The sequence below is a fragment of the Lates calcarifer genome, linkage group LG1 (genome assembly GCF_001640805.2).
Source record: "Lates calcarifer isolate ASB-BC8 linkage group LG1, TLL_Latcal_v3, whole genome shotgun sequence".
Lineage (NCBI taxonomy): Eukaryota > Metazoa > Chordata > Actinopteri > Centropomidae > Lates > Lates calcarifer.
The window spans coordinates 419541-563719 of NC_066833.1; the positions used below are offsets into that span (position 1 = coordinate 419541).

Consider the following 144179-nt stretch of genomic DNA (forward strand, 5'->3'; position numbering starts at 1 on the left):
GTGTGCCATAGTACATGAACTCAAAACTCCAGCTTCAGCTGATTTTCACTTATCTCACAGGCCAAGGAGGCAGTGAGGTGAGCAGAGCAGTCACAGCTTTACAGGCAAATCAGTCTCCATTCATAAGTCTTCCTGACTGACATCCAGGCATTTGGCTCAATACCAGGTCTGCAGATGGAGGCTGAAAACAACAACAGGGTCTGTCAGACACAGTTTACACTCTTGGGGTCTGAGAGTTATGGCTCATCTGTCAATCTGAGAACAACTCCTGTGTCATACAAATGTTGCTGCTTGTTTTATAGGCTGCCAAGATCTCTTGTGTTCCAAGTGGTGGTGCAAAGTGTAATAGAATGATGAAGCAAAGCAACTGACTGAGCTTTATAGCTCAAGTTTACATGAACAGATTATATTAGTTCTGCAGCTCTAACATCATGAAACAGACAGATATTCTTTTAGAATAAATGCAAGGATCTGAGAGACTTTAGACAGAATACTGTGACTGCATATTAAGTTCAAGTTGTGCTTCACTAAGTCGCCAATATGCATCTGTGTTTGCATTTCCCAAGTGAACATCTGCAGCTACACTGAAGCTCACTTATCATTTGTGCTTTGGAAAAAACAGCTTGATCCACTTTAGTCACACTTGAAATCAGGATTAGAAAAGTCTCTGAGCAACTGATGTGGAGCACTCAAATTAGGTCAGGTAAAAGTAAAAGAGTTGCTGCTGTCAGATGCGCAGTGCTGCTGTCTACCATATGGATGTTTGGTTGATACTCCAGATGTGCTCAGAAAGCATTTGAACTTTAAGTGGAATGGTGTCTGGCAGTGAGAGAAGACAGATAATTGTAATCAGGCTGCTGCCAGTTTTCATTCCACCCTCAGATACAGGTACCAGCCAATATAGGAGAGGCTGGTGACACTTATTGTTGTGGGCAAACTGGATCGGAGGAAGATAAGACAGGTTGACATCACTGGAGTCTTTATCTGCTCCTGCCTGTTGGAAGTTGTATATTTTCTGAATTACACACACACAAACACACACACACACACATTAACCTTTAATAAGTACAATGAGCTCACAGTTTTAAGACGAGTATAGCAAAAATCTGACAATGTTTCAAAATGTCAATGCTAAGGAGTTGTATAGTCGTTACAATTTTAAGGAGTTGTCTTGTAAACAAATAAAAGTTTAGGTTACATTCAGTGTTTCTCACCAAAATACAGCTTGAGTGTCCTTGAGCTCCAACAAACATCTTGAGTGCCTTTTCTCTTTCATAAAACATTTGCTAAGCAGATTTTTCTTTTTGTTTACAGCCATGTTTTCTGAAAAATTATTTTTCATCAATTTGGAAAAAGTAATTCAAACAACTGAATTTTAATGCGTAATCAACTTACAATCTTTACTCTAAAAATTAAGTAAGTTGTAATTAGAAATACCTTTAATTGTAGAGGAAAAAATAATACATGCAATGCTTTTTAAGCCTAAACACTGGTTTTTAGAGGCTGCATATCTTGTAATGTACCAGCACCTATAGGGTCAGTGGAATAGTGTGATAACTGACATGAGCCTTGCACTGGCAGCAGGGCATTTATAATGTCACCCAAATATGCTGTGCATTTGTTTATTTTGTGCATGTGTACAAGATAAACAAATCCCTCTAGAAAGTGTTACCAAAGGTTAAAAACTCCACAGGGAATCTTTAAGTTGAAGCATTTAAAGCCTGGGTGTTGAAGGTGTGAGAAGTAAAAGCTGTTGAAATGGTAATTGGAATATATATATTTTTAGTTTACACTGTGCAGTTGAGCTGTCAGCTGATATGTAAGATAAACAGTTGAAGAGTAAAAGTTTAAAGCAGCTGACTGTTAGGAGGAAGAGTAAGAGATGAAAGCAGAAGCAGTTGATAGTTATGCTTGTGCATTGTAAATAGTTGGCAGGAAGTATTCAGGTGACAAAGAATATTGTGTTGAACATTTCACCAGTGACTCTGTGACAGCTGATTTAAAGTTGAACTGAAGCAACTTTTAAGTTGGTTTAAGTTTTGGATGACTGATTAAGTGCCTTGAAAAGATGTGACAAATGATAAAAATATCTTTTGACATTATTTTCTGTCAGCAGGACAAATCCAAGTAATTTTATTCATTTAATCAGTGCATGTGAAACACATACAAATTTAATAGAATAAGATTTTAATGTAATATTCAAACTGCATGCCAAATCTGAAGTCATGAATGTGCTTTTAGTCTGTTCTGTTATAATTTTTAAAAATCTGTTGATGGTCCTTAAATAGAATAAACATTATTAATGTTCTCTTTCACAGATAACTGTAATGCTCCTCTGGCATCCATGTTACCAGGGTCATCCTTCCAGAGCTCCTCTCAGTCCTCAGCCAGCTCTGCTGCCAGTGCAAGGCTCAACATAAGAGATGGTGAGTTCAACAGAGAATGGTAGTGCTGTATCTGCTATTGTTTCAGTGTGGTAACTTTTAATCTATTTCACGAAAATGCAAAAAGAATAAACAGATATTTTGGACAAGAAGCCACTACCCTTCCACTGCTATATTTTAAAGACAGTAATTAGAAGATGGCATAATTATAATACATGGTAAATTTACTGAGGGATATCAAGGTGCCCATATGACATATCCGTCTTTGGAGAAAGAGCTATTTATGTACAAAAGGTCAGTGAATTGACTTTTCAATAAATAGTGTAATTTTGAATAAATTGAATTAAAATTGTTAACCATGTTAAGTCTTGATTTCCCCCATCATACAGTATGTCCTCTATAGACTGACAAAAGTGTTTAGGGACAGCTGATATATTCCTGCTCTGTGGTCATATACGGTTTTCCACAGGGATCAGTACTTGGATCACTTTGTTCTGTGTTTACTTGCTGCCCCTGGGTCTGCTTTTTCCAGCATGTGGTTCGGAAAATTGTAACTGATACACAACCCACCTGTAATCAGATATATTCTGTGCCCCTTGTCCAATTATAGAGGGAGACTGCCTTCACAATACTTGACCTGCTGTTAGAAAACCTTTTTTTCTACCTCCAAACTGTACTCTGTTGACACATTAAAGCAGGTAACACAACAGTCGTGTGAGGGCATTAACCAGACTTTGTCTAGTAAATATAAATCCCCTGTTGTGTGGTCCCTAGTGGTGGCCAGCGCTGTATCTTTGGTTCACTGAGGTAATAGTCAAAGGTCACAGTGCGCTTCCATTCATTGTTTTCGTTTTTGTGATGTCCCAGGTGATTATACAAACTTGTGGTCTTACATTTGGTTGCAAAGTATCGCAAGTGCTTTTGACTGTCATCATCACTGTATTTGTCAAAAAAATTAAGGGTTCTTGTGTGTGTGTGTGTGTGTGTGTGTGTGTGTGCATGTGTGTGTAGCCTGTATATGTGTGTGTTTGTCAGTCACTGATGGTTAAATGCAGGGGTCACATTTCTTGTGTAAGTAAAATAATCAAATGGAAGTGAAATGGCAGTTCAGTCTGATTCTGGTGCCAGAAAAATGGCTGCCAGAGACCGCAGAGTGATTAGTACCTGTTCATCTGTACTGGGATAGTGCAGTTCTATCACGTTGGTCTGTCTATTCCTGGGACCAGTTCAGCACATATCCAAGAATCAAAATCGGCTTATTAGCCAGTCGTCATCATGGGCCAAGAAATCTTAGTGGTCCCTGAACACTCATTCCCTCCTAATTCTTGCATTTGCATAGTCCTCAAGCAGTGCCAGTGCATCCATCATGCAGAATTACACACAAGCATTACCTCAGTATTTATATGTTTACAGCAATCAGAACTGATTGTTTCACAACTTGCTAAAATGATCGCATCAATCAGTGATAACCTCCTCCCTGAGATATCATTTGAAAATGGAAGTTTAATAGGTGAACACAATTTATTAATTCCTGTAAAGTTTAATGTTTAATGCTATTGGATTTCGACAACCGATGATAATTTCATCTGTTACAGTACTGAATATTTATGGCTCACAGCAAGAGCAAGTACAAATGATACAGCTGGTTTGAATGTCTACGATAACATGGATCTAGAATTGATGCTTTGTATTATGTGAAATTAAACGTCATCATTAAACAGTCTGGCTTCAAGTCACCATCTCATCATCGCCAGTTTCCCAAGTCTTCTAAAATATGTGCACGGGTGAGAGTTTCTCTACTGGTGCACAGATTTTATAGGTCGTAACTTTTGCACTGAAAGTGGCATTTGCCTCTTTCAGGCCCTATTTTGTGCATATGCAATAGTTATAATTGAGACCCCACATGATTAAACATGATAAAAACACCAGTTAAAACTACACTGGTAAAACTGGATAAAAGTGAGTTTTGATGCTCCTGGTGAACAATGTTTACATATACACAAAGAAGATATGATGCCATTGACAGACAACCAAATTGAACAGACTGTTCCTTTGATTAAAATTACAGATTTCTCTAGGTTTGAAAATTGATGGACACATTTGGGATAATGTAAGTATACAACTCAACAAAATATATAATATACAGTAGGTCTTGTTTTTATACATTTTATGTGGAAAAGGTACATATTGTACTTTTTTTGTCAAGAAATGAGGCACAGTGTGGCAGCCAAAGTGTGACCTCACCTGAAAGCAGAATCACTATTTACTGGATCTCCCCTGCCTGTAATTCTGTGGTCTCCCAGAAGCAGGAGGCTGGTCTCCCGAGATTTCAGACCGACAGCCTTGGCTCCAGGTGGATCTCGGGGAGCGGATGGAAGTGACGGCTGTGGCCACACAAGGGCGTTTCAACAGCCAGGACTGGGTCAGCAGTTACCTGCTATTCTACAGTGACACAGGCCGGGCCTGGAAACAGCACAGACAGGAGGATGGAGGAGGGGTGAGTCTACGCTCAGAGTTTATTTGACCAGTTATGGTGAGGGCCTTTGGGTCACTTTGGCTGCCGTGTTAAGCTGCTGAACACTTAGACAGCTGTGCTTTAGTCTGTCTCCAGATGGCATGGATAGTAAGAGGTACACAGGTCTGAGCCAGAATGCACCATTGTGACAATGTTCTCTTAAAAAGTTCTTTCTGTGTTTTTCCATGTAATAAGAAGGGCAAGATCAATGCGACTGCAAGCCTCTGTCAGTCTGGACCCTCCACCAACGACATTCCTTAAAAAGTGAAAAGTCACTCTGTGTTGTATTGATATTTTAAGAGTGAGCAAGGATTACACGTTTTTGCTGTTGGCAAAGACCAACAGAGTGATGATTCTGTTGGTCAATAAATGACCTGATGTTAATTGTCTGTGTACATCATTTTCTAGCCCTGTGACTGTAGCTAGATAACAGTCATGTGCTGACCAACAGCTAACACTAGCAAATAGTCAGAATCATTCAATTTCACTTAATGTACATCACATTAATATTTTAATTGCCTTAATCAGGACCTCTGGACATTCAGCAGTTTGTTGCACAGGCACTTCTTCAAAGTTTTTTTTACTTGGACAAACCTATGAAAAAATAGTTTAGACATAGTTTTATTACGACCTATGACAGTGTTATATGCAGTGCTACACTGTGTTATGAAATATACAGGGATGAATAATTACCTTTCTCAGAGTGCCACATGTCACAGAACTGTGTGATGTTGTGTTCCCTGAGAAACCTCCAAATCTGTGGCTGATGCTCAATAACATTGTATTTCACTGGGCATAGTTTCAGTCCCTCCTTCTTCATGTGGTAACTACCACCTACTTCCTTGCTCTGGTGGTGGTTAGACAATGTGAGGCATAAACATACTGCAGCACGTTGAAATGTGTTGCAGGTCTAAAAAAAATAATTCCCAAAAGTGTAATTTACCTGAATAAGCTGAAGGTCATTAATGTTGTTGTTCTAGTTGGATCAGAGTGTAGCTGCTGCACTTAGCTGAATTACCTAATGAAAAAATAACAGAGAAGGGGGGACAATTTTTCAATACAAACTCAATCTATTAGTTTAATGGTTTTAAAAATGCAACTAATCCCTCCCCTCAAAAAGTGCTATTGGTCCCATTTGACTCCTTTACAGACAACCCTAGCTCAAATACTGAATGCATTTGTCATGTGAGGTATAATGTTTTTTCATGCTCTGTTCTCTGTACACAAAATGCCATGTTTGACTGCAGTTTGGTGTACAACATCTTGTCATTTCTTACACATTTCATGTAAGTGTAAGTGTCTGGAATTAATTCTTAATCCAGCCTTATGTTAGTATATCATTGGCTCTTCATTATCAGCCCACTGCCTTTGTATATTAAAGACTGTCAACAAGATGTTTGATTCTTTTTTTAAATGTGAGTTTTTCTACTAATCAATCTTATAGCAGAGTGAGTAGTAGCCTGCATGACACTGCTGCAGAGTGGTCTTCCTTTCTTTCTTTCTTTGCTTAAATTAAATTAGCACAGGGAGATGTGGGGCTGAACATTAGGTGAAGGGCTATGTGTTGTTTTGAATTATTTATCACTGTTAAAAATGTATTATCTACAGTGCACTGAGTTGTAGGAATTAAGGACAAAATCAATCATCAGCTCAGAATAAGAAGATTCTAACTCAGACCCTGCTCAGACCTTCATGAAGCCAAACTCAGAATTTCTCATCTAAGAAGAACTGTAAATTATTATATTTTTAGTGATATCACCAATAACTCTGAAAGAAGCTAAAGGTACCAAGTGGTTTACTAAAAGGTATACCACAACAAGCAAGCATGCAAGGCATTAATTCAATTCAATTCAATTCAATTCAATTTTATTTATATAGTGCCATATCACAACAACAGTCATCTCAAGGCACTTTTCATATAGAGCAGGTCTAGACCATACTCTTTAAAATAGGTATTTACAGAGAGAGACCCACCAAATCCCACCATGAGCAAGCACTAGGCGAGAGTGGCAAGGTAAAACTTCCTTTTAAGAGGCAGAAACCTCGAGCAGAACTGGACTCAGGGTGGGTGGCCATCTGCCTCGACCGGTTGGGTTAAGAAGGGGGGGGGGGGGGGGGGGGGGGGGGGGGGGGGGGGGGGGGGGGGGGGTAGAGAATAGCGAAAGAAGAACATAGCATAACACAGGTTCCATATCAGATGTAAGGTGAGGCCAGTAATACAGCAGTAGTAATGATAGTAGTAGTAGTATAATTAAAGTATTAACTGCTAACACAGCAATACAACTAATAGCAGTGTAAGTAATTTCTAATTCTAGCAGCAGGTGTTGAGTGGAGTTGTAGGAGCAGCAGCAAACTTGTTATCACAGATCAGACCCTACAGTTCCAGAGGCAGAAATACCTGCAGAAAGAGACGGAAGAGCACAATACTACAGGAAAGGGGAGATATTGAGTTAGTAACATGTAACATGGGATATGAATCCATATTGAGTGGAGAGAGAGGGAGAGAGAGGGGCATTTAAACAGACAAAACTTTTTTTATTTTATTTTTATTTATTTCCTTGTAACAAAACAGTTACAGTTTTAGTTTTTATTCATTTACAACAAGTGTCCAGCTGGATCGGGAGTTGAACTGAGGTCTTGCTGCTCAGGACACTGAGGCCCACATGGTACACACCGTAACCATTCAGCTATCCGGTCACCCCAAGTGATGATTTCTGGTGTCAGAGGTTGAATGTTCTCCCTGATTTTTCTCCAGTTGTCCTCTGATTACTGCTTTAATGACCCCTTCCCAATTGAGGCTGTGTGTTTTGTGACTGTGTTCAGTCACAGCTAGTGTTGTCCGTTTCTGTTGTTCATTCAGGCTCTTGTCCAGGGTCTTTGCTCTTTCACTGCTGTCGTACTTAGATGTAGATGTATTCTGATCAACTGGTTGTGGTTGTGCTCTTGCACTTCACTAACTTGTGAAAGAGGAATAAGAGAGATGCTGTACTTTTTTCAAATATTGAGATACATAAAGCATCCAAACAGGTTATACAGTGCAGTATCACATTAGCTAAAACAGACATCTGACACTGAAACAAAACAGGTCTTGTCTGACGTGTATTAAATGCATAGTCACACACAGAGTGAAACCCTACACCTCATGGACTTTTTTGGTGATTGTGGGAACCTATATATAAAGATGGTGCAAAATGAATGACAGCTAATTCTTCTTCTTTAATGAATCTCACACCCAACTTAGCTAACACAGCTGTCACCCAGGCCTTTGGCTGATATTAGCTGACGTCTGTCTGGCATTTTAACAAGTTGGGTTCAAAGGTAAAGGCTCCCAGCCAGAAACTGAACTAAGGGCAGTAATGAGAGGGCAGCAGTTGGTGAGAGACTGTCAGCCACACTGAGTCAATGTTGAGCCAAATTAGGCTGAGCTTGAGCTCCATCACAAATTGGGCTAAAGGTCTACACCCAGTGTGATATAAAATGGTAGGGAGAACTCCTGAAGGTGGTGTTAGAAGAAAGGGTACATGATCATTAAAATCTTTAAAAAAGAAAGAAAGAAAGAAATTCTATGGTTATTTTTATCATTAGATATTTGACACTGTAGTTGATTGGTGGTGATAAGAAAAACTCATTGGATGTCCAAAACAAAATAAGTTCAGCTTTTGGGAATCATGAATGTGTATACTGAATTCACAGAGTGTGATTTTGTTTGTGTACAGATGGAAATATTTGGTCAGGAAGTCACCAAAGTGAGATTATTCTCATAAATTATTACAGTAAAATTAATAAAATTAGTCTGATTGGAAATTTTTCCCTGATGATGGCATCAGATTAAATGTCAGGGAAAGAAAATGATTTGCAATCATCTCCTGGAACTATGAATGTCAGCTGTAATCTGCAAGTCTATCACATATTTGTCAAAGTATTTTGCTCTAGACGAAAGTGTCAGACAGCAGAGCAACAGACATTTTCAGCCTTAAGACCCATGTGAAAGTAAAACTACTCTGAATCATTAGTGTATCCCTGATTCAATCTATGCTTTGAGGAGAGTAATTGAATATGTCTGTGTAGATTCTCAGTCACCTGGATCATGGTAGCCTTCTTTTAGGTTTTCTTGAAAGATGTTTTATTTCTCAGTTCAGTTCTCCAGAACACAGGAAACTTTTCAGTTGAGAGGTGAAACATCTTTAAGAAACCTAAAAAAAAAGTCTAGTTGCTCTTAAGTCTTAATTCTTGCACTTAAGAGTAGTTGAATGAATGTTGAGTGAAGCTAGATGTGGTCAGTTTATGGCTTATTGCCAGTTGGTTGGAAACTGATACTTCTTGTGGAAACAGCCAATTATTTATTTATTTATTTTTGTCTTTGGAAACCTAAAAAAAAATCTATTTTTTCTCTACTGAGATTTTTCCTTCTGACTTGTTGTAACAGGTTTCTCTCTCTCTTGTACAATATATTTCACTCCTCAACCCATCAGTACTTTGTGTGTTTATTTTATGTGTGCTGGTATTTACACAAATGACTAGCATGGTTAACAATTTGAATGCAGAAATGAATGACACTTTATCCACTGACTGAGTTGCACTGCACTATCCTTTGTTGTGCTTATTGTCCTGTTTAGTGCTGTCTAGGTCTATGTAGTCCCACTTTGTCCTGTGCAGTTTCTTGTAGTTCTGTTGCTCGGTGTAGCACCTTGGTCTTGGAGGAATATTGTATCTCCTCACTGTGTACTATATTGGCTATACTTAAAGTGGTTAAGAGCTTTGTACGTCTTATATGTCCACATGAAGAGCTTAATATATGTTCTGTTTCTGCCCAACCTATGTCGTGGTCTGACCTTAACATCCGCAGGATGTCTTAACAATGAGTTACTTACCAGATAATCCTGATATATGTGCACACACCGCAAACACAGAATGTCTGTTACAGTACACTTGTATTAGACCTGTGTAGTTTTTAGAGAAACACACTGTAATAATTTTAAACTACAGGCGTTTTAATTCCATCTTGTGCACTCTGCTCCAATTTCCACAGAGGCGCTGCAGTCAGCCAACTCCAGGTCAGACAGATGCTGACAAGCCTTTGGAACTCAATGAGGAAAACAATCACTCACTGAAATTTTCATCCACAGGAATGTTACAGGACATACATGCTATCATAAAAGCACATTCACCCAACAATGGGATCTCTGCTCCATCTCTGTCCTCTTCAAGCTTGTTGCATTTCAAACTGCACTGGTACAGATTTCTACTTTCCTAGTGAGTTGGTTCTCAAAAATCAAATATTAAAAAAACTAAATTATGAGGTCATGTGACTCATTGCATCTCTTATCAACACAGATAAAGCAGATAAAGCATCATTATAATACTGTTAACTATTGAAATATCTTGCGCCCTGCTTTGGTCACTCACACGCCCCACCTGCCTGCTATCATTCAGTCCTCAGCCTCTGTCTCCAGCCTTCTCCAGTGCTGTTTCCCCCCATTTTCATCACCTGCAATCCCATTATGATAAATTAAACTTTTAAACCTTCCTCTTCCTTGCCCATCCAGCCAAAAAAACCTAGCCAAAACAATTTAATTGATTTTCATGCTTTCAGGTATCTGTAAATGTTATGATTTTTGCCAACCAGAACAACTTTTGGCCAGGAACACAACATCACCATTTGAGTCAAGGATTGCTAGATGTGCATGTGTTAATTACTTATTGTGGACCTGTTTTAATATGCAACATCAAGCCTTCACTCAAATGGCTTAAAATAGGAGATTTATGGGTGTAAATCATAATAAGAGCATTAGCAGTTGGACTACTGCCTTAATTATATGCCAAGAAGCGGCATCTGGCTATATTTAATGATGCCCTTGCTCTCCAGAACCATCAGACAGTCATTTGTACCACTAGTCAGTATACCTCCTCATACTCTATTTTTTTTAAACCACTGTGTAGAGCTGAATGATTGCCCCTGTCTTAGATTTTTAACTCTTCACAAAAACCTGGGGCTCCACTGTCAAGGATGTACTGTATCCCTCTGGTAGTTTTTCTTATTAGACTTTATCAATTTGATTCATCACCTGCCTCAAATCCATTATGAAGTAGATGCTCATGAGGGAAGGTGTTTGTCTCTCTTTCTGTCCCTTGGCTTTCTGTGGTTTACACTGTCATTGCAGAGGAGAGCAGAAGTGACAATGAAAAAGGAGACTGACAGAGAGGTTTCTGGGTTTTAAGCCTTTTAGTTTTTTTGCATACTGCCTGCCAACTGTGGTCATTTTTTTGCTTCTCACATGGACATGTTTTATCTGTAGCTCTCCATGTTGTCCATGTTGTTTAAGTATTTTTTTGTTTGTTTGTTTGTTTGCTCATATCTGAAGTATTAAGATAAAATCCAGACTTTTCTCTTCCCTGTTGGATTAATACATTACTATCAATTATCCTCATATTGTAACTGAAATCAAGTCTTATTTCTCAGCGGAACCTGTTTAAAACAGTGAAATGCTGTCATCATAACTCCTGTCTTCTGTCTCTCTGTTCCTTCAGAGGTTTGTGGGTAATGTGAATTCAGAGGCTGTCGTCCACAACAAGCTGTCCCACTCAGTGAGAACCCGTTTCCTGCGTTTCGTCCCTTTGGACTGGAGCCGCAGTGGCTGGCTGGGCCTCAGGGTGGAAGTGTATGGCTGCTCCTTCAGTGAGTAACACACACCCTGCAGTTGGTACTAGACTTACAAAGAAATACATGGAACCACTGTGACTACACCACCTTCAGGGTGTACATCAAACCCTGCAGTCACATAGTTTTCATACACTCCACTTAGATGATTCTCTAACACATGTCCACAGTGATATCTTCCCATTCAACTCTGATGTGAAACAATGACCTACTGTCTATCAGATGAAGATAAAGGTTTCATGTGCCTGTGGAACTTTTGCTGAGCAGCAGCCTCTGTGGCCACAAGTCAATCAATCATTCAACCAATCAATCAATCAATCAGTCAAAGTCCTTTACAGATGACTGATAAGCTGATAATACAAATGTAAACTAATAACATAAATTAGGAAAAATGTTAAAATTGATAAATGTCAGTAACAAAATAGGTAATACTAAAAACATTTTAAAACATAAATTTAACAGTTGCCTCTAACAGGTAACATTTCAAAAATAGAAATAATAATCAAAATACTGATGGTCACCAGCTAGAAATGAGAAGCTGCTTTTGTCTGCTACAGTCTGAAGGGTCCTACTGCTTCAAAGTGGATTTTTAGTGGTAAATCCACCACCACTGTCACTGTGAACTACATGTGCCATGCAAAAAGGTATAGCAACAGTTTTTGTTGTTGTTGTTTTTAGAATCAGATGTGGTGAGCTTTGATGGCGGAAGCTCTTTGCTGTACCGATTCAACCAAAAGTCCATGTCAACAGTGAAGGACGTGATCTCACTGCGCTTCAAGAGTCGTCAAGCTGAGGGGGTTTTACTGCATGGGGAGGGACAGAGGGGAGATTACATAACCCTGGAGCTCCACGAAGGAAAACTGGATCTCCATCTCAACCTAGGTGATCTACACACACAGCAGGTTTTGAGACCTCTCTTTGGCAATGTATTTTTTTGGCCGGCAGGGAGTCTAAAAACAGTATGTGTGCCCTGTTGGGGAATTTATAGAATCATTTCTCCATTAAATAGATGTTCAGTGAGAATACTTGAGTTTTTAGCAACGATTTTACAACATATTTACCTGTGCAGTGACAAATAAACAACATTTGCACTTTTCAGAAGCCAAGTGTATATAAGTGATTGATTATTTCAGTACTGAAACATGACTTCATGCCATACCCAGCTGCATGGCGTAGGTGGCTTTTTGCCCTCTCCACCTGAGCTCTGTGGAGTGTGCCCTCACTTTGGAGGATGTGAAATATTGTCCTGCTGTTTTCTTCATATTATTCCAGATGATAGCAGGCTGAGGTTGAGCAGCAGTCCTGTTGCTGTCACTGTGGGCAGTCTGCTGGATGACCAGCACTGGCACTCGGTCCTCATCGAACGCTTCAACAGGCAGGTTAACCTCACAGTGGACTCCCATACACAACACTTTCAAACCAAAGGAGAAGGACTCTCACTGGATGTGGACTATGAGGTGGGACACTAAGAACTACTTGGTAAATCTGCTTGACAGGGCAGCGCTGGGTGACATGTTCCTCAAACACTGCTCATTTTATTTCAGTTTTACTCAGCCACTAAAAGTATTACTCCACCACTGAGAATAGTGCCCAACAAATTAACAATTTTCTTCTTACTTAAGAGTGACAGACAGGAAATGTGGAGAAATTGAGTAGGGGAATGACATGCAGCAAATGCTCCAGCTGGCCAAGTAGAACCAGAGACTCTTTGCTCAGGGCATTTGTGCTTATATTATGTGCAGCCTAATCATTGAGGTCACCCCAAAACTATATATTTCTGAGGTGTCTTTAAAGATTTACATCTTCAGTAGGAACCACTGGGCATGAAGCTGAGAACCACAGACAGAATAGGGTCATAAAGTGAGAACCACAGACAGAATAAAGTCATAAAGTGTTGAGAGACAGACTAACATTGTTAATATTGTAATGTGTGTTGACTGATTTGAATGCAAATTCTCACAAACTTTTATTTTAGTCTTTCAGTTTTAATTTTGTCACAAAACAGATGTCCACATAATGCAACACAGTGTTGCTGGCAACGTTCAAAATAAAATGTTTCATACAGAAACACCAGAACACCAAGCATGCAGCTGTGTTAAGCTGATTAATCACATATAGACCAGTCAGCAGCTACTAACAAAAGGGTGCCTCTGGTGAAGTGTGGTAATTTTCTGGCACCAAACAAATGTGTTTGTTTTGAGGTGGGAGGAAGGATGCAGCTGAGGCTGTATTTATGATAATGAGGCAGCTCAGTGCAGTTTTGGTGCTCATTTTGACACTAAATTGCATTTGTGTTTAAACCTCTTATCACAAACACAGAAACAGGGCAGTTTTGGTGGCTTTAGTCGACAGAGGCGCACAAACACAGATGTCCTCAAATTTTTTGATATTTGAACACAGTTTTTTCATCCATTGTAGACTGATTTAGGGAGACTCTTATTCTCTAATAATATGAATAGATAATAGTAATAATAATAATTATGAATAATAATTGATTCTTGGTAATGATATGAATAACTAATATTAGCCATTGTTTCCCACAACAATAGATTTCTGCACAGGTACAGTTTGCAAACCTGTACCTGGCCCAGACTGACAAATGTCAATACAAACTGATCAGTTACCTGAAATGATAGCTAAATCAATTCTGGACCAGACCCAACCCATATAAGACTTGACCTGACTTGACAATTAAAGTGACAATTGGAAACTTTTTGGTTTTAACTCATCATTATGAAATAAATTTGAAGTAAGTGTCTCTGCATATTGAGGCTGTTGTAAATATTTGTACTGGTGATGTTTTAAAGCACCAAAGTAAAATGCTATGTGTTTCCATCTTGGATAACGTAACCTACAGAGAAAAATTTGAATTTACTGTATATGACTGTTTATAAAAAATAGCATGCATGAATGTACAGGAGAAGCAGTTTCTGTATCTCCACCTTGTCTGTTTGCTCTTCATCACAGCTGAGCTTTGGAGGTATCCCCCTGCCTGGTAAACCTGGTACTTTCCTCAGGAAGAACTTCCAGGGCTGCATGGAAAACCTCTACTACAATGGCATCAACATCATAGACCTGGCAAAGAGACGCAAGCCACAGATACACAGTGTGGTAAGCAGACATGTGTGACAAAGGAGGTTTCCTGGCTGGAAAATTCAATTCTTTATGCACCTGCATGTTGCAAGAGCTTAGTTTAAGTGAATGTAAAGTCAAAGTAAAGTACATTTAACTGCAACATCTAGTTAGTTTTACACTTTGATCAGTTGCGCCAATGTGACCAAAGCAACCATAATCAAAACACTGTCTCAGTGACGTTTCATCAGCATAGCATTCAGGTAATATGGGAGAGAAAGACACTTATACTTTTCTGACAAGTGACAGAGAAGTAAAAGACTAACAACAGTCTCTTGTATCAAAGATGAACAGCTGTGTGCTAGCATGTGTAAACTAGTTCACATATGATTTAACATATGATGATATGATTCAAAACTTTTAAGTCAGTCAAAAACACTTATCTAGCAATCTGTCCAGGGTGTATCCCACCTCTTGCCAAATTTCAGCTGGGATAGATTGGAACTCCCCCATGACCCTTATGGATAAGCTAGATAATGGATGGATGGATAGAAAAAACATTTAATTACTTGCTATTTAAAGACGATTGAAACTTGATTTAACTTAAATATCTGTCAGGAAGCGAATCTGGATATTGAAATTAACTAATGGCAGGCAGTGGAAATAGTCTGTCAATGCAAGCACATCAGTGGACATACGTTGACATGGACAAATGACTTTTGGATTACATTGCAGCAGCTGTTTGCGCAATACTGCACCAATCCTTGTTTTGATTTTTATCTATATTAATCATTTAATCTAAAATACAAATGCATAGCCTTACCATTCCTAAGGCTGCAATAAGATAAAAAATACTTCACTGTCCAGTCATTGTGTGCAGCTCTGTCTTGGTCAGTGTGCCTGACTCCGTCAATAATGTACACCCCATGACTAATCTGGACATGTGCAGGATGTTTTTATGTATCATGGTTCACCAGATGCTTTATGCAACCTGTATGTAATTGTTGTGTGTGGACTCCATGATCTGCACTCTAAAATCTTCTGGATTGCACCTCTTGTCAGTGCTTTCAGTTCAGCAGCCTCTCTCATCATCATTTCATCAGGAATTTAACTCGAAATCTGCTGTGAAACTAGAAACAGACCTAAATCATTAGTTTTAGATGCATCTCTCTCTCGCTCTCTCTCTTTCTTTCTCTCCTCCTGAATCTCTCCAGGCAGCCAGAATCAGGCTGTAACAAACTGTGGAAATGATTTGTGTGTGTGTGTGTGTGTGTGTCTGTGTGTACATAGGGTAGGTCAAAAACTACTCAGAAATGTCTCAAGGAACACAACAAAGAGCCCAATTTGTTAACCCGACCTCCAAACTTCCCAGATCCCAATCTTATCCAGCATCTGTGGGACCTGCCTAATATTGTGTAAGTTCCCTTCATGCTGCCAAAACAGCTCTTACCCATCGGAGCATGGACAAGAGACTGTAGAGGATGTCCTGTGGTGTCTGGCACCAGGACATTGACAGTGGATCCTTTGGGTCCTGTGGGTTGCAGGACAGGGTCTCCATGGATCTGGCTTGTCACAGTGCATCCCACAGATGCTGGATCAGATTGGAAACGTCAGAGTTTGGAGTCCAGGTCAACACATTTGTCTCTTTGTCATGTCCTCAAGACATTTCTGAGCGGTTTTTGTGGTGTGGTGGGAGCATTGTCCTGCTGGGGTAGGGCTCCTGCCACTGGGGAGTGCTGTTACCATGGGGGGTGTGCTTGGTCTACAACAATGGGTGGGTGGTACAGGTCATAGTAACATCCAGATGAATGAAGGACCCAAGGTTTCTCAGCAGAACATTGTATTGTAGCGAGATGATCGATGTTATTCACTTCACCTGTCAATGGTTTTAATGTTGTGGCTGAGTATTATATCCAATGTAAAGTCCCTACATTGGTTCTCAATAAGTTAGATGAGCCATTTGAAAATACTGCTACTGGTTTACAAATCAGTCACTGGCCTGGGACCTAAGTATATCCTTGATGTGCTTTCTCTGTATGAACATTCAGGAATTCATAGCTCGTGTTTCCTTGCATCAACACAATACATCTTGTCAGTGTGTTACACAAATTTTGAACAACCCCATGACCATTCCAGGCAGTCTGATTTTGCTCAGCCCATAAATTTCTGCAGAATTTTTAACAGCCGCTTTGTATTTAACGGTCTATACATAATTTGCATTGCCTTGACTTACAGTATTGGCAAAATGACCTTTAATTCCAAACAACTAATGAATTTCCTATGACATCAGTCTGTCCTAATGTCAGTGGTTGTAATTCTTGTCCCCCAGGGCAATGTGACCTTCTCATGCTCACAGCCCCAGCTGGGGGCCTGCACCTTCCTGAGCTCAAGCAGTAGCTTCCTGTTGCTGCCAGGTGCAGCAAACACCACAGGGGGTTTCTCTGTTCAGTTCCAGTTCAGGACATGGAACCAGGATGGGCTGCTGTTCTCTGTACAGCTAAACTCTGAGCCCCAGAGACTGGAGCTGCAGATCACCAAGAGTCGGCTGCTCCTGACCCTCAATAGCCCAGGACAGAGAAAATCCAAGCTTTCTGTCGGTGAGGACACAGACCACTCACAAATACATCACACACATATCCAACACACACTGATATCAACATGTGCAGACTAGCTCAAAGTACCCTATTTGCTATCTGTGCCATCTGGCTGCTTGTTTTTGGGCTCAGAAAGACAGCACAGACCTAATCCTATATCTGTAAAGGTGATGCCTTGTTCCTTGTTTTTGGCATCGTTGTCTTCACTAATCTGAAACAAATATTAATTTCTGTGGAATTACTTGAAGGAAAATGCCATCCAAAATCTGTGTGGGATTCCTGAGCTAAGATAAACATGTTTGATTGAGGAAGGCATGTTTCAGCAGATGGTGAGCTCAGTGTGAAATACAGATGGATAGGAAAGCATTAAAATTAAAATTTTATGTGCAAAACATAGTATTGACACACAGTGTCTATAGTGTTATTTCAGATGTTTTCTTTTCAGTCTTTCAATATTATTTAGAAGTAAGCTGACTTTTGGGGGAAAAAAACACCTCTTGCTCAAGCTCTGTTGCTAGCTAATGCTAAACCAGATAGCAAGTGCTAGTGACCCATGAAAGCAAGGGCGCAGCGAAGCAAGACATATTTCACAAACACCATAACTATTTTGGCTGGCTCGTTATGAAATTTGATTATCTTAACTAAGTAGGTGCTAACAAAACACAATACAGCAAGAGCAGACACATGCTAACCTAAATTCATCATCCTCTCACACAACATATAGTGGTGGAAAAAAGTTTTCACACTGTTGAGGGGTAATCTTGTCCTGTTCTTCTTGAATTACTGCTTTTAATTCTTCTAAATTCTTTGGTTTACACTTTGAAACAGACCTTTCGATAATCCACCACAGATTTTCAATGGGGCTCATGTCCAGGTATTGAGCTGGCCACTCTAAGACCTGGATACAGTGCTCCCGCAGCCAAGTTCTACTGGCCCTGGATATGTGGCAAGGGGCATTATCTTGTTGAAACATCCAGTTTAGACCTTGATGGAACAGTGCACGTGCAGGAGGGAGCATGTGGATTTTGAGAATGGCACAATATTTGGCAGAGTTCAATGTGCCATCACAGACAGTGAGATGACCAACACCAGCAGCATTGGAGATAATGCTATGCCTGGCCTTCTGCATACTCTCACATTATCAGGAGGAGGATAAAGCTGGAAACTGGACTCATCTGACCACAGAATCTTCTTCCAATTCCTGGCTGTCCAGTTCTTGTGTGCTTGGGCCCAATGACACCAGGCTAACCTCTGTCTCTCATTGATCAGGGGCTTCTTGACAGCCTTGTAGGACCTTAAGCCATGATCTAAAAGTCGGCCACATACAGTGCGGGTGGAACACTGGACACCAGTTTGGATTGACCACTGCTGCTGAAGCTTGTGTGATGTCATTCGGCAGTTTTCCCTGCACATGCAGTCATTTCTTGCTGAAGAATAATGGTGGCATATAACTGCCACCTACCGTGCTGGAGTGTGACGTGCATAGCTGTTTTATAGGATCTAGTTTACATTCCGTTTATACTAAGCACATTTACGTTCTGTTTTTATTTATTTATTTTGAATAAATAAACTTTTGATTTAATATATTTCACTTACATTGTACTTAAAAATATTGCTTCATGTTGAATAGGACCAAGAATTTTTTTTCAGTGCTGTACTCGATTTTAATACTCCTTGACCTCAGCTCAGCCATTAACACAGTCAACCACAATGTGTTAATCAGCTATCAAAACTATTTTGGCATCAGTGATGTGGCCCTGGATTGGTTCATCTTATATCTCTGCTTGGAGATGCCTTCTTCTCTTAACTGAGGTCACACAGGGGTCTATTCTCAGTCCCCATTTATCTACTATACACATGCTAGACCCTGGGGCAAATCATCCTTAGATATAGTATTGATTTCTATTGTTATGATACTCAACTGTATAATAAAGCCCAGTACTACTGATGTCTCAGCTGTTACGTCGAACTTGACGAAATGCAGTACTGCGTGTCTAATAATGTCCTGCAGTTGAACGAATTGAATAATTATAATTACGCCTGGCCCCAGCACCAGCAGCATTAACAATCTCTATTCTAGTCACACATTCAAGACACGCAGTCTTACCTACTAATGTTAAAAACAGGCTTTTAACCAAGGTGTTATTTTAGACTCCTCATTGACAGTCAGATGACTAAAGTTGTGCAATCCTGCTTTGTACAACTGAGATATTTAACCAAGATCAGGTCATTCCTCTCATCTCAGAATCAGAAAAGGTTATTCATGCTTTTGTCTCCTCCAGACTAGACTATTAGAATGCCCTTTATTCTGGTATCAGCAGGCAAAACTGACTACAGCTGATACAAAATGCTGCTGCCAGGCTTTTAACACATTCTTAGAGAAGAGAACACCACATCACACCAATCTTTGCTACCTCTTAGAGTTGATTTTAAGACTATTGCTTGCTTTTTATCTGTGATCTATGAGTCTGATCATTGCCTGGCTAGGCCTTTTCTGTTCAAGCCCCACAGGTGTAGAACTCAGTGCCTAAGGATGCAAGGTCCTCTTAACGAATGCAATTTTTTTGTGTTTGTTTTAATTATTTATTCTGATTTACATTAATGTTTTTAAATAAGTTACTTTTATTCCTTGCTTTAAATATAAAGCACTTTGTAACAGTTTTTTTGAAAGGTGCTTTATAAATAAAGTCATTATCACCATTATTATGATGATGATTATTATTATTAATCCCATACATATCTTAAAACTATTAATCAGCTATTATCTTCCCCTGTAGTACTGTCTGCAACCACAAACAACTCTTTCTCTGCTGTAGACCACTACTTTTTTTATATCCATTTCAGTGAAGCCTAATGTGAAATGTTCTTTAGGTGACAGAGTCAATGATGGGCTGTGGCATTCAGTGAGTGTTGATACAAGACAACTGCAGATCACTTTGACTGTGGATAATGAGCCAGCCTCCACAACTCCACTGTGGGAACAACTGGAATCAAGAGGCAACTTTTACTTTGGAGGTTAGTAGATGGTGACTGTATATATAGCTTGGTATTCTCTCTTTAATGCACACTGTCACAGAATATTCCTTGAAAGGTTCATAGTCTTTAAAACTAAAGGTTGCGTCAATGCGTCATTTCTCTTCAGGTTGTTCCTCCACCGACTGTCTAACTTCAGCTCCAGTCTTCCAGGGCTGCATACAGCTCATTTTCATCAACAGCCAGCCAGTGGACCTCAACCATGTACAGCAAGGCATACTGGGAAACTATAATGAGCTTCAATTTGACATGTGCAATATAAGAGACAGGTAAAGTTGTCCTTTAATTTCCTTATTCACTCTTGAATGTAATTCATGAATAGTTCTAACAAGGACCTCAGGAAATTTTCAGTCAATACATGATTCAAGCCGGCAGCAGAGATGTGTGTTGCCACTTTGTTCATTTATAGATGGTAGTTTGTTTTCTTCAGAGCAGATCAAAAGTCACTGACATTTTGTCCAATAGAGACAAACACTCAGACAAGATCATCCAATTAAACTGCAGCAGATACTGGGTAACACCCTTCTTAGCAGAGGACTATGCCAACAAGCTGCTCCCCACTGTGCTTGGATGGCATGGAACATTTAGTAAGATGAAACAAACATGCTAACTATAGTCCTGTGGAGAAGTGAATGAAGAATCAAGAGCCAAGCTGCACAAATCATCCACACTATTCTGCTTTCATTAAATATAGGCCCTGGTAGCCGAATGGTTACAGCTCATGTCACGTCACCACAGTGTCTGTGGTTCAACTCTGACTGGGCATCCTTGTTGAATATTGTGCCCCTTCTCTCTTCTCTGTGTTTCCTATCTGCAAAAAAGTCTTCTGACCCAACCAGTGCTGACTCAAGTAACATTACCTGAAGACTTTTATCAGTCTCCAAGTGTGTCTGTCTGCTGCTGAGCAGTTCAATTCAAGCTTTGGAGATTTTGTGATTCGTATCTTACAAATAGAATAATCCATCCACGATTATATTTTTTCACTCAGAGAAAAATCTCTATAGAGCTATGTAGATTTGCTTGCATTTATTCGAGAGGTTTCTTTATGATTGGAGGATTTTCCTCACAGTTTTTATTATATGCAGATTATATGCAGCTGATGTACAACATCCTGTGCTGTAAGAAGGCAAGGCTGGTACAGCCTTTGGGTTTTATGAATGTTCACTTTAGTTTTTCAAGCTGTGGCCTTTTTCATGGCCCCAGTTGTGCTTTGTCAAGAGGATGAGGATATGACAACAGACCTGTCTGTTCATCTTCTTTTCTGTGTCCAATTAAACTGTGTGTATGGAGCATGAACATTTATGAGCTGCTGGCTTCTGTAATTTCCTGACCTGTAAGGGCAACAATGAACACAACAATACAGAATAGTTCCATGGTAATTAAACCAATGGCTGCCAACTTATTCCTCCACTGCAATTACTAGGCGAGAGATGAAAGTATATGAAATTATAGCTTTATTCTTGAAAGGCTGGTAATTATGTGGAACAGAAGGAGGTTTCACAAAGGGGCTATTAATCAGAAGAGTTTGGTGTGACATTTCTGTAGACTGCTTATTGTGGTCAAATCCTATTAATGTTCCAGTCTGAAGGTGACAGTGATGCTTTTATTTTTAGAGGAGCACCAAACTGCCAGCAGCAATTGGTCAGGTGTCAGAGGTTCAGAGGTGAAAGAAAATAAGCAGGGTTCTTCCTTCTCATTCTCCCTCAGCTTCTCTTTTTCTTTTTTCTTCACATGACTGCTTCCTCTCTGCCCTCTCACTGACAGCAGGCATTTCACTGAGATTCTTTCAGGAACAGGTTGCATTTTAGACTGCAGGCCCCAACTCAAGCTGGCTGTGAAGCACCATCTTGGCCATCAGTGAAGGTGTAAACACGTGGGATTTGGCTGCTTTCCCAGTTATGCTGAGGAGTTACTATTGCTACCAGTTATAAAATTCTGACGTGAAACACAAAGTCCTCTAACTGTAAACTGCTGTTAGTGAGATATTATCATTTGATTGTGTGTTTGTTGAGGTTTTTATATCAGTGTGATTTTTGATTATTTCTGTCGACATTTTCAATGAAAGGCAGACACAGGATATAATATATAATAAGGATATAATAATGGTTCAATAAAGACTAATGTAAGCATAATATTGTAAACAGATTCAAATGTACAGACAATACATATAGGAAAATCAGACTTACAGAAAGCCAGAAAAAAAAAGGATCCATCTCCCAAAAAACTGTCATTAGTCTGGTCTGGTCATCAGGTTCTCAAAGACTTAACTGCAAATTATATGATGTTTTTTCTTGTTTTTATTTGCCATTATTATAGAATGTATTCATCTTTTTGTGAACAGACTGTGAAAATGATATTGTATTAGAAGTAAAGTGAGATGGTCTTTTCAGATGCCTTCCTAACCTGTGTGAACACGGAGGCCACTGCTCTCAGAACTGGAGCTCTTTCTCTTGTGACTGTTCAGGAACAGGATACTCTGGAGCCACTTGTCACAGCTGTGAGTTCTCTCTCTTTCATTCCCTCTGCACCTGTCAAATATTGTCTGTCCTCTGAGTTGTAAGGTTTGATTCAGCACACATCTTTACTGGTCTTGCACAGTAACCCACACCCGTCTTCGTTTTTATGAGAGACAAAGCTTCAGCTTGGCATGACTTCATTATCACCACTGCTGTTCTCACTGTACCACTGTATGAGACTGACTTTTTACCAGCTCTGTAGATGGCTCTACACTGACTGACTTTAAACAGAATTTTTACTACGGGTGTCAGCTGATGATATATTCAGTGTGGAAAGATGTATATGTCAAATTCCCCAGCTTCAGAATACTGATGTCTTGTTTATATTCAGGTAAACACACTTGTCTGTCAGATGAGAAAAAGATAGAGATAAAAGAGAGAGAGAGATAAAAAAAAAAAAAAAATCTATACCTGAATCAAGACAGGCCACATTTTCCAACTTATGCAAGGAAAAAAAAACCCCACAAAATGGGGATAGATTTTTTGTCATGCTGGCTTCAGAGATGCAGTGTCACTAAGTGGCTCAGTCCATCGCCTTAGTGCAGACTGAAAAGACTGCTATGCAACTGTGTACAGACATTCATGGTCCCCTCAGGATGAACCGTCTTAACTTTAGTCATCCTGACTTTTCATCTAGTATCATCATCAGGTCAAAATTTCTTAGATTTAAATTTTGATTTATAACCAAAGACATGCAAAACTGGTGTAATGTAGTGAGTTCTGAGAAAGTAAACATAGGTGACACAGGTCAGATATTGATTATTGTAATCTTTATTTTCCACATTTGTTGACTTGTATGTTTGCCTGTAATTTGCAACCTAGAATTACAGATTTCATTTAGTGGCATGTTCAGCAGATGTGCTATACATTGACTAATATATTACACTGGCAGTTATTTTGTTATTGAGTAACTTGCAGTGGACTAAATTACAGAGTATCTCAGCCTCAGATGTCCTTTGTATTTAATACTGATTACAAAATGTTAGTGTGCTAACGTGTTCAACATGGTAAATATTATACCTGGTTAGCAGTCAGTGAGAGCATATTAGCATGTTGACCTTAGCATGTAGTTAAAACTGATCATTATATATTGTCCCATAAAATCGAACATGTCTAGTTTTATGATCATTTTTATTTATCTTATTTAAGGATCTTCATTGTGAGTTTAGAAAATTATCTTATACTCACAAAATCCTTTCAAACCCACTGTATTACTTATAGAGTTTTATTTATACAGACACATGGTTTACACTGGACAGTGAATGCACCTTACATTGTATGCAACTCTGCAACTCTTTACATAGTCTTTTATCATTCTGACGTGTATGTGGCCTATTAATCTCTTCTCTTTCCAGCCCTCTATGAGGCATCCTGTGAGGCCTACAGGCTGACTGGCAGCTCCTCAGGCTTCTACTCCATTGATCCAGATGGGAGTGGTCCCATGGGGTCCACATTGGTCTACTGCAATATGACAGGTGAGATAGTTGTAATCCACATCTTGGCACCTTTACTCTCTCAGAGTTCCACAGGCAACTGACAGAAAGCTCACTTACAGATCACTCAGCATTGATCTGTGCCACAACAACTCTCAGTGGCTAAGAAATCTATTATAATTATTCAATACTGACAGGTTGAAGCTTGTTTTGTGTTGTCTTCTGTAAATAACTGTTCCATCAGGCATGCATGAGACATTCATTCATTATCTATACCGCTTACTCATGAAGGGTTGCAGGGGGGCTGGAGCCTATCTCAGCTGACATTGGCCAAGAGGCGGGGTACACCCTGTACGGATCGCCAGTCCATAACAGGACCAACATATATGGATAAACAACCATTCACACTCACATTCACACCTACGGGCAATTTAGAGTCACCACTTAATCTAACGTGCATGTCTTTGGACTGTGGGAGGAAGCCGAAGTACCCAGAGAAAACAGGCAGAACATGCAAACTCCACAGAGAAAAGCCCCGGCAAACCATGCATAAGACAGACGACTGAAAATTACATCTGACATGCATTTGAAGAAGACAGTCTGTTATTTACACACAGCTTTATGCTTACTCATGTAAACACTGCAGTTTTAATCAGGCTAGCACTGACCTAAAGTTTAAAAGGGCTAATGCATGCATGTCCTCAGTAAATTCTGGTAAATCTTTATTGTATGGGTTTGTAATAATTGTAATAATAATAATAATTACAGAAATATATTATACGATTATATTTGAACTATATTAGGTACTAAACCGCATTTTTTTCAGTAAACTTCCTTGTAAATTATTAGGAAATTACAGAGCATTAGAATAAAGTTTTACCTAAATTCCATGGCAGTGTTCCATTAGATTACAATTACAATTGACACTTTGACCTGAGGATGGTGCTAGGTAAAAATGTTCACTATTAGCAGAGACTACAGTTTAGTTTTGGATTTCTTTCATCTGCAAGTGGTAAATTTGACCTGATCATAAGGCAAAAGTCAGATTTCCATGAGACTAGGTTCATCCTCTGAGGTCAATGAATATTCAAAATTTTAAAATATGGTCACTGCTTTTCAAAATATGCCCTAGTGAACAGTATTCATGTTGTCATTATGAATGTAATTTCAGTGTAATTTGGCAGGTTAGCTGGATCTGTGAACCAAGTTCCATATCAGCTGGACTTACAGTGGATACAGTGTTTCCTATTACAGTCTAATTTGTCCTGCAACAGTTTCATAATGAAAAATACAAAGTACATACATTTATTAATTTGTAGCTGCCTGCCACAATATCAACATTGCCCACCACATATTAAATTTCTATTTTTTTACTATTTCAAATGGGTAAAATCTTATTTCACACTGTGTAGAGCTGTGCAAAGCAGATTGATTTGATCAGTCGCTCCTTGCCCCGCTCTCCCTCTCTCTCTCTCTCTGTTTCTCTCTCTCTCTCTCACAAATACATTGACAACAGACCTGTCTGTGAATAACCCCTACTCTTTATGTTCACTCTGAATTAAAACATGATCATGTGCAGGAGGAGGGATTATTGTTGACAGCCAGATTGTCAAGATTAGCATGCTGTCCATAGCTGCTAGTTGATATTGACTGCTAATGCAGGTGGATATCATTAATGTAAGTTCTTCAACTCTGATCAGCTGTCCATCCTCATGACACGGGGGAAGAAGTGTTCAGTTGACAGTGTCCATCACATAGCTGTTACAGGCTACATTGTCTTTTACAAGGCAATGACATCATCACTGCTGTCTGTTGCTGTCAGCTCCTAGTGCATTTTGTGTATTCAGTCCTCCCTCACAAATACAAACCATTCAGCAGTAAAGATCAGCACAACTTGACCCCAATTAAGGAATCTGTTAGAGATGTAAATAAATCTCAGTTATGTGGAGTGGAGGAATTTTCACTGAGCAAAGTTAACATCTCTGTAATGCATACTGAATGTGGGATAGAGAAAAAAATGATTGTACAAACTCTTGATCCCCTGGCTTGCATTTGCAAGTCACTTTGCAGCCCTCAAGAGTTAGAACCTTCAAGATCTTAGTCTTAGCAACAAATGCTGGGAACCTATAAGGTTTTCTGTTTTTATTTGTGTTCACAGAATGCCTTTACACATTGATGCTTCAGCCAGCATCATTATTATTATCACCATTAAAGAACTTGGCCACAATGCTTGGCCACACATAGTATCATAATGACTCATTCTCTGAAGTGAAGGTCTGCTGGGCTTATTCTCAAAGGAATCTGTGTACTACTTTAAGATTAAAACTACACTATTAACAGAACTACATCTCAGTCAGGCACACTTGTTTTTACTAAAGAATTAAATTGTGTAAAATGAAACTGAGCCCTGCCAAACATAGAAGTATAAAGAAACAAAGTATATATATATATATATATATATACAAAGATATACAAAACAGTGCAACTCTAAGTGAACTCTCTTACAGTTCTATACTATAGACCTGTGTAGTAGGTACTTGAGCTTTTTTGTGTATATTAAAGATTTCTGCAGAAAACAAAAAATAGACATTCACTCTCTAAACTGGCATTGTACTGTTAGTTAACCAGTGAACACCAAATTTAATGCATCAATGCAACACTGTTTAATTGCTTGAACACATAAAACTTAATACATTTCAGTTGAAAAGAAAGAAAATACCTCTAAAGTGTAACAGAGATCAGGATTTCACATTTGTAGCCCATGCCGACAACTAAAAATGTAGCATTGGAAGCCTTTCTCAACACGTCTTGTGGCTCATTTAATACAGTATGTCTAGAAAAGGCTGTTCATTTTTTTTTTAAACAAGATGAGGTCAAACCTATTATAGACTGGTGTGTCTGTGGCCCTTTGTTCACATTGGTCTTAATTTTATTTATATGTTTTGATTAAAAATGTGTCTTTATATTCAATTCACCAAAACTATTTGCCATTCAAATTGATGGATTAATGTCATCACATTGATATTTGCTAAAAGTGCCCAATAACCCCACTTCCCTTAATAATAAACCTAGGCACTCTTTAAATATCTGCTTTCAGGAGAATTCATGCCAACAGATTTTTACATACATAAGAAGGTGCAGATGGTGGGTTTATGCTAACAGGCTAACCTTTTTCTTATAATGAGAGAAGGTGTGGTCAGGGTCCATGGAACCAGATTCATATTTAGTTTGCTTTGTCCTGTAGAGGAGAAAGTGTGGACAGTGTTGAGCCACAACAACACAGCCCCAGTCAGAGTCCAGGGCTCCTCTCTGCACAAACCTCACATCATGAAGTTCAACTACAGCGCCTCAGCTGAACAAATACAGGCCATCATAACTCGGTCAGAGCACTGCCAACAGGAAGTGGTTTACAACTGCAGGAAGTCCCGCCTCTTCAATACAAAAGGTGAGGATTAATTTACTCCTGACTTTGACTGTCAAAGTCTGTCCTTCTCCCAACTCGTTTATGGTATACACTAAGAAGATTCACATGCTATAGTGGAGCATTTCATTGTATATGTGTGAATGTGAAAGGTCATGTATCTCTCCCCTTGTTTCCTCTCTATCTCTTTTGTCAACTGTCAACAAAAAAATACCTTCAGTATTTGGATCAAGTGGGCCAACTCAGCATTGGCAGAAACCCAATACTGAAGGACTTGGATCCAACTACAATAAGCACATCTTAGTAATAAACATGAAAACATACAGACAAGCAACAAACAAGCAGCTGCACAGCACAGAGTGTAACAGTAGAAATGCTGAAAGTATTGAAAACTGTGGAGAGAAAAGATTTAAGAAATACATTCAAAAATTTCATACACAAGAGAAACATGATTACAGTTTCAGTGCAGTAATAGGAATTACTGTCAGCACTGACCACACATTCAGCTGTCAAACGGAAAACTACATTATGTTATCCAGCTCTCTTAAATCTTGTTTTCTGGCTCACTAACTGGACTAGATCACTCTGATAACTGCGGTAAATCCCCATGGTAACCTACATATATTGCTGAGCTAACCTGCTCTGGAGCAGGCTAACTTCAGAGGATCAAATAAAAACCTGTTAACAATCCAGCGATTGGCCATTCAGTTGACTGGAAAAACTGAGTCATTAGTCTACGGGATCCTGACAGGGACAAAAGACTTAATATTGTTAATACAATACTGAGCAATAAAAATATAAATAAAGAGCCGTAGATGTCTCTATAGATCAGTGGGCAATTTTGCAGAATTCTGGTTTTAAAACAGCTTCTAACAGTGTGAGTTCACCAAACCAAACGACTGCAGAATGACGATTAAAGCTGCATTTTAATTGAGAAATGTTTCTTTGGTTCCTCACATAATTCCCAACAATGCTGCTGCTTTTACACTTGCTCATTCCATCACTGTAGCTCAAAATAACACAAGGAGGCTATGTGATGATAATTGGAAATAAACTAAACCCTCTGTCGTTTATCTTTATTAGAAAAAATAATCCACGCACTGATATTTCCCAAGTGCAACATTTCAGTCAGTCAGGACTCATGTCAGCCATTAAGGACTTTTCTCTTCCTCTCCTCTGCTCTCTGTTTAGGCACCAGAAATAGTCTGACATTATCTGTAAAGTTTTTATGTGCATCACATGTTTGTAATGACAAGGGCATTTAGAAACACAGGGAGCTGGTCCAGAGGGAAATCCAGGGAATTGTGTAGGGCAAGAATCCAGAAGGGATAACTAGGTGGAGGCAGATCAGCAGGCTTGTTCAGACAAGGTGGGGAAACAGCAGAGATTACAATGATGATGGAGATGGGATGCAGCTGGTGGTTCTCCTCTGATTCCAATGCACCTGCAGGTAAAATCCCATTGTGAATAATAACGGGGCTAAGTTTGAAATTACCAACTGGTGCAACTGGATCCTGAACACTATTCTTATGAGATGAAGCTGGTTCTGTGCAGGAGCTGTTCAGAGCTATTCAGCAGAGCAGGATTGTGAGCTGACTGTTCTGTGCTTTAGAGAATCAGGGTGGTGTCTGTTTGCAGTGTTTACTGGTGAATTGAAAGTCTCCTCTACGCCACATTGTCACTCTTCCTCTTTTTGTGTGTTCTTTTAATGGCTATGGTGTCCCAGTCATCCAGCATTTGCTCCTAAATCATGACACATTCTCGAGGCTCTGAATTCCACAATTTCCTGCAAACAAACGTTCATCATCTCAGCAGATGGCATGTAGATATTAACTATGAACATATTGTTTATTACTGATGGGGTATATTTTTATTTTCTTTATACGCTGAAGATGGGTGTTATCATCTTTTTTTCTATTTTCTAAATTTCTATTTTTACATAAATGGAGCACTGCAACACAACAATTTCCCATAACGGATCAATAAAGTATTCTGATTCTGATTTTGATTCAGATCAAAGAGGCAGAGAACATCTATTCGTACATGAACACGTGTGACTGTCACTTTTGTTGATTGAGCTCAGACATCTTATGAAGAGAAAGGTCAAATATCTCTCTGAACTTCACTTTTCTTTCTGCAAGACACAAACAATATCCATGTCCTACAGTGTGTTTATTGACAAAATAAACACAGTAGGACAAATTATTATGCTAATTATAATATTAATTATTTAGGCTTATGAAAAATTATGCCAATTTACAGAACAACAACAATTATTGTTTCAAACAGCCTCCTGGCTTTACAGACTGAAGTCAATTTCCACTTGTGGAGCTCAGCCTTTGTTGTCTCTCCTTTTTGTCTAGTAGTGGTGGGCGGATCGATCCAAATATCGATAGTATCGATACCAAGTCGGTATCGGTATCGGATCAATACTAGCCTGGTGAGATCGATTCTTTACTTTAAGTTCCGCTCTTGTTTGCAATGCTGCGGTTTCGGCAAAAAGGAAACAGCCAGGTCGCCGGACTCGGCGCTCCTGTGTCAGCGCAGAGCAGGCACACTTGCTCCACCTCCCCCCTCCTGTGTTTCGATGTTGCGCCGTCACGTGAGTCACGTGACGTGACTTAGACGCGCAAAGCAAACAAACAAGCAAGTTGCCAGCTCAGCTTCATCAGCACACGCACAGAGCCAAGCCGAAAACGAGACAACAGCAAAATGTGGGATTTGTAAAAAGCTAGTCAGGTATAGTGGAAACATTACCAATTTATATAAACATATAAAAAACCATCCAAAAGAAAACATGGAACTACAAAAACGGAGAGAGGAGGCGAGAAATCCCCCCCGGCCCCGCTGCAAGACCCCCAGTCCAGAGGCAAGAGGTCATTGGCAGAGGCCTTTCAGCATGGCAGAGAATATCCAGGCAGGTTATAGTGTTGAAAGTAACAAAGTGAAACTGTTATTTATTACTTTAGCCAACTCTATTTAATTATAAACTTTGTCCTAATTCTGTCCTGGGTTTTAACTATTTAATAATAAAAAAAGGAAACATCACAAAAAACACAGGGTCATGAAAATTAATTGAGATTTAGCAATTCAGTGACACATCCACCTTATTTATTGAAAAGTATTGGTATCAGTATCGGTATCGGTGATACTGGCCCGTATTTACTTGGTATCGGATCAATACCAAAATATGCAGTATTGCACACCACTATTGTCTGGTTTGTTCTTTGCTCCTGCTCATGGACCAGGTACCAAATATTGCATGAGCACTGCCATGCCCTGTCATGACTGAATAAAGCAGTACAGAACATTAAAGGTTTCCTGTTTTTTTTTTTTTTTTTTTGTTTTGTTTTTTACCTAGTAGTTCTGGAGCCTGTTTTTGCATGACTGTGGGTGATGCTGATCTGCAGGTGGCAGGATGGGCCAAGGAAGACAACAGTGCACCAACAAAACCAAGGAAGACTGCTAGCTAGTAAACATGCATGAAAACAAATAAATTGTATTTGCAAATGTTTTGTGAGGATGTTTTGGGAGGAAGGAAATGTAGTTCACACTTTCTGAGAACATGCAAACTCCATACACAAAAAGCCCTGCCCGAACACGGGTACGAACTGAGAGGCGATACCACTATACCACTGCTATCCACTGCACTACTGTCTAGAGGAATACTGTATGTCTACAGTGAGTGTAAAGTCAGAAATAGAGGGCAGAGACAAAAAGGGTTGATGAAAAAATGTGCACTGTTCACAACTTTTGTGATGCTAATTTTTTACTGGCTAGCAAGTTTAGTTCTGGTACTGTTTACTCGCTTTCCTGCCCACATTAATTTAAACTGAAGATCCAAGGCAATAGAGTGAAAATGACAAAAGGGCTACTAGGATGCTATGAATGGCTATGGGTAGATAAAGGCTGATAAATATAAAACAATATTTCATTGCTGATGGATGGAATAGAATGAGCAATGTCTAATAAACCAGAGATAAAGAAGTGGCCTTGAGTTTATTTTCATGGCAAAATTTAAGTGTCTCAGAGAGAATAGAAGCTGACATTTTGAGACTCATAGCTTGTACTGGGATAATTCACAGATACATCTTAGTCTCTCCAGTGGGAGTGGAGCCTTTTAATTAATTTATTTTTTTCTTTTTTTGGCAGGTAGGGGGGTTACCTAAATGCTGGAAATAATTTCATAATTGGTTGAGAGACTGGCTGGAGGAATCTGATGGGTAATCTATTAGCAAAAATTCAAGGGAGTGCAGAACGACTGGCAATCTGTCATTATTAAGAAGAATCCAGCAGAGAGCCTCTGACAGTGAGGTGTGAGAATATGGCTGTTCTACTCCTACAACCAAAACTTAGCCTGACATCAGAATAAAGTTTGAAATCCCAGCTGACTCTGAAAAGAAGCCATAGGCACGATCCTGAATGCATCAGTTATAATGGTGTTGGACAGCCTAGCTCTCTGACCTGCTAGTTTGGGTATAAATCAAGTAAGCACTTTTTTCTGGTATTCTTGGGTTGCTGTGTTGATAGGAGATATGTCAAATAAGAAAAAAAGGGAGTGAATCAAATATCCTTTATTAACCTCTTGAGGAGTTCATCAAATGCTGATTGAAGTTTTTTTGAGGTGTAAGTCTCAGACATGGATGTTATTACCCTGACCCTGAAACCCTGTGACAGTTCAGAGATGAGACAATTAGCAAGGGCTTGAATGGTAATGAGATCTGAGGGATGCTGTTTCAAAAATTTCTTGGAAACATTTCTCCCTTGCTTCTGGGACAGATTTTGAGGACGTACTCCGTGAGGACAAACTGGCCATGGGTGCATCTGATTCTTTGGTGGCATTCAGGATGAACAGAGCATTTTTGTTCTTTGAGACTGAGACTATATTAGCAACATAAAAAATGCATGGCCTCCCCGTGGCGGATGTAGGGTGCTGGCAAAATTATGCATGGGAAATACCTGGCTGGAATACCCGGTCAAGATGGCTGGAAGATGTGGTGCTATGGGGAATCATCAAGGAAGATTAGAGATTTTCCAGTGCGCTGAGGCATATATCCATGTTGGATATGGTAGTGGTGATGAGCTGGTGGATTGCTGACAGGAGAGCCGAGTGCTCAGATGGAGGATTAGAGGTGGACCTTTTGTATTTAGGTTGTGGAACTGGAAATAATTTTTAGCTTTTTTGGCTAGGTTTATCAGCTGGGCTTCCTCAGATTGTTGGAGGTGATCATCTGGAATGTGGATTTTCTGTGTGGAAAAGGGGATGTGTCACTTGCAGGTGTTGGATGAAATGGTAGATTGGCTGAAACTTCAGCAAGACTAGGCATTAAAACAGGACCATTCACCATAGAATGGGCAAAGTTGCATGCAGCATAGACTGCAATGAAAGCAGAATAGTTCACACATTCTTAAATTAAGGTGATTAAACTGGTGAAATCATTGACTACAAAGCAAACTCTGTGAGACAGAACAGGATCCAGGTGTTTCAGCATATCCAGTGACTTCTCATCTCCACGTGCATATGTTTAGATATTATTTCAGCATACCTCCACAGAGCAGTGCTACAAATTTAACTCATGACCTGCTTGGTCACTTTCATTAGCAGTCCAGTCATTATGCTGGTGCAGCTTTGTCTGACAGTGTGACATTTATTGCAGATGGCAGCCCTCTGTCCTGGTGGCTGGACCAGGGAGAAGAGAAACAGAGCTACTGGGGGGGCTTTTTGCCCGCAGCCCAGCAGTGTTCCTGCAGCCTGGAAGGCAACTGCAAGGACAGGGACAACTTCTGCAACTGTGATGCTGACTCTGACACATGGTACATGTTGCAAGCACATAGAGGATATTCCTAAAAACACAGTAGCAACAGAGTATCAAAATGTTTGTTTTTGTTTTTTTGTTTTTACTTTTTTAAGATTATCTTCATGCTTTGTCACTCTCACATTTATATGCTATTGTTTGCATAATAATGCCATAATGCCTACATTTTCTTTATTTAATGTGTTGTCTGTGCGTGCTGTGTTAATACAGGGAATGAATTCCTTCATCAGTAGACTGAAAATATTTATTTCTATTATTGACTGTCACAGGGCTAATGACTCAGGGATCCTCTCCTTTAAAGACCACCTGCCAGTGAGCCAGATAGTGATTGGTGACACCAGCAGAACAGGCTCAGAGGTTATCTACCACATCGGGCCACTGCGTTGCTATGGTGACAGTAGGTGATTTATTTATTTTATTTATTTGTGAGGGACCATGTACAATAGTAAACATTCATGTTTATTATCTTCCCACAGTCGACAGGTCTTTGATCTTGGCCTTACTGACTCAACAGGCAACACTCTTCTGACAGTACTAAGATTTCTGATATGAAGTGCACAGCCATTTGTAACTCTAATTGCCTTATTTGCAGCATATGTTGCCTTTTGTTTCTTGTCTCTCAGGCCCCAATGGTTAATCTATAACTTTTGACTCATTCTCTGCTGCTAAATTTAATGCTACTTTCAGTATCTCCACTGGTTTCTCAGGTTTTGTTGGCTCTTACTGTTAAAATATTTTAATAATACTTGTTCCTCTGACTAAGATGGAACAGAAAAATATTGTTGTCTATTAATGCCCCATATAAATGAAAATATTCATGTGCCAAAGATTAAATGCTGTAAGGTGGAGCAACTATAGAAAAAGCCACAGTTCACTTGGGAAAACTCTTCATCTGCTTAAGAGCTTTAATATTAGAGAGGTCAATAATTCTAAGTCAGTACATTTTGGGACTGTAATAAAAGAAGATCCTTGGGCCCTTTTTCTGTTACTACTACAGAGAAGTGCATAATTCCTCCAGATTGCCCAGTCACAGCTGGGAAACCCTGCACAGGATCCCTCTCCTTTTTTTTAAACCAATTTATCTCTCTACACTGACTGAGATTGGCCTTTAGATATTCTTCATTGCTCCTAAATTTTTAAAACTGCTAAAAAAAAAAGGAAAAAAAAGTCATTACTTGATCCAACTGATTGAACTATATTAGGATAGTTTCTGGGCTTGATTTTTTTCTAGATTTAAACTCGGAGGTGAAAATTCCTGCACTGATTAATTACATTCCCATCAGCCTCATTCTATTCATGTTCAAGTTTGTTTGTAACAGGACTCTGGGGTTTCAATGACCATCTCTCCAGCTCTCCACTGGACCATCTGGGAGAGGATCATTAATGATGCATTAATAATTTGGCTGCATTCATAAAACATGTATCTTGTTTTTCTCATGTTAATGTTCTCAAAATTAAGATTTGCATCCATTATTATACCAAGATATTTAAGTTCAGTAACTATCCAGTAACTATCAATATCAGTGGGCTGTACATTGGTCTCGGATGCAACTTTTGTCTTAATAGACATGACTGATCAAGCTGCTGCATGATCCTTTCCAAAGCTTTACAGCTGCTTGCTCAGCTGTTTTCCCATGTGTGTACACAACCATATCATTGGCATGCATTTGCAGTTCTATATACCCATTGCACACTTCATGTTAGTGAAAAGTGCTGCAGCAACTTGCAGCAGTTACTGTACTAGATGGAGACCTTGATTCCCAGGCGTGATGTTAAGACTAGGAATGTTCAACCTGTCTTTACCCTTTGCTATTTTATTAATGCATGTATTCTGTACCTGTCAACTCTGACCTCTTTAAGTTTTTTGGTACTAACTTGTGTTGTGCAGCCAAACAAGGATACCAGAGCTAGACAGTCCTGGAACATGAGATGGGTTGTAGATATTCACTAGCAAAGAATTTGTGCTTAGGAGTTTTATTTTTATTTTTTTTTAGAAGCCAAAGTTAAAGAAACACTAAAGAAATCTTTGCACAAGCACACTAAATACAGTAAATTCATTAAATGACAGGAACTGTGATGTGAGGAAAAGATGCAAATGAAGAGAAGGAAATTATGAGAATTTAGACACCTCAACTTTACTTCCCTCCTTCCTGTCCTTTTACTAAATTCTTCCTTCCTTTGTCAGAATCTATATGGAATGCAGCCTCTTTCCATGAGGAATCCTCCTCCCTCCTCTTCCCCAGCCTGCAGGCGGAGCTCAGCTTCGACATCTCCTTCTACTTCAAGACCAGCGCTCCTTCAGGAGTCTTCCTGGAGAACCTGAGCATCAAAGACTTCATCAGAGTGGAGCTTAGCTGTGAGTGAACCACACTGAGCACAATCAGAGAAGTGCAGTATGAACAAATAACATGGAACAGGATGTTAACAGGATGAACAGGATGTTAATTCCTGTAAATCTGCATTCAGACCAAGAAAGTAAAAACCATGAAGCCATTTGTGAAAAATGTAAATCATGTTAATAACTTAATAAGTTGCTAGTTAAGTTAGTGGTTAGCTGGTTAACTTCTACCATAACTTAACTAACACAGCACATAAAAACAGCTCATGAACCAAAATACATAAAAACATTCAAGTGCAGTATAAGGAAGAGAAAACTAACCATTTCTATCATGAGCAGCACTTGGCAATAGTGGAGAAGAAAAACTCCCTTTTAACAGGAAGAAACCTCTGACAGAACCATAGCCAGTGTGGGTAGCTGTCTGCCTCGACTGGTTGGGTTTAGAGGAGTGATATGGAGGAGAAAAGAGAAAGAGACCAGAACAACTGTATACAATATACCGTTGAATTCAAGCACTATCAGAGTGGTTGTCATGATGACAATAATAGTAGTGGTACTTATAGGTGTAATGGTCTTCGGTAATAACAGCAGCAATGATTGGAGCACCAATTACTAAGAAAAAGAAGTGCTGAGTAGTAGTGGCACATCTGTATCCTGAAACTGGAGTCATAGATACCTGCAAAATGAGGACAGTGAGAGAGAGGACAGAGAGAAGAAGCCTAAACTTATGGGGAGAGAGAGCACAAAGTTGATGACATGCAGTAGTGTGGATCTGGTTCCACAGAAGAGCAGCCTGATAGCTGAAGACTCTGCCTCCCATTCTACTCTTGGAGACTCTAGGAACCACAAGTAAACCTGCATTTTGAGAGCAAGGTGTTGTTGAGATTGGGATAATAGGGTACTGTGAGGTCTGTAAGATGTGATTGAGCTTGGTCATTAAAGGCTTTGTAATGAGAAGGATTTTGAATTCTGCTCTGGAATTTATAGGGAGCCACTGCAAAGAAGCTAGCCCAGGAGAAGTATAATCTCTTTTCCTAGTTCCTGTCAGTACTCACTCTACAGCAGTTGGGAGGCTTTTCACATTGTTATTGGGACACCCTAATATGAAGGAATTACAGTTGTCCAGTTTTTCAGCATCCTTTTGAGATAGGATGTTTCTAATTTTCACAGTATTGTGCAGGTGGAAGAATGCTGTCCTAGACATTTGTTTTGCATGTCCCAATCAGTCATGTTTTACAAATTACTGACAGCAGATAAAGTACAAGTATCACATTCAGTCTAACCTGTGCATGTATGTGTGTGTGTGTGTGACCTCTCAGCTCCCTCAGTGGTGACTTTCTCCTTTGACGTGGGAAATGGCCCAGCTGTTCTGTCTGTGAAGTCTCACCCCCCTCTGAATGACAGGCAGTGGCACTACGTGAGGGTAGAACGTAACGTGAAGGAGGCGTCACTGCAGGTCGACCAGCTCCCACTCCGCTTCCTGGAGGCTCCGGCCAACGGACACCGCCACTTGCAGCTCAGCAGCCAGCTGTTTGTTGGTAGGCTCACCATCAGACTTACTCAAACTCCGTCAGGGCCAGGGATTTAATTAGACTATGCTGAACAACTGATATATATGATAGATATTGTGTTTCTATTATCAGTCTGAGGTGAGGAGCAAGGCCTTTCCCCCTTCTCTGACATTGGAATACGTCTTTTTAATAACACACCAAGGAACACAGATATAACTGTAGAAAGTGTTATATCACATGCAGTCTATTTTCCTCTTGACTCTTCAGCTATCACATTTAAAGGATCATTTACTTGAAGAAAATATTCATTAGAAGAGTGAAATGAGAAATGAAAGTAATAATTCTCTGTGATCACAGAGGTCATCATTGTGGAAATTTCAGACTTTTCAGTTGCAGTGTAGAGCCAATAGAAAGGTGTCAATCCATGAAAAAATACAGAACTCTGACAGAGAACAAAGTTAATGTGCATCTGTGATTAAGCTGCCACCCATACCTATTAGAAGTAACAATAGGCTGTCTTTATTTCAGGGGCACAGTGTCCCAGCAGAGAGGCTTCCTGGGCTGCATCAGGACTCTGGCCATCAGTGGTGTGACCTTAGACCTAGAGGAGAAGGCTAAGATAACAGCAGGGGTGAGTTCTGGGTGTCCAGGTTACTGTAGTGGCTCCAACAGCCTCTGCCACAACAGAGGGAGGTGTATTGAAAAGAGCAGCGGTTACATCTGTGACTGCTCCCACTCTGCCTATGGGGGACCCACTTGTAAACAAGGTAAGTGTTGAAACATAGAGTGCACATTTTATTTTATTCCTTTGATCAGTTAGTGTTGACTGTCAAAGTATTTCCATCACAGTGCACCAGTAAAATGTGAGTAATGCAAGAGGCAATTAATTTACATCCAGACTCTAGGTTCCAGCCACACTTTTCACCCACATTTACATCATTATCACACCAGTATTTCTAACAATGACATTTCAAATCAGAATCAGAATACTTTATTGATCCCTTGTGGGAAACTGTTGATCAAAAATCAAAATCAAATCAAAATCAAATCAAAATCAAATCAATGCATTCTTTACTGATGAAAAGTAAATCTGTTCATATCTGGTGGACTCTGATAACTCTAAAGCTATAGTAGTGCTGTCCTTTGAATGAACAGAGTCCAAAACAGATGAAGCCATCATGTTAGCTGCATTACACCATTTAGTTTAAAATAACTGTGCGTCAGCTGGGTGTCTCTTGATTAAACTGTTATTGACCAGTTAGCGACCAATAGGCAACCAAGCTAACTGGCAGTTAGGAAGTCAGTCAGTCAATTTGGCTGGTCAAATGACCACTGCAATCTCTCTGGGTTGTAGCTGGGCTGAAGGGTTTTAGTCTAGTTTGAAAAACAGTGAGAAGAGCTGTGTCCCTGTGTGTGCAGAGGTGTCGGTGTCCTTCGACAGAGAGTCCTCGGTCACCTTCACCTTCCTGGAGCCCTTCTCAGTGATGCGGAACAGAAGCTCCCAGGCCCCCAGTGTTTCCAGAGAAAGCAGCAGCAGGGCCAGAGAGGACATGGCCTTCAGCTTCATCACCTCCCAGAGGCCGGCCATGTTGCTGACTGTCAGCACCTTCAGCCAGCAGTACATGGCTGTCATTCTGGCTAGGAATGGTACATGCAGGTTTATTCAATTGTACACAGATTCTTAGATACAGAAAATAATAACATTAGTATAATAGTTGGTCAAATATCTTACCAGCATCTGAATTTAAGGAAAAATGTTCTAATTGTTATGATAATTTAATTGTTGAGATCTTAGAATGTGGAGACATCATTGAAGAGGACCTATTATACCATATTGTTACCATAATGTAACAACATCAAATGTTCACATTAAACGTTGCCAAAATTTAAATAACACATGGATAACTGTGTGGTGTTCATGGCTCAACAGGATATTTAGGGACTAACATAAACCACAATAAACAGCAGGGCTATGGTTGCACACCGGTGCTTCACATATACATGGTAGAGCTGCTTACACAGACACGAGGTACCCACATAGTTACTCTATCAAAGGGACATAAATGTGCTTCTAGAGATGGTTAATTCTCTGTCCTGTCGTTCCATTACAGATACACAGATACACTGCTCAGAGCTATTAACTCTAGACTACCTGCTCTATGTTACTGTCTAGCACTGGTCATCTCAATGTCCTTAACTGCACCCATGGGGAATGGGGTGGGGGGGTGGGGGTGGGGGGTAAAGAATAGGGACAGGAGAACATAGCATAATGCAGATTCCATTAAAGATGTAAAGTGATATCAATAATACAATAGTATTAATAATAGTAATGACAATTAAAGTCGTAATTACAATAGTTGCAGTAATAGCTTCCATGTCACATACATAAGGCCATTAGGGCATACCACCTTCAGATTGTGCATATTTTAAATATGCTGAGAGAGAGACTTCTAGCTGAGTTTGATGGTGTAGTGACCTTTTAAAAAAATTACATTGTCAGTACCCAGTGGGCTTAGAGCTGAGACCAATTGCAGACAGAGTAGGGAAGTTTGAAAGCATTCAGTCGATGGACTGATGCATTGCTTGGGTGTTATCATGTGTTTTGTGTTTTTTTCACAGTAAGATAAATACAGGATAACATCAGTCTTAACTTGTAAGCTCCCGGCCTTTTAGTTGTGTCTAAACCAGGTGTATCAGGTTGAGTGAATGGTCATGTGCAGTATGTTCCTTCTTGTTTGTTTGTGTTTATAATGCACATATAACCCATTGCTCTGTAAACACTAACAGTAGAAGGACTCTGAGGACAACACAAAGCCCTTCACCTACGGGGAGACTTGTAATACTGATCCAACTCCACTTGACACTGCACAGTGTCCTACTGTTGTGGGAGGGACACTGAGTACATACTGACATTTACAGTGTGGGCTCAAAGAAGTATTTTTTCTTGTGACAGAAGGGGTTTAGATGTTCATACCCTTTCACTATGTGTATCCTCCTCTGTCCATCAGGACTCCAATGCAAGATAGTTGGAATGAAAGCTAAAATTATGATGCAAGATGCAGTTTTTATTTCACTGGACTTAAGTAGCCAAATCAAGCGATTCAATCAACCTTAAGTGCTTTGAGAAAAACTGCATTGGGCTTTAATGCTGTTTGTCTGGTTTCATGTCAAGGGAGTCTGCAGATCTGGTATCACCTCCAGACAGACAGGAAACCCTGATGTGTTCACCCCCACCCTCAAGAGTCTGGCAGACAGGACAACTCCACAGAATCCAAGTTCATCGAGAAGGGAAAAATGTCTATGTGCAAGTGAGAAAAGAACACATAAAATCCTCTGTGAGCCTATAATGTGGCTGGTACACAGCCACATAATAGCTAAATGTTATTGTCATCATGCTAACATGCCGATGATTAGCAGGGAGTGTTTTCCTCAGTTACCATGTTAGTTTGGCACATTAGCATGCTAACATTTGCTCATTAGCACTAACCACAAAGTACAGTTAATGCTGATGGGAATGTCAGTAGTAGTAAGAATTGGAAACAAGAGACATGAGGCACAGATACCATAAGTTGACGGGTGTTCTAAAGACAACAAGAGTTGTAGTTTGGCTGCTGATTTAACTGCGTAGCAACACGGTCAACAGTTGGAGCCGCAGCAGTGGCTGTGTGTGTCTCTGTGTGTTGACTTGTTGATTTGTCTCAAAAATTATCTTCAGAGTCATAACTGACTGTCAAATCTGAACATCTTAGACTCAGTGTGATGAGAATACCATTATCTCTGACGTGTATTGCAAATCAAAATCATCTTAGAGATCATAGAGAAAAGATGAAGAACAAATCATCATGGGAACAATTTGCCAAAATGGAAACAAATACAGGCTAACAAAATTTGGCTCAAGTTGTAGTCCACAGTTAACTGACTGATTCCAAGGGATAATTTGATTATACTTCCTGTTTACATCTCCCCTCACCTTTAAATTATGGGGACTGTAGTTCAAAAATGTATGATTATACCCAAAATACAAGCAACAATAATAGTAATGACAACTGACTTTGAAAGCCCCAGTTTGGCTAACTGTGGATCATGTAACTCACTTTTTCTTTGATCTCTTTCTACTCAACCAGATTGATCAGGACATCCACAGGAAATACACACTGACATCCAACACAGAACTTGCCTTAATCGGATCATTGACATTGGGCAAAGTCATCAGTAAGTCTTCTCATCACATTCAATGACATTCAGCTTTCAGTCAGCAAAATGCTATTTATCTATCTATCTGTATGTCTAACCTATCTCTGTAGGAATGGAGGAATTCAGTGAGGACGTGATGCATGCAGGTTTGAAGGGTTTCATTGGCTGCCTCTCCTCAGTTCAGTTTAATCATGTGGCTCCTCTGAAAGCAGCACTGCTGAATCGAGGAAGCTCGCTGGTTACCATCCGTGGTCCACTGGTTCAGTCAAATTGTGGAGAGCTGGCAACCTCGCCACATACTCTGCAAGGTAATGCACAGGGCAAAACTCACAGCTGAGTGCTACAATGCTTTCTTGTCTTGTCCTGAGAGAGACAGAGCTACTATTCACCCAATAAGAGGTGGGGCTGCAGTAAATATATTCATGGGTTAATTAGTGTGATGTCATCTGGCTGTAGCTAGATCTTGACTGCGGTTAAAACCAAACTGGAAGACTGTTAGTGAGTAGTGGACCTATGCTTGAGCTTGCTGGTGTTGTGAACTTTAGTTAGGCCCCAAATCACCAACTGCCTACCAGCCACCCTTTGTTTCCTTTCCTCTAATCAGTACTTTTCCAACACGCACACACATCTTACGTTGGAAAATGAACAACATCTGACTGCTTAGGAAGGAATCAAGTGTCAGTCATTCTTATAACAGTAATGGTTTGTTCTTAGCACATAATAAAAAGTTCTTTTAAGAAACCTTTTTGTGTCATTCCACAGTTGTTTGTCTGTTGTAATAATGTGCTGAACAGCTCTGAGTGGATCATGGTCTTGTGTTTATGCCAGAGTCGGTGTTTATGTCATTTCATAACTAATTCAAGAAGTTTAAACAACAATTAACTGATAAGACTATAATGGATATATTGGTAATAATTGTTTTGGCAGTTACATCAACCACCTTATCTTGTGGGGCTGTAACAGCACAGTTCATTCACTCATTGTAGAAACTTAATGAATTTGTCTGTTTTTCTCTTCTTCTTCTTCAGATCAAGTTGCCACATCTAATAAAGAGCAGCATGGCAACAACTCCCAGAATGGTTTGGCTCTAGTAGCAGGTTTGTTTTCCTCTCTTTAGGGAAGTGAAAATGAGTGCCAGCTGTTATTTTTCATTGTCTTCATGTGCCTCTGTCTTATGCCATCTGTGTTAACATTAAAACCTGCCCAAGGCCGGTAAATGAAAATAAGCCATAAACCACATTTATGTTAATTAATGTGCATTGTCATATTATATATATAAAGAGAGAGAGAGAGAGAGAGAGAGTGGAGAGAGAGAGAGAGAGAGAGACTGACTCAAAGCGCCATACCAAAATGCACTGTGGGAATAGTAGTTGACTCTTGCCTTCAGTTTTTATATCCACAGACTTTTTATATCCACAGACTTCATATCAAAGACACAGATGATGTCAAACTTGGTTGTGCATCTTTGCTACTGATGATTCTGACAAAACTAAGCATATCACTGTAGGGTAGAAACCCTCCCCTTGTAACACCCCCCCATAATACACATATGTCTTCTCACTACAAGCAGAAGTTACAAGTCATATCTCTCAACTCAACAGTCCTCCTGGACCTAGTGTAACTGTCCACCAAACTAAGTGCAAATCTTCCTCAGGAGAACTGCTCTTACCAGCCTGGATTTGGGCCACTAACTGTAAAGAGTAGCTATACATGCTACAGTTTGCCAAATTGAGTACCAATATTTACGGGTAGCAATACACCCTCATGTACAAATACTTACTCAAGCTAACATTAACAGTTTTCCCTAGCCAGAGATGAAGACTAGCAATGCTGCCACTGTGTTAGCTACCCACCTGTAACAACAACATTCCCAGTTGGCCCAGGCTCTCGATTAACCATGCTAGATTAGACATAGTGTGGTCGTGGTTGTTAGCCTGCCTCAGCCCCTCACTATTTAACTCTGGTGCACATCCATGGTTACTGTGTCTGGTATGTACCGTGGTCCAGACAGCTCAGTGCACTGGAACTTTAAATCACAACAAAACAACAAAAATATGTCACAAATACACAAAACTCAACCAAATACACACAAGACAGCCAAATACAGAAATGCACTGCAAATAGCACAGACAACAACAAGAGTGTTTCCAGGGTAACAATAACGTCCAGGAGAGACAAAGAAGCCACTTTGTGACTTCTGATATTTATTGAGGTCACCTACTTGTGAGTGATACTGGAAAATGAACTAAAATGCAATTTTATTTTGGTTTATATACAGTATATCTGCAATAATATCTTAATCATGCAATCCTCATGGTAAAATAAACCAAGGTATTCTGCATTGTCTCAAGTTACAACCCTCACTGTACTAATGCATCCTCCCCTGCTGCTCATCAGGTGTGGCGACAGCGGTGGTCTTCATCACAGTGTGTGTTCTGGCTGTGATGACACGCCTCCTGTATCAGCAGAGACATGTCCAGAAGAACAACAGCATCAAGCAGAAGGAGCACAAACACAGCATGGACACAGACTACAGGATAGAGCTGCAGCCCCACTCACAAACAGTATGAAGGACTACATCAGACCGCATGAGGAAGGACTACATCTGACCACAACGTCCGCTTCATGGGCTGAACTTATACTGTGCGTCTCCCATGTAAAGGACTAACAGATGGATGAGATGGATTACTTACATCCTCTAATCTCTGTCTCCTGCAGGTCCTCCAGGAACACTACAGAAGATGCTGGACGTGTTCCTTGTCTTAATACTCCAGGACAAACAAGTGGCTCAATCTTTAGCAGTGTAGGTGTGTTTGATGCTGTCAGAGTGAAGCTACTGTTCCTATTGTTGGAAGGTGACCAGGTCTGAAAGATTTGCTTTGTTTTTTGTTTGTTTGTTTGTTTGTTTGTTTTTTCTTTTTAGTAGTGCTGGATGTTGTAGATGAAGATGAGGACCCAACACTGCCTACTGTATGAGTGCCTAATTTGCATGAGTTTCTATAAGTTTTATTGTCATTCAGTTCTGCAACATGCAATAAATCAGCCAGTTGATTATTAGCGATGGATGACTCTCACTATGGTTTGGCTCATAGACTGACAAACCTGATAAATGTGTTGAAGGTACTGTAAGTAAGAATTTGGGACAATTTACATGTAATAACTGCTTTTTTATTGCCAATGTGTGAAAAGCCTGTAACGTGACATAAAAACACTGCACTATTGTTAGCTTTGGAACTCTGTCATCATTACGAAAAAAACAGCCCCCAGCACAGGAAATACTCCAACACAAACTCCATGCAAGAACAAAAAAACAGAAAACTTTATCTCATTAAGCCCATTAGGCCAAATGTGAATTGGAAGGATGTCAGGGGGAAATTAGGGTCAACATCATCAGGGCATTTGATTTATGGAGGGACCTTCATTTGGTTTTGGGGGTCAAAACCAACCCCAAGCTTGCTCTCCTATTGGCCAGGTGAACTAACATTACTGCAAAGTCTGTGAAATGTATTGTGATACTGTGCTTTTAGCTGGCTAATGCTTTCTAACATCAGCTTGCCTGCTAATATGGACAAATTAGTAGAAAAGGTGAATTGAGTGGATAACATCTGCTAATTCATCCAAATTCCCTGGGCTGGTCTGGCTGATAAATTGACAAGCCTGCAATGGTTACTTCAACAGTGAACAAACTAATGCTGGATCCCTGTAGTGTAGCTAAATTACAGCTAATCTTTGCTTGTCTGCTTGGTAATGTTATCACCATGGTTGGACTGCAACTCATGCACCCTCAGCAAACACACAGTGAGGGCTGGTAGTGAGACTGACAGAGTTGGAACTTGGATGTTCACGCCTGGCTACTTACGGACTGCAAGTATGCGCGCAAGTGGACACAGGCTGCAGTTCATAGGTATCAGCAATAACAAGGGTTTTTGGATTTCTCTATACAGAACCTTTATGTTCTGTCCCATTAGTAAACTTTGTTAACCTGATTTTATTAGGTCTATTATTTCTGGAGTTAGCCAGGCCAACAGTGCAGTCAAACAAAAGGCAGTTCTGCCACCTGTTGTTATTTGTTCAATACAGTATATTTATTTGAGGATTGCTGTTGTTTTGTTTATTTTACACAAAAACAATACTTAAACCCCACTCAGACTGGATTTATCTCTCTAGGGGATGTGGGGTGCTGTGCTGCTCCTGTCTAGACCATATGTGCATCATATTTCACGCCCACCCCAGTAATAAATGCAATGACCTCCTGTTTTTTGTGAACCAGCTGCTCTTCATGTCACTTAAATCCCAACCAGAACCACATCCTTCTATTTTAAATTGGATATCTAAGTTAGAGCTGCTTTTCCCTCTACTTTGTTCTTTTTTTGTTGTTGTTGTTTTTTAGATCAACTTGACTTTTTGGTAAGAATAGAGGAAGTCAAATTAGGGATTAATCATCAAACATGTTAGCAACAACATATAGGGCTTTTTATGAACCTATTAAAACTATCAGGAGAGCAAGAGTTCATTGAATGGTCTGTGATAATGTCACCCATAGTTTAATGCTGATACTCTCTTCTGAGCAATGTGTTTTTTGGCCTGTATTTGCTTATTAGAATGTCCTCATTAAATGTTAGTGAATTATTGTAGCCATTAGTAGCTTTGTTTGCAGTCTGCTCATGGATGCACAGACAACTATCACTGCATTACTGAGATACTGAAGAAAACTTGATATGAGTGATTGCTTCCATGTTGTTTTAGTAGATTTGTCTGTCCACAGTAAAATACCTAAACATCATGAAAATAGCTAAATAACACAGCCCCAACCTGTGAATATACATGTAGTGGGTTATTGTTCCAAGACCAGCCTGTTACACCTCTGTTAATTTTAATTCTGTCTCAATGGGACTTGGGTGCTTTCACTCCTGTAGTTCAAGAAAAAGGAATTGAAAAAGGATATTTCATCCTATTTTAGTTCTGGTCTGGTTCAACCATATCAAGAGCTATACACATGAATTTAGACTGGCTGACAAGTAACTCCAACCTGTCAAACAATGCATGTATCAGGTGGCCCTCCCAAATGTCACTAAAGATGTGTATATACATACATACATACATACATACATACATACATACACACACTATATACATACACATATATATATATATATATATATATATATATATAAGCAGTTTTAATTGCTTTTGTCTAGTTGATCAGGGAAAATAGACTCACATGGACCGATACACATTACCATGGTTACCAAGTGATTTTAAATAAACGTTGCTTATACAGATCAATTATATAATTGCTTCCTGAACAGTTAACTATGTTAGTAGTTAAACTTTTCAAATCATGCTAAAATCACATCAGTTAGAATTACTGCCTTGAGGTTGCATCCCGCCAACCAGTCCAGTCACAGTTAATGTGTGAATTTTATGTTATGGCCAAACACATGTTTTGTGCAGTCACAGTGACCTTTGACCACCAAATTCTAATTAGTTCCTCCTTGAGTCCAAGTGAATGGTTGTGCCAGAAATTCCCTGAGAGTGTTATGGAGATATCACGTTCATAAGAATGGGACAGATGAGCATATGGACACATAAAACCTGCTAATATAATGCCTTTGGCCATGGCCATTGCCAATGCAGAATAATAAAAAATATGGTGGTAGGTCTGTTTGCACTCAGACCGTAACAAATCCCAGTAGAGTCTGCAGACCAGGGTTTGATTGATGGCTTTCACACCAGCCCAACTAAACTGTACTAAACCGGATTTATTACAGGTTATTGTGAAAACTCCCTAAGGTCTCTTTCACACCTGTAGTTTAGTTCACTTGATGAGGGCTGAGAACAAAAAAGCACATTCTCAGAAACTTTTGATAAACAAACAGAACGGAATAGACAAATGCACCAGAGAACAACAATGGTGGATGGATTAAATACTGAGCCAACTTCTAGTTAGTTTCTAAACACTTGTGGGGCAAAATATACATTTTACCAGACTGGTTCTGAACAAAGGCCATCTTGTTAACTATATGTCAGACTCAGCTTATTCATCAGCTTCAGCTGCTCTTAGTCAGCTTTGCCATTCTTATTGTTTCAGCTGTTCTTTCTCAACATCAGCTGTGGCGTGATGGTACCAAATCATTTACATTCAGGTGTCTCTCACCAAAAGCGTCTGTGTGTAACAAACTCATCACCTTCATATAAAACATCTGCCAAACTGATCTTTGTTTACAGTCATCTTCTTTCCTGTTCTTTTTAGTTTTGTTAGAGCATTACTATGCGTTGTGGTGCATTACCACCAACAACTGTCAGTCGGTGGAACAATGTGAAACAGTCAGACATACAAATAAAAAAGGTGAGGTCTATGGGTTGTTAGCAATACCATCAAACCTCTCAGATGGTTTCATGTCAAGGACTGATTGATGTCTGGGGTAAGAGGTAAAATTATTCAATATTTCGCAAAAAGCAAAGATTGGAGGTCTAAAATGAATACCAATTTGTGTAGGAAAATGTGTTTTTCCTTCTTTCTAACCCCATTAATCATCATGAGATTATTCTTTTTATCTTGACCCTCTGGTTTCAAAATTAACTGTACATAAAATGCTTTTGTTTAACCATCTTTAACAGTAAAATGTTACTTTTGCTTTCAAGCATCAGCATCAACAATTTAATGATATAATTATAGTAATATAACAATGATAACAATAATAGTCTCACAGCAAGAAGGTTCTGAATTCCAACCTGCCGGCCAGGGCTTTTCTGTGTGGAGATGGAACATGTTTTCCACTGCCTGTGTAGGTGTGTACAGAATGAAGGACAATGTGTCAGGTGCAGGGTCAGTTTCGCTGAGCCCTGTTGCCTTACAGCAAGATTCTTTCTGTGATCTTTCTGGACAGAGTTTGAATTTTATCCACGTACCTGTGGTTTCCTCCCACAGTCTAAAGACATTCAGGTTAGGTTGGTGTGGTGACAGTGAGTGTGAATGGTTGCCTGTCTATACTGTATGTTTTAGTCTTGTGATTGGACTCAGGGACTTTCCAATGTGAACTGGGATAGACGTCAGCCTCCTGCAAACCTGCTTTCATTTAATTACATTTTTTATTTAATCGTTTTTATTTGTAATGAAGTAGTTTTACATTCTTATATTGCAATTTTTACTTGCATCTTACTAGCATCTGCATACTATAGGGTGCAAGCTAAACATTTGGCTTAAACCTGAGTCTGGGGCTGACTGCAATCACTTGTTTGAGGTGTCATAGTTTTGTAAGATAGTGAAGTGTGTTGAAATGATGTTATAAATTGCATAATGTATCTCTGATTGCATAAATGCGTAAAGCATACCGATAGATAGATTATATAAATATAGACATAATATAGATATAGATATAAAATAGATATCGATATATATTACAGTGGGACCATAAAGTATTCAGACCTCTTCACTTTTTGCATTACTTTACTAAGCTGTAGATTAAATTTTAAATGGATAAAATTGCCAATCAACATCCATCAACATCCACCCCATAATGACAAATTGAAAACCTAAAATAGATTTTTTTGCAAATTTTCATTACTTAAGTCACTTATGTATTTATTGTGTATATATGTATTTACTTGTTAAGCAAACAATGTCAGGACCATTGAGTGTTGTCATCTGTAGGCAACACACACAAATCAGCCATAAAAACTAGAACATTATTGACTTTATCCCCTTGCAACATGATGTGTTCATGGACATCTTTTTTATTATTGGAGCACAGTTCCATAATAAACACTTTTTGATTATGTTAATGACTATATCTGTCAACCTGCCCAAACAGAAACCACATTTCAACATTTTTAATCATCACTGCACACAATGGCAGTTCTGTACAAATGAACAGTTTTCCTAAACTTGTGGTTGTGTGTGCAATTAGTCACTTATTATTACACACATAAAAATAACTGCATTGATGAGCTCTTAATTTCATTCAGTACAATCATGGAAGATTCAGCAGAGCCTTGAGAAGAAACCGCTCATTTCTGAACTCCAACCACTTACTGATACTTAAATCTATGCTGAAGATGGACAGTGGATGTTTAGCTGTATTCTTCAGCAGAATACAGAAGATGCTCGCTGGTTCAGCAGACACCGTGGTAAGGCTTCTGAGCAGAGCAGAGAAGCACTTTGCCTTATTAATACATTTATATTTGTCATATTTAAAACTTGGAACTAGAGCTTGTTGGACTAGAAATGCCTTTTATTTTGCTTTTAGTTTAGTTTCCTCATGGGGATGAATAAAACATCTGAGCAGGAAAATAATGCATATCCATAAATATTTCAAGAGTTCAAAAACATTCACAGCAAAGGAAATGAATTCTTACCATTTCAATGTAGAAAGGAAAATAAAAACAAGGGAGTAGTCAGCCTCCCTCTACTTTATCTCTGAAAGCTTTCCACGACCGCATACCATACTCAGAAAACATTTTAAAGTGATGCATAAATTTATTTTTCACCAGCTGAAGTAAACAACTGCAGATTTTTTTTTCTATTCATGAAAATATACCCATGTATCTGACAGGTGTGACCTATCAACATGCTGGTAAAACTGCATAAACATCACATAGGTGTTCCTTATGATACAGAAAGTAAAGGGACTCTAAAAAACTGTTTTTAGTGCACAACATCACACCACTGATGGCAGAGACCATTTAAAAGGGGTAACAGTATTCAGTGTGAAACCAAAAATATTATAATATTAAGGGGAAAACAGATGAGGATACCATGTACATCAGGCTGAGAAAATAAGTTCAGAATGAATTATCTGGTAGATAAGTCTGTGAGTGTGTTGGTGGTGATGATGACATCACTGTGCTTATGAACAGACTAAGATAAACCTAATGCAAATTGCCTCAGTAATGTCTACTACACAGCAGCCTCTTACCCTTGCTAACATTAGCAAACCTTTAATAAGAGTTTGTGTTTTTTTTCTTTTCTATGCCCATAGAGTTTGTATTGTGGTAAGTGAGTCATCAGTAATTTAAAAAGTAAGATTTAAAAAATTATTGAGTTGAGCATTTTGGGGAAAAGGAGGTCATTAACACTCCCATTTCTGTGCATTAGCTTAGTTTAGCATTAAAGCTAGAAGCAGGAGGAAAATGTGCACTGCATATGTGTTAATTTGTGAACTTTAGAACTGCTGGTAGGTGTATTGGTGTTGGGTTTTTGTAAACTGTAAATAAAATATAATCTTCTGCTCTGAACACAAAAATGCTAATCAAAGTCATTCTAGATACTGGCAGTGCACAAAACTACAGCTGATGACAATAGGATGTAAGTGTACTCTGCTACATATCGGTATCAGATATCAGAATGGTGTTGTTACCACTAAAGGAGAGGATAATATAATGTCACATGAACAGAACCTTTTATTTGCATCTCAGTGTTGTTTCTATATGGAAAATGTAATAAAGTCATTTTGACACTTAAATAACCTTTCAATAACACAGTAGATGTTGTTACTTTTTGTGCAGGTGGAAAACTGTCTTTTATGGGTTCTATTGATGCTTTAAGATAGTTAAACTGGTAAAAAGGACTGATTGATCTAATGCATAAAACAGCTAAAAAGTCAGTCATTAGGATGATTACAAAAGAGAGCATTTATTTATGTTGTATACAGAATGACCCATCAGTAAATCATGTTAATTACAGTCTAGTTTCCAAAAATAAACAAGGGTATTAGACATACAAAACACACATAAAAATATAAGAAACAATACTGCAAACATTTCTTTGACTGTGACTATTTGGTTACAAGAAACGTCACAGTTTTTTTGTAACCATATGCATTTGTATGTGGTAGATTCATGAACAGAGTTAACCAGCTGGGCGTCCACTTGTAGTGGAGAGTAGCCTCAGAACTAAATTATTTCTGTTTATAGACAATTTGTCTGACTATTTTGTTGAGAGCTGGAGGCAGCAAAAAATTTAACAGAGGCGACCACCTTGTAACTCTCTTTGTAGGAAAAACACTGCATATGCAAATAAACATATATGTCATTTCTGTTTACAAAGATCAATGCACTTTCTGTGCAAGGTGTGTGTTGCAGAGACAATACAGACTTGGTCAGTTCTTGGGCAAGGCAAACCAAGAGTATGGTTTGGTATGCCATTATATAATCTGATAATGATACGTATTCTGCTGTTGATTCATGCTATTATGCTAATGCACGAGGCAGAAGAAGAGCAGAGAAGAGAAGAAGACTGCCTTCTAGTAGAACATGGATGTAAGTAATACATCCAGAAACTTCTGTTAACAAGAAAACTCCACAGGTAACCTTTAAACCACATGTAAAGAACAGGTCCCTATTCCTAATCCTTAGCTCGATCTAGATGTTGGTGTTTCCAACAGGAAACTAATTTTTGATCATGATCATGTTGAAATCACAGCTCAGTTTAATGCTATACAGTATATTTTCTTGTATTGCATTAGAAATATAGTCAACAGCAAAATGGCTTTCTTATTGCTGCTGCAGTGTTAATACAGCACATTGACAGAGCAGCTGCTATCATGCTGGTTCAATTACGGTGCACTGTGTTTAATGTAAGAAATAAGTAACTCCAGGCAGTAGCAGTTATTGAAGCAATTAAGTAAACAATGGAAGCAATTATGTTCTGTTCCTTATCTGCTCGGCTCAAAAAAGACCGTTTTTTTTTCTATTACTTATCCTTTTTTTAAGCATAATGAACTCATTTATAGTCTGCAGTGACATGGTTTTTGCCTCGAGCAGATTACACTGCTGCATCAATTCCTCATAAATAATAAGTTAATTGTTGCATCTTTCCGAGCATCCATGGGGCATTAAATACATGGGGAAAGAAGTGTCAGTGTCAGAAACATGATGCATTATTCACCTCCTCCTGTGTCCAACTACAGGCAGTGTTCAGTGCAATAACTTTATGTTACACTTTTTAAAAATGCAAGACTCTTTCCAGTGCTATTTAATATTTTCTGTGGGCATCCCATCACTCTCAACAACCTCCCAATATCTTGAAATAATAATATAATAGTATCAATAAAATCAGTACTAGTTTTATGGTCTTGCCGCTTCCTTTGTGACTGACTTTGTGAAGAGAACTACAAGCAAGAAGACTACAGCTGCTGATAAAGGTGGCGGCATCATACCAATAGGAAAAAGTTCAAAGTTGCCTAAAATTGATACATTTATTTTTACTGAAAGAAGCAAAGCATCAAGGACTCATGACTGATTACAACTGAATATCTGCTCACAGGAATAATAGTTTTGACAGCAGCTGCAAATATTCCAAATAATACAACTAAATATGAACTCAGTCTGATGGTGTTTGAGATCTGAAGTTTCCACAAAGGTGTATATAGTATGTAATATTTAAAACAACATGACAGCTGACTTGCATAATCAGGTGTGTTTGGATTAAAACTGTGGCTAGGCAATCCTTCACAGCAGCTATTTAAAATGATCCTTTGCCAAATTTACTGTTTATTTCACAACAGCATTTTTCCCAACAACTGAAATAAAAAAAAAATACAGTCACAAGCAGTGATAAGTGCATCACCCATCAAAAAACATAATCTGTTGACCTCTACAAGTATAGACTATTGTATTTAGAAAAATACAGATTTGCATTGTAGAAGACTTTTTCCTGTTGCTCTTTATTGCAAACTTGGGGTCTGTTGATTTCACTTAGAGTTAGCGCTTTCACTGTGGGCTCAAGATTTTGTGGTGAGAATATGGTTTTTTATTCACTCTGTTAATATCATGGCAGGACTCTGTAGATGGCTTTTTCAGTTGATCAGTTGAATAGTTCTGGGCTTTGGCTCTAGCTGTTAACCAAAAATACACTGGTTCTAGCCAGAGTTGTAAAATAACAAAGTAAAAATCCTCTCTAACTGTACTTAAGTATTAGAGTACCATTATCAGTACCAGCGTCATTTCCAGTGTACTGGGAAGTAGCAAAATAAAGTAAGTAAGTAAAGTGTATTTAATATAACACCTTTCACAGGGCTTCACAAAATTAAAAAATACAAAAACAACACCCAAAGAAAACAAGCACCAACCATAGCAATGTAGTTACACATTTACACTTATGCAGCCAGTATTTATTCATTTTTAATTGAACACAAACACTTCTACAGTTATTTTTATTTCAGCAGAATAAATAATTGTTGTAATTGTGTCTGCTGTGCTGTAGGTTGCAAATGAGAAAACAAAGGGTTTGGCAGCACTTCATCAGTAAACAAAGACAAGAATGTGTGGACATACCACAATCTGGTCCAGGAGATCCAGGCAGATCCTCAGAGACACCGTTCTCTCCATAACTGAACCAAAAAATCAAAGATGGACACAAATAATAGTGCTCCTGTTGAAGCAAAACAAAAGATTGTGGTAACATAGAATTTAACTTTAAAACAATTAATAGAAAAATAATATGCCCAGGTCTTCCTGGATAGAACATCCTCTGAAACAATACGGATAAAATTATACACTGTGTAAAGTTTAGGCAGAGCAGTGTTACTTTGATAATTTCAACCTTTCAAATAACAAAAATGCCAAGCTACTGTCACTCTAGGGGTTGTACATAGAAAATAATATATGCAACTTAAGTCCCCTTTAGTGTGCTTGTTTGCTTTTTAACAAAGCCTAGTGCATTTATTAAGAATTTTTGGTTGGGCTAACATTAAAGGATTCAACTGATGACCCTGCAGATAATGACAATGGAGAAAGAAAGATGTTTTATGACCAAAATCATAAATAAAATAATGGAGTAAGAGAAAAATACGTTATCTGAAACCTTATATCTCTTTAAACCTGAAAAACTGGATGAATAATTATATAGTTTTTGTTGCTGAATAATTATTTTTCCTCATATTTCATGATGAACATTTTCTACCCCTTGTTGCAAAATTTTACATTTAGGACTTGGGGACAAGTGGAATTCTGCAGCTCTGCAGTGTTTTGTGGCTGAATTAGACTCCCCACATAACCAAAATAACTTTATACATGCAGGGGTGTTTTGGCATTCTGCACGTACCCACATCAAACTATACCAGAAATAATGGCAGGATGTAAACCAAGATTGGACAGATCAAAGCTTTTCTCTGATTGTGGTATAAGCATGGCTAAAAATGTAAAACTCTTTCTTGCATGACTGTTGTATTTCTCACTGACTACAAGAGAAAAGGCTTGTTTTCTCTTAACTGAACTCTGGAACCAACTGATAAACAGAGTTAAAGGAAGTTAAGGGAATAGATTAACCTGTACAAACCCATGGCAGTGGTTGGCAACGGTGTAATGTCACTGGGGATTTAAGCTTTACTCTCTTACTGGAGCAGAAAATAACTATAATCCAAAAACGAAAATAAACACAAGCCACTTTTCTCTACTGTGAAAAGAGAAATGTCCATTCACCCAGTGGTTACAGTGTGCATGCTACAACTGCAGAGCAGTGGATTGGAGCAGCAGGAGGAGCGGGGGAATCGATGGCTCATGAGTCAACCTCATCTGTTTCCCCCTGCAGAAATACCACTTGAGCTCAGAGTGGGCTGCTGCTGAGCTGCTGTTCATGGTTCACCAACAAATCTGCTTACAGCTGCCACACCTTGCACTGTAAAGAATGCTGGAAAAACTACTACCCTGTCATGTTCTCCAGTGAGATAAGTCGGGTTTATAAGCAGTGTTGTGAGCCTCCTCCACACTGGAAGTGCTCCCATCTTCATTGACAATTATTTCACAAGCATCCACTGCCAACATCAGAGCAGTCTAGGAAACTTAAATCTCTATACATTCAGGTTTAACACAGGTGCCCAGACCTAGTTTCCCAGATGCCTAGTTTTAATTTTTCAGAATAAACTTGATGAAAGGGTCACTATTGTAGGTGTGCAAACAAGAAAATTATTTTGTTAAGAACATCATTAAATAGCAGGTTGTGAAATATTACCTTCAATCCTTTGCGTTTAAATACATTATAAAAGCTTGGTTGTAACTCTGGGCCAAATAATGAATACTATAAATTCTGCATAACGACGTCCATTTCAGTGGAAAATGAGATTGAATACAGTTCCCTTGCAGCTGTTCTTGTGGTTTAGCACACAGTAGCAGTTGGTAAATGAAGTGTCATGCAGGATGAAACATGTGGTGTAATATATTGTAGTGGAGGCCCGCGCAGAGTGTACTGTGGTGGGTAGAGCTTACCAAGGCTGGTGGAAGCAGATGGTTTTTCCCCCTCCTTCTTTTTCAAGCCCGCGGGACTAATTGGTTTTGTACTCTGTGCTTTAAAATGGTATTTGATTAAAGCTTCCCACCATTAAAGGACAGAAAACAACAGAGCCACTCATCAAGTTGAGCCTCATTGCAGTTTATTATTTTCAACAGGTTCATTTGATTTAGAATAAAAACAACACTTTCTATAGGCTAGATGGAAATTGGCTCATCAAGACTGTAGAGGACATCTAATCACAGCTTTGCTCATTCATTGAAGCAACAGAAAAAATCTTTTTAATAGGCCATGATGAAGAAAATGTTCAATACTGCATGCCGTTAAAAGAAAATGTGACAAAATTAAAGACAAAAGCAAGTTGAGGCAGCTGTCCTTAGAAGTGGCATCTTTCTTGTTTCATTTGATCAGTTGTTCACATAATTTGGAGATATTACTTTGTTCCAGTATATCAGGAATGTAACTTTTCTAAAGCAACATGACCTGAACTTGTATAGGCCACTCTCTAGTGACAGTATGTACAGCTTTATGAAAACACCCTGTCCCCAGCAGGAAATATGACAGCGTGACAAACTGTTGCCTGTCCTCTCTGCAGGGAAAGCCATCGGTTCTTCTCAGGTATTTTTAGCCTGAGACATCAGCAGTGGGCTGTAGAGGTGTGAAAACCAGCCTGTCCCTGTCCTGGAAAGCAGCTTGGACTTTTGTTTCTACTCCATTATTCAATCTGACATTAACTTGTAAGCCATTTTATGCTTGGGAGCTGGGGTTGTTTTGTCCTAACCACAGTGATAGACATAAAAAGTTGTCTTGATGTGATATATGATATCTTCATCATGCTGATTTAAGTAAATGATCAGTTATGCTAATCTAATTTCTTGGTTAAAGGAGTGATGAGAAACTCAACTCTAACATTAAATTCTTTGGTCATTTGTTTTACAGTACCAGTCAAAAACCTTCTCATTCAGTGTTTTTTTTTTTTTTTTTATCACTTTCTACATTGTAGATTAATACTAAAGACATCAAAACTATAAAGGAACACATATGGAATTATATAGTAAACAAAAAGTGTTAAACAAACCAGAATATGTTTTATATTTTAGATTCTTGTGGATTCATGATACTTGTTCTTGCTCTCACACACACAAATATGGCATTCAACTAGAGTTTATCATTATTATCATAGGATGACTAATTCTTTCTTTGGAGAATTTTCTGGTATATGAACAGTATATCACCCATCCCTAATTTGAACTAAATACCTGCCCTTATTCACCTGATTTGGCACCCTCAGACCACTACCTACTCCCCAAGATGAAGAAGGAGCTCAGAGGTCACCATTGCCATGGACCATAAAACTAACTCTCATTAGGGCTGACAGCTCTGAACTACCAATGCCATTCAGATGATGCTGCTATAATCAAAGGTTTTTGGTGAAGGATCTCCCCCTGCTGATGGGTTTTTAAGAGCTGATGAGTCCTTCTTGGTTTTTGATAAAACCAAGAAAAACAATTTCTTCCTGACCACTTCAACTGTCATTGTACTCATTTCACATGAGAAAGTAGCATAAACACTATAGCCTCTGGAGTGCTATGGTGACTCTTACTTGTCCCTGAGATAGTTTCCACAAGACTGTTCTCATTGTCATCTCTTTTTTGACAGAGATGTGAGATGTGAATGTTGACATTATAGTGACAACTTGCACTCTTTAAAAAGGTTACCACTCTTCTATCTTTTTGATGGAAAATGAAAGCAGTCAAATCCTAATGATAGTGCATCATTCTTTTTGTAGTCTCTCGAATATACTGGTGATGATCCTCAGCCAGCAGGTAAACGTGCAACAGAGCTGTATGATGGACACCACAGCCAGACAAAATTCCAACACCTGTCCAGAAATGATAAACTGATTTTTAAAAAAAAGGTGTCTTTGTTTGGTCTCTGTCTCCACACCCCTCATTCTCAATCTTTACATAAGAGAATGTTGTCATGTTAAAGCATTGCTTTAAAAAGATCCACAATCAGGTGAACTAGGCTACTGTATTTTTTTTATTCCAAAAAGGTAAATACCAACTGAGAGCAAAGCTCTCATTCAAAATGGTGAAAACCAAAACAAGTGTAGGAAGTGTAAAAATACAAAATCTTATACAAAAAAATAGCACAGACACAATGACTTATAAAATATGAAAAAATAACATAATAAAACAGGAAATGCAATACACAGAGATAAAACAGATATATAAAGAGAAAAAGAAGCATTCATCATAAAAACATATAACAGTTCTAAGGATGAAAATTTGTCTAATCTAAGGGAGTTCTGAAGCTTATTCCACCATGAATTCATATATGGAATACCCAGAGTAATACAGTACATTATTGTGAGTAAGTACAGAATCATATTCCTGAGTCTTAAAAGTGATGATGAATGAAATGGTAGTTTAGTGAGGATGGCTTTATACAGTTGTGCTCATAAGTTTGCATACCCTGGCAGAATTTGTGATTTCTTGGCCATTTTTCAGAGAATATGAATGATGATCAAAAGTTTAGATACCCTAGTTCTTAATACCATGTATTGCCCCCTTTAAGATCAATGACAGCTTGAAGTGTTTTGTGGTAGTTGTGGATGAGGCACTTTATTTTCTCAGATGGTAAAGCTGCCATTTCTTCTTGGCAAAAAGCCTCCAGTTCTTGTAAATTCTTGGGCTGTCTTGCATGAACTGCACGTTTGAGATCTCCTCAGAGTGGCTCAATAATATTGAGGTCAGGAGACTGAGATAGCCACTCCAGAACCTTCACTTTTTTCTGCTGTAGCCAATGACAGGTTGACTTGGCCTTGTGTTTTGGATCATTGTTATGTTGGAACATCCAAGTATGTCCCATGTGCAGCTTCTGGTTTGTTGAGTGGAAATGTTCCTCCAGTATTTTCTGATAACATGCTGCATTCATCTTGCCATCAATTTTGACCAAGTTCCTTGTGCCTTGGTAGCTCACACATCCCCAAAACATCAGCAAACCACCTCCGTGTTTCACAGTAGGAATGGTGTACCTTTCATAATAGGCCTTGTTGACTCCTCTCCAAATGTAACATTTATAGTTGTGGGCAAAAAGTTCAATTTTGGTCTCATCACTCCAACTAACTTTGTTCCAGAGGTTTTGAGGCTTGTCTCTGTGCTGTTAAGTGTTTTGTAAGCAGGCTGCTTTGTGGCATTGGCATAGTAATGGCTTTCTTCTGGCGACTCAACCATGCAGCCCATTTTCCTTCAAGTGCCTCCCTATTGTGCATCTTGAAACAGCTGAAGTTATTTGTGGGTTTTTCTTTGCATCCCGAATAATTTTCCTGGCAGTTGTGCTGAAATTTTTGTTGGTCTACCTGACCTTGGCTTGGTTTCAACAGAATCCCTCATTTTGATTCTTTGATTCTTAATTAGAGTTTGAAAACTGCTGATTGGCATTCTCAATTCCTTGGATATCTTTTTATATCCTTTTCCTGTTTTATACAGTTCAACTACTTTCTCCTGCAGATCCTTTGATAAATTTTTTGCTTTCCCCATGACTCGGAATCCAGCAACGTCAGTAGTAGCACTGGATGAAACATGCAGGGGTCTGTCAGGACCCCGGAAACTCGCTGACCTTTTATACACACACTTTGATAACAAGCAAACAGATCACAGATGAGGATGGTTACCTTTAGTAGCCATTTAAACCCGTGTGTGTCAACTTGTGTGTATGTTATCAGGCCAAAACCTCCAGGGTATGTAAACATTTGATCAGGGTCATTTGGGTAGTTTCTGTTGTCATTATGATTTAAAAAGAGCAAACACAATTGTTTGATAATAAATGGCTTCACCCAACTACTAACCACGAGTGAAAGAAAAGTTTTTGTATTATCATTCATATTCTCTGAAAAATGGCCAAGAAATCATAAATTCTGCCAGGGTATGTAAACTTATGAGCACAGCTATAAATTAAAAAGAACAGTGCTCTTCCCTTCACATTTTAAGTGACCTAAGTCACCTGTAATAAATCTAAGACAGCTCTGGTGCACAGCAGCAGGGAGCTTGAGGGTGTGGGCAGCAGCATGTATATGAATCGCATTTGCATAGTCAAGCACTGCTAAAAATCTGCATTCTACTGTAGCTGCCTCTAAAAGAGAAACCTAATTAAATTTTAAACTTTGTAGTAAGTTCCTCAAATTTTTCATCTAACTTATAAGATGTCACTTATTTAATTAGCCTTATCTTGATTTAGTAAAAGCTTAAGTTTAATTATCAGAACATTTTGAATAGCCAGAAATTTGGACTTTAAATTAGACAGAGCTTTGTCAAGAGGGCACTGATGAGTAACCTACTACTATCAGCATAATAATAAATGGAACTGTCACTATTCAATGAGCCCAGGTCATCTATGTACAATGTGAAAAGGAGAGGACCTAGTGTTGAACCTTTTTTATCTTCAGGGAAAACCAGATTCATGACCATCTGCAACTATTCCTTGAGTTCTGCCAGGAAGATAATTGTGAAACCAGTTACACTGATGGCATTGCCCTGGCCTCCAGCTCCACCATATGGAATCTTAGGTTTTTGAGTTCATTCTTATCAGGCTGCCCTTACAAGTCTCTAAGGACTCTCCAATTGATCCAAAACGCTGCAGCACGATTAACTGGGAAATGAGATCATATTGTATACTAAAGAGCTCAAAGTACCCTATTATCCCTCTGCGCTCCGAGAAAGAAAGCTTACTGGTGGTTTAAAACTTTCCTTTTTGATAAAGCTTTTAGTGAGGGCTGGCTCAAGCCTGAACCATCCCATACTTTAGTGATTTCATTGTTTTCCAGAACTTTGCTGGATTACCACTGAAGTTGGACAGGGTGTCAACAAAATCACATGATCTAGCATTTCTAGGTGCCCTGACACATTTTCTCAACCATTTAAAAATCTGGCAGTCTGTAGAGGACTTCAAGCCTTGTGCTTTTGTCCATGCAACATCCTTTAACCTTCACATCGCTGAGATTTCAGATGTAAAACAAGGCTTTAATCTATTTTTTTACCCTGTAGTTCTATAGAGTTAAAAACATTTGTGAAATGGCTTATTGGCTAATTTGGTGTCAGGAATAGCACATAACCTCATGACATCACTGAGAACAAATCACCAAGAAAAGCCTGCTTCAGCAAAATGTTTGAAATCTGTCTTTATAATATGTGCGTGTGTGTGTGGGGGGGGGGGGGGGGGCAATAGGACATAGAGAGACATTAAACCCTAGAAATTCTAAATCTTGTGGCAGAGACAAGCAAAAGAGTATCTCATAAATATTACAATTACATCCTGCCATCCCACACAGAGGGTGGCACCTCATGTCACACTGCACTGACCAATCAAATATGTGTAAATGTACATTCCTGATGAATTACTTAAACTAGATTACTCACTATAATACATAATTTATGCAATTGGAATTCCATCTGGGAACAACATGTACAGCAATTCTCAAGGGTTTTTGCATCATCATTTGTCATTAATTGTAGGAGCATTTCTACAAAATCCACATTTTTCATTTCTGTAGTGTAAGAAATATAACTAAATGACTACATGGAACCTTGCTGATCAGTATTTGAGAACTATGTAGAGTAAACCTTGTTGATGAAACAAAACAGGATGGTAAAAAGTAGAAACCAACATTTAGTGGATCATAGTGGATTGGGATGTTGAAAAAAAGCACCAAAATTCCTTAGTTCCTAAGCTAAGGGCAACAAAGTTGAGTCAGACAGGATCACTTTCATTCTGTTGAAGCTCTCGGAGCTCGTGTTCTCTGCCGCCTTCCCCTCCAGACCCTTTTTGTTTTAAAGCAAAAACAAAAATGTATTTCAATAACACAACAATAATGGAATGACAAACTTATGCACTGTTGAATCAAATGCTTCCTAACCATCTAGTACCAAGCTCTCCAGGCATTCACCGTGAAGGTCGAAAGTGACATTAGTGGCAGCAGCTGGTTGTGTAAGGCCTTCCAACACACCACAAAATACAGCCTAAAAACATATATTTAGTCGATTGAACTCATGCATACTAGGTACTGTCATTCCACACCTGTCCACTAGTTCCCCTCACAGAGTTTCTCACCTTCGACAGCAAACTGACCCTGCTCCTCCCTGCTAAGTTACACTCGCCTCTTTTCTGTAAACCTTGCTCTTGCGTTTTTGATCTTTTCAGTCTGTGATCTGCGTCTTGTCTTCCAAGTCCTGTCAGCTTTGTTCACTTGTTTAAAGCCTTCACACCACAGATTAAAGCAAAATCCATTTGAATGAACATGCACTGCTCAGGTGTGCCTGTTTGGATCCTCCTCCTTTTTGCCTGTCTGAAATTGCTCAGTTTTTATATAAGTGCCTTTTTTGAACAAGAACAATTCCCAGAGCAGAACAGTAGATGTCTGTATTTGACTGTATATAAACATCAGACCATTTTTAACACAGTTGGAGGGCCTTAGTTTATTCAATGCTTTGACCCTCAATATGGGGCTTGCCACCCAAACTCTTCCTGCCTCCTAAAACTGCAATATCATTATTATTATCACTTGCCCTTGAAAAAAGGATATGGTATGGCAGCACATGAGCAACACACTTGTCCTGTATGCCTTGGTGGACACATTCTTATACTTACGATATAGACTCAGCACTTGTCTTTTCCTTTTAGCATTCATCGTTTGCCTATAAAGCACAGTATGTTGCATCACAAATTTAAATGACAATTAAAAGCAACACTTACTTTTTATCTTATAATAGATCAGAACACAGCCCGGAACAGTCACAAGATGATGATGATGATGATGATGATGATGATGACAATAATTCCACCTATGAAAAACAACATGAGATGTAGTATTGTTAAACTATGACTTAAACTAGCAAAGGGTAAGCAAATATAGAACAAAACCTGTTCCCCTGATGGATATTTGGACCAGATTAATTGAAATTACATTGAGCTTTATTTATTTTTCCCTGTTCAGTTTTTCTCCCTGTTCCTTCTGGGGCTCTATGGCAAACTGTTTTTACTGAAGGAAGACAACCCTGCTATCACTGACTGAATGCATAGAAACTATGAATAATAGTAAGGGTGGGGGCGCCCCCATAGCTGAATGGTTGGGGCGGGTACCACATCCCCAGATCGACACCCTTACTGCATGTCATTCCCCTACTCTCTCCCTGTTTCCTGTCTCCTCTCCACTGTCCTATCTAAATAAAGGCGAAAAGCCCAAAGAGGTGCATTGCATTGACCAGAGGAAAAAAATACTACTTACTGAGTTCTTATGATCCTGTAATCAGAGGATACTGATCTCTCCTATCTAATGAATGTATCTGATGCTGAACCTACCTCTGTAGCCTGGCTTTTAATTTAATGTTTTAAGTATATCATTTATTTGATTTAATCATTTATTTTATTGTATTCATGTTTTAATGTTTTCTTCTTAAATATCAATTTTATTTGATGTACTGTTGCATTATTTTTTTTTTTTTTACATTTCTCAAGTGCATTAAGTCTCATATTGTTTTACTATTACAAAGCCCTTTGAACTAACTTATAGAAAAGGTGCTGAACAATAAAGTTTGATTATGGAAGTCAGATATCAGCCAAATGTTAACAGCTATAGGTTGTGTTAGGTGTAACACAAACTATGTTATCCATCTCATAATTACAAGTACAACTATCTTACAGTACCGCATCCAGGTCTAATTATAATATGTTGCTTGTTTAATTTGAGTGAATGCAATACACTACTGTACCTGTAAATGGAGTTATGGAGGATGTCATGTCTTTACTTGCACTCAGAGTCTGGTTTAAAGTTGGGTTGTAAACTCTACAGGTCACTTTCTGTAACCCTGTGATGTCAGCAGTGCTGCTGACGCTGTAAGTGCCATCTTCTTCAGAGGTCATTTTGGTCTGTACTTCAAGTATAGTTCGTCCATCTCCAGAGCTCCATTCGATTTCAGGTTTAGGGTAACCTCCCTTTGTTCTGCAGGTTGCTGTCATGTTTGCTTGGTTTATCTCAGTTTCAGGTTCCTGGAAAGGAACTGGAGATGGGTCAGGATTAATTTAGCAAGATTATTCATGTGTAAAAATAATTGAACATTCATGTAAATTTTGGGTTAACAAGGAAGGTGAGCAAAAATGCAAATTAATAATGAATTTATAAAATATCAGAAACATCTAGTAATTTTATAAAGCAAATGGGTACCCCACCAAACACTGCACTCCACCACTGTCACACACTTAGTGGGCCACTATGCAGCTGACAACTGGCTTAGCGGTGTGTTATGCTAGTAGGAGCTAATGTAGCCTCAAGGTTTTTTCATATGCAAACTTGTAGTCATTAGATCCAATTGACCTGAGGCCATTTATCATATTTAACACAGCTCCCTCTGAAGACACTAACAGAACGGTGTGGATTATCATGATCATTTGACATATTTTATAAAGTTTATTGTACATGAAATGCTATTATAATAACAACATCTTTAATCAGCTTTTTATTTGCCATAAACAGATAAGTACCAAGCACCATACCTGCGACATACAGAGTTAACTGGCAGGGCTTTTCTCTTTCTTTGTTTCCTTGCATAAAAACAACTTCAAGAGAGGTCTGGTCATCTTTCAGCATCAGCGGCTCAATGATGAGTGAGAAATTTCCAGAAGATAACAGATCAGGAAAGATTTTAGTCCTGTTGTTAAATGACTTGCTTTGGTGTTGATATTCTTCTGTTCCCCTTGAGTAAACATGTACAACAGTGTTGGAATTATTTTGGCCCTGCCAGTATATGTAGGTTTGCTCTGGCTGAAATGGCTCATTGACAGTGTGTTGGCACAGCCAGAGACATCGAGCTCCCCTTGGTTCCATTGATAATGATGTTTTCAGATAAACCTTGCCGCAGTAGAGACACATTGAAGACTACAATAAAAAAAAGAAGATTTAGTTAAAAAAAAAAATAAGAAAAAAAAACTGTAAATCAAACAATGTATGTGACTCATACAGTGGTGGAAACAATGTTTTTTGTGCAAGACACTCAACTGCCTAAATTTAATTCATTTCCCCTACTATTATAACACTCTAAAGACCCTGCATTGGGCCTAATATAAGAACATGAGACAATATGCTTCTCTGGAACACAAGTTTAAGGAAATGGAGGTTGTCTAATATTTCAATAAAAGATAGTTACATGTTCACTCATTACAGATGTTTGGTATTTGGTATTTGTTTTGCAAAGTCAATAAAGCATGGTTTGAATTAAACTTTTCAGGAGAAACCCCAAAACACAATATTTTCCATAACGTCCCATGAGTTTTGATTGGGTCCAGTAAGACACAACAAAAGAAAAATTAAATCAATGACAAACACATGGAGCTTCTTCATCTTGTACCTCTTCACAGAAGCTGAATTATCATCACAGTATCACAGTATCACTGTCTCAGGAAACTGCTTTTAACTAAACTAGTTTAAACAGGGTGAGTGAATTAATAAAAGTGCCAAAAATCACACCTACCAAGCAAGTAGACAGATAAAAAACTCTTTTCCATCCCATCCTAAAGAAGAAAAAAAACAAACACTGTGTCACTGTAAATCACTGAACCGAATGCCCTGGTAGTGCCTAAAATGGCTGTTGTTCCATCCTCATTTAGGTAAAACACAATTAATTCTGATGCTCCTTCACTAATAACAACTGAAACATTACTTTTATATCAGTCATTGTTGACTATAATAGTTTATCATTCTTTCTTTAATGATACTCAATATAACTTGAGAATATGGAATGTTTTTGGAAAGTGGAAAGTTTTTGAACAAACCTTATATATGCATGTATGTTAACGAGGTGTCTAGATTTTATTTATTGATGCAAATCCATCCACTTCCTAAACTATGCTGGGGCTGGAGAAATGGTTTGTTTTCCCATCGATGCGCTAGTAAGAGGACTCTGTTAAACAGATTTAGCCTGTAAATCAGACTCAAGCTATAAGTGAATGGGATTCGAGCAAGGAATTATTTTATAGAGATGGAAACTCACCGGATGAGCGAGGCAAAAAGTGATGTCCTCAGCTGAGAGACTCTCCGTGTCTCTCTGTCGGTTAACTTCCTCAGAGCATGAGAGGGGAGTTGGCTCCTCCTCTTACATTTTTAAATGTTTTGAATGTATGGATAGCAAAACAGAATCACGTAACGTCTCAGTTTCCCCAGCGTTTTATATGTTGTTGATGCCGTTCTAATCTGTTCACTTAAAATCTGTCGCTACCAGGCGGTTTGTCTGGTAGGTGGTTCTAATGAACTTTTTTTGAACAACTTTTAACACCCAGCCAGTAAAGACAAAAACAAAAAGCAAAAGGACATGCGGTGTGACTGCATAATACCTGAGTGCTTATTTTTTGTATGACATTGTCTAACCAGTAATGTGACCTCTCTGCCCCTCTCTGGGGCATTCAAGTATTTTATTCTGCAATAGGACAAATACACAAGCAGTCAGTTCAGGAAGACGATTGGCACAGCTTACCCCAACACAGCATGAAAATCCTACCAAGGTTACTATGTTGGCTTGAAAAACTTGACATTGCATAAAATAAAATTAAAAAAAAAAAAATTACAATGACTGTACCTTTTACAATATCATTTACACTCTGTAACACCGGTGGCTACACAGTTATAGCAAAACTAGAATGGATTTCTAACTGTAGAAAAGATGTGTTATTTAAGCTCATGCTCTTAATAGCCATAGTTTTACAAGTGAATTTATACCACTATATAAACTGTTCTCTGCTGCCACCCTCATGAATTTTATAGTGCCAGCAGGCAAGCTGGCTTATCCCAATTGACAAGCACGAATAAACAGCCTTTACCTATTACATGGCAGATACAACTACACTCTACTTCATGTATTTGAACATACAATTATATACAAATAAATAAAAATGAATAAATAAAACACCCAAGAGCGTACCTAAGATTTCCTTTAGCAGCAAAAGAGATCAGTGCTTGATTAGTATGCTCTACCCTTCTTCACTGATTGGATGCTTAGAATTCATTGGTTGTGTTTGCAGTGTTCATTAACAAACTGCCTGGTAGAATTTATAAACATTTAGCTGCATCACACATTTATTAAACATCTGGTGGCAATTAGAGTGGCAGTTGGGCAGGGAACCAAAGAAAGGAATGGGGCTGGGCAAGGGTAGAGCAGAAGATTTTAGGCAGAGAGCTGAGGGCTGAGAAACTGTGCAGCTAACCCTGAAGCAGGACAGATAGAGCTGCTCAGGAGAGCAGCCCAAAGGCCAGACAGGGAGGTCTCGCTGTGGGTCAACAGGGGAGCAGATCGGTTTCAAGCAAGGTGCCAGCTGGTGCACAGGCTGAGAGTCAGGAACTGACTTGATCTTGGCTGACTTATGAGCAGACTAAATGGCCTACTCAGAAATAGACAAGACATCTGCAGGGATCCCTGATGATGGAACAGGTAGAATGACAACAGGAATGGCCACCTCTGGATTTGGCTAGGGGCCCAACTGGGCATTGATCGCGGGCTGCCCAGGGCAGAGGTTCTGGGGTACTGGGCAGCTTGGGGGATTGATGTCTCCTTGACCCACACTTCCTTCTAAGGACTCCAACCTTTAGGGAAATTGCAAGGATAGTTCCAAAGAAACTGCTCACTGGGAGGCAGGTTTGAGTGGAGACAAAAGGCCAATTTATACTTCTCTGATGAATCAACTATCCCTCATTGGTCCTCTGGTCTGTCAGGATGTCATCTGGTATCCCCACACTAGAGAACAGTTGCACCAAAGCCCACACTGTGGGAGCAGTGATGGTGTGCAGGGGAAAGGCCTCTGGAAACTGGGTGGCATAATCACATATGACCAGGATGTACTGGTGACCACCACTGATTTTCACCAAAGGCCCACAGTGTGCATGGCAATCCAACAGAATGGAGTGGAGATTACTGGAAGTGGCTGCAGAAAGGCTCGATCTGACTTGCAGGTAGGGTCTGTTTTCTGACAAGTGGAGCATGTGGTGCCATATTTCTGAACGTTTCTGTACGTGGAGGGCCAATAAAAGCATGAACTAGTATGTAGATATGTATTATTATGGCCAAGGTGTCCAGCCCATGGGAGTGTATGTGCTATGTGCATGACGAGTGATCTACATCTTGCAGGGATTACCAGATGCCTGTGGCTTTCCTTGACTATGTACAACACATCGTTCCTGTACACTTTGCAAACAATGCACCTTCTCTGACAGCAAGGGAATGAGCTGGCAGGCCCACTCACTCTCTGGCCACTTCCACGATTTGGCCATACATTCCAAGTGGTCCCCACCCCCCATCTGGTATAGAGGGATTTTTGGTTCTGACATCATGGGCCACACAGGCTCTGAATTTTATTGTTTCCAAGTGCTCGTGCCACCCCTGACAATATGCAGCACTGGGCATACTTCCCATACTAAAATTAGAATGGTCTCTGTGGACCACAAATGTCTCCGCAAATTTCATAACAGTCCCTCTAAAAGCTGTTGATATATTTCAGTTTCAACTAAAGTGATTTTGGTCCCATCATTATCAACTTCAGAAGCTGTATATAGCAATCTCTGACTCATCTAGAGCTGCTCAACCTACTGACTGAGACTTACAATCAAATTGTCAATAAAGGCACATCTTATCTCAATCTGTCAGACATTTGATGCAAATATGAAAGAGCCTGGTACGACAAGAGGAAGTGAGGTGGTACTGCCTGTGTGGCCTCTTTGTGTGATGTACTACTCATTTACCAACCAAATAAACATTTTCCATTTTAAAACACTGCACCCAAGCAGCTGGCAAAATCTTGTTAAAGGGATGTTTAAAACTGTTTTCCCTGCATATATACCAGGTGCAGATTTGTACATGTATTCAGTATTTTGAGATTTTGAGTATTGAGTGTTGTGCACTGGACACATAACATGCTAGTATCAAGTTAAAGTAAAACAATAGGCCTTATTATCCTCTAAAAATAGTAAGCTACAGGCTACATGCAACTAATAAATTCTGAAATTTAGAATGGTTTTAATTAACTGTAGTAACTGTTTTGATACTACATGTGTACTTTTAGAGAGCATGGTGTCCCCAATTCGACTGTTTGCTGCATGTCATTCTTCCACTCTCTTTCCCACATTTCCTGTATGTCTTCACTCCAACTATCAAATAAAGACATAAAAATGTCCAAAAAAGACATTAGAGAAAACTAACAAAATAAATAAAAATCATCTTGTATGTATGTTGTTATTATGATGACTGCAGAAATAATACCCCGAGACAATAACACTAACACTATATTAACACTATTGTCACGATTTGGCTTAGGACTGGTTAAAACCCCAAAGGCAGACTCAGACTCAGTTACAGAGTAATAGTAGATGGAGGTGTGGGATGAAGAGTGGAGACTAGCTGACAAAGCAGGTGGGTATGGAGCTGGAGAGTCTGGCAGAGCGAAGCAGGGGGACCAAAGTTGGAGGACACCAACAAGGGAGCCAGGCAATAAGTGAAGCATGGGATCTCCCACTTGGAGGGACAGGCAACACCACAGGCACTGGTGCAGCTCTTCTTGTGCTTATTCTTTCAGTCAGTCTCAATATGATTCAAGGGAACCTGCCCTTTTTTCTGGTGCAGTGTAAAAGTAACCATCATTCATTAAATGTGTCAAAGGGTTCATTGAGCTCCACATGAAGCTTGGTGCAAATACAGCTCAGTAACTTCGTGATTATGACAGAGAGAGGTACATTTAACCAGTAAAGTAATGCAAGTAATACACCCACAATATACTAAACAAGAGCTACTAGCAGAAAAAAATGTAACATCAGCTAACAATTATCATACATCAACAATAATGACATATATTATATATTATAATTACTTTGGATCTTACAAAAGTGTTATATATCACTGGAAAATAGACAATAGAAAATAGATCTGTTAATATATTAAAAGATTGCATTCTAGCGCAGCTAACCTATCAGCAAGGGTCCAACTGTGCAAAAATTTCCTCTTCACTGAGCCCATAAATGCACACAAATGCAAACTAACTCACTGACAGCTCATATTTATGCCCCTGACCCAGATACAGATACAGATCCTTTTTTTGTGTTTTTCTCATGGTGGAGGTGCATGAGCTAACCACAAACATCCCTCCTGCTAAACCTGTAGTGTCAGCTGTTGTGCAAACAAAGACCTTGTTATGTTTCCTGTTTCCCACAGAGACCTTTATGACTTTGTGTCAAGTCACAGATTTAAAGCTAAACCACAGATGAACAGCTCACTCAGACTCAGTATACAGTACATCAAAGTGGTATTTAAGTACAACTTCAATTATGATATTGGTCCATTCAGGCACGCAATTTGATTGTAAAACACTGTGTAATGAGACACAACAAACAGTGACACATTAAACACAAGACAAGATAATAGATACTGAGATGTCACTGTTTTTATGCAAACATATTCAGCAGGTTGGAGGAAACACTTAGATCACATTAACCTGAGGAAGGTCAGAGTATATTAATGGATCAGGCTTTAATTTTCCCATAGGGTGAGTTATTCTATATTCTGGATTTTGGCACACTGATACATGTCTTTAGTTAGTATCTGTCAGCCAAAGATTATGTACATGCATTGTTTTGCAGCAGACATCACCAGATTTCTATGTATATCAGTGAAGCTAATCATAAAGCGTTTGTTCTATAACTACTGTAGCTTCACCTGTTCTATCAGTAGCACACTGAAGTTATCTGACAAAACAAATTAGTTGAATAAAAGCATATATTTTTGCAAGACAGAGTTCACTAGAAGTAACACTACTACAAGAAGAAACAGAAACATTAGGGAATACAAAAGTGTGCTGACTGTTAAGAAAACACATGATTTGCAACATTAATGGGAAAAAATCCCATTCCCTGTCTTGCTGAGTATTAGATAAGATGACTGATTTTCCATCATAGGGAGGTATGTGTGCTGGTTGCAAACCACAATAAAGCATGCAGCCCTTTTCAACTCACTGTGTCTGTCTCTGTTTGTACTGAAGACAGAGAGACTTTTAAAAACAGGTCTTTGTCTTGAGTCTCCAGCTCAGACACACAATTTTAGTTGCTGAAGACACGGCTGATGGCAGGTGGCCGTCGTCAGCCCTGATTCCAAGCAGAATCACGGCAGCCTGCCTCAGCGTAGCTATCCCCCGCTGTTAGGCTGTAGTGGAGGCACATCATCGGGACACACATTGACCCAGCCCCACAGAAAATGAGATACAATATGTTAATTAGTGAGTTTTGGTGTTACCTTGGCCAGAATCAGACTTGTTCCACTTGTTTACAGGCTTTGTGCTAGTTAGCCAGCTGCTGGTTGTGGCTCCAGCCATTTTTGCTATACAGACACCCAATTTATGGCATCAGCCTTTAAAAAATAATTTGGTGATATTCTGGTTTGCTGGATACACATGCATACACACACACACGCACACGTGAGAATGCAGTGAGTGTGTGCTTTTCATGCTGGCTTAATAATGAACCAAACTGACTTGAGTTACCATGGTTTCAGGGAGGCATAGAGAAAACGGGGGAAAAAAGAAAGAGAGTTAGGGTAGCCTAGAGAATTTCAGGGCTGTTCCTTAGAGAATCTGTTCCTCACAGGCTAAGATGAAGGGAGATTAAGTTGTCAGGATCTGTTTTGTAGAGCATACACGTGTAAAGTGAACAAAAGCAATAAGAAAAAGGAGGGAGAAGGTACAAATAGAAGAGGGTCCCATTGTCACAGAGGTGCATCCAATTTTATGTTGACCTCTGATGGGCACCTTTTTGTTTAGTGCCATAATTAGCTTTTTAGTTTTTCCTTTACTTTGGTTTATGATAAAATATCTGCAAAACTAACTTTATTCCCATAAGCATCAGCAGGACTTTGTGTTTAGTGCTAATGTTAGCATAGCAACATTTGATGTGATGCTCACATGCAAGCATGTACCTCAAAACACTGTGTCTAAATACAGCCTCACACAGCCACTGACATGGCATTAGACTCATTGGCCTCATTTTAATTATTATAATGTTTCAGATACTGTGAGATCTTCAGAATCAGCACCCATCAGTGCTTTATCTATGCAGAGCATTTGTTTTTATCTCCTTGCATATGTAAATAGTAAACTAGATGCTGATCTGTGCACTGTAAACCCGGATAAGTTGATTGTACTTAAACCATTTGTGTCAAGTGATTGCCTCAAATGGCTTAAGTAATCGACAGTAGTGAAAATTAATTTGTTCAAGTTTTGTCAACTTAAATGTACAATAGTCAGAATTTAACATTTTAGAGTTATATAAACTTAAATGGTTTGAATAATCAAAATTTTTATTTAGACACACAACAAAGCAACAAATATTAATTATGAAACCATTTCCTTCCAAATACAATCACAGCACAGTGACCATGTAGCAGTATACTGTGAGTGCAAAAGGAAAAACTGTATGCTTTGTGTGCCATACAACAAAGCAGGCATCAAGAACAACTATGCAGTGAGGACTAACTGCGAGAATATTTGCCCCATTGAGTGCAATGCATTTGTGCAACAATCCAGACACAGACATGAAGAATTGTGCCATGAGCATAGATGTGTCTTACTGTGCAAGATCATTCTTCAGCTTTTGGTAGCTCACTTCAACCTAAATTTAGCATTACCAGCTGAATGAAGGTGAATGTGCTTTTTAAGCACTTTGGGTACTGCAGGTGGAGTGCATAGGTAAAGCCAGATAAGAGGCACATTGCCTGAGGTAGGTTGGTGAGTGCTTCCATTACAAGGCTGCCCTCTAGGATGATCCCCACTCTTGAGGGGTTTAGTTATACTGGGCTTTCTGGGCTTGCAGCCCTGGTGTCCTCATAGCAGAGGATTCCCACAGGAATGTCCATGGAGTCTCCTTCATTAAGATTCTATAGCACGAGAAACAAGACAAAAAGAGGATATTCAGGTTAACAGCAATTTATCTACAATCAGCTGTGTGGTCTTCATAAATATTATGATTTTCATAATTCACAGTGGTTTTATTTTAGATAATGTTGTGTAAACAAGCTGTTCAGAGGCATTTTTGAGTGTTCATGTCTAGGTGTCTGTTGTAATGTAGATCCCATGTTTTGACAGTAGCTGGTGTATTGGACAATGTGATATGTGAAAAGTACAAATAGAGAAAGGGTTAATTACTATCCAGGTGTGCTGCTGACCAGGGAGAAGCACACAGTTTTTTGACCTTTTGAGTATTAGAGGCCTAATTTGATTAGGGATAAGTGTGTGTAGATCAATAAAGGCAATATTAGAAATACATTGAAGATGTCTGGATTCATTCAGTGGAGCCAGCTGACTATGCATCAACTGGAAGTTCCAGCAGCAGCCCCTCAGTGGATTAGGTTTTTTGTTTTTGCAGAAATCAAGTCATTATACAAGCCCTTTGAATTTTTGCATAATTTGGAGTATAGAATGCAGTTTTTAATTTCCTCTTGCTAACAGGGAAAGCACATTATCAAATTAAACTTAACTTAAGTTCAATGAAATCATCATCCCATCATCCCAAATAAACAAAACATAGGAGAATGGAAAAACCCAGTCAAACACCAATCAGAAAACTTTACTCACCAAACTGCTCTTAAAGAACATAGATGCATTATCCCCAAGAATGACTGGAAGTCCTCTCAGGAAAAGGCATCTAATGGCTGTCGGTTCAGTGCTCTGCAAAGAGATGTAACACATACTTAAATGTAGAACAAAGAAATATATCTTAGATCAGTTTATTTGTTCATATAGAGAAGTCCCACAAGGGAAGGTGGGGGGAATATTAAAAACAGAAATATCAACCCACTGTTGTCTTTTGTAGCAGGTCAGCTAACTGCTTCGCTATCCGACCTGTCTTCCTCTCGAAGATTTCCATCAAACGTGGACACAAACCATCAAGAACACAAAAGAACTCCTCTTTAAGATTTCTACCAGCAACCCTGTTAAACTCCGAGTACACCTGAAAAATATGAAATAAGCTCAATTTTGATATTCAGGCAGAGTTACTTATAACACTAATAAACCTCTCTGAACTTGTTGTCCAATGATGTATGTAACACAAAAAAGACAAGAAATAATATATATAATAAAGGACACTCACAAACCTGGCTTTCAGTGAAAAGCGTTGGCCAACGTTGGACCATCTGGCTAATGTCAGGCTCATTCTTTACAATCTCCTCTCTTCTAAGGGCAAATGTGATGTCCATGTTTTTTCTAATAAGAGAATCATTTGGGTTTTTCTTCTGCATTTCATTAACCATGGCCTCTCGAACAGCTTCAAGCCTAGCAACATCCATTCTCTCTGGAAATTCTGGAAGGTAATTGATCTCCCCTTTTCTTGGCTTCTTTATATTTTTGCGAGAGGGCTCACCATCAACATTGTTTTTTCCATGTTTACCACCGTTAACTGTTACATCAGACTGCCCCAGCTGGCGCATTTTTGTTCTGTAATTTCCCATTTTGAATTTAAGACTGTTTATCCATCCCTGACAGCCAGATGATGAGCCTTGTTCTTTAAGACAGGGGTGTTCTGCTACCAAAGCTTTTGCGACAACTTCAAACGCCTCTTTTATTGAATAAGCTTTGTAGCCATAGATTGTCTATGCAAGCTTCTTAAGAATGTCATGCTTCATATCCTTTGTCACTTTCAGGTAATCAGGCCATCACGAAGATACATCAGATTTCCTTGGCGTAATCTGTATTCCACGTCTACAGGAAACTTTGGAATGTCAAATACCTCAGGCCACTTTTCTCGACCCTCCAGAGATGAGGTAGACAAGATCTCAGTGTCAGGCTGGCTGCTCACGTCACTGCTTATTTCACTTTGTGGCACGGGGATGGGATCAAGGACAGGAATAATTCAGATGGTAGGTTTCTCAGGGAGGTCAGAAATGTCTGTAAGGTTACAAAGTGCATTGTTGAATTCAGGGTCCTTGTACTGTAAAGTGAAGTTGTAATCAGGTTCAACTGATTTCTTGACCCAGTTCATTAAATCATCAACTGGGAGGTGCTCATGGTACCATGCTGTCATTTTTTTGCAGACAAACAAATGTCTGGGTTAGCTGCAACAATCTGTGTAATCTGAACAAATTCAGGGAGACCTGAACAGGAACCAGAGGATACAGAGAATCATATCTATGTCATACTTGATTCCGTCAATGCAGACAGATGATGCAACAAGCACTGACCCAGAGTGGTTATGTTTTGAGGAAGTACTCTCTGAACATCGCTGGGAAAAGATGTGACCAAGACCATTGCAACCTTTGCCATATCAACTGCTGGCCTGAAAAATGAGCTACAGTCCAATTAATAGCTGAGTGCTTTCTGGTGTTTAGTAGAGAGAGTCAGGGCCACATTTTTAAAATTCTGGGACTCTCTGACTGACTACTTTTTTGAAGAATTTATGCTTACCCTCAAAGCGCATAGTCCAAACATCAGTCAAAGGACCAAATTTCTTTATCAGGCGAGGGTAATGTTCCACATAGTGATGTTTTGGTCGCAACCTGAAATTTGCTTACTTTTGTGTGCACTGAAAATGGAGTATACACTGCTCTGAAATTTACAGTCTTTATAAGGACAATCAACTTTGTGATTTACTTTTAAGTGAGTACTTCGCAGATGAGAATAGTATTTAGTCTCAGTGCAGGGTTCAAGAAATTTGCATGACAAAGCGAAACTTCATTTGAGAGTCTACAGTTTGTGGTTGAGCCACACTTCTGCTGTGAAAGTGGGATAAATGGCTATGGAGTGTATTGAGAGACTTGAATGTACACATACATTCCTGATGCCTCAGTTCTTGCATAAGTCCCATGTTTTAGCCTATAATGTTTAAAAAGCTGTGCTCTCTTCTCACAGATGGCAGGGCAGTACTTGCATTTCCAAGGCATGGCTTTAAACAAAAATAAAAGGGCAAATGAAGCTAATGTTAAAAGTGGACATTGAAATTTTTTCAAAAATACAATGAATAATTTGAATTTTACACTACTGTTGCAAAACTGTATGTAGAGAACACACAAGTAGAGAGAGCTACTCTAAAAACACAATACTGCAATTGTCCAATGCTCAAAATTTACCTAAGTCAACCTCAAATTTACACACACTCAAATGTACAGGTTTCAAACTAGAAGGGTTTCAGCAGTTTCTAATACTTGATTAGAGAAAAAAACTCACCTCATTCAGGCAGAAATGGTATCCACTTTATGGCAGGCAAATGTCCTTTAAAAGTGTCCAAACTTGCTAAAATGGCGCAACTGTCTCTGTAACTTCCAACGGACAAGCACAGACTTGTCTTGAGTGTTGAGCCATCACAACAGGGCAACACTGTGGCCTGAGGTAAAACTTGATAGTTTAAGTTTGTTAAACTTACAAAAATTAGTACACCCAATGACTCTCTCATACACTCTTCATATACTCATACTGTTTAAGTAATGCAATAAAACTCATTTTTAAAAGTGGTATTTACTCAAACGTTTGCGTAGAATGAACTTTCGGGTTAACAGTGTGGTCACAAAACACCAGGATGCAGTTTCAAAACTCTGTATTCTGCAGAAATGCACTTGTAGATGAACAGATAACAGAAAAGTGTGGGGGCGGGGGGGGGGAATGTCTTATACAGTACATATTGTGTATTCAGTGGTGGATTTAGTGATTTGGGGGCCCTTGACAAAGTTTTTCTGATAGAGAATTTTCAGATTCAGATTCAGACAATTTTATTTATTCCATAGGGAAATTCAATTTTGCAATCCACCCAAACCAACAAGAAAAGAAAAACACACACAAACAGACCGGAATAGAGGGCTGTGTCAGAGACAACACATAAAGGACACTGACACCTTGTGGGGCCCTGTGTGTATTGACTCACACAAGGGTCAGGCAAGTGAGGTACATCCACAGAATAAATATAAAATATATTGCACATTTCAGAATATATATTGCACAAGAAAGAAAGGCATAATTTAAAAGAGCCACTTAATTAAAATGAGGGTACTCTAAAAGAGTTGAGCTTCCATAGCAGGTGCATCTCTGTGTCCACGTCAAACTTCAGTTTTGAGTCGACAGTCCACAGTTCCCAGATCCTTCTAAGTATCTGCAATTTCAACTTCTGTGCCATTTATGGTCCTTGCTTTGTGCTTATCACTATATTTCCTGAAGTCAATTATTAGTTCCTTTGTTTTAGATACATTCAGATCAAGAAAGTTAGCATTGCACCAGTTAACAAAATCGGGTAGGGCATAACCATGGCCTCTCTCTGAGCTCTGAAGAAGTGCTGTATCATCTGAAAATTTCACCAGGTAGCTGTTCTCTTTAGGAGACCTGCAGCTGACTGTGTATAAAATAAAAATCAGGGGGGAGAGAACACAAACCTGGGGTGAGCCTGTATTTAAGGCCTGTTGGACATAACTCCATTGACAAACCCCTGCTGAATTTTGTCTGTTAAAAAGTATAGAAGTAACAATAAAAGTTGTTCAGGTAATTTAAAATAAGATGTTTGGTGTTCAGTATGAACCTCACTGAGCTGGTTGGCACAGTAGCAGTTGGTTTTCATAAATAAGGCTGTGAGTCATTCTTGAGGTATAATGATATTACTCTGAGGTGCTCTGAGTCCCTCAATCTGTAAACATGTTGATTAAAGTCAGACCTTTCAAAGCAAGAGAAAAAGGAATTCAAGGTATTTGGCAAGTCGGCATCCTCCACACCATTGATGCTGATAGTTTGCTTGGTTTCATTTGCATATTGATTGATGTTGGACATTGATTTAATTCCCTTTTAAGTTAGTCTGAGATTACCTACACTGAACTGAGTTTCTATTTTTTCCCTATATTTAATTTCGGCCCTGGTTATTTCTGTCTTTACTTCTCTGGAGACAGTCTTTCTCTCAGAAGGATCGCCAGTGTAAAATATCCATTTCTTTTTGTTTACAACTGATTTGAGCTCTTTAGTTATCCATGGTTGTTAGGGTAAATAACAACCTTTTTGTTGGGATAACTGAGTCAACACAAAATGAGATGTAGGACGAGATAGTGTCTGAGAGTGCATCAATATCCTCACGAGCATCATAAAAACTTGCCAATTGGTGCATTTGAAACATGCCTGAAGGGAGGAGATACTGTCCTCTGTCCAAGACTTAACATTTTTCTCCCGACACTCAAGGTGTTTGGAGGGTGCTTAAGCAGAGTATGCAGTCATTTATGTCGTCTTGTTTCCAAAAAAGTTCAATTTTTGTCTCCTCTGACCCCACTCCATTTTCCCAGTAATTTAATTCAAATGTTTTGTAGCAAACTTCAAATGAGCTTCAACATGCCTTTTCTTTAGTATGGAGTGTTCCAGGGTGATCATGCAAGTTTTTATAGTTTTATTGTGTTAATACCCATACCTGGTCTAAATTTCATGTGAATCGCTGCATTGAAAATATGTTTTTAAAGGAAAAAAACTGCTGGTGTGTTGAATACTTATTTCCCCCCACTGTATATGAGTCAGAGTAGTAACATCATTTTATATGCTTTATATCTAAACATCACAACACATCTATGCCTTTGACTGTCTATAGTTACTGTATATCAATCTTTTTAGGAAGAGAAACAAAGTGATTACCTAATCTGTCTGTTGGCTGAACATGACTTCCTCCTTCAACCACAGCACACACAGTTTTTCTGATTGCTTAATACACTTTCAGTGTCTCATCAATGTAAATTATTTAGGAATAAAACTTTCAGTACTGAAAAAAACTACCAGAATAAAGCCAAAATTGCTGATGTGTGGTGTTGAAACGGTAGTTGCACATTTAATAAAGGCCTTATATGTAATTTTCTTTCTTTTTGTTTACAGTAACTGCAATCGCTTGTCTCAACCACACCACAACTGGCCTCAGGCAGAGACAACACAGTGTGTGAGAGAGAGTGTGTGTGTTTGTGCATACATGTGCAGTTTCCTCTGTTGCCATTTCTGAGAAGTAAAGGGGTTTTAAAATGAATTCTGTCATTTCCCTTTAAAAAAAAAGTTAGTATACAGAAATCTGTTTTGCCATTAAAGATTAGAGGGGGTACATTCAAATACTTCAAATACTTTGATGGAAAGTGGCAAAACTTTTTAGAGAAACCCAATTTTTTCAGTTTTTTGACCAGGTCAAGTTCAGTTCACCTTAAATGCCACAAAGGTCAGCTATAAACCATCCAGAGTAACAATAATAAAAAAAAGTTTAGGTCACCAAAAAGTGAAAAATCAAAATCAAAAATTCATAGAAACAGGATTTTCATGGATCAAGACATTGTTTAATTTATAGCATTCCTTCAGGAATGAAAGTAGATGACACTGGATTCTCACACACTTTCTCGCACACACATACAACAGACAGGTAGCAGACCATGAGGAGATATTCACTGAATCTAGCAAAAAGGTGTACTAGATTAGAACTGCTTATTCTACCTTCAAATCTAAATCTGGGGAACAAAAGTACATACATAGGCAATGGAATTAAACAGCTCTGTGTGGTAACTGATTGCCGTGCTCTTAGAGTTGTGATCTGGCAGTTACTTTAGTAAGAATAACCATGTACCACAATTAAAATGTATTTATCTGTACTGGCAAAAGCAAGAGAAGGAGACACATTGTTGTCTGTCACATTCTTTACACAACAAATTACAGTCTGACTTATATGAATATCTCAATAAGTAATGCACCATCTGTGCACTGTGCCTCCACCCAACATCATGGTTCTGGGAATACAGAGCACTCTGGTGTAGCTCTGGCTCACTCTGGCTGCCATCTTGTCTGTCCTCGCCAACATGGGAACCCAGCAGGAAGTGATCTCACTGCCTCAGAGTAAGAAGAGCCAGCTTTTCCATCTGCTCTGCTCACCCTCTCTTTTGGGATCTGGTGGTTATTTTATTTATTTATTTATTTTTTTTTGTTTAAGTTGCTACCAACAACAGCTGTTGCTGTGCAAATATGAACTGGTTGTTAAGCATGACCTTAGCTCACACTGTTACCTCTTAACCCCCAATCCCTGTCTTAAATAGACAGCAACAATATCCTGTTTCAGTAAGGATGGAACACACACACACACCTATCTTCAAAGCTGTAATTTTTTATTGAATGTGTTCTCTTTTCTCTTGCACATTATCAAAAGAAATTTATGTGCCTAGGAAAACCTGCATTTGATAGTATTCCTTTATCACAATTGTGCAAATGGTGATAGCAAATGTTAGCTGAGGTTGCATTTTTTAATCTCTTGCCAGAATCTCTGTTCTGTATGTAAATCTACTGCTCCCAACACCCATCTACTTTGAGCATAAAGGCGTCTTAAAAGTCTTGTAGTCAAAAGTTAATAATTGTTTTGTAACAAAAGTCTACAACCATGTCCACGCATGGATCAGTTTAATTTTCAAGTACCTCAATTTAACACAAACCGGTTATTACACAGTGAACCTGGGATTTTAGGGGGGTCCTAATGGTCTGGGGCCCCAGGGCAGTTGCCCACCTTTGCTTGGTTGATCGCTTCGCTCTGATCCTAAGCCTAACCATAAATTTGATGCACAATCCTTCATTATAACCTACATTTAGACCTTGCTGCTCATTTGGTCAAGCCTCTCTTTCAAAACAAAATTATTGGCAATAGATGGGTTTTTTTGCTTTTACTTATCATGAAGTAAACATTAATTACACAATGTAATGGCTACAGAATAATGACACCATCAGCGTTTAGATTGGTTCTTTATGAGCCTTGCCTTCATTAGACAACTCTGGCTGCTATGGGGTACAAAATCTCCTGAAAAAAAGGACTCAATTTAGAAAGCTGTATTTCCGAACTATTGTATAATCAAAACGTTCTTGTTTTCCGGTAGCTATTAGTAGTTTTACTCAGGTAGTAAAAGTGGCTGGTGGAACAAACGGGGTACACCCTGGACAGATTGCCAGTATCACAAGGCAAGTTGTCTATTGCAGCATTAAAAAAAAAAACATAAATAAAATATACAAGTCACAAGGTGTAACTCGTTAGTGGCCCATTGCCCCACCCTGACATCATGTGAGTCATTATGGTCATGTCTCAAGGTGTGAATGGGGGTTAAATCGCGTGGGTAAGGATCTCAGGACTGCATTATAGGTGGCTGAAAGTTGGTGTGGTAAGCCACCGCCTCTGTTCAGAGACAGACGTTCCAAGTGGACATAGATGGCCTTTTTTACTCCTCTCTCAAACCATCTGTCCTCTCTTTCCAAAATGTGGACCTGGTTGTCATCAAATGAGTGTCCCTTCTCCTTCAGTTGTAAATGAATCGCTGAGTCTTGCCCAGATGGGCTGGCTCTCCTGTGTTGTGCCATGCGCTTATGGGGTGGTTGTTTGGTTTCACCTATGTACAAGTCTGAGCATTTCTCCCTCCATTGTACAGCGTACACAAGGTTAGTCAACTTGTGCTTGGGAGTCTTGTCCTTGGGATGGGTCCTATGTTTGGAGAAAATTCTTTTAAATATCTCCGACAGTCCTCCCACATAAGGTATGCCGATGTTGTCATGTCTTCTCTCCCGTTCCTCACCGGTTGATGTCTGTGGCTGATGTCTGTGAGGGCCCAGTTAGTTTGTTCAGACCTGGCAAAACCCCTCTCTCCAACCAGTTTTCAGAACTGAAGAAGCCTTTTGGATGAGAGGTGAAACGTCTTCAAGAACCTAAAAGAAGTCCAGTTGCCTTCAACTTCAGCACTTAAAACTACCATAACCTGGATGACTGAGAACCTTCACAGACATAAATAAAATAAATCACACTTTTGGGACAAAGTTGTTTTCATTGTCATTGTCATTGACATTAACTACTAAACTGATCATTACAGCCTTCAAATACACACACAGCTCCCAAGATATACTACAACCTAAGTGGTTTATGTTACCGAAATGATTAGCCTGTTGTAGTAATATTTTGAGCCACAAGATGGAAGCACACACAGCAAGTCAGTGGGGGGAAAAAATTACTGCCTTGTAAAATGAGAGGTGGATCCCAAAATAGGAGGAGAGAGGGGCTGGGGAGTGAAGGAATGGGAAAAAAGATGAGAAGAAAGCAAAGAAAATGGACAGAGTGTTTGAGTCTGCCATGCTGTCACATCAGAAGAGAAATGTATCTGTCCAGTGTCCAGAAAGTAAGACCTCTGTGCTTTTCTCTCCCTTCCTTCTCTTTCCCTCCCTCTCTCCCTCAATTCTGACAGTTTTTCCCTCCCTCTCTCTCTCTCTCTCTCTCTCCCTCTCTCTCTCTCTGTCTGTGTGTGTTATGTGCTTTCAGACAAACAGATGAGGTTTTCCAGTCAACCTGCAGACAGCTGTGGAAGCTGCTACTGCTCTCACCGCATGAGGAAACTGAATAGACCAGCCTGGAGCCAGACTGCAGCAGCATGCCACCATAAGCAGCACTGAGCTGTCCGTGTAAGTACGCCACACTCACATACACATGTGTTGTCATATGGTGGGCCTCTTCTGTCAGTTTCTAGATTGTGAAGACACTTACAGACTGCTGATTTGTTTTGTTTTTTATGTTTAATCCATAATTGGTATCTCCGCACTGACCTTAATTTGCAGTTGCGTATACTTTTAGTGTGAGAAATTATTCAATTTTGTAATTAAAAAGAGAAACATGTGGCTGCTGAAATCACAGAAAAACCTGTGGACAGCTGAGTTGTGATGTAATCTGTCCGCCTAACCACCTATTATGGTTCCATTGCCTGATAGGAAAATTAACAATGCCAGAATTACCACCTCATGATTGTGTGCCTCTGCCAACCAGTCCAGTTGCAGGAAATATTCACATTTAGTCACATAGTCACATAGTCACATTTTCCCCTTCTGTTGCTCAGTTACGTCATTGAATAATATGTAATAATAAAAATGTTTTTGCAGAACATTATGATGTCACGGTGAATTTGACCTTATGGATATAAAATGTCATCACTTTGTCATTTATACTAATAGATATTTGTGTGAAATTGTGTTATAATTAGCATGTGAATTCTTGAGGCAAGGCCAAAAAAAGCTTGGTTTATAATTATGATGCAGAGTCAGCACACAAGAACCTACGCAAGTGGCTTACGCCATTGTGAGCATTTATACTTGTGCACTGATGTGTCTGTGTCACTCTGCAATTACACTGCCAAAACACTGGCTGGTGATGGGGTTTCTATTCCACTGTGTTGAGTTTCTGCATGTACTTCATGTTGGAGTTGGAGCTAATAAATGTTGAACAACAGTTATTTTTGTGAAAAAACTATAATAATTCTTACTAAAAAGCAGAAGATGTTGGAGGAGATGGTGTATGATCATTGAAGTGTGAGTGAGACAGACAAGAGGGTGCTTGTCCAACCACTGAGACATGTACGAGCCTACCAAGTGGACCAATTGGAGTCTGCCTTACAGTATTGTGAAGTTTAATTTCCAGGGAGGTGCACATCAGGCTACTGCATCAATTCAGTGCAGTTGAAGGACAAATTGACCCTAAGATTTGATTAGTTCATCTTGAGACCAAGTGGACATTTGTGCCAAATTTGATGAAATTCCCAAAAAGTGTTCCTGAGATATTGCATTCACAAGAATGGGACAGACAGACGGACATCCCAAAAACATAACACCATGACCAGTCACCAGTGCAGAGGCATAAAAAGTATGTGTAAAGAGAAGTAAGAGAGGTGCTGTTTGTTTTCCATGTAGGTTAGAGGACTTGTCGCCTTAACCAAGTCAATATTATTGAAACTGTGACAATGAAATCCCCATGACTTAATAATGTTGGAATTCTGAACCAAATCATTGTTTATTTGTTTGTTTGCCTACACCTAACTATACCTAATAAAACATTAACCACAGTCTATATCGTAATTTAATTGGAAGTTTGCATTACTGTCCATGAATGACACTTACATTTACATTTACAACTGATCTAAGACTAGACTAATTTAAAATAAACAGATCTAGTCAAAATAATCTAATATAATGTTCAGTAATATAATATAGTCTAAAGTAATCTAATCTACTGCAACTTTATCTCAATTAAAATAATCTAATCTAGTGTGAAGTTGAAAAGAAAAAGAAAGAAAAAAAAGCTAATCTCCTCAGTTTCTTGTTATACTGAGAATATTTTTCATAAGATTCTTTTCACATTAGGACATTTTTTTGAATGTTATTGTTACAGTTTCCAGTTATTGCAAGTTATTCCTTCATTTCTTATTACAACAATATGAACAAAAAAGTAGTGTGATGTTATGCAAAAAGTTTCTTTTAAAAAGAGGATTGCTTGGTATCTGATAAGAACAAGAAAATACATATTAATAACATTAAAAAAATATCTTCTAATAACATTTCTTTGTTTGATATTTAAATGTATTTTAATCATCAACATCATGTTTTTCATTGAAATACTGCTGCCGCACTCTCTTATCCCCTGGAAAAATAGTTTGAGAAAATCAAGTTTCTCATTCTGTCCAACCAAACTAACAAGAGTCGGTCTGGAGATAAGCTCAATGTTAGACTCTGGAGTTTTGTTTTACAGCCTGCTAACTTGATTCTACTGTACAATAGTCAATAACAATAACATGCCTGCAGTCCTAATGCAAAAAAAAAAAAAAATGTTTGAGGGGGAGGTTTTCAGCAGATGTTACTGTATATAAAGATTTTATGCATAAGTGAAAGCCTTAGAGAGACATGTTGACTGTTCATTACATGTGCTATTCTCTTGCACACGGTTTGCACTTATTTACATGTTTAATGGCAGACAACAACTGGCAGCATATGTTGCTGATAACAGCACCTGCTATATACAAATGCTGTGAATTGTTCATTGTTTCTGCGGCTTCACTGATATGAAGCATAATTATTTTCATGTGTTTAGTGAAAGTAGGTTCAGAACATAAAGACATAAGTCTGGTGATATTCTGTTGTATTGTATTGTATTTTTCTTGCTGTCAACAAATACATGAAAAGACCAAAACCAACAAGGAGTTGATCCCAGTACCAAGTATTATGTGTATCAGAGACCTGCATATCATGATATATCATATTCCTCTATACCATAGAGTACTATACAATGTCCTGAAAAAATTATATAATAATATATATTAATCTGGATACCAAAAATAGTACTGAAGTGCATTATTTCCCATACAGATTTAGGAAATTACTCAGCCTTTGTGAAAAATGTAATTAGTGTCTATAATCAACATTTTTACAATAACCCGACATCAAATGAAAATGTGAAAGTGCTGACTGTGAAAGATATCCCTGGCCGTGACAAATGAGCTAGACCTGGATTCAGTGTGTAGGCAGAATCATAGCTCTAAATGAATGATAATGTTGCTCCATATCTGCTGAATGAAACAAGCAACTCTATGCTATTAAGATCACCATATCAACTTAAAAGGTGATGTTATGTCAATATTGTGCTCACAACCTGTTTCCACTGCCCCCAAGTGGTCAAGAAATATAATATTGCAAGTTTAAGGAATTAAAAATTAAAAGAACTGAGACCACTATCACGTGCATTAACTCCTGGGCTAGAACTGGGTGGTGAGTACCTTGATTGAGAGCAGGGAGTAAGAGCAGCCTGACTTTGTCCGAAGCGAAAAACACATGTGCATCTTCAGTCTGTACTCGATCAGAGGCATTAAAAATGATTTGTGGTATTGGGGGGCGGGGGGCATAGCCATGGGAATATGGTTGCAGAAGTGGATGTGGCGATTGAACACACCCAAATCTTATGGTTCAGTGCTGGCTAAATATTGTAGGACATTACACACAATATTGGAGAGAAAAAACTATATAACCCTCAGTCCACTGATGGCGGGTGGTGTTACTGCATTAATTTATCCATCCATCCCGTACCTCTGTGCTGCATCTCTGGCTATGTGGTTGGTTGACTGGCAACCAAGAAATAGTTCCAGCATGTAACTCCTCTTAAATCCACCCACTGATGCTTTAATCGCTCTTTTTATGTATGGTTTAAGTAAATCAGACACAATATGTGTATAAGTAAGCTTAGAGATGCTGGTGGGATCTCTGGAATCAGCCATGCTAGCTGTTTCACCCTGTTTCCCTGTTTCCAAGCTCTGTACTTAATTAACAAACTCAATAGCACTATTGATCTTCTAAGCTTACTTAGAAGCCCAAAAAATAGCATGACTAAAATGTTTTTTTTTTTTTTTTTTTATGATTTACTCTTTCAGTAGTTGCCAATAGGCTGAAATTAAATCTTTTACTGACAAGAAGAAAAACACTGAATAACACCAACCTTATCCTTTGAGCAAAGTACTTTTACCAAATTAGATGTGATCTGTGTCATTAGATGTTTTATAGACAATTAACATGGGAAGTAGGACAAGACCACAAGGTTTATCAGAGTTTAAGGGTCACATGAGCACATAGTGTAGCCCACTGTCACAAGGACACCAGGCTTAGTTTTTTTAAGGTGACCTATTTCTAAATGTGACTAAATTTCATTCATAAATTAGTCAACCATATTATCCTGTAATAGTATAATGTAATAAGTATTGCATCAGAACATTTGGGATATAGGAAAAAAAAATCTATGCATGTTTGGTGTTTTTGGCGTGACACCCATTCAGTTGTGTCTCTGTAGATGTGTGTGGAGCTGCAGCTGCTGAAAGAGAAGGAGGGGAGGGGGAGACACTGAAAAGAGTTGGGTGATATGGAGGAAGAGTGGCGCTGCGACTGAGAAAGAGAGGTAGAGAGAGGAAGAGAATATTAGGGCGGGTGCTTGCGGTGGAGAATGATGTCAGAGGAATGTGTCTAGCCTCTCCTTTAACAATTTGGAGCCATGTGGAGCAGCAGCCACCTCATGCTCTCACTCTCACACACATACAAAACACTCACAAACAAACAATTTCACCCCATTTAACCCTTATTTTATTTTTTGTCACTTTGTCATTTTCTGTCTGTCTTTTCACAAACTCTTGCTTTCACATACACACAGGATCAGAATCATGTGAAAACATTAATAACACTTATTCAAGAAACACTATTTTTCCAATGTAACTAGTTAATAAAATAGTTAAAATAGTTGATAAAATTCAAATTATGACAGGCAAAATAAATAATATTAACTCCACATTGTCATTTGAGAATCACAGAATATGTTTTCTGCTTTGTTCAGCCCTCCCTCCCAGCATCCGGTCCTGCAGCTGGAGTTTGTTGCAGGGATTACAGAGGTGGAGATGGAGGAAAGAAAAGTAAAAGAGAGAAAAAGAGGAGAGGGAGGGCAATGAAAAGGGAGTGGTAGAGAGACCAAGGACAGACAGATGTAGAGAGAGAGAAAGTGACTGATACATTGTGTGGGAGAGACAGAAGCTGAGAACAGCTGGAAAGACAATGACTAATATTAGCAGTGAGGTAAGACAGCGGAGGATGGAGAGGACAGGCTGTGTGCATGGAGGGCAGCTGCTACTGTAAACCAACCACAGTGAAGTCACATTTATTTATAGCAGCCAAGTCATGATACTAGAAATGGGACTTTCATGCAAAATCATAGTGTAACCCCTTAACATCCACTTTTACTTTTTTTTTTAACAAGCTCTCTTATCGAAATCAAGTTGTATGTTCAAGTTCAGCACTAAAGCTGTATAATACAGAAGATTCAAAATGCACTGCAAAATGTATCCATGCCTACCTTGACATGTATTTACATACTTTCCTCCATTACAATACTGCACTAATTAGGTATCTGCATTTACTGCAATTATAGATGTAGTCCCTTTATGCTACTCACAAGAAACAAAAGTAATATTAACAAAAGTTATATTAATGAATTAATAAATAATAAATCATCAAGTCAAGTGTGGAGCCACAGGTTGTGGCTGGAGTAAGTATAGTCTTTTAGTATTGTATTGGGGCTCTGGCTTAGTAGATGGCTACTAACCATGTCCTGGGCTGTGCACATCCCATACCAGTTTGTGCTGATTCCAGTTATTTAGCCTTTCCTGTTAAGTACAGTTATTTCTGAGCTTTGATTAACAGGGTGGAATTATGTGATGACCATGACAGCTTCTCTGTGATTTTGATTCCCCAGGAGCACTAAAACTGTTCACCTGCTTCACCTTAGCTCCACTGATGTACACTGGGGTATGTGTCTTTGCCTCCCTTTTTTAGCTCCTTGGTTTTTTGACATTGAACAGCAGGTTGTTCTCTGTGCACCACTCTGCAACAATCTTGGTTTCCTTCTGAATTTTCATCATTGTTTGTAATCCAGATAGTGATGGTGGTGTAGTCCATAAACTAGAAACTATTGTGGTGTACTCCACAAAGTTTCCCTATGTTGAGAACTGCATGTGTGGTCTATGTGTGGTACTCAAGCCCAGTGTGCTAAGTTTTCAGATTGATTTGGGAGATTGCATTGAATGCTGAACTGAAATCAAAAGACAGCATTCTGATTCTGATGAGTAATAAATCTGAAAAAATATCAAATTAAAACAAAAGATGCAAAAAAAATGAACTCTTAAGAATGATAAGACCCGACATGAGAATGATTAATCAGTGAGAATACATTTACATTATGGCCTACTATGAAGCTATTAGAATTTTGATTTCAGTGGTTTGCTTCATTATCCAGATCAAAATTTGAAGCTATAGTTTATTTTGATCCTCCACTGTGGGCATTCTGCATACTTCATACGTTCATACATTTTTTTCCTATCAGAATCTGGGAAAAGATATTACACTGAAATCTGGAATAAAGTCAGGGAACATTTCTATAAATAACATCCCGTGTGACAAGTAAAAACAGGCTGTAGAGAAAGGGGAAGTGTCTTCTGGAGAATGTGCAAAGGCCTCTTGAATAGAATAAAATGTGCATAAAACTGCTATTTATCTCACAAAGCATATAAATGCACCTAAATACATTTCACATGTTGCTACATCACACCACAAATTGAATGCAATATGTGGTATGGTCTCATCTTTTTTGTTTGTTTGTTTGTTTTTGGGTTTTTGTAATGCCAGTTGTGTAGTAGTGCATTTCATTTGGCCACATATTAAATTGGTTTCAGTGTACTTAACAAAATGCCACTATATTAACAGTAATAGTAGACACTAAGTAACACTAATAATAATGATAATACATCAAAAATCTAATGTGTTTAATTGATTATTCCAAACATATACCATCACAACAGCCTCAGTTTGTCACCATTTTTATCTCTTCATAACTATAGACAGGTGAAAGGGAATCCAGATCAAAGTAAATCTGTGTTAATTATAGCTCACTCAAATTGTGTTTATCAACCACATCCCAAAACCTAGTCCAGTCGGAATAGATGCTTTGCACTTTTTTTTTTCTTTTGGTGAAAGGTGCACCTCTGCCATATCAGACTGCTTCACTGAAAATACTTATTACCTAAAGGCACTGTAGAAAATCAAAGGTATGATAATGTACCACCAACTAAATCATAGACTCTGAACCTGTTACGATTTAATTTAACTGTAAAGTGTAAGAAGCCAGTGCCAGTTTGACCTAAAATGTAAACATTGTGTCTATGGTACTAAATGCATCACATTTCCAGACCTATTATTAGAGTCAACATTACTCCTTTTTCTCCTTCAAGAAAAAGAAGACAGGGGGAAAACTTGACTCTAGAAGTCACAACCACTTATTTAGTCCACTTTTCCACCGTTCCTGGATGAGGAAATAAAGAGACCAGTGTTTCATTATTCCTGAACATTTAATGTGGCAGGCCACTGCCTTTTTCACCACAGCACAGCACAGGAACTTTTATAAGCAGCTGTACGCCATCCGCAGTAGCCTGGGGCCTGGAAGGACCTCTGCTCAGTAAAATTGGAGAGCAAGAAATAAGTGGCTCAAATCATGTGTGTTGTGTGTATGTGTGTGTGTGTGTGTGTGTGAGAGAGAGAGAGAGAGAGAGAGAGAGAGAGAGAAAGAGAGAGAGAGAGAGAGAGGCTGGAATGGAAATAAAGAGCTGAATTCATTTCACTGTTGGTCTTAAGCTGGCCTCCACATGTTGTAAGAAAACAGACGCAAAGCAGATACAGGTTACTACAGGGCACAGAGTGAGAGAGAGAATTTCTTTGTGTGTCATGTGCTTTTAGTGAAGTTCTACAGTGAGTCATAGAGGGGTGAGTAAGTCTCTGAGGCTGCTGAGCTTTGCCCTTTGCTGAGAGTTAGTACCATAATCTAAATTCTCAATTCTGTTGTCACTATTAGTACTTGGACTGCTGTCTGTCTATATGACAATATGTCTATATAGCAATAATTTCTTGTATATTCACATGATAACTTCACTTCTCCTATCTGTTCACAGCTTTGTCCATCTCTGTTCTGGTCACTTGGTGAGGATGTAGTCCATTTGATCTCTATGGAGATGTCTCCAAACACAGTCTCCTCTGCCCTGTTGCTATGGTCATTGTGGTTCTTCCTGACTCCCATCACCCAGACGACAGACTCTGCCCCCACATCTGAAACTTCTCTGCTGGTCAATACCACATTGTTGTTTGACGGTGGCGCACCAGGCTACTACTTGCGGAACTGCAGCTGCCCTACGCCTGTGCGGGACTGTGACGAGGCTCTGGCCAACTCGCTGTGCAGATGCCACACTGTTTTGCGCTCAGCTCTGCCCCTTGCTGGGCTCAGAGATCCTGGACAACTCACTGTATGGGTAAAGGAGCTCTGGGTCCTGGAGGAGTTGCTGAACAGGAGCATGATTGGCCATTTACAGCTGTCTTTTTGTGGAGTAAAACCAATGGATAGTCAATACCTTGCTTTGCTAGGTCTACAGACCCTCAGGATCCACAGTTCAGTACCAGAAGCACCCTACCCCAAACAGGAAATTACAATCTTACCTGCAGGAGGGGTCGCAGTGGAGTTAGAGGCCCTCTCCTTTGACCTCTCTTCCTCCTTACACATGACCATCCTGGATGTAGCAGTGCTCAATGGGCTCTCTGCCCTGAAGGCATATAGTGTTGTGGGACCACCTGCTCCCACCCTCTCCCAGCACTTTCCCCACCTGGCCATTCCCTTTGTTCTGCCATCCTCTGCTACCCTCAATGACTCTATTGACCCCAATGAACGGGCTACAGAGCCTCAGCAGAACCTGTTCATTACATTTGTCTACTAACAACAAGTTATCATAAAGGACACAGTCAAATCTGCAGTACAACTGCCAACTGATGCACAGGAATAAGATACAACACAGCTGGATGTTTTTTGTTCTCCTTTTACAAAGAAAAAGTTGCACATCTGAAATATTGTGGAATGTATTACTTTTTGTATAACTGGCTGCTGTGCCTTCATTCTGGCTTAAATGAGGCTTTGAACTGTGTCTCAAGAAAGACCCATAGCTTTGCTCTCCCTGCAGTTTCTTGAAGGAGACTATTGATATCATTTGTGCTACTCCTTTGCTGCTTTTTTTGCCATCCCTGAAGGGAACTGCTGACATATTTCTGCACTCATAACTAACACAAGACTGGGTAAAGCTCACACCAGCTAAATTTCCAAGTCTTATTACAGCATATTTTGGGTATCAAAGTGTAGACACAGGTAACATTGATTTATTAACCAGAGCTACAATGATCCTGATTATGATACACAACTGATCACAACTAATCAATGGGCCAAGACTTTACTAGTGCTACTTTTTTGTAATTGGTGCACATACAGACTTCAACTCCATGTCCACATGTTACATACATATATATTATCTGATGATCATGTAATATCTATACAAGGTGTTTTGCAAGGACATACACATTGTGATTACAAATGTTGGTACCACTTAAGGTACCCAATAAAGTTTAATAAGGAACCCTTTATAAAGGGATCAAAAATAGTAACTGATCTCTTTACAAATGGTCAGCAAATAATTTACTAATTCTTTATAGCTCATAGCGCCGTCACTTTTTCAAAAAGTCAAGTGCAATAGAATTCATACAAACAAGTTATTCATTGAATTAATTTGAATACAATGCTTATGGTGTAATGCATGATTCTAAGATAGAGTTTGAGCTGTAGTGTCACATAGGCATGTGAGGCCAGCAATGTCCAGCAGTGATCAGGGAGTCTTACAGTCTAACCCTTTAGATGTAGTCTATATATATTTTAATGTGGTGTCATACAACTGCACTACGTGTACTGATATTGTGGTGGAATTTTGGATTTTATATTGTAGTCTAGTTCTGTCATTATTCTGAAAACCCACTGAAAGATAGCAAATGGGCCACATATACCAACGTAGAAATTGTGATATCTGCAAGCTTCTGGTGAGGGTCCAGCAGCATCAGGCAGGCCCTCAGAGTTGTTGAGAACATAGATTAATCGGCAAACATCTTATTTTTGTTGGTAATTTCATTTTATTCCCCCACATTCCAACTAAACTGATTTTCAAATACAAGGTGACCAAGTAGGGGCCATAAATAAGAACAAGTTTTTGATCACAAAATTTTGAAAAAAAAAAAATCTCTTGGGGTGGTATATATTCTATTTGTTAATACTGTTGTTCTAAACGTTGGCAATCCAACTTTTTCAGAAACACCGTGCAAGTGGCAAAATATAATGAGAAAGTGTTAACAAAGTTAAGTATTAAAGGTAAAGTTGGCACACTACAGCTTTGCATCAAAGTTTCCAATGATCTGGATGGGAGCTAAGAGCTTTTACATTTAAACTTATCTAGAGGACAAACACTACACAAGCTGTTGTCTGTTGGCCTGTCACCAAAACCTCCCTGTCTAGACAGACTGTGTTCGCACATCTATCTGCTACATTAATATTCAAAACAATCCACACCTGCTCCCAGGGAGGGATGAGATGTGATGAGATGTTCCACATCCTGTTTCCAGCTGTTAAGTGGGTGTTAGCCATTTATCCTTCGTTCCCATCCAGGTGTTGTCAGATATGGCAGCTCTTCAGGACAGCATGGGCATTGGATAGGATATTTTTGACTAGAGTTTGGCAGATCTGCAGACACTTGGAGAATCTCTGTCAAGGAGCATGGATGCTAGGGGAGGATGATGAGAATCCTGTCCCCAGCTTAAGATCAAGTTGCTAGCTTAATGGGAACCACCAGAAGCATCCCATTTGACCTCACTTTTCATTGTCGGCCAGCTGCTAGCTAGCTAGAGTCTTCAAGGAGTCAGTGCTTACCCCAGACCATTCAACACCTTACCACTGCCAGACAAAAATCAAGGATATTTTTTAAAGGGAGAGAGGGGTCATTATGATCTGTCAAAATATTACAGAAAAATAAACTGTGTGGGAGATATAACACTTTTGAGACACGTGTAGAGGTTCACAAGTAATTTTATTTTAAATTGAGCATGTTGGAGCACAGAGCCTGAGGAACAAAACATGTGTAACTGTCCAGATATTTAAGGTTTGAGCTACATGGCACTGGCTCTCAACACTTTTTGGAGTTGGTTCCATATTACACTGAAGACTGTTAGATGAAACCTTTGAAAAAGCTAATGAGAAAACCTTGACTTAAGGTTGTTTGGCATATAGTAATCGCAGTGTCAAAAAGGAACTTCCACTCTGGAGGCTTCTGATGGCTTACTAAGACAATTAATGTTGTTTTTTTACTTTAATTTGTCACCCATCTTTGCACGGAGCAGACATGACTACATAACAGTGCAATTTGGAGATTCTTTAGACCAAACCAGAATACATTTAAATATTTAAGGGGCCAGTAGTGCCAGCTTTACTAAACTAGCAAACTAGTCTTTAAGGTGAAGAATTCTAGTTGTGTTTTCTTTTGGTTATGAATAAAGCTGTTAGCTGGTTAATACACCCCTGGATTAATCTGCAAAAATGGGTGTCTACCCATTTAGATTAAAATCATTCTTAAAAAGTGGGTGTTTAGTGATATTTTTTTGGATTATGTAATCTGCTCTTGTAACAGCATTCCTATGGCGATATTGCAACATGTGCTAGGTCTTGTACTACACCTGCTGCATGTTGAAATACTGTACAGCACAGTCTTAAAGACTGCGGTACTGTGGGAAAGAGGAGTAAAAAAGGACAAATTCCCGCTTCAGGGATCAATAGCGCATCATAAAAAAAACAAGATGTACTGTGGCAGCTGACTGCAGTGAACACTGGCTGGAATCAATCCAGAGAATCCTGAGTGGGCTCAGAGCTGGAGACACTATTGTTGTCCGGGACAGAACTTTATGCTGCTTTGTTGAGGATATTTTAAGAAGTTAATTGTAGAAAAAAATGTCTGTTGTTCAGACATAAGGATAACCTCCCAAGACAAAAAGATAGAAGAATGCATAAGAAAAAAAAAAGAAGTTGCAGACAAGGACTGTGTCAGTCTGCTGTGGTGTGAGGGGATGGAGAGGCGCAGTAGGCTCACTGTTATGAACGCTACATAATGCCGCTGCGTTTTTCCAGCTGGCCTTATTGAGTGCAGATGGCCTAATAAAACAAGTTGTTTTGAAACAGGTTAAAATGGACGCCCAGTGAACAAGAATCCCAGGGTTAGGATCCTCTCTCATTAGCCAACAAACCTCACTCTCTTTGGATCAAAACTGACTCTCTGTAGAGTTGAATGCAGTTATTAACCAACTTCAAGCCAAGTTGGCAGGTTTCTGTGAGGGAAGAGGGGGAAGTGAAAGAGAAATTTGCTCTTTCGGGTTGATTTTGCAGTCACTTTAACCACATAAGAAATGGTGTAGAAGACAGTTTGAGGGAACTGAATATGTAACAACTCTTTTTGTCTGGTGTTATGCTCTCTCTCTCTCATTCTGGTTCCAGCTCATATCCTGTGAGAGACTTTGTTAAATCTGTTCTCACAAACAGAATCATGGGCCAACACTTCTGTTTAGCAGATCATTTAAGGGTTGTCCTGGCCCTGTGTGTGTGTGCATGTATATACAGGTTTGCAGGGGTGAGCACATGGGTGTGTCTTTGTATGTATGTCTGTGCTTGCATTTATCTCCTGTTTGCCAGCATCACAGTGAATTTATCACTCACACTCACAATTTCAGTTCATTTAAATCAAATGACCGGATCTATCACAGTTGGGCTATAGTAGATACAATGTGTTTCATGAGTTGTATATACTTCACAAATGCATTGATTATGTGAAACAGTAAGTCAAGTCAAAGTTGCAACTCACACTTACGTTAGTAATGTTAGTTTGCAGCTAAATAAATGTAGGTTGCACATTTATAATGTACAGTGCCAGAGAAAGTATGTTAATTTTTTTTTTACTTTTCAAAAAGAAAAACAACTATGACTTAGCCATCAAGTATAGATTTTTTAATTTATTCAAAGGATCTTAATATACATCCAAAAAGCTGGAATGAGCTGTATGAAAGCTGTATGATTTTTTAGAGAGTGGGAGAACAGAGTTCTTGCAGTACTTGCTCAGTCACTCCACACCCAAAAGAAGCTGGCTTGAATTCATTAGTAATGCAGTGTAGGGACTTTGAACTATGTTCAGTGCCTCTAGCTCACATACTTTTATGTTACTTTTTTTTTAGCTAAAACATTTTTTGGCTGACTGAGTGACTGAAGAAGTATCACCAACTTGTGCACCTATAGGTGCAATAAAAACTTTCCAACGGGTGCTATGAATCCCTCTAAAGCCACAGATTGACAAACATTCACTCTAAAAATCAAGCTCTGCTGCTGATAGCAGGAAAGTTAGTCCTGGCCAAAGCACAAGCCGACCTCTTGCTGTTACAGCTGCTACCCCCAACAAGCATAGACGGAGAGGCTTTGACCCATCTTAACTTAATTGAACATAATTTTGTGCCATTTAGACTGTGATCAAACTCAAGATAGCAGCTACAGGGAAATAATAAAATATAATAAAAAGTATTTATGATAACTGGAAATATTCATTGCCAGCTATATACTGTACTGAGTTCTGTTAGCTTCTGTGACTCTTTCATTCTCTAAAATTTACCATTGGTGAAGTGAAATGTGTTCCTCCATTGTCTAAAATAAATGAATATCCACTGCAGCAGTTGATACAAGAATTAAGAAGTTGAACTCACAGTAAATGATTTTCTTTTCACCTTAGGTTGATACATGTTGGCAGTTGTCTATTTACTCATCCAAAAGACACATCATAACAGAGAATCAGGTCCGTACATTGTCCAGAGTTGCCCTTTCATACATGTAGCACAAAACAGGAGATTGTCTGTGTCAGATGTATTCTCACCTACGAGAAATACTCAGTTTGGTTTAGGAAAGGAACCTAGGAAGAGCATGCAGGAGGCATGAAAGAAATGTTATCAACAATGGAACACTGTATAAACTTTATACTAGAGAGCTGGTAGGGTATATTCTGTTTAATGTCTGGTCCAACTGACATTTGACATCAGACATTTGCATTCTCACATACAGTGCATGTGCAGTGCATGTGTGGAAGCAGCTTGAGTGTGATAGACTGAGCAAAAGCACTTTTCTTTAAAAAAAAAAAATTACACTTTTATTTATTGCCAACCACCTGGGACTTGAAATTAGCCTTTGTGTTCAGCCCAGCTGTGGTGATTTAAACTTATTATAATATAAGTTTAGCCCTAATCTTTTCACTTGTTGATAACAATAGAGTTGACTGTGCTGGTAGAACTTTTTTAGTTTTGCGTATACTTCTTCCTGCCTTGAGACTGGCAGGCAGGGCTGCATCCTGGTACTGAATGCACTTTCTTACTATGTCTTTAACACATGAATATGGAAACAGAATGGTGACTGTAATGTCTGGGCCTGGGAGTTTTTAAAAACACTCATAACCCTTTTGGAAACAAGTCCAAATTGTGGATCTCTCTCTGTTGAATGGATACTGGCTGAATTAGACTTCTGTGTAACTGCAATGAGTGCCATCTGGTTTAGTTAATACAACCAGTATATGCCAAGTTAATTTGCTCTGTATAAATAAAATAGTTAGTACTGAAAGTTTTGAAGCTTTCTCAGTGTCTTCTGCACACCTTTTGGTTGCCTTCAAGCCAACATTCACACCCTGTAATCAGAACAGGACAAGACTGAGATTTTTTATCTTAACACTGGTGTAAATTGCTCTTACCAAGAATTTTGTGCAGCCAGGAATCCACATTTAGTCATTACTATCTAGCCAACAGGATGATTACACACCTCCACATGCCACATTTAATGGTTTTCAGACAGAAACACTTCAGAACAGGCCATGCAATTGTGTGCTAATGCGCCGATCAGTGCACATCACAGTCTTAAAAGTCTGGAACGTTCCACCACAAAATGGGTGAAAATTAGATCATCAGGTTTTTTAGGTTTGACATCATTCCCTTATGTTAGAGCCTTGACTTAATTTTCTTCTCTCTTGATCTGCATTATAGCACCTTAACGTACTTGCATCAGGGAATGTAATTATTCAAATGTAAAACAAAGATTTGTATGATCATGTTTTGCCCTTGGTTATGTGCCTTTAGATGATTTGTACACATTGCAGATCTGCATTTTTATAACCTTTACCATGTTCAGCAACTCATGGGTGAATCATGTACTGGTTGAGGAACACATTGTGTATTTAGAAATGGCTTGGCAGGTTTGATTTGTATATAATTTGGCTTATTTAAGCAAATTCCTGGAGCTTATTTGTTTATCATGAAAAAGACGACGTGGATTGTTTCTTTTGTCCACAAACTTCACATCCTTCTGTATAGAGTGAAAAAATAAAAAGTTTTAAAAATTGGCTTTGTGGTTGTGTTTTCAATATTACTCTCATTCATCATCTTTAACACTGACTCTGTCCCTGTGTGACTCTGTAGACACATTCTAGTGAACATGATAACTTAAGAACAATATAAAGTAGAAACTCCTTAACACTTCCAGCTAATAAGTTCAAACTGATACCAGGTATGTAGCATGCCAAAACAAATATGTTGGTATGAGAAATGAGCTGATTATCTTAAATAGGTGGAGGCTGATTTTCAAGAACAATACATAGTAGAGACTTCATACTCACGCAGTGGGTACTCCATATAGAATAGATGCTCCTATTAAAATTTTAAGTGCCTTGGTGCATACACTCACTGAGCACTTTATTAGGAACAGATATACACTTGCTTACTCATGCAATCATCCAATCAAAAACTCATGCAGATCTCAGTGACAGTGGCATGATTGTTGGTGCCAGACGGGCTGGTGTTCCTGAAATTTTCACACACAACAGTCCCTAGAGTTTACTCAGAATGGTGCCAAAAACAAAAAACATCCAGTGAGCAGCAGTTCTGTGAAGTGAAACACTTTGCTGATGAGAGGAGAATGGTCAGACTGGTTGGAGCTTACAGAAAGGCTATGGTAACTCTGATAGCCACTCATTTATGTTGGGAGTCTTGCAGGCTGGATGTCAGACAAAGGCGGGGACCCTGACACACAGACACCTGGTGTCACTGACTGATTCTGGAGACATGGATTGTCACCTCTCAGGCAGGGAGGGAACCTAGATAGAGTTGTGCTCACCTCTATGCATTGCACTGCTTCTGGAACCAAACTCTTGGAGAGGGGCTAGACTCTCTCTTTTTCCAGGATTAGAGGCAGAATATTCACAAGTCCCTTGCTGAGTGCTGCTGTGTTGAGTTCTCTCTGGGAATGAGAGGGTCACCTCTATGCAACTACGGGTCACTGAGGGGAAGGCTCTGGCTGTTGTGTGTGCTTATATATCAAACAGCAGGTCAGGGTACCTGGCCATCTTGGAGTCTCTGGGTGGTATGCTGGAGAGGGCTCTGCCTGGGGACTCTACTGAACAACTCTAACACTCTCATGGGTGATGCTGGAAAAACCTGGAGGGGCTTGACCGGGTGGAATGGCCTGCCTGATGTCAACCTGAGCTGTGCCTTGTTACTGGATTTCTGTGCTAATCACGTATTGGCCATAACAAATACCATGTTCAAGCATAAGGTTGTTCATAAGGCCATTGTCTCTGCGCTTGCTCTGTGCTTGGAGCACTGTCTGAGGGGGTAGACACCATCGAGGTTGTACGTATGCCTAATGTTGTACGTATGTGTCCTCAGGACCCTTAGGCAGGTAATGCACAAGCTGTGGGACTAGGCTCCTATTTTGATATTTTCTCTTATCCAGGCAATTGTTTGCTTTTAGGGGTTAGGGCTAGGGTCCAGCTGGGAGTACATCAATCCCTAGCAGCCTTCACCTTCGATATCAACCAATAGCGAAGCCTGTTAGAAGGCAGGGCATGTACAAAATAGACCCAGACCCAGCTGGCCCCCTTTTACAAGTTGCTGAGCTCTAAAGGGAGCCAAGCAGTGTATGCGCTGGGGTTTTATGGAGTGGTGTAGGGATAATGTATTTTTGGAGGCTAGCCCACAAAGTTAGCATCATCCTGGTTCCCTCTACAAAAAAACCAAAGGGATTTCTCCTTAAAAAAGTTAGTTATATATATATATATATAATATATATATATATATATATATATATATATATATATATATGAACATACAACATGGATGTGTGGCTCATCCAATGGTTATTCATATTTCTACTGTGGGAATATTGCCACTGCCAAGTACAACATAAAGGTTTCTATTTTCTAGAAATTATATTGGAATGTGAGTCCCTCAGGACCATAGTAGGAATATTCCAGGGACTTGATTTTCTCATAGGCATTGAGTCATTCTACAAACAGCTTATGTAATGGCACTCCAGACAGCCCTCTGGTGGCCTATCAACCACTGTGCAAGCAGAGCAGTCAGTCCTGCCCAACCCAGAATTTACCCTGTGACGTTTGGTAACTAGGCTACTCATTCACCAGTTACTACAGCAATGCAGGAAGTTTAAAGGCTTTGACTTCAAAACATGATATAAATTTGTGTCATGGAAATCAGGTAAGGTATGACCTTCTCATTAACTACAATGGTGAAAGTAAATGAAAGTAGCAACACTGTGCCACTCTGTAAACATTCAAGATTTTAGTTACTACAAAAGTAGCAAAACATATTGAGAGTAACACAAGTACTTGCTAAGCGTAACTGTCCATTTCAGAATGTTATCATATTATTGGAATATTAACACTGATGCATTAAGCAGGTAACATTTTGATGTTAAAGTTACCAGTGCTGGAAAGCAATATTGGTGTTAACTCTTGTTTCACTTGCATTTCTATCACCTCTTTTCCTCTACAAACGCGGATGACCTTAAAGTAGCAGGTCACATTACCAAACAAAAATGTCATCTTGCTGTATTGTTCACTTTTAGTCATATACACATACATGCAGAGTGAAAACTAAGTAACTAACAAGAGAGCAGCTGATTGCTCTTTTGCCTGTGTAAACCACATACCCATGGTGCACCGGTGGCAGAATTACTCCTGATGACTTCTCTGCTTGTTCTTATCTTTGGATTTTGCTCTGCCCTCTATTGAATACATCTGTATGTGTGTGTGTGTGTGTGTGTGTGTGTATGAGCACACATACATATACAGTATATACACACATCACCTACAACACTGATCAGCCACAACATTAAAACCACCTGCCTAATTATTATTATTCATTTTTTGATCATTTCTAAAAAAATAAATAAATAAATGAATAAATAATAGCAAACAACTTACTCACTAACATGTTCAAGGAGACATTTTGTTTCCCTGCCCACACGAAAATTTCACAATGTTCATTAAAAGTTAATGGGTCTATATCATAGAGTTTGCAATATACCATATACCAGACCTTAGAGTCACTGTAGCCCAGTCTAACTTTTTAAGTAGCACTGCCCTGGGTGTGTTGTAACACAACAATGGCTGAAGCTATTGGTAAGTAAAAAGCTGTAAAAACTGACATATAGTACATTTTATTGAATCATAGTGCTCTGCACTCATGCAAGGGAGTACAGGGATCAGTCAGACACATAAAGGTGCAGACACACAAAAACCCATTAGAAAGTTGTAAATTAAATTTTATCAGCCATTTCACAGTCTCTACCGTATGTTGCTGTCCTCTTCCCCTTTACTGCCAGCAATATTTTACATTCCAAATATAAAACAAGAATATAAACGTTGGCTACATACGTCCATATCATTCTGTTCAACAATAAGACTTTTACTTTGAAAGTGAAACAGGAAGTAGTGGGTTATTGCGTTTTAACTTTAATGTTACAGTGGTTAGATCGGAATGTTGACAGCAGAAGGAATAGTCTGTTCATGAAGGACACTGGAAGGACCAAAACCGGCTGTATGTGTTGGTAAGTCACTTAAAACTTACTGTTATGACAAGAGATGTTTTTCCGGCTTGTAGCTGAGTTGTCAACTAAAACTACTTTATTTTAGTTATCGAAACATCCGTCTAAATCGGCCAGTCAGCCAGTCAGGGTATACTGTAGTTATATTCAGCATTCACAAGGAAACCAACTACCAGTATCAGCGACGAACAGACAACTTATCTCTAACCCTCAAGCCAGTTTAATATTGTGTGGTATTTAAACTAATGTTAGACCCAAGTAAGGTTTTCTTGGGTCAGCACAAAAATTTGTTATCTACATTGGGAAAGTGGCCCTGGTGAGTAAGTTTAGTTTTTAATTGGTTTTTAAAATGTGTTGCCAACTATTAACACTTTGTTGCCGGAGTTAAAACAGAAGGTAATCTCTATCATCTTAAAAAAGTGTGTGAAGTCTATAGATCATTTAAAGGTGAGAAAAATTATCATTATCATTATTTTAACCAAATCAGTTTATAATCATGTAATATTAAAATAATAATACATTTATTTACACTAAAAAGGAGTCATTAAGAATAATATTTTAAAATGGTTATTCTTTCAAGAAAATACATTTACAGTATGTGGTATGTCTAACTGCTTCGTGTTGAATATAAAGTATATTTTTCTGTTTTCAGACAATAACAGTGCAGTGAACAGAGGCTGAGACAGACATACCATCTGGTTTCTCTTGAGTACAAAAGGATGAACTGCTTGCCTCTTGTCCTTTATCCAATGTTATGGCTTGATTCTGGTGAGTATAACAGGGTTGCTCAGAGAAGTTTATTACATTTTTACAAGCAAGTTGTGATTTTCAAGATTACTATCTCAGATACCATTCTCCTCAAAACACCCACTTACTGTTATCAGCACTGATGGCTCCTGAAAATGCTGTGCCAGGTGTGCTCTTTGTACCTTGCTCTTTCTTTTCAGCACTGAGTCAGACTGCATTACATGTTAACTTGTTGTTCACACAGTGCTTGGCTCCCTTCCCGCTCCTGTCAATGTCTCTGTCATCTCTGTCAACTTCCACCATGTCCTGCATTGGGATCCCGGACCCGGCACCCCACCAGGAACACAATACAGGGTCTTCAGAAGGTAGTTTCCCTGTTCACCATCTTGTTGGCTGTTTCTACTTTCACTTCCTCCCACACACTTTCTTTTGGGTGGGAAAGGATGTCCCATCAATCTGTATTCTGTAGATTCTGTACAAAATGTGTCTGTAGCACCAAACATACAAACTGTCAAGTTTTCAAAGCTGCTGTGGCTTTTGTGCTCATATTCACACACTAATCTTCCAAACAAAAGTACACTACAAATGTAGCCAATTTTAGCCTCTTTCTTTTCTTTCTTTCTTTCAGGCAAAGTTCTTGCAGTTGCTTGTATTTTGCCATAAAAGAGTTTGAGTTACAGTAAAAAATATAACATCACAATAACATCAGTAATAAAAATTAATTAGCATAATATACCAATGAAAAGGAGGAAAAGGTGTGTAAAGCACAATCTTATCTTAATATTTTCTGTAAGAATTTATTTTTTCTAAACCAAGGCTAGAAGTCCTCACTTTCAGCCACTGGGAAATTCCACAGCATTCATCTTTTTTCCATCAACTGGTTGTACATTGTTTTTCTTCTGAGAGTCAATGAATTCTATCCAGTCCTTCTTTGAGGAGTTCAACCTCTTAAATGGAAAAAACATTTTACATAAAACCTTAAAAAAGCAAAAAGTGTTACCCCAGTGTTTAAATTTCTGAAAAGTTCGTTCATTTTTCCTCCTTTTTTTTTTTTCACTAGAAATTTAAACTTTAGGCTTGATAATTTGGCAAAGGCCATGCCATTTATGAAAAACAGACTGTCAAACATTTAATTCATATAATTAATAATTCATATCTCAGTAAATGAATCCAACACAGGTAGACAATCAAACATGCTGAAAGTTATTACCTAGACTGTCTGTTATAAACATCCATCACAGTTTACAGACCTTCTTCCTGCTTCAATGTTATCCTACCGTACTTCCCATAATTATGTGCTCTCATAGTTTTCCTGTGTGACAAGAGATTAGTAGCAGCAATTTAGGTGTGCTTACTTTCAACGTTTCCAGTGGAAGCTAATCTGGCAAAATTGAACTGAACTGAAATGTCTGACTTGTGTTTCTTGCACCACTGGACTTTTTTAATGGTGCAATGTTTTGGAGCTTGGAGATCTCAGTGCTGCTGAGGGTATACTGTGATCTTACCAGATATAGCTGATGGAGAAGTTATTACAATATAACCCAAGTGGAGCTTGAAAGTTTATTCTTGGCCTTAGACACAGTACCTGACATCAATTACTATTCAAAGTCTGTTTAATTGAAACTTCATCAGAGGTCCTGAAAGGGTTCAGAATAATGAAAAGTTTATTTACATTTTGATGACAACTGCGCAAAATTCACCTGTTGATGAAGACCCTATAATATGGTCAAAAGCTTTAGAACAATTAATAAGTACAGCATGAGAGAGATGGTTTTGTTGGACCTTGCAGCTCATGGTTAGTGCTTTAAAACCATAGGTTACCAGGATGCCTCTGGTTTTTTACGTTTAGTGAAACAGAGTGGATGGGTCATGCTTGATTTTAACATCATAATCCTAAGTGTAAGACCTGCATGACCACTATTATAACACACTTAAAGTTAACAAAAAAGACCAAAAATGTTAAAATTTATTTGATTCACATTAGTGTGAATTCATCAAATTCAAATCAGCCTTACTGGTTTTTATCAGCCTCTCTGAACTTCAGGATCAACCACGACCTTTATCTTGGTCACATTTTCAGTCAGAACATGGTCTGTCTGATAATCTGCGGTTTACTTGAACGTCTCCTTTGATGGAACATTCGACTGCGAGGTACTTTTTCTGTCTTTAACCTCTGCTTTTTCTAACTGTAACTGTGGCGTTGTGTCACAGTGGTGTTTGTTTCAATCTATGAAGTGTGTAGTGTGGCACCTCAGTGTGTGTGCAATCCATCTGTGACCACATAGAGGTCTGCTGATACTTTTAAAAGAGCCAGTCTTTCATTTTCAGATGATCTAATCTTTTGTCTTGATAGTTATTGTAAAAGTTCACATTTCATTTCATTGTACTGCTGCATTTACAGAAATGAGTATGCATGACTTATTTCATGACTAGATTTGACTTGGAACCAGTAATATTATAATTTGTGTCAAAAATTACAGTCACATCTTCACTAGAGCTCAAATTGTTGTCCACATCAAAACACACATCAGTGACCCACACTGTTGTACTGGGTGATACATTTCCTCATTACCATGAGCACACACTGTTGCAGTTCTTTATTTTTGCTCATACATTGACCCTCTGTCAGAAATTACCACTGCACCAGATGTGGATTAATCTGCTGCTGAAAATAGTACCCAACACATGCACCACAGTGTACCTTCCTGTTTGAGTTACATTTACTGAAAACTACAGTGCCCAGCTGTTTTAGGAATACTTCCACAATATCTGTTATATAAAATGAATAAAAGCTGTATATCTGTGAACTGCTGTTAAAGCTGCATGTTTTGGCCCCTGAAAATACAAAGTTCACATATTTGCATCTTAAAGGTTTTTATGGTTAATGTTGTAGAAAACCGTCACCTATTTACATATCTGTTAGACAGAGAGCAACATGATCATTGGCTTTGAGTGGTGTGAATCAACATTAGCTCTTTTTTTGGCCCCTTATCAGCTCCTGAGAAAAATATTGGGCTGTTCAGCAGCTCCACTGTGTTCACCAGCTGGTCTCTAAGCCTGTCTGTCCGTTTGATGCTGGGCAGGTTGTGTACAGTGGGTTTGACTGAGCTATTTAACTGAAAACAGCTGCTACTGTATCTGGAAACAGGGTTGATTAGAGTAGAATTTGCTTGGAAAATCAAAACAATGCGCTAGAGAAAGCAAAAATGATTAGTAGAAATAAGGGGAACTGCAGGTTGGGTGAGAGTTCTCTGTGGTTTTGTCTCAGTGCTCTCATTGTGTTTTTTCCAGCTGTAGCAGACAGCTGGTTTCAGTGAAAAAGTTTTGATAACCCACTCTACACTACCTGCTCAGCACCAAACAGTAGACAGATACAGCTTAAGTTAATATTAGTTAATATTGAACTTATTATTATATTCATCAGGTGTCCAAAACAACTCCAAATGTATACTGATGTTGCTGAATATGCAAATAGGCACCTCTGTGCCAACAGCTACAGCATAAAAACTTGAATGTTGATCATATGTCAATTTTCAGTTTATAGTTCGGCTCTGTTGCCTGGCCAAGAAATCAACTATTGTAGGTTTAAGGTTGGTATCTCATTTTTCAGAATTTGGAACTTAAAACTTAAGAAATTCATTAATGGAGCTTTGCCACTTTAACCTATTATGTGCCTTAAGTCCTTCTATTTATGGACCTGTTGTTGTTGTTTTTTTTTGTTTGTTTTTTTGTTTGTTTTTTTTTTTGTTTTTTTTTTTGGTATTTATTTTTAAATACTTGAAAAATATTTTTTAGATATATTTTGCTACGTGTAAACTATTTTTGAGTGTTTTCCTTGCTGCACTGTGGGTCTTAGAGTAACACAATTTCAATCATCTGTATGTGCGTACATATGGCAGAATAGACAATAAAGCTGACTTTGACTTTGACTTTTTACAGTTCATCAACACTATAAATGAATTGACTCTGGGCTGATGTCAGATTTCTAAGTCTAAGTCTGCTTAGCTAAAGGTGGCATTTACATCTCAGTGAGGGCAGTTGAAGTTTTAAATATGTTAGAATATTCCCTCCAGCTATTAGTTTAGTCTGGATTTAAGAATGAGGGGTGCCAGACCCATCCATGTAGCACACTGGAAAAAATACTAGCTAATTTTCATATATTTCATATTCCTATATATACAACAGAATGGGATCATATCCTTGTTCCTTCACTGTTGGCGTCTTCTGGCCCAACCAAAAGCATTAAATTCTTGGGGCTGTAGATGTTACATTGTACATCTATAAACTAAAAGTGACAATGGACTGTGCTCACAGGACAATGTAAATTTTATTTTTATTTTTATTTTTTTCCTTTGGTGTTTCAGTCAGCATTATTAGTAGTACTGTTACTACAGCACTACTGCTACTTACAGTAGGAAGACAGCTCATTTTCCTCAATGTAATATATGTTAAATGAGACAGAAGTAGGAAAAAGTGGGAGGCAAGCATTAAATAAAATGTTTGAACTCTGTTTCTTCTTGTCCAGGATGGAGGGGAAGAAACGGAAAACAATGAACACAACAACAACAACATCATTAAAGCTGAAGCTACAGACATACTCCAAATATCGCCTGACTGTCCAGGCGTTCTACAACCAAACCCTGTCTCCAGAGTCCCACAAAGTTATTTTCACCCCTTATGAAGACAGTATGTCAACATCTTTTGAGTACACATATTATTATTTGTCGAATGACCCTCTGATTCTCCCACAGAAATTTACTGCAAATAATAAATGTTTGGGTTGGTTTGAGAAAATATTGTATTTTGTTTTGGAAAAATTCTGCTATTTTTTATATTTTTTATTTATTTATTTTACCTTTAAGTTTACTCGGTCAAGTAGCAGCTCTTGAGCTAAGCTAACTGTTAATTAGTACTGAAATGATCAGTCAATTAATCAATAATTCAGTCAAGAAAAAATTAATGTACAACAATTATTAGAACAGTTCCGCCATTAGGTCAAAATGCCACTGCAATGCACCCCAGCAACACAATGTACCTCACAGGTAGTTAACTGCATAGAAATGTACCTCTGGGCTCAGAAACTTCCCCCATGTTAAAATAGGATTTGGCCTGTTAAAGTCAACATTAGTCACAATCAAATATCTAATGAAGCAGAAATTGCCTGAATTAAAAAATAACGTGTTTTTCTTTTCTTGTGACAAGCCAAAATAGGTCCTCCAATTGTTTCCCTGGCTGGATGTGGCAACTGCATCCACATCAATATGTCACTTCCTGAGGCTGACAGGAGTTCAGGAGTCTCCAGTATCCAGGAATTCTTTGCTGCTACATTCAGAATTCATTTCTTTTTGAGGGGAGAAAACAAAGTAGTGGTAAGAAATTCATTCCATTCTTATTTCTCACCACAAATTCTTCTAATGATTCTCAACTGTCTGAAAATAATTTAAATCATATTTTTTCTTCTTATTTAACCTACAGGATTATTATGAAACGAGAAACAAGAGTTATACTATCAATTACCTAAATAGTGGTATGGAGTACTGTGTGCAGGTGCACACAAAGATTAGCTTGAACAAAAATACTGAGCCATCCTCTTGGAAATGCATCTTCACTAGCACTGTGGAATCACGTAGAGGTGAGCTGAACTTTCTGAGTTGGTCTTTATGCCATTGTAACAGTGTTAAGGTGTAAATATTAAGCTGCTGAGCTGAAATTTGAACTTTGCAGGCTTTGTTTTTGTGAAACAAGGGGTATGGTATGAAGCGTCGTTTAGTTGCCTGAGGCCTAGTATGTCGAGAGCATGCAGATGCAGCTTTCCACCCCTGGCCATGTAGGATCAGAAACAATTCATCATCAAACATTATAACTTAATGATACCATCTGCACTGAAAAAGCACAGTAATGCCACAAGTAGATTAAATGCAACTTTGAAAATATAATGTAATATAATGACAAAATAAAATATTAATATTTAAAATAAATATTAATATTTTATTTTGTCTTTCTTTGTTTTTCAGAAGTTTACTTTTAATATTTACAGATAAAGATGAAATTATTAGTCTTTCTATAATTTTGAATCTGAATTTCATTGTTTTAAAAGTATTTCTCAAGTACTGCTAAAGAGAGCAAAGAATTTTTAACACATCTTTTTTCAAACTAATAATCCTAGTATTATTTTGGATGCTTATATTATTTTACTTTTCACACAGAAATTAAATTATTCCACAAAAACCAAAAACTACCAGGGTCAAAATTATTTGCCCCCCTGATGCTAATAGTCATTTGTGTATCATTTTTGCTCGATAACAGCCTGCAGTCGTTATAATTTTCAACAAGTCTCTGACATATCTCCTAAGGAATCCTAGCCCATTCTTCTGTGGCAAATCTCTCAAGCTCATTCAGATTTGATGGCCTTCTGGCATGGACTTTTGTCTTCAGTTCAACCCACAGATTTTCAATGGGATTCAAGTTAGGGCTTTGTGCAGACTAGCCAATAACATTCACTTTGGTCTTCTGGAGGTAGGTCTTCACCAGGAGTGACTTATGTTTTGGATCGTTGTCGTGTTGGAAGACAGAGCAATGACCCAGACCCAGTTTTGCTGCTCACTGCTTAAGGTTTTCTTTCAAAATCTTCATATACCCTTCTTTCTTCATGATTCCTTCCACCTTGACGAGATTCCCAGTTCCAGACACAGTTCAAGCCCACATCCCCACAGCATAAAATTCCCACCACTGTGTTTCACTGTGGGGACTGTGTTCTTTGGGTCATACGCCTCTCCCTTCTTGTCTCTATGGCCAAACAGCTCTAGTTTCATCTCATCTGACCAAAGGACATGCTTCCAGTATGCATAATCTTTGTCCAGGTTGTCCTTAGCATACTTCAGTCTGGCTTGAAGGTGTCTCTTCTGCAGAAGTGGAGTTTTTCTTGGTCTACAACCTCGCAGTCCATTCCTGTGCAGAGCTCTAGTGATTGTCTACTTTGAGACTACAATTCCCGACTTGGCTAAGTCATTTACTAGTGCCTTTGCAGTTGTTCTGGGGTCTTTAGACACGTCTCTCTTTGAATTTCTTAATGATACTTCTCACTGCAGTTCTTGACACTTGGAAACACTGTGATAACTTTGTATATCCTTCTCCTGCTTTGTGAGCATCAACAATTATTTTTCTCAAGTCTAAACTGATTTCTTTTGTTTTTGACAAGATGCTTTCTCAAGTAACAGCTCAAACCCATACTGAAGTTTTTATACTGTGTGTACATTGGGAGATAACCCTCAGTTTTAACTTGATTTTACAAGCTTTGAACATTACAAAGTTAAAGCACATCATTGCACAACAGTGGTTTGTGCTATGGCTCAATAAAAAGGTCAGTTCTTAAGGGGGCTAATAATTCTGACCCGGGAAATTTTAGTTTTTTCTGAAATAGTTATGTTATTGTATACAAATAGAAATAATTTATGTTTTCTAAAGAAAAAAAACTTTAAATTTCGGGGGGGTTATATTTTTGTCCTCAACAGTATCTCAGTTAGTTTTGACTATTTTATACAAACTATAACCACTGTATAACCACTGACTGATTTGGGAACTAAATCCTCATTAGGATTTAGTTGTTGCATAAACTGAAGATGATACACACATACACTCACTCTCACCCTCACAAAGGGAACCTAATGTTTTTGGATGGAGACAGGGAAGAGGATTGTTATCACACCACCACAGGCGAGGAGTGCACTCCTGGAAAATGCTAGTTTATTAGCACAGCGATGCACTTCTCACCCTGCACCTGCACGAAAATAAAAACCTATATGTTGGACACACTTTTTGTCACATGGTATGGAGTGGTAAATAGCCAGTGTAAGGCAATAACATGCTGGGTGACTGAAAGATTTATTACTGTGTGTCTATGTGTGTGTCTTTAGACTCTGTTGTTTTAGGTGCAGTTGCTGCTCTTGTGATTTTAGTTGCGGGTGGCCTGATGACCTTCCATGTTTTGTCTCTACTACACTGGATTCATTTGTAAACTGAAGGCAGCTCTTCCCAGAGTGCTAATTGTAAGATATCTATATATCTGTCTATCTATCTATCTATGCCATCATTTTTCTATTTTGGTTTTTGTATGTATTAAACAAACAAGTTGCAATACAACTTAATCAGTGAGTTTTAAATGCTGGTACTATAGGTAGATTTGTATCTTTAAGACAGAGCGTGGCTAGGTGTTTCTCCCTATTTTCAGTCTTTGTGCTAAGCTATGCTGACTGACTGCTAGCAGTATTTGTATAGTTCCCGTGCTGACAAAAAAGTTGTATCAATCTTCTGATGTAAATCTCAGCAAGAGTGTAAAAGCATCGTTCCCAGAATGCTGAATTATTCCTTTCAATTATATTAAGTTTGAGTCTCTTAAGCCAAATTACAAAAAATAACTAAATAAATAAAGTCACTCACCTGTAGTGGTGTCTAGCTGTGCAGATAGTTTTATCAGTAAAGGTTTTGAGATATTTATCCAGATTTTTTTTACACTGTCCCAATATAATGTAGGTAAATAGAATTTGTGTGGTGTTCTGTGTACAGGCAAGTGCAATACTGTGAATGCCTTTGAGATGAGATGGTCCACAAGTGTGTGTCCTTATTCCCATTTGTTCTTAAAACTGATTTGTTTTAAGCATACTGACCCCTTACTATCTATTCCTCTCTAACTCTCTTTTAAAGTATGTTTCAATCAAGGTGCTTTGTGGAGTTGAAAAAGTAGGCAGGACTTGAACCTTTTTGTTTTTCATCCTTCACTCAACTGGTTCAGATATTCCATAGAATTGCCGAGGAAGTAGTTCCTTTTAAAATGGACTCTTTAGTCACCCAAAATCCCAGGAGGTGGTGTCAGTAAACTGCACACTGCTTAGTTAAATTTACCAGCCTGCACAGATTGTGAGATTTCACTTCATTCAAAGGAAACCAAAAGAATGAGACAAGGAAATCAGGAAATCCAGTTTTAGGTCATTTGATTTGGTTGAATAGATGGTATTGTGGCAGGAATGGTGCAAGTTTGAGTTGACATGTCAGTTGCATTGTCTCTCATCATCCTTGTCTTTAACTGTTATATTTCCTCCTGCCTCCTTGGTCTTTGTCTCCTTGTTCCCTCTGCCACTCTAGATGGCTCTGAGCCAAAACTACATCCTGACACCAGAGGGGACAATCCCAGACCTGGTCTCCATTAGCTCAGTGATGGAGAAGCAGAGGAAGTGCAACAATCCTTCAGTACCACATCTTTCCAGTGGGGATCAAGATAAAGAGGAGGAGGAAGAGGAGGAGGAGGAGGAAGGGATGAACGTCTACATGGGCAGATATGCTCAGCATTCCTCAAGCGAAAGTTTGTCCTTGGGCTCTGGTAATGAGTTGGGGATCAGCAAGATAGCTGCATCAGGGGACTGTGGCAGCTTGACAGAGATGCTACCGGCTGAGGTGGAGGTAACAGAAGCAGAGTTTGAAGATGAGGCCAAAGCTGAAGGAGCAAAGGATTCTTTCACGCCCGAAAGAGGGTCAAACTGGACTCCAGGCACAGGAGGAGGAGGAGGTGATGAAAGAGGAGTTTGACAGCTCTGGCAATGTCAATCTGTTTTCAGTCACCCTCGCTGCACTGGGTGTAGGTGAGGAAGAGGAAGAAGACTCTCTCACAGACTTTTTGAAACTATCTGATCTGGAACCTCTACTGCCTGCAGTCCCAAAACAGACTTTAAGCAACACAGACTCACAAATTGAGTTAGATGATCAGACACAACATGAAGAGGCACAAGAGGAGGACGATGACGACGAGCATGACAGTGAATTCTCTGGATATATGGCACACAGATGATATGTTGCTCTGATGTGTGTTTTATGTGTATGTGATGCTCTCTATGTGTATGATGACAATACATTTCCTCTGACTGGGTACATTGCTTTATTATTATTATTATTTTTTATTTTTTTATTTTTTTAAGAGAAGAAGTCCCACTGAACTATTGATGTGTTAGTTGTTTTAGTGGTCTGTCATTACACATCATTACATGTGTTCAGTGGACTCATCCCACATTTTCAATCTTGTAACCATTCATATCCATCCATAATTATGCCTGGGATACTGATTTTAATGAGCTTGGATATGTCTGATGATAATTGACATCTGTTGGTGCACATATTGTAAAATACCCTGACAGTACAAAATAAAATGGGATGCATTAAGAGTTCAGTATATTTAGTATATAGTAAATTGTGTGCAGTTAGTACGTGATATGGAACTGGAACACAGATCATATTTAAATGAAGGACTTTACCTACAATGGGGTCTTTAAAAGAGCTGTGAACATGAGTGTGCTCTTACATACTACGTTGAGTGTATGATGCTGTTATGACATCAAAATTTCATTTTTAGTCTTAATGTTGAACATCACAGATATCTCATTATAGCCCAATTTTTGCCTCCAAGGCTTGAAAAGAGATTCTGAAAACGTTAGACACACCGCGTGCAGCTTGTCAGGCTCCTCTACTTCTACTAGGTCACATGATTTCCCATCAAGAGCCTTCCCAGATGCTGCCTTCAAGTACCGTCCGTTTCCTTGTTGATAACTTACAACTTAACTATATAACTTAACTACTAACTTTATCATTATTTTTTATTCGTTTGTTTTGTTATGTTGCCATAACAATAGTCTGTTTTGACGTGTGTCGTCTTTTTAAGTTGTGCAGATGTCAAATCTTCGACTTTCTACCCAAATAACAAAACACATTCATGAACATCCTCATTTTTATACACAGACAAAGTTGCTTTTTACCGCTGGATCTGTAAAATAAAGCTATGGCTGAATGTCTATTAATATTGTTATGTTGTTACTGTTTACTATTACTATGTTGTTACCATTTCAGTGTACATTGAGAATACACGTGCACGAAAGGTCCATAAAGGCAACGGAGGCATTTGTAACGGTGTGTGTCTGGTGCCGTAGCTATGTGGCTGGAATGAAAAGATGGATACAGAACAGAACAGATCATGGAAACACATTTGCAGGACAGGTAGCTATGATATTAAACATACAATTGTATGTTACAAACAGTTTGTATCTTTGACGTTTGGTTTGCCGGTTAGTCTACATACTCACAAGGGGAATGCTAGCCCGTTAGCTTGTTAGCGATAAATACATTTCCGGCGTATCTTGAGAAAGAGACTTATTATGTGTAGGCAAAATAACATTAGTTGAATCTGTCTGTAGCCGTTCAGTACATTAAAAAAATGTTTCCATATGAAAGTGACGTGAAACTGAATGTATACAGCTAACTAAGACGACACAGAGACAAAGTGAAGGCATTTAGTAGCGTACTATCTGTCAGTGGTTACAGTATAAAAGTAACTTGACTTAATGTTAAAATGTAGACTAAGGTGTAAGTCGTGGCTTTGCTCAGTTACAGTAGAAAAAACTTACAGACATAGTGTCGATATAAAATAAATATTAACTGAAATTTGATACCCACTTCACATTGATCGCATTTTCATTTGGAGTGACTGTATCTGACCATTCGATACGTATGTATGTAATGACAATTACACACACAATATGTCTAACTGCAAATTTGTAATGCCAGACAGGGTTCATATGGAAAGTGAAAGCAGCAGCAGAAGCTAGGGAGGTGTGGTGGTAGAAGTCAGTGATGGTCTGGCTGTCATGATTGCTCTCATTTGGATTCTCACATGGCTGCCTCCGGTCCTGTCAGGTGAGTACACAGTCAGGTGATGTTATGTGACACCTACCTGACGTTGAAACACACTTGCACTGGAGGTGTCTCTTCTGAGGACAGCACATATTGACGTTTTAAGCAAATGCGTGTGTGACATAAAATGTTTGATATGGGGTCTCTTGGTCAAGATGATAGTAGTGAAAGTAGTGATAAATTATTAATTATTCATAAATGTCACCGGGTTAAGGTGGGTAGAAGACATTATTACAGGTACCAACAGAGTGATTGAACTAAAATTGATATAACAGAACCAGAGACATTGTTATATTATTATTTTCATTCCTTCTGCCTATATATATCAGATAACAATATTTATCTATCAGATAACTCTGATAGATAAATAGATAGATATACACTACATCTAAACACAGCCACATACAGAGGTCTGGTAAGCTCACTTCTTCACTTCAATATTGATTCAAGTGGCATCACTTCAATCATTTTGTCAGTTTCGTACAGCTCCCTCTGGAACACCCAGCTGAAACTAATGCGATGTGATACAGTAGTCCTGCAGTAAATCCTCCTTCATGTTCCAGTGTTCACTTTTTATTGAAATAGATTTGGTAATGTGTGGATTCATCTGTTTGTGCAGCCGTTGAACTATACAGCATTACATAGAGAGGTGTTTCTGTTATTTGGCCTACCCTCATTGATATAAATGGGATGAACAAAATAATAGAACCCCCTAACTGTATAGCACAATACAAATCAACAACAACAAAATGCAGCTGCCAAAGTGATCAACTGTATGATCACTTGGCAGCTGCCAAAGTGATCATACAGTTGAATCAGTGCCTCTCTAAAATGGTCTCAACAAAAACTGAATATTAGAACCTTCATAAAAGAGGATTTATTGCAAGACTGTAGTGTTAGACTGCATTACTTTTAACTAGGGATTTCTAATGAACTGCCAGCTGGGTGTATGCAGCAATACTCTCTGCCTATAAACACATTCTGATTCATAAAATGGGTGGAGTTCCCCCTGGCAAATCTCTGGATTACATAGCATGTCTTATAATAATAATAATACACACTCTCTGTGACTTGACTCTATGGCAAATAGATCATAGATGAGTATGACTTAACAAAGTGAAATCTATTATATTTGTATTTCCATTTAATGCCCTGTTTGTTTGTATTCCAGCTATGACTGAACTGCCCAAGCCTGTCAACCTCACCCTGACCTCAAAATATTTCAGGCATAATTTGACATGGCAGCCTGGAAGCAGGGACACCCACTGGTGTCTCCTACAATGTCACCGTCAACACAGTGAGGTGGGTTTTCATCTGAGTTTGTGTTGTAACTTGTGTTGTGTGTGTACCAGCAATGTCCCAAGGAATCTTTATAGAACCAGTCAGTTGCAGGCTCTCTGCTTCAGGCACGTTTGGTCTGGGTTACAACAGGAAAAGGATTAGAGATGCTCATAAAGCATTTAAAGGCACACATGCAACGATGTTTGACACAGTTGTCAGAAGTGTATTAGGCTGAACTCTAAAGTCTCTCTATCCATCAAGAACCCCAGGTAGGTTAGAGCAAATGTTTTAAACCACCATCACAGATCATAGATTGGCCAGACAACACAGATCCATATTATTATTTGGAATTTTCTGCTCTGCTCAGTTCATCTACAGTGGTGAGTGTACACCAATCAGGCTCAACATCTGGCCAGTTACTGGGTTTGATATTGTGGCTGATCAGTGTAAAGCTACAGCTGACTCTTGATCATCTCCTGCATGTTTCTTGTGAAAGAAATGTGAAACCACAGCTGCTGACAGTGAACTTAACAGCCAGCTAACATTCACAAAAAACACTCCTCCTATGTCAAACTTAAATCCTCCTGTGCATTTTGGATTAATGGAAACATGTTGGCTCCTTTCACCCCCTTAAAGTCTGCTTTCCCCCCCCTCCTCTCTGATCCTGAAGGGGAACATCCTGGACGGTAGTGAATGAATGCAAGAATGTCATGCACCCACTAGTATGCAACTTCACAGATGCGCTCTCTGACCCACGGGAAGTTTACTTTCTCCGGGTTACAGCACTGAAGGGAGCACAGCTCTCACAGTCAGACATCCTTCCAGGATTTAAAGCCATCAGAGACAGTAAGCGACACTGTATTTAAACTAGATGATGTTAGTGGTACACTACTCCCACCGACAACATTCTCAATATTCCTTGTAAATTACATGGTAATTCTGTCAAGTGATTTATGTGATGGAAATTTGAGTTTATGCAACTAAAGTGTTTCTTTTGTCTCTGTAACTGTGTCCTCCAGCTCACATGGACCTGCCACGGCTGACTGTGACACCCTGTCACAGAGATCTGTGTGTGGACCTTAACCCTCCCATGGAACACTTAAGGGAGATCTATGATGATTTTAACTACAAACTCAAGATCAAGAGCAATAGTTCAGACAGTGCTGAGGTACTGTACACAGATCCACATACAGTGATTTAGTAACACTGATGCATCCACTTGTGCCATCATGACTAAGGTGTATCGAGTTTGAGTGACATGAAAAGATAATGTAATGCATTTAATCTTTGTTTGTATAAAACTGGTATAAACAGTCTCTAGCATTGTTTGCTGTGTAGTTTCCTCAGGGTCTTTTACTAGTCTAATGTTGGTCTGTGGTCTGTATGTGTGCAGTTCTTCAATAACATCAAGTCTCTGAGAAGACAAATTTTGGTGGATCTGGCCCCCAGCAGACTATACTGTGTCTCAGTCTGCTTTGCAGACAGTCTGGCACCCAGAGAGTCCAACTACAGCCAACCTATATGTGCTTTCACCTCCGGCATCTTTTCTGCAGGTAGAGGTCACACTTTGCACACTCACATAAGTGTTTTTTGAGTTCTGGCTGATCAGATTAGTTAATTTTTGTTGTTGTGTTTGTGTTGTCTGCTCTCTGCAGACCCGTTGATCTCAGCCTTGCTCTGTTTGGTGGTGCTGTTCGGAGTGGTTGTCTTGGCCCTACTAATCCTCACTGGTTTCATCTGTCTGAGAAAGAGGCCACTACCATGGGTCCTGGTATGTTAAAGTTACATTTAACTGGAAAGGAAAATGGAAAACGCCAAAAGGCAAAATAATGCCCACATTTCTGACATAAAAATAAAATGAACAAATATGCTTTTAAACAGTAGGTATTGAAAGAACATGGTAATAGTTTTACTTTTTGAGAAATTTAGGAATTGCACCAAAATCAGAAATTGCCAGTCTATGCATTTACTTTGCAAGTGAAGAATTTCTGTGGTTTTAGATCTGTCATCTCACATTTTGATATCTGACTGTGAAATAAAATCATCAAGAGTGTGATTGACACAAAATAGATCAATTCTTAAATAATACAGAACACTAAAACAAATCTGATGGGATGGGATTTTAAAATCTAAAATAATTAACAGTGACTCAAAGTAATTCAACATGAACTATCTGATGTGTTACCATTATTAGTTAATTTGTTTACCATTGTTTACCATATTGCTCGCTTTGTTTAACATATTGAAAAGCTGCTCGTCAAACCACAACAGTTTGTGGTTTAAAAAGCAGCTTTTCTGAGAAAACAGGAAAGAACAACACACTGAAACATGCTTGAGCAAAACAGTCACATACACAATTAACACATTACTCGAGTGAAATGTGCTTTGGTTGTGGTTGATCAGTTGTGTAAGAAAAAAAGACAAAGGCAGACAGCTGCAGGCAATCTTGCTCTTTCCTCTGCAACAGGATGGTTGATGAATTTTCTTTGTCTTCTTAGATAAGGTTTCACTGAATTGCCAGTGGTGGTGCAAGATTAGATGATCAAAAATCACAGGGGCTCAGTAAAATCCTGTTTGTCATTCATTCAGAAAAATGAGAGTCAAAATACTCAGTGAACACCCTTTATGCACGTTATCGTGTTCTCATCTTATTTTTTGATGATTTATAAAAAGAACAGTCAACCAGTTAGACACTGTCACAAATAATATATCTATGATACTTGTCTTCTTCCTAAAAGATGTTTTCATATTACATTTTCTAGTTTCTAAGTTTCAGTTATGTAATATTTATTAATTACGCAATATTAACCGAGAGGGTGTAATATTGCGATTATACAGCTATTACCAACAAAATAAAATGTATAATCAAAATCTGTTCATGTTGAGGAGTGACTTACTCTCAAAATTAAAAGTTTTTTGCGAGTGTGTTTTCCATTTCCATGGAAATACACGGGTCTGACTAATAACTGGAACACCAATCAGTCACATCAGTGGACTTCTGTGTGTAATGGAACTGAGTTTACCACTGCAGCAAATAATCAGACCCTTAGTAATGACCTAGCAACAGAAATTATTCTCTAGTCCCAGATGAGTGAACTCTGAGCTGACGTTAATGTTTTATCGAGGTCTCGGGAATTTACCAAACTAAATCAATAGCCTACTGCACAAATAAATGCTTACGTTTATCAACCATGTTATAACAAAGTCGCTGCATTTTTACTCACACAGATGTAGCTTCTGCAACCGCAAACTTTTACATGAATTTTAAGTTATAGTGCCGTGTCACTGATACAGCTGATGGAGAAAGCCGAGGCGCTTGTGCCGAAGTCCGCAAGCATCACTGAAGTGCTCAAATGACGTTAAAACACACCCTCGAGTGTAATATTGCAATTATACAACTATTATCAACAAATTAAAATGTATATGGTGGAGTAATATTTTTAGTGATGAGTAAGGCGTGCTGTCATGCTGATTTGAGCACATTCTAAATGTCTTGTTGACCAATCAGATTGCTTGGTCAGAACTACTTGTTGTATAATACAATCTCTCCAGTCAAAGTGCAAACTGTTGCACACAACATAGGAAACAATTACTCAGCCCTTACATTGTGGTATTACCTTAATCATGAGAATGATAATTGCTCTTCAACTTTACAGTGGAGTAGGAGCAACTGCCAATCCAAACTCTCAGGGGTCTGTTTGTGGGGAAGTCCAATATTGCAGAGTGTGGTACTCAAGCCCAGTGCTAAGTTTGCACTTTGATTGGAGAGACTGTATAGAATGCTGAGCGGGACAACATTCTGCATTCTCTGTATAGAGCCCTCACCTCTCTGTTGATCCAGGTTGATCCAATTTTATTGTCTTTGCGGTCACCACATCATTAACACATTTGCTGATGTATGATGTCTCTGATATATGCACCTTAAGATTGATGTGGTTCTCCTGTGTGGCAGTATCTCTGAACATGGGCCAGTCTGTGCACGCAAAACAGTCTCATAGAGCTGCTGTAGTTTCATCGGTCCACAATTTAACAATGTTTTTTCCAGATGGTTTGACCCTTTTTATCAGCTGGGAGTCAGTTGGCAGGAGAGGCAAGGAATTATGATCTGATAGACCAAAAGGGGATGGGAGTTTTTTGTAGCTGCCAGGAATGCTCATATAAACATTGTTCAGGGTTTTTCTTCCTGGTGGGGTGGACATGCTGGTGCAGTTTAGGTCTAAACAATTCTGACGTCAGTGTGATTAAAATCACCAGCTTCAGTAAAAATACTATCCAGTTGTTTTGTCATGTGACTACTGATGATGTCATGCAATTCCTGGAGTGCATTTTCAATTTGCATCTGTAGGAATGTAAACAGTAGTAATATGGTGAATTCTCTGTGCATATAATATGGTCAACATCTTGGCATGTGGGCACGAAACATGTGATGTAAACACAGAGTCCACTTCCTCTCGTCTTCCTGGAGCCCTGTGTCCTGTCAGCGTGGAGCACAGTCTGCACATTGAGTGCAATAGCTTGATCCTGGATGTTGTGATGGACCCAGGTCTCTGTAAAGATGTGCACACAATAGTCTCTTATTTCCCATTGAACCTGAGTCTTAATTTCATCCATTTTATTTTCCTGTGATGGCACTTTGGGTTGAGGAACAGCCTTAGGTCCAAACTGACTTGACCTAACTCTTATCACGACATCTCTGCACTCATTATCCTCTGAGTCTGAAGGTCTTGCTGGTCTTTAACAGTGATTTAATGTAAGATAAAGAGATAAAGATTAAGTTAAGTAACTAAAGGCTTCCTAGCAGTACAGCACAGGGAAAATCCAAAAACACAAAAAGACAGTTTTAACAGTCCAAACATCTAGAATACACAGGAGAGCACACTGGAGGACACAAGCACAAGAACAGCACACAGGACAACACAGGAACAAGCTTACCATACAGAGACTCAATACTCTGACACTGAACAGGGGAGAGACAGGACTATATATACACACAAGGCCACTAACTGTAAATTAAACATGGGTGGGACTGAAAAAAGGCAGGAAACAGAACAATGATGGGAAGTAAAAACACAAGAGACACACCAGGGAGGTAACTATAAAATAAAACGGGAAGTAACAAGGATAAACAGAGACACAAGGGGAAGGAATAAGTAAAACGGAGAACTTAAAGTCCACAGCACACACAAGAGAAAATACTAAAGAACAGAAACTAAGGTTCATGTACTGGGTGGACCATTACATAATCCAATCACTGTGCTTCCTTTTCTGATTTTGATGAGTGCTTTTCTGTCATAATCAATCATTAATCAAATAATATGTGGTTCAGTAATAGAGGCGAAAAATAGCAGATTAAAACAAAAAAAAAATGCTACTCCATGCTACATCTGCATGTGCCACCATTACCATGGTAAAATGGAGCTCATTCCAGTATTTTTTATTGGAGCATGCAGTGATTTAAGAACTGTTATGGATGTGGGTGTCCTTTACAGTTAACCTTTAATTATTTGTGGTGTTTGTCTCATGCGAGGGGGATTTAAACAAGCTTTTCTAAGAAATATGATGTGGTTTCATGTTCCATTTTTAATTGCCTAAGCTCAGCAAGAATGACAGTGAGATATAGAGGGGGTTTCCCCTCATACAGGACTTGTATGTGGCCAGTAAACTAAATGTCAGACTTGGAAGGACATGTGGCTGTTGGTTGTTCACCCACAGTCTATTTTCCCGAAACGCAGTTAAGCACCCAGCAGTTTTTTTTAAATCTCACTTTCCTCAAAGTGATTCAGTAACATTTCCACTGTTGGAAACAGCTACATTTTTCTTAAATGTCAGAACACACACATACATGTGAACAGCTGTCATTATAATGATAAGTTGAGGTGAACCTCTGATGACAGTCAACCACCTATTCTGCGGGAAGCCTTAGACCAAGACCCCAGATAACTGTCTGATGTAGGACCTTCGGCTGTTCCTGTTGTGATGCTGGTAGACTCTGGCTCTATACAGCAACTGAGGTGTATGTGTCAAGTGTGTACAAATATAACAAATATACTACATTGGTAGAAAATAATGAAAAATTAGCACTTTAGAGCTTGGTTGATTACTTATTTGTTAATTAATCAACACCTTATATAACTCTCATTAATTAGTAATTAATTAATAAATTAATTTATTAAATACTCCTCTGTAGTGTATCAGCATGTATCACAAACTGAATTGAAACAAAATGAACAACAGGAAAACATTTTATTTGGCTCAGGGAACTTGTGATGGACATTATCTTTGTTTTTGTCTTACAACTGTAAACGGCTATAAAGACATTTGAGTTCTGCCATGGATGGACAGCATGAAAACTGGTTTGGTCCATAAACCAACCCTCACTGTATATACGTTATTGTTGATGTGATATCATCATCGTATATATATTCTAGAGAACCCATGTTCTTACTGAATGCAATTATGCAGAAGGTTTTCTTTAAATCCGCTGCTTATCAAAGGCCAAAGCATATGTTTTTGTTTTTTTCATTCAGTCAACTTTGATTGATACAGGCTAGTCCAGTGAGAGCAGTTCTCTCTTTTTTGCATGGCCAGTCTGCTTACAGAGGACAGTCAAAGCAAAGGCAAACACCAATACTTGAAACCACTGTACAAATATATACATATATACAGTATACAAGACAAGTATACTGGTATGCTATATTAATACATTATATCGACTGGATAAACTGATCTGTAGGTTCACCCCTTTTATTGTAACTAATTTATATATTGAATTTATTCTGACTCTTATTCTTAAAACAAATTCTTTACTTTCTGTTCATATTTGGTTCATATTTGATGGTAGTACATGTGCTTCATACATTATTTGTGTTTTTATTATTAGCAGGTTTTTTTTCATTAAATAATAATTCCTATGACTTACTTATGTGGTTCTCTTTTGACAACTGGGGTTGTATGGGTTTTAAATCATTATAAGTAGCTGTTAAAGTAATTATACACCTCTATTTATCCACAAACTGTCAGCCTGACAGAACTGACTGACTGTTCTGTGGTGTTTGGTGTTGAATCTTCGTCATAAGACACAGTAGTCATTTCTGCTTTTTGTGGTGTGTTGAGCAACTTTGGTGTGCATCATCTGTCCTCATCTAGGGAAGACAGCACACCTTTAACTGTGCCCTCAGTAAAAAAAATGTTTGAATGAATTTACACATTACCCACATGTCAACAAAAACTGAGCATTAAAAACATCATATTTCTTGAATTCCACAAAGCTGTTGCATTGACACCTGTCAGTTGAGAAGATGTAATCAGGAAATGTTCAGTCAGTCTGCTCACTACTAAATTCATTGATTCAGCATGATATTCAAAAGTTTTCAGCTGTGTGGAAAAAGCAGGTACAAAACTTTGCATTAATCTCACTGTCTTTCTTTGTCCTCTCTGCCTGTCTACCTTTTTTGTGTTTCAGACATCCAGCCATCACATAGAGGGGGTTCTGGTCACCCATGCTGGAGGGGTCACACCATCCAGCATATGTAAACTAGCGCTGCCCTCTTCAGGAGAAAAGAGGAGCAACCAGTCATTATCAGACGAGAGCAATGGGGAAAGTGAAACAGAGACCACTGGTGGGAACAAAGGAGGTTATAAACTGCGGGTGGGTTCAAACCTCACATCTTCCTTGTCTTCATCTACATCATCTTTGTCAGCTTGTGCACCCCCCAAGCTCAAACCACAACCCAACGTCTCATCAAACCAAACGTCAGACCTCTTAAGTCCACAGCCCGAAGTCCCAGTTTCAGCAGAGACCCCTTCATGTTCTGGATTGAACCACACACTGAGCATAGACACGGACAGTCTGACTGTTAGAAAAATCAAGACAGATAAGGAGGTGGTGGCAGAGGAGGACAGCCAGGATGTGAACCTCCTCACATTAACCTTTGGCAGACATGAGGAGGAGGAGGAAGAATCGCATCTTGATGTGACAGAGGTAGAGCCAGAGTCTGATTCTGCCTCTGAGGAGGACAACATCGCTCCAATTCAACCCTCACAAACTAGCGATACCAAGAAAGTTGCCACAGAAACAGTTTCCTGCTCTGCTGATGAAGAGGAAGAGGAGGGGGAAGAGGAGGAGGAGGAGGACTCCGGATATATGGGACGTCCAAGTAGAGATGTCTTACAGTGTTAACTATAGATGTCTTGGGGTTTTCCAGTTGAAAGACTGATGTCTTTTCAGAATGTCACAATGTGCTAAAAACCAGTGTTCTAAAGAATGACTGTAGCAGCACTGGTGTAATTTCATTTCCATCAACAGACTCGACACACTGACATCTGATATTTTGATGAGTAATTCTCACTACAGGATGGACATACTCTGGTCACTACAACCAGTTGTGACATGTACAAGCGATTAAGTGAACTTGTTACATTCCTCAGAGTTCTTGTGTTTTGTATATTTTCTTTGGCATGAACAGAATTTCAGTGGTCCAGACATGTTGTACAAGCCATGATTAGATTAGTCTGTCTGTAGTGCCCTATTGTTTTACACTTCTGTGAAGCTTTGCCACTTGTATGGAGCTCCACTTCTTGACTCATGAGATGATGCTACCTACATTTAAGCTGATTTATTTTCATGTTTAACAAGCAAAAAACTTAGCAACATCTTTGAGCCTAGCAGGAAGTCAGAGACTGTACCAAGTCACTCCTTTGACAACAGGTGATTATCATCATCTAATTAACCATAATACATCCAAAAATAATCCAACAAATGGGGGAAAATATACTTTGCATCTAACACAGTGATTGCTGCAACACTCAGTCTACATAGAACCACATGCTCTCTGAATAATTATCTATAACAATAAGGAAAAAAGTTCCTTTTAATTTTGTTCATTTGTAGACTTAAGAGCCACAATAATCTGAATTAATTTAGTGTTTAACTGCAATCCTGAAATCAGCTAAAATAAACTGAAGGCGAAATGTATGCTCACCATATTATCCCATCATCACAGCTTGCTAATTGATCGAGAGATTCAACAACTTTTTTAAAAATATTCATAATTTTATTATTTATGATTTAATTTGCATTTTGGCATAGCAGCTTCCAGGCTACGGAGTCACTGTCCAGGGCTACACCCTCTCACCCAACAGTCTGATATCACTTATAGGCTTATGTTTTCTTTTCTAGTATCTCCATGACTGTCCCATCCTCTATGACTGCCTCCTATCTAAACCATATATCACTTTGATTTAGAAAGACATCAAAATTCATGCGTCACTTTGACAACAATGTGGGCCATTGTATTCATTTTTTATAATATTTTGAGTTCTTAATACAAACTGATGCTGTACATGTGTTTTTTCACAACAGTTAGTGCAGTAAGAGGTTTGTGAATCTGACTTGAACACTTGTACAACAAACTCATAGAGAAATAGTAAGGTTTAGTAAAGTGTGTGACAGTATTCTTGCACGAGACATGTTGCGTTCCTCTCCATGTAGTTTACTGTAAATAGTGCAGCCTTGTACATCAGGCAGGTGAGTTACCTCTCACAACCAATATGATATCTTATAAACTGCTAATATGTATATTATATCTACTTGATATTATTGTGCTGCTTCCACAGCCCATTAGACTGATGCTTGAATGGTTTGAGCAGCTAGAGGACCAACTCAGTAAGGGCACACTTGATATTTTCCTTAAAGTACATGCAAGGATTTAATTTCTGGAATGTTAAGGCATTAGGGAATGGGTTTTTGCTGTTGATTTCGTGCAAATCCAAAAAACTGAAGTAATTTACTTTGCATCCATTTCCATCCAGACACATTTGATATAACTCAGGACATTCAACTCAAGTAGTAAATTTTAGGTTTTGGTGTCAATTAAAGCAAAGAATGAGGAACATTTTAGGTACATCTTAATGTACAAATTGTGTGTATGTCTTTTCCACACGTTTATCGCCCAGGGGAAGAAAAATTTGTGCTGTGCTGCTACTAAATTTGAAGTAGATTAAATAGAGGGACAGTGGGTACACTTAACAACATTTCATCAACTACACTGTTCTTAATATCACTGATGATATTTACCAGTGTGAAAAGCATCTTAGAGTGGTATTTATTTAGTGGCATTTATATAGTGGTATAATTTTGGTCATTGTCCCTTGTGCACTGAAAACTGAATTTGTGAAAACAGTTTCATAAACAGGAATAGTAGTCCATGTAATAAGTACTGTACTGCTTTTTTAAAACATTTTTTATGCTTGTCCTCTGTAAGAGAATTTACTGTCCTCAGCTCTTAAACCTGAATATGTATTGATGTTGAGCTGAAACTATAGCTGCTTAATTGATTAGCTAATGAACAGAAAATGGATCATCAGCTATTTTTGATACTTTGTTTAATTTTAACAGTGCACTTACCTGAAGTTACACATGGTAACAGGATAGTTAGGTGATATATGCAATATTACAGGTTTCAGTATGCAGCCAACTCCATAACTGTTAAAATTTGTACTTTTATACTGACTGTAAAATCTTGCCATATATGAACATGCCATGCTATCAAAATCTCATATTGCTCAGTGTGCAGCCATAAACATGTATGTTTCACAATAATAAAGTAAATAATAGTAAATCATGTTCTATCAGTTGTATAATTCCAGTAAAAGTAGCAGCAAGTCCTCCACGTGTAAACAGTTCAAGCTCACTTTGTGCAGAAACAGTTGCCTAGGCACAGGCAATTATATCATTATAATAACAATAAATAAAAGTCATACAGATCAGAAACAAATTCCAAGTAGAGCCAAGTTCACTGATGTGAAGCAGTTTCTGTCCAGCAGCTGTAAAAGTTGAGTTAAGTAGTTGAGTTAAGTTGAGTTAAATGCAGGATTTGAAGGGCAGAGCACAGGGAGGGACTTCTGGGGAAACAGAAACTCAGCCATGTACATGATAACAAACGGTGTTCATTTCCCAACCCCCACACATACCCCCAGCTCCCTCCCATCCCGCTCTGTACGTTGTGTGCTCTAACCCAAAAACAAGAGCCTTAACATCTTGCTGACATTAAACTGTGAGCCATAACACAGTCCATGGAGGGATGATGGGGCTGTGGATGCTGCTTCTCCTGCATTTACCACTTAGTAATGCTCCCTTGATTGAAGATGTGGGGGAAGAATGTGATTTAAATGGTGAGTGTGTCAGATAAATGTATGTTTGCACTTTAGTGGTCATGTAGTGGTGAGCTTTGTCTGTGTTGTACATGGTGTGTCTTTGTTTGTTCTTAATAAGCTGCTTATTTTTTCATCTGTACACTTACCATGGCAATGTGTGTGTGGATGCATGTTGATGTGTATATAGATGTATGTATATGCATGTTGATTTGGATATAGATGTGTGTATCGATGTTGATGTATATATATGTGTATGTAAATGCATGTTGGAAATGTATACTAATGCTATTAAACTTTCTGTCATGAGCTTACCTAGCCAGTCATTTAGGTACAGTAAATGATCTTAAATTTGTGCAAATGTGTGTAGACTTAGCAGTGGGTAGTAATGCTGAGTTAAATAATAAGACATAACAGTGTCTTTGAAAATTCAAATCATCTCATTCTCCCTTTAAGGTTTATGTTCTTATTCTCTCCCCCTCTGCAGTGGTTGGTGTTTCCCTCCCTGCACCTTCCAATGTCTCCATCTCTTCCTTTCAACATGGAGCATACAGTCAGCTTCCTACCAGGTCCCGGGACCCCGTCCAACACCCACTTCACTGTCCAAATCATCCACCACAGGTATTCAGTCCACTGACACACACACAAAAAAAAAACAGATAAAGGGGAAAAGAAGAGAGAGGTGATAAGACACAGTGAGGCAGACTCAGGGCCATTATTTATAACTTCCTGTTTATACCTGAAATACCGCTACATGATTTTTAGGGGAAGATTGACATTATGGTTATCAGATAAACCAGAAATTGTATCCTTTTGATTGTCACAATGCTATATGCGTTGAGGATATTATTATTATTGTTATGATTATTATTATTGAAGTTCTTTGGGGGGCTTTTTAGCCTTTATTTGATAGGATAGAGAAGAGAGACAAGAAATGAGGAGAGAGAGTAGAGGAATGACATGCAGTAAAGGTCCGGCCAGATCAGGAGTCAAATCAGGCACTTGCTGCTTAGAGCACTGAAGCCCACGTGGCATGCACCCTAACCATTCGGCTATCTGGTCGCCCCATGTGTTGAGAAAATTATTGCCCTGTGCCTCACAAAGCTTTATTCATTGTATTTTGACATTACAAAGACATTTACTTGAAATGGCTATTTCATGTAGGGCTGTACAATGGATGATTGACAAGTGCATCCTGATTTGACAGAGACACTTCTTTTTGATCTGTGATCCAGATTAGAGAAAACTAAGCTTGTGATTGTGTAGAGTTTGCCTAATTAGACATGTTGGGTACATGGAAGAAGCAATGATATTCACATTTTGGATTTTTAGGAAATTTGCAAACACTTCTAAGAACATGTTTTCACTTTGTCAAGGACAATTTTTTCCATTTATAATGAAGTGATGTTTAAACAGTAACTTGCTTCTTCCTCTTCTTTCTAAGTTTCAATTTTCTTTCTGAAGCATCTCTAAAACCTGTGAGCAAGCACTTTCCTTTTTGAGTAAATGTGTATTTGAAGCATGTCATGACAAGCGTGGGTTTCTAGTATCAGGATGACAAAGACAGCCCAGTAAGTTGCCTTTTTATTTAGCTTTAAATGCTATCTGTGGTAAAATCTTAATAAGTATGTTGATAGCTAGGCATTAACTTTCACTTGCTGTGGTGAACGTTACTTCGGGATAACACATTAATCTTATCAGTGTTATCATTAGTCTTTCTCCAGCCCCTCTCTGTATTTTCTGTTACTTTGGAGGAAGAACTCGTGGAGACCAGTGGTTGGCTGTTTGGACTTGATGGCCGGACAGATTTGCAACCTAACCAGAGCGTTCAAGAACCCCTACAGTCACTACAAAGCCCGTGTCCAGGCCTTCACACCCACCCAGAAATCCAACTGGACTGTGTCAGGGTGGTTCAAGCCTCTATCAGACAGTGAGACACCACCAACACATCACATTTAAGATTTGAAAGGTTACACACATTTTTCAGAGAAATGGAAGCATTTCCCAGCATCTCCTTCAACATCTCTCCACTGGTGGTCATCTTTGCTTCAATTTTCAAAATTTAAAATTATAATAAGTTCATTTGTCCTTGTAGCTGTGTTAGGACCTCCCGATGTGTCTGTGTCTGGCTGTGGGAACTGTTTGATCCTGCAGCTCAGAGTTCCTGCAACATCGGGGCTCCAGCAGGGCCTCCAGCTGGGCCTCCAGCTGAAGGACCTCTACAGAGAGGCCATCCTCCATGTGAAAAGAACCAGGGATGGGGCAGAGGTATGTGCCAGACTTAAAAGTTCTTTATGTAGCAATGCAAAAACCCATCATTACTGACACCTGTGACTGTTATGTGAACTGCAGTCTGCATCCTGTTGCTCACACTGCATACTCGCAAGTAGCAATCCCTATGCAGGTTCAGGCATCCTGTAACGTTCTTACCAACCCTTTAAATCTCTTTACCAGCCCTCACTATGTGCTTGCAGGAGGTATATGAGTCGCTGTCCCACCATGGCAATAATGTTACAGAGCAAACAAGCAATGGTTAGCCAGGTAGTTGTAACTTAGTTACTTAACTCTACCATTGGTTTATCAGCCAACGAAGTAATAATATGGGGTGGTGGATGAATTAGCTATGCTATCCACTCAACACAATAGTTTGTGACCAATTTATTCACAGTAGCAGGCAAGCTAACATTAGCATTAGCCAACTAAAAGCACAGTATCCCAACAAATTTCACAGACATAGTGTTAGCTCAACTGCAGGATGAGAGCCAGCTCAGGGTCTTGATCCCAAAGGTCCTCTCCATGAATCAAATACCCTGCCAACGTTGTTCCCGTGACATCGGTCCAATTCATATTTGGCACAAACGGCTTCATGAGATAAAATGTTCAGATTTCTGTTTTTGCGTGGAGTGTGTATTGTAGTGTTGTGTCGGGGCCAGTCGTTTCGTGACCGTGACGAACTCTCTTCCGAAGCTAGCTAGAACATATAACAGAATAGAGACTTCAATTGTGGCAGGGCACTCAGGAGTAAGTATAAATGTCACATCCTGAAAACTCATCTTGAGTCCTTTACATAGAACTCAGTCTACAGGGTGTAATAGACAAGGAAGAAAGTTGGGGAAAGGCTCATTTTTATGTCACATTACATCTTTTCACACAGTACAAAAGCAATTATTACATTTAAATTGCCTCAAATTCTTCCATACAATGCTTTAAAAGCTGCACTGTTTAATATTTTTATATTCTTAATGTATTGTTTGGGTCAACTTGGTGTTATTGACTATCAAATTAGTAAAAATATTAATACAAAAAAATAATTAATATTAAGTAACTAATTATTATATAAATAAATGGGATTTAATTTGCAATAAAATCCCCCTCAGGGCACCAGATAGCCAATTCATTAAATCAGTCTCATGAGCTATACCAATTATTAATTTGGAACCTTGATTAATAATTAAGTTAATAACTACATCAAAATTACCGTATCAATAGTTAGTAAAAGTCGAAGGATTTCAGGTTCTCCAGCGTAGGGGTTGGTAATACTCACTTTTGTGCAACATTAAAAAGACCAGCAAATTTGAACAAATACTAAATGAAAGGACAAAACACAAAGTCTAACCTAGTCTACAAATACTATGTACATGTGTGCGTGTGTCTGGGGAAACAATGGCAAGATGGCTGACTTAAGTTACTGCTTTGTCTTAAGCCACATGGCTCAAAACAAAGGAACTGTAAGCAAGATGGTGGAACCAAAGATGGCCGACCACATATCCTGTGGGGGAAGTGAACAAAGGAGCATTCCTTTGTCTAAGGAAAAGGTGGAAGGTGTCAGAGAAGGGGGAGGTTAGCATTTGCATGCAAGACAGGTGTGTAAATGCTAACAACCTGTAATCTGACTAGAAACAGACAGAACAACAGTGTACAAGTAATACACTGAACTAAATCGGTACATATACTGGCAAAGTTGAAAGTCTTATGCTTAGCCAAGCTGTGCTAGGCGAGGGGGCTTCTCCTTTTTTATGGACAGGTGACATCACAGAATGTGGCCATGCAGTGACCTATTGCAGCTGGAGTAGGAGGTTTAACACTTAGGTGTGAAAAGGTGAGGGATGCTGGGAGACTGAGTTCAATGGCTCTCCTTTGTCTGTAGAACAAAAGGAGCCATTTAGTCTCATCCTCCATTTTAAATGGGCTGAATCCCAACAGTATCAATTGCAAAGTGAAAGGGGTCAAATTTGTGACCCACAGATACCTATCATGCAACTCTCCTCTCATCTCTACAGAAAGAATTTGGCCTATTTTGTCATTGTTTTGGTTTTCCAGACTCCATTTTCACCAACAATGTTTCCACAGCAGGGAGCTATCTTACATAGTGATAGAACACTGTGGAGCATTTAACAGCTGAAGAGGCAGCTATTTCCCTGGTAGAGGGAGTTGGTAGAGACCAAAATCAGAGCTAAATGAGAGGGAATACTGGACTTAGATCCATCAGGTGGACACCACTCCAAATGCATATGTTGATAATATGTATGTTTGCAACTTGTTTGATTGCCTCCAAATAGCCAGAAAAGTCTATTAATGCAGCTTTAAACAGGATCTCAGCTAATTTTATATATCCAATTGTTGGAGGGGATAGTAGATAGTAAGTCACAGGTGTGGTGATGCCTTCTAGACCATCCCTTTTCATATAATGCACATTACAGTCTTATGTAATGAATGGCACAGCACTGTGGTGGATAGCATCCAGTAGTTTACGGATTATGGCAGTTGCATGAGCTGGCAGGATAACTCCATAATCCAACATAGACATTAAGGGGACTGTATAGTGTTCTGTTTTCAAAGGAGAAACAAGCTCAATTGCAATTCATTTTGATTCACCTCAAGTGATGTCACTTGAGTCCGTGTTGGTTCGGTCGGAAGACTACAAGTTCAAAAAGAAAAAAAAATGTGGGGGCATGGAGTCAGAAAGAATTGAGCTTATCAACCCTGTTATGCACGAGTCCAAGTTTCTTGCTTGTTTGGACAATTATATGAAATGCAGCTGTCAAGTAGTGATGATTCTGTGCAGACTTTAAGTGCTTAGTGTATTTGTGACAGTAGCAGTCAAGCTAACATTAGCATTAGCCAACTAAAGGCACAGTATCACAATAAATTTCACAGACATAGTGCTAGCTCAGCTGCAGGATGAGAGCCAGCTCAGGGTTTTGATCCCAAACGTCCTCTCCATGAATCAAATACCCTGCCAACGCCATTCCTGTTGCATCAGTCCAATCCATATTTGGCACAAATGGGCTTCATGAGATAAAGTGTTCTGTTTTTGCGTGGGGTGTGTATCTGTCACTGGAAAGCAGATGTTTTGGTATGTCACAGTAGGAAAAGCACAGGGTGTGATACCAGGACAAGCTCCAGGTGTGCTGTTTTGGACTAGACCTGGATTGATAGGGAATCTACACTGGTGTAAACAGGGTTAATATAATTTTTGGTGGGAGCCCAATTAAAACTCTAATGCACTCATAGCTGTAATCATTGATGATGCATGTTTCTTTCAGGGAGTTTTATGTCAGGTTGTGTGTGCTTAAACAATATGAAACTCAAACCTGTGTGGAATACTGAGAAATCAAAACATCAAACCCACAAGGCAGCTCTTCTTCTATGGTTTAGAAAAGCAGTGGGTTCCCTCACATAGCTGATGTTTTTCAGTATGTGTGGTTTTACCCACGTCTTCCTCTCACCGGCTCATTTTTCCTGTGTTCGAGGAAACGTTGTGTCTGATGAGAATAACAAAGATGAATTCATCTTCACATCTGTAATTTCAGTCTTCTCATCTCATATTACAGGCTAAACAATTACCAGAGAAAATGACACGCACAAATGGCCAGAATATACTTCCTGTTCCCACTTAAGGTTAAAAAACTGGAAAGAATTTTGACCATTAAAGCAGTTTTACGTGTAACAGCCAGGAAACAAGGGTAGTATTTTATTTTCTTTACCAGCTGGGTGCATTACTAAAAAGAACTGAAGGATTAAAACAACAGACTTAATGCTGCCGTTGACACATCAGTGATTCAGCCTGTATCTTGTTGCTTTGCATTTCCTGTTCTGAACACCTGGTGTGTGGCAGCTTTTTCTGGGGAAATATGCAGTACTTTGACGCAGAAGGTGACACACATCACTTTTAGTATGGCAACAGCAACAGTTTCTTTGGAATTAATTACAAGAAACTGGTGAGCAATGGTAGGGGACAAAGAAAGAGGAGGAAGAAGAGCGCCACCTACAGAAACAAATTTTCTAACACAAGAAAATAATGCAAAATCTTATAGTTAATCACTGAAGAGCAAGTGACAACAAATCTGTGAACTTAAAAATGGTTTCATACAACAAAAATGAGGCAGCACATGTTCTCAATAAAAGGGTGAATATTTACTATTATGTTTGTTTGTTTTTTATATAACACACTAAAACAATAACATGCTACTTACATTAGGAACAGTACTTCAATAATATAATACAGAACAGAATTGAGAGGGTTCTAGCCAAGATTTTAGAAGTAGAAAAAGAACAAAAAACTGATTGGATTTTTTAAAAATTATTTTATCTACAGTTCAGCTGTTGTAAATTTTATCTCCCAACACAAACATCTACACACTGTTTCCAGGTGTAAATTCTGGAGGGTAAATGCAAGATCATATTCAAATTATTATTCATTGGTTTAAATGTTCACACTCTAAATCACTGGTTAAGATGTAAGCCGGGTCATCATAGTGCCCATAGTTCCCAGTATTCATGGGTAGAAACTGCTCAAGGCGATGGGTTGTGTTATAGTGTTCTGTTTTTATATTTCTGTTGCGTAATTATCTGAAAACATTTGTGACAAAGTATCTTAAAACTGTCACAAATGTGTCATTAGTTGTACAAAATTATAACAAAAAGCTGGAGGATTCTGTAGAAGTTCATAACCGTACTATAATCTAGGTAAATATGACAATACCAGTAATGTTACAAATAAGGAAAAAAATAGCACAACAACCCATTGTCTTGGGTGGTTTTCTATCCATGAGTCCTGGGTAAAGTTAACCCAAGATTGTGCTGATTCTATTGAAAATAACTAAGCTAAGTAGTGTTAGCTCAGAGAACATCTGATGTGGAAGGCACACTTGAGCACATAATTCAAAGAAGCTGTTCCAACCAGAGTCAAGGATGGATAGATGGGTGGACGAATGGAGGTTTTTTATACATTCATGGAAATTAATCAAGTAAATCAGGTTAGTACATTTATTTACATTGTTAAAGCATCCATAATCTTGGCTTTTTGGCCATTATCAGGTTTACTGAACATACTGTATACTAATTAAATACAATCCAAATCTATTAAACACTCAAAGCAGCCAAGACATATCCATACCCATAGAATACTAACTAAATGAAAATGAAATTTGTTCTGCACACACACAATGGTTTGCAGGTCCACAGGGTGACGTTTTAGAAGTTCCTGAGTCTGTCTAATCAGGGTTACAAGCAGTGACAGTGAGTTAGAAAAGGCAGTCAGTGCCATATGTAAGTTTGTTTTTTAATGGCACAATATGAACTTCCCCAGAAAACTAGCAAACATGATCTCAACGTTCTTAGTGTTAGCTACAGCTCTGATAACATTTTTTATTTGTTTCCAAAAAGGAGTAACAAAAGAGTGGTTATCATCAATGAGTCTATATCTGAACATTCATTATCTATACTACTATCTATACTATCTGTTAAGGCTCATGGGGGGGCTGGAGCCTATCCCAGCCGACATTGAGCTTGAAGCACTCTGGACAGATCACCAGTCCATCACAGGACAATATTTGGATTGACCAGAGAAAAAAATCTACCTCATTTTTAAACTAATGAATGGATGAATTTCTAAATAACAAATCGTGTCTTGTCGTAACATTTGTCACATTTGTCTCTGTGTTTCAGTTCAGTCTGAATCTGCCTTACAGTGAGGAGAATGTGATCACGTACCTGCAGCCAGGTGTAGAGTACTGTGTGACTGTCTCTGTGACAGGACTCTTCAACTCAAACCTGGTCCCCAGTAAACCTTACTGTGCCTTCACCAGCCCTCCTCCACCCAGGAGCTCACGTACGTCGCTATTGTTTTACTTTAACACTCAGCATCCACAGTTGAAATAGACAGACAATACTAATCCAAATATTCCCTCTTATGAAATCAACTTGAATCTGTAGACTGATGCAGCTTAGCCACAAGGACCTTTCTCTGTTTGCCTTCTGTCTACCAGCTTTCCTCCTTTTAATGCAGCACATGCAACTTATTATGCAAATGTGACAGCAGTTTCATATGTCAGTCTCATGTCTGAAGACAGAAAGTACACCAGCCTGTTACTGCCACCATGACAAAGATATCTGCTCAGTAACAAGAATATTTTCAAATTTTTTTAATGTAAACACATTTGTCTTGTTAATATAGAGATTTAGATTCAGAAATTCATCATGTTAGAAAAGGAACAAGATTATTTTTAAACTTAAAAGATGAAGCTAAGCTTTTTGTTCTACCATAGTGGCAGAATAGGTACCCTAGTCAAAAACAGTAAAACTAGGTCTGAGTCTGGCCCTGTAATAACCCTGTAACATATTTAACACAAAACAAGTGTGAATTAAATGTCATCACAGTGACATTTGCTGCTGTCTAACTGCTGTCACCAGTATATTTTGTCAAGTGCTTGTGGTTCATTGGTTTATGCATTTTCTTATCTAATATGTTTTATGAAACACTACTGCCTGGCATATTGCCACCTTCCGTTTTCATCACATCTCTACTTCCGATAACAGTTAGTTTTGTGGTTTGGTCATTTTGAGACAAGACTTTGTTTGTATAATTAAAAGCCTGCCACACTGTTTTTGAATAATGGCTAATAATTTAGCCGTCATGTAACAGATTTGTTGCTTTTAAGAGCAATATAACTCCCTTTTTTTTAGCTTGAATTCAAAATGCATTCTGGACCCTGAACCCGGACACAAACATACACATCCTTCCCCTGCAGAGCAGTACCCCACAACATCTAACACATCTTTTTCTCTCTGTTTTGGTCGTGTGTGTCCTGAGCATTTCTGAAACAGCCTCTGGTATGTGTAAATCTGAAAACACCAGCTTGGCATAGAGTGTACAGGGAATGTATGTCAAACATAATTTTTGCATGAGAATGGTATTCTAGAACTTAATGTAGGTGTTCCTTGATCTTGCCTCCTTTCTAACCTGATATGTTTCAGCTGTTTGCAAACATTTTAAATCCAATATACAATGTGACATTCACCTAGAATTCATAGAACCATACATATGTCACATATGACATTGACTTGACACATATGTCAAGCCAAGTCAATTTTTATTTATATAGCGCCAATTCACAACAGAAGTTATCTCGAGGCACTGTACGTATAGAGCAGGTCTAGACCGTACTCTTTATCTTATAAAATTTACAGAGAAAACCCAACAGATCCCACCATGAGCAAGCACTAGGCAACTGTGACAAGGGAAAACTTCCTTTTAAGAGGCAGAAACCTCGAGCAGAACTATTAACTTTCCTACCCCACACCCACATAGATTTTTTCACTCATGTTGCTCGACCTCTTCTCAGAACTGCTGTTCATCCTCCTGTTAGCTTTCTTACACCTGTTAAGGGAGAGACCCCTCACACATTCTTACTAGCACATGAACTAACAGCTCCACCCACCTGCAACCTGAGCAGAGCTCTAGTCATTCATAAGTGGTAACAACTGTGTGCAAGGCCTTTATCAGATAAATGAGGCCAGTAATGTTACACACCCCATATGTGAAAACAGCTTAAAGGATAGGTTCATGATTTTTCAAATGTGTATTGAAAGAATACTCAGGTGCCCATATGCACAAACAACTCCTGCTTTTTCATTCCTCCTATTCAAACCAGCTTTTAAGTCTTTAAGTGCAGGTGATAGGGGACAAAATCCACAGTGCTCATTCTGTGCAAAAACATATTCCAAAATGAATCTGAAATATGAGGGGGAATATCTTCCAAAGTTCCTCCAAAGTCCTCTTTGTATTCCCCTGGATAGTGTGTATGGGCATGTCAATATTATTTGAAGACAAAGTTGAAAAATATGAACATATCCTTTAGTACTGAAAACTAATCGGGTACCACAGCTAAAGCTGCCTTCATTAAAGTAGGATTTATTGAAACAGGCAACTTCTTGTATTTGAACAAGCTACTGTTCCTCTCCAGTGATTTAGCTCCGGGCTAAAAGGCTGAAAGAGGAACTTCATTTGAATTATAACAGTTCCTCTCTGAGAACATACATTGATTGAAGGCTAACTGAATTTCCAATCTTTCCATAAGTAATGGAATTTCTAATTTAATGGGAATATTCCAAACAGCAAAGTTTAGGGATCTGATGTATGTTGATGTCCTCTTGTTTTGCAGTATATGTGGTCTTCGGCCTGTTGGGTGCTTTCTCTTTACTAGGGTTCCTCTTCATTGGACTGGTCTTTCATGGTGGTCAGCTGAGCTTCAAGTTACTAAGAAAACCCTCTGGTAACTGATCCAACTCTGGGATTTAAATAATCAATTTTTCAAAAATGACACTGTATATTTCTGAGATATTTAAGATTCATGTCTTCAGTAGAAACCATCAGGCCCCCCAAGGGGGGAGAGGAAGATTGTGAACTTTGTAAATTGTTATAATACTTTATGTCATTGTTTCTAATTTCTTGGATCACATGTGGAGGAATAGGAAATGAAATAAGAAATTACCTGACTTGCACATGAAACTTGACCTGAACAACCAATTCCCATAGGAACAACCATAAAAATTCAGTTTTGATAATGCATTAGTTTGAGTATTTTTACTATGCTTAGAGTATGTGCTTTATTATTGTAAATGATTATCTTTACTGTCTTAAATGCTGCTGTCCAGCCTGCCAGATGAGCAAAGTGATTCTTCACCTGGTTACTGCTCTTACTGACAAACTGTTGTGTTATAAGGTGAAAAATGTGCCCTTTGATTCCACGATCATTTCATGGGCTTTAAAGTTTAGCATTGAATACTTTTCATTAAAATTAAAACACAAACAATTCTTCTCTAGTATTTCATATTTTTATTCACCGAGGGCAACATAGTCAAAAATCGTTTCAGTGAATTAAGCATATTGTTTTGGAGAAGGGTGGTGCGACCAGTCTTGACATTAGCATTGAAGCTAACACTGGTCTACACCTTGCTGCATGGTTATAAACTAGGAAGCTTTTCAGTGAACTTTAACATAACTACACTTCTTTCATAATGATATTCCAGATAAATAAAACTCAAATCAATAGATACTTTTTGTGTCCAGAGTATACACAGATAGTTTGGATATTTATTATCAGTGCTCTTGGTACTGATTGTTCATATTATTAAGATCTATTTTGCAGCACCCCATTCATGCCATTTTTAGAGCCTTTTTGAGTTTGTATTTTATTTTAAAAAGGTTAACATACATTGCTAACTTCAATTCAAGCGTGATAAATGTAATTCCTCTTTCTGTGGGCTCTGTTGGAAAACAGTATCTAATCCTCAGTGGTTGCAGGTAGCTCTAAATAAGGTTCATGCTGCTCCTCACTGGTTGCTGGTCATATTAAAGGCACTCTCCAGTGATTTAACATTGCATCTCCATAGAGGTAGGGGACTAATGCTTTATGGAGACAGATAAGATAAAGAATGGTCAAACAGAAAACAACAGAGGCCAAGATATCCTAACTTACAGTTCCAAGTTCCAAAACACAGAATCCTACATTCCCCATAATGCAACTCAAAAGCATCTTCTCATTATACATTTTGTCTGTCTGGTAAACGATCACATGTGTCAACCTCCAATTTGTAACACAGGCTTTCTGTGAAAGGGTTTTAGTCTCATAGCTTAAGATGAGAATGAGACACTGAGATCATCCTGGTTATTTTTAAGTTTGCTGGGCTAACCAAACCAGTGTCATAAAATTATCTTCTATAGTACACTGTTTGATTTGTCATATAGTGAAATCACCAATATTACTAATAACGGGACCTTTAACAATAGCTCTGTTCTAATCATGTATCCCAGGAAGTCAATTTCCATTGTATGCTACATTATAGTTCTACTACCCACTGCATTTCAGAGAGATTATTTCACAGCTATGGACACTAGTTACATACAAATTATCACCACCTATATTATGATGCATTGATATGGAATTGAAGATCAAGTTACTGCAGTACGCACGCACGCACGCACGCACACACACACACACACACACACAAATAAATAAATAATAATAATCTGCATAAGCACAATACACAGCAAATGAAAATAAATAAATAAATAAAATCCACAGTTGATTTGAAATGAAAAGCACAAGCTGCCAACTGCCTACTCCTCTTGTTTTAACGACAGTAATATTTTACACAGCGATCACCGACAGGGACATTACACGAAGCCCCAGACGTTTCTGCGCACTGAGGAGTTTCGTTTCCGCGGACTTCCCCGCCTCCTGTTACTGAAAGCTACCAGGAAGTACACAGTTGGTAAATGAAACAGACTGTCACACACTCACCTGGACTAGAGTATAAACTGACAGCAGAGCGTTTCATCAGAGAACATGCCAGCAACACTTCAGGCCTTTATCCTGACCTTTTCAACACTATGCGGATCAACAGGTAATGTCATTTTTGCTTTATAGACTGTTTGTGTTTGCGTGTCCACACACACACACACACACACACACACGGTGTCCACGGAGTATTACTGTAACTGGAGCGGAGCAGGAACTAGCATAATGGAGCTGTCAGTCCAAAGTATTTAGTAGTAGTAATGATGTAGCTACTGAAAACGCAGGTGAGAGAAGTGAACTTTGACACCAGGGCGATGATCATAAGTAAGACAACAGCACATGTTGTCACTGTGGGTTTGTTCAGTACAGCTGATAAGATCATCACATTACTTTTTTTGTATCATGACAAATGTCCACTCTCCAAGCACTTTATCAAGAGCACCATTCTAACTCTGGGTTATTCCTCACTCTGCTCTCAACATCTTGGATTCTACAAGATCTTGGAAACATTACTTTGAGATTCTGCTCTATGTTGACATGACTGCATCACATCATTGCTGCAGATTTATCAGCTACACATTCATGCTGCCAATCACCCGTTCTACCACATCCTAAAGGTGTTCTGTTGGATTCAGATCTGGTGACTGGGGACACAGCTGTGGTGACAATGAAGTCAACTCCTGTTATTTATACTTGAGAGAATTGTTGAGAAGGAGAGAGACAGAGAAAAGACAAGACCATAATTCATTTATGAAATGTAATAGGGAAGACATTTTGGGAAGACAGAAATTAAAATTGAAAATAAAATACATAAAAAAAACTTTCCAAAAAGATTAAAATAATTTAAAATGTAAAATAAATTACAGTAATGTGAAACAATTGCAAGTAGAGGCTGGGAGGATTAAGATCAAGTTTCTAAAATGTATGAAAGTTGTATTGATTTTGAGGAGGCTCTGTAATTTGTACTAGGAATTTAAAAACAGTTTTCCAAGTGCACACCTGGCTCATGAAATCATAGCCTTTCTGTCAGCTCCAACCAATCTGGCTATTCTCTTCTGACTTCTAACTGGATGTATTTTTTTGGCATCATTCTGAGACTGTGTGTGAAAATCCCAGGAGATCTGTTTCAGAAATACTCAGACAAGCCCATCTGGCACCAACAATCACACCACACCACACAATTTTTCTTCATTCACTTTTGATGTGAACAATAACTGAGGCTCCTGACCTGTAACTGCATGATTTTATGCATTGAACTGCTACAATATGGTTTCCTGGTGGGTGTGCTGGTGGGATCCGGTGTGTCTGTAGTAATACAAATTTTGTGTCATGTTATGTTTGAATGTGGACTGTGCAGTGGTATCAGGAATCCTCAGCAGTCCCACAAATGTTCGCTTGACCTCCTACAACATGAATCTGGTGCTGACATGGAATCCACCCAAAGGGGCAGCCAGTGGCCTGATCTACACAACTGAGTATAAGTGAGTCTGCACCAATAAACCATCTCTGAATTTGCTGCACAGCCATCAAAACCGCTTTTTGTTAAAGCTACAGCTGATTTCTAGGGCTGCAACTATAGATTGTTTTCATTATACTGATTTATAGAGCAATCATTTAGTCTATGAAATATCAGGATGTCATAAAAAATTGTTTTCATATTCAAATTGTTTGTTGTATTCAACTTACAGTCCAAAGCTCAAAGGCATTCATTTTACTAGAAGACAGAAAGAAGACAAAGCAAACCAACAGATATTACACTGAAAAAGTTGGAAGTGAATCTACTAATTGTTTCAGCTTTACTCATTTCCATATCTTATAAAGTCACGGGTCACTCATTAACATCCCTAGTATTCAAGAATTATCCAGGGTTGAGGGTCAGCATGAATTAAAAGTTAAACAAAAATGTTCATTTACTTTATTAAAGTGCACTTGTGAAGCTGCTGCAATATAAATGAATGGTGCACTTGTCGCATGAAATGCATCCTCTATTATGTTTGTTCTTGCCAGTGATAGACTCAGATTGTTATTGTAAGTGTCTGACATTATGGATAGGATTCCTACAGAGACAGACCTTTTTATTAAAGAGCAAAATATTGCTATATACCTCTGCCAGACTTCATTGACAAAAATAGTTCCTCTTATCAACAATATGAGTGGTGTTGTAGAAAACCCTCCCATCTAGGAAAGGAATGATTCATCTAGTATACTACAGTATGAACTGATTCACATTCAACACATTGAGCAAACGTGTTGTTTTGTCTTGACCCACACATTACACTGACAAAAGTGTATAAGAACAATGAGCTAATTTACTGCCAAGCCATGACTTAAACAGTGCAAACTGGGCTAACATCAGTGAACAGATAATGTCATTTGACACATCTGTGTTTCGTGTCAAATCTGTGTTTTCATGTGTCTGAGTTACAAAAATTAATTGACATTTGTGCTGTGTTCCTGCATTTTCAAAATGTACAGTGATTAGCTTAATTATGCTGATATAATCAACAGTTAAAAAGGTTCAAGCTGCACTAATTAAAATTTGAACAGCAAGAGTTTTTCCACTATGTTTTTTTGTATGTTGTCATCACAAGCACACTTGAAACTGAAATCACTACTGGCAAATTTATAATCCTGGAATTATGTTTGTCCACAGTACTTCAGTCATACCCTACAGAGTAGGCTGTGTGAACATCTCCACCCTCAACTGTGACTTCACTCGCCTCAACACTTCCATGCGTCCAGCCATCATTGAGTATGGAAAGTACTTTGGCAGAGTGCGGGCGCAGTTGGGGTCAGAGAGTTCTGCCTGGGTGGAAAGTAACACCATTACCATGGACAAAGATAGTGAGTAGAAAATGTCTTTCATGGCTCTCAACTTGAAAAATGCACCTATGTCCATTTTCATAACAAAAGTGTACAGTGACATTTACTGTATGAGGTGAGACCAAAACGTCTGGAGACTGTTCCTCGCGAACAAACGGAACAGTAATGCACGTGCTGCAGGTATGAGCAGTAACTTTGGTGAGTCAGTATTCCATGTTGCGGGGCAGGGCCTGCGTTACACACATTTGCAGTTCGCACAACTTGCAGGTGCCCATGTTCAATTTCACAATTAAGCATCACTGTGTTGAAGTCTGTGGGGATCTCCATCAACAGGCCCAGGATGAAACAACCCTCATATTGAGGATCATCACCAGTGACGAGAGTTGGGGCTACAGCTATGACCCAGAGCAGTATCCAAGACTGGTCAGGGCTAAGGTTAAGCATGTTTTTTTCGACATTGGCAGGGTTGTGCACCGTGAATTCATTTCCCAGGGTCAGACTGTCAACTGTTGTGAGGTGTCTGAGGGAGCACATTCAGCGCAAATGACCTGAACTGTGCCATGATGGCAACTGGGTGCTCCATCATGATAACGCACCCGCTCACAGCAGGTTTTTAAGAGCATGTTTTTTGGCCACACCAATCCAATTGTCACTCCTTAACCAACCTACTCACCAGGTTTGGCTCCCTATGACAAATTCCATTTTGAAACAGCAGATCCAAGTGCAAGTCGCAGGTGGTGTTTGACCCTGCTTACAGAATTGCCAGCCAAATTTAAATCAGATACAGTTTTTGCTTGTTATAGGCACAGTCTCCAAATGTTTTGATTGCACCTCATATCTGGAAATACAGGTGATTCTGTGTGATATGAATGGTGCCACTTGTAATGACAGACCCACAGAAAATTGCAGCCAAACTCTGCAGTTCCCCTCTGAGCATTTTATTGTCTTTCAACTCATTGTTTTACTTTTATGGCCAGAAACTTCTGGTTCAGTCTCACTGCTCTCATCAACCTCATTTCCAACAGCAGCAGACAGACACAGAGATGTGGTGAACATAGCAAAGCATTTAGCAGCTAAGGAGCCAGATATCCTCAATAAGCAGTGCAATTAGCACAATTATTCTGTAAACACAACTTAAAATTCTAAACACATTACTGCCGCTGTGGTTTTATCGACCAACCATAACAACCATAACCACAACCTCAAACTCTTGAGGAAAATACATTCTCACTCTGAAGTATATTTCTTTAATCTTTTTTTTGTTTTGCCATTATTTTACAGACACACAAAACTTGGGAGTGTTCAAAAAACAACAGAGCAGGTTGCATGTCTCATAGAGGTGATGACAATTAGCAGAGGCAGAGATAGAAGACTGTTTGTTCTGAGGGATAACTAACTGTTTTTTTCATTATGTTCACTCTGTTTCCTTTTGCCGGAAGACCCTGGCTTTGTTAGCTCTAGAAAAACAGCTTCCTCTTCACATTTTGTGCCGTTGTGTCATATTAACCACTTTCTCTCTTTCTTCCTCAGCCATCATTGGTTCACCCAATGTCTCTCTCTTCTCCAATGGGGCTACTATCGAAGTCAGCATTAAAGATCCAGTCTTTGCAGTCTCAACGCTCAGGAATGTATACAGCTTTGCCACTTACAACATCACCTACTGGAAGAACAGCCAGAGGGAAAAGGTAGATAAACTGGTGTAGAAAACACACATACATAATATATTGTCATAATATTGTTGTAGTATTTATCATGTCCATGGCCGTGTCACTGCATGTCATTGTGATGTGATTTAATTTTGTTACTATGTACTGTGTAAGCCTGTGTGAGGTAATCATTAGATTTCACCTTCATGCTGACAGTTTCCATATCTGTCTTAGATTTACCAAGCTGCAAAACCAAAATCCCATCAGAAACTTGACATATGTTTTATGCTGCAGGATAAGATTGCGTCATGATAATCTGTAGCCTGGTATATTTCTCTCTTTTCTTCCTTTTCTCTCTCCCTCTGTGGTGTGATGCAGATTCCTCAGGTCACACACACCTGACTACTAATCTGTTGCTTCTTACAGACCAGACACATCAGCAATATACAGCAAAACCGGGTGGTTCTGAATGACCTGGACCCATGGACCGAGTATTGCATACAAGTCCAAATCAACACAGAGAGAAATCCCAAACCCAGCAAGCTCAGTGGCATTGTCTGTGAGAGTACCACCAATGGTAAGTATCTTACAGAGCAGGATTTTTATTTATCAATTCCTTTATTTATTTATTTATTTATTCATCGTTCCTAATATTTTGTTCATTCTACTTATATGACAAAAATATTGACAAAAATATTAGGAACACCTACCAGTACAGTTCAAAAGCTCAAAAAATGACAGCCTCCAAAATGACCATTATAATACATCAACATTCTCTTAAACAGATTCAACAAAACTGAACACTATATCCTCCTTAAAGGAAAATTTATTGCTGCCCTGCTGAATTGATGGAACTAATGCATTAGTTTTATCTAGGTGTACCCAATAAATTGGATCAATAATTTAATCAGTGTATATAGCAACGCATCTTTCCCTGAACAGGAGAGTCAGTATCTTTATCGAATAACTTGACTTTAAACTTAAAATGGTCATGTCATGGATTTATTTCATCACTGGAGTAATATGCAGTTAGGAAAATCACTAAAAAATGTGTTTTTTTGCATCAGCGACTAAAATGTTTGAAACAATTTTACATCTGTAACATTAGTTTAAGCCATTTCCACATTCATGGCCATTACAGGAAACAGAAAAACAATGTTAGAAGACGCATGATGTTACGTTACATTACCATAACAGCAGTGGTATATAATTACTTGTTCAGCCTGTTAATAAAAGTTATTGCTGATTCTTTTAATTTTAATGGTTCTTTTTGATAATTTGATCATTAGAGGTA

At 38.8% G+C, this 144179-nt stretch overlaps 6 protein-coding genes and 1 non-coding gene across 9 annotated transcripts in view; 5 read left to right on the plus strand and 2 right to left on the minus strand.

Moving 5' to 3' along the window:
- The first annotated feature begins 4692 nt into the window (after nt 1–4692).
- Nucleotides 4693–46439, plus strand: LOC108897160 (contactin-associated protein-like 5). Its single transcript, XM_018696626.2, is given in 23 exon segments — nt 4693–4881; nt 11428–11575; nt 12236–12439; nt 12830–13014; nt 14525–14668; nt 16959–17226; nt 20095–20238; nt 20366–20525; nt 22647–22753; nt 24128–24247; nt 27450–27650; nt 33284–33440; nt 33712–33839; nt 35628–35798; nt 37100–37318; nt 37804–38058; nt 38711–38938; nt 40464–40505; nt 40508–40599; nt 41416–41503; nt 41596–41793; nt 42514–42582; nt 43883–46439. Coding segments are annotated over 23 exon segments (3627 nt in total). The 5' UTR covers nt 4693–4755; the 3' UTR covers nt 44056–46439.
- Nucleotides 46440–60869: 14430 nt separating this feature from the next.
- On the minus strand, nt 60870–65815 carry LOC108897126 (CD276 antigen homolog). Its single transcript, XM_051072644.1, has 5 exons — nt 65756–65815; nt 65237–65276; nt 63482–63769; nt 62466–62554; nt 60870–61534 (listed from the first exon to the last, which is right to left on the minus strand). The coding sequence occupies exons 2-4, from the start codon at nt 65268–65270 to the stop codon at nt 62505–62507; spliced, it is 372 nt and encodes a 123-aa protein (XP_050928601.1). The 5' UTR covers nt 65271–65276; nt 65756–65815; the 3' UTR covers nt 60870–61534; nt 62466–62504.
- A 6252-nt stretch (nt 65816–72067) lies between these two features.
- On the minus strand, nt 72068–76283 carry LOC108897132 (uncharacterized). 3 transcript variants are annotated; one of them, XR_007813828.1, is made up of 5 exons: nt 75945–76283; nt 74512–74669; nt 73582–73734; nt 73359–73451; nt 72068–72661 (listed from the first exon to the last, which is right to left on the minus strand). XR_007813828.1 is itself a non-coding variant. In XM_018696573.2 (5 exons), exons 2-5 carry the CDS (start codon nt 74231–74233, stop codon nt 72572–72574), a joined length of 690 nt encoding a protein of 229 aa, XP_018552089.1. In that variant the 5' UTR covers nt 74234–74669; nt 75945–76282; the 3' UTR covers nt 72068–72571. The 3 variants fall into 3 exon arrangements, 2 of the variants coding, with proteins under 2 accessions (XP_018552089.1, XP_018552090.1); XM_018696573.2 differs by having other exon boundaries at nt 73880–74669; nt 75945–76282; XM_018696574.2 differs by having other exon boundaries at nt 73876–74669; nt 75945–76278.
- A 3272-nt stretch (nt 76284–79555) lies between these two features.
- Nucleotides 79556–97426, plus strand: LOC108897154 (uncharacterized protein C21orf62). Its single transcript, XM_051072907.1, has 3 exons — nt 79556–79592; nt 87814–87866; nt 90059–97426. Exons 1-3 carry the CDS (start codon nt 79556–79558, stop codon nt 90869–90871), a joined length of 903 nt encoding a protein of 300 aa, XP_050928864.1. The 3' UTR covers nt 90872–97426.
- A 3414-nt stretch (nt 97427–100840) lies between these two features.
- On the plus strand, nt 100841–123852 carry LOC108897130 (uncharacterized). Its single transcript, XR_007813874.1, has 15 exons — nt 100841–100929; nt 101579–101694; nt 101918–102038; nt 106199–106359; nt 106876–107042; nt 107149–107305; nt 109587–109718; nt 110812–111499; nt 113316–113403; nt 114572–114702; nt 115352–115527; nt 115701–115849; nt 116075–116234; nt 116337–116452; nt 122144–123852. It is a non-coding gene; the product is annotated as an uncharacterized LOC108897130 (transcript).
- A 1660-nt stretch (nt 123853–125512) lies between these two features.
- On the plus strand, nt 125513–136930 carry LOC108897139 (interferon alpha/beta receptor 2). Its single transcript, XM_051072768.1, is given in 7 exon segments — nt 125513–125853; nt 126320–126366; nt 126368–126453; nt 127587–127762; nt 127928–128100; nt 133783–133945; nt 136278–136930. Coding segments are annotated over 7 exon segments (855 nt in total). The 5' UTR covers nt 125513–125762; the 3' UTR covers nt 136397–136930.
- Nucleotides 136931–138346: 1416 nt separating this feature from the next.
- Nucleotides 138347–144179, plus strand: part of LOC108897159 (interleukin-10 receptor subunit beta) — a 7266-nt gene continuing 1433 nt past the window's right edge. Inside the window, exons 1-5 of the mRNA XM_018696624.2 lie at nt 138347–138522; nt 139774–139897; nt 141070–141260; nt 142770–142924; nt 143312–143462. Of these exons, the coding sequence (XP_018552140.1) occupies nt 138465–138522; nt 139774–139897; nt 141070–141260; nt 142770–142924; nt 143312–143462 (679 nt within the window). The 5' untranslated portion in view covers nt 138347–138464. The remainder of the gene's footprint in view (nt 138523–139773; nt 139898–141069; nt 141261–142769; nt 142925–143311; nt 143463–144179) is intronic.

Coding starts and splice junctions, on each gene's coding strand:
- LOC108897132 (XM_018696573.2), bottom strand. CDS start 74,233: ATGGGAAATTACAGAACAAAAATGCGCCAGCTGGGGCAGTCTGATGTA. Junction 73,452..73,581: donor ACCTGCTACAAAAGACAACA/GTGGGTTGATAT, acceptor ATCTCTTTGCAG/AGCACTGAACCGACAGCCAT. Junction 72,662..73,358: donor TGTTCTTTAAGAGCAGTTTG/GTGAGTAAAGTT, acceptor CTCGTGCTATAG/AATCTTAATGAAGGAGACTC.
- LOC108897154 (XM_051072907.1), top strand. CDS start 79,556: ATGGGAACCCAGCAGGAAGTGATCTCACTGCCTCAGA. Junction 79,593..87,813: donor AGTGATCTCACTGCCTCAGA/GTAAGAAGAGCC, acceptor TTGATTCCCCAG/GAGCACTAAAACTGTTCACC. Junction 87,867..90,058: donor CTCCACTGATGTACACTGGG/GTATGTGTCTTT, acceptor ATCTGTTCACAG/CTTTGTCCATCTCTGTTCTG.
- LOC108897126 (XM_051072644.1), bottom strand. CDS start 65,270: ATGGAAAAGAGTTTTTTATCTGTCTACTTGCTTG. Junction 63,770..65,236: donor TTTATCTGTCTACTTGCTTG/GTAGGTGTGATT, acceptor ACCCATCTCCAG/TTCCTTTCCAGGAACCTGAA. Junction 62,555..63,481: donor CTCCATAACTCCATTTACAG/GTACAGTAGTGT, acceptor TGTTTTTCATAG/GTGGAATTATTGTCATCATC.